Source organism: Phyllobates terribilis, unplaced genomic scaffold (assembly GCF_046119375.1).
Source record: "Phyllobates terribilis strain yellow unplaced genomic scaffold, ASM4611937v1 Scaffold_3__8_contigs__length_932513732, whole genome shotgun sequence".
Classification (NCBI taxonomy): Eukaryota; Metazoa; Chordata; class Amphibia; order Anura; family Dendrobatidae; genus Phyllobates; species Phyllobates terribilis.
In genome coordinates, this window is record NW_027362763.1 from 59,727,592 (window position 1) to 59,871,770 (window position 144,179).

Consider the following 144,179-nt stretch of genomic DNA (forward strand, 5'->3'; position numbering starts at 1 on the left):
ATAGAAACAGGTGGGTTTTATACTAATTTGTTTGGGAAAAAAATATTTTTTTGTGTTTTTAGATGGTCGGAACAAGTATGGGGCAACATGGTCATCATTTTGTTTTTCGGATGTTAGTAAGTTACCGCACAGGGGCAAAGACACAGGCAATTTTTTTATTTTTAGCTTTAAATAAACTTAAAAAGAAATTATACTAAAATAATCAGAAACACCAGGAGTGTAAAAGGTATTTATTGTATTTGGTCACCACATACAAGTTATACCGAGTGCAAACATTGGGCACAGAACTCAGGTTTCTCATTAGGATCAAGAAATTATTTGATAAAAAATATAAATTATTTAAAAGTATTATCCAACTTCAAATCGGAATACATTCTAGTAGGAGCAGTTACAATTTCCAATGTTGGTTTGGCCTCTTTACGCCTGAAAGATTTTACGGACACCTTTGGGGGCTTTTTATTTTTTTTACTTAATTCCATGTATTTTGGGTCCAAAAATAATTTATTAATTGTGTTTCATTAAAAATTTAGCACATTTGGTTTTTACAGGCTCATTGCTGACTGTAGAATGAGTTAACTAAGAAACTGCCAACGAGCTGGTTCTGACAGGGAGTTTGTAACTCATTTATCTGTCTTTTTCTGAGCTTCTCTGTGGTGATCTATGACCACATCAAGGCTCAGCTCAACTTTGATGTTGTCTGTGGTGGTAAATCAACACTGAGAAGCTCAAAAAAATGACCCATAAAATAATTACAGGCTCGCTGATGGATTCTCAGTTAACTCATTCTTCAAACTGCACAATTAGCTTCTAAAAGTCAAATGGTGCAACATTTTTAATGAAACTCATTTACAAATATTACTTTTAGTTACAAATACATGTCCCCAAAGCTGTTCCTAAATGTATTCATATCCTTAAAAGAGATTCTTCTCTTTGGAGAACCTATTTCCATATGCCACATTAGGCATCACTAATTGCCAGGAGACCTGCTCACAGGGCAGTGGTTCTCGAAAGTGGACAATCCCTTTAAGTTGGAATTTTTAATGATCTAATCATCAATAAGAATATATAACAATCATAGTTACGGCTTATAACAGTAAAACCATTAGCTCAGTCTATGCTTATTCGTTTAGCTATGGGCAATTTTTTTTTAATTTTCAGGTCATTTCGATAAATGAGACCCAATGTGTTTATACTTAAAAATATATATATAAGTACAGTACCAGGTATTAAAATATGTTTACATCATACATAGTAAAATCCATCGTGGATGTAATAGACTCTAACACGTCAGCAGCCTGATCATTGATTAAATCTAAGTAGATAAGAAAACAAAAAAAAATGAAAAATGCTCAAAAAAACAAAAAAAAACCATTTCCAATGGTGTTGGACCATAACGCCCCCATTCTTGTACAGTTGTAAGCAAATCCGAATTTTATCTTTCCTAAAAGCTTTTCATTCCCTTGTTACGAATCAATACATTTATAATTTTATCTATCTATAACACTGATATATTCTTCTTCTTTTATTCAGATTAGACTCCGCCCCCGAGGAGCCGATAATGCAATTTCCCCTTCATAAGCTACATAAACTTGGGGTAGAATGCAATATCTATTTGCTATGAACCCTGAATATGTTTCTTTAATTCATTTTGGGTATTAGGGGTTTCCACACCTTTTTTAGGGGATCGTTTAAAAGGCTAGAAATGAGTGACATTGATTTAAGTCTGTACCAGGAAGAACTGCTCTTTTCATGTATGCTATAAGTCACCCCCTTCATGTGTGCCTTTTTATTTTATGTTTGTATTTGGACCACCAAAAGCTACAGGGTCCCGGCATCTACCTATATGTGGATATTTATATATATACACAGATTAGAATCCGCCCCCGAGGAGCTGATAATGCAATTTCCCCTTTATATAGTGATATAAACTTGGGCCAGAAATGTGATATCTATCTGGGTATGTTTCTTTAATTCAGTTTGGATTTAAGGGGTTTCCACACCTTTTTAGGGGATCGGTTGAAAGGCTAGAAATGAGTGACATTGATTTTAGTCTGTGCCAGGAGGAACAACTGCTCTTTTCATTTAAGCCACGTCATTGATATGTGTCTCAAGGTGTATGCAGATTTCTTCTTTATACCTATTATACTCCGCCCCCGAGGAGCTGATAATATAATTTTCCCCTTTATAAGTGGCATAAACTTGGGCCAGAAATGTGATATCTATCTGCTATGTTTCTTTAATTCATTTAGGGTTTTAGGGGATCGGTTGAAAGGCTAGAATTGAGTGACGTTGATTTTAGTGGGACACTACTGGAGCTAATTAACCCATATAGATATAATTGTATCCATATCTTTCGCTGGTTGGATTTGGACCCCGAACAACCATGCCATTAATCAACAGGGCCAACCACTGGATCAATATGACCTCTAGTCTTACAACCACAAAGCTGTGGACAGTTCCTTTAATTCCATGTCACAGTGGTCAGCTTATGTATTATCGCTTATTATATACTGGCTAATATGGAATAAAGTCTGACGTGCAGTATGTGGCCACGTGCACATCAAGCAAAGGCCGGCCTCATTGCATCTAGTGAATATTATCCAGTGCAGACTAGACGCCTCCGCCGGCCTCTACTACAATTATTTATAAAGGTTTTATATTATTTAAATATCATAATATTAATAATTAGACACAAACATATTTATAAAAGGCTCCGATCGCCAGCACCAGTTCATTACTTGTTAAGACTGTCCATAATGAGTATAATAAGTTACAAAAAGAATTAAAAGTTAGAACGCAAGTAGATTTCGATACTAGGAGGCCCTAATTACCAAAGTGGTGGAGATTGTATCCTTTAATATGGCCTCATTCTTTAACCTGATACAAGAAATGGTTGATCCTTGTAAATATCTCTGGTGTGGAGGGAAGATTAGCTCTTATTAGGGAGATCCAGCTAAAGGCAATGTATGATGGAAAAAAATATGCAAATTAGCTCTCCTCCAAAAGGAAGAAGGCTAACAAAGCTAGTGCCACCTAGTGGAATAAGTCAATGTTGGATGCTTTAACTGAATGTCTTTCTTTGGTGGGAAAAAGCCATCTCAGACTGTATTGGCCATCTTTCGAAATTTTTTTCGGCTGACGATATAGCCGGTTCTTATCAGCTGAAAAAATCCTAAAAGCCTGATTGGTCTTGTCAACGATGATGATCGTTCGGTTCACTGATCCAGCCAATGATCATTCAGTGTGGTCCAAATAGGCCATTTCGTCTGCCTTTTATCCAATGTTTATCTGGGCCATAAGTCTTTTAGCAAGGTTTGTTAAAGGGTCAGACATTGATGTGTTGAGTGGCTACCTCCTTCTGGTTGGGAGCTAGTTTGGATAAGGGATATATGAATTTTTTTCGAATAACTGAACCCTAAGATTTTCATGGTGGGCGCTTTTGTGCTTTTAGCTTTTAGAGAGACTCAGCCCAGTCTTGGTTGGTCCCATTCCCTTTTCACCCCTTCCATAATTAGCAAAGTGTAGAGATTCATCCAAAGGGTCATGAAAAACTGGAAACCAAGCCATAACCTCTGCCCTGGGGGACAAAACCTGTCACCCTAGAAAGGGGGTGCACAATTTGGCGTTTGCTATGGGCTCTGCATTTTACAACCTGAGAGAAATTCTTCAAAGTTCCAAAAACTTTTCGAGAGGCATCCAACTTCTAAAACTAATCTTCAAACATCTAATTAAAGGGAGATGTCTATCAGTGATTATATTACTCCAGCACTGCTCAAAAAATCATCTCTAGTAAAAAAAAAAATTCCACCAAAGTTTATGAAAAAAGAAGAAAAATAAGTACAATATTCCTTTTTTTTTTTCCTTTTGAAGGCCATGTCCTAATGGCCACCTTAGATGGTCGCCATTTTTTAGAAGTAATCTATACTAGGCTACAATGTGCCTCATATTCAGAGTTACATTCAAGCCTCAGTTTTAGTGGAGAACAAATTAGTACGCCCTATGTTATTACATGACTGGGTAAGATGTGACGTCTACCACGTTCCTTACAAGTCTTTCTTCTCTAGTTTTAGCTTAATTTTCTGCCGTAGATAGAAGGCCGTACTGGCCGTGAAGATAATGAGCAGGAAGAACGAAAGGCAAGAAGCTTGGGTCAAGGCTGGGCCGTATCGTGCGGTAAAATGTTCATGTCTGGCCCGGTAGTCTAGTAGAATGGCTTCTAATTGAGACAGCGTACACAAACCTAAAAACAAGTGGAAAATTTGGTGGCCATGACCAATAATATCACATCCACCCGGGAAGAATTTTTCCGGAACGGGACAAGAGAAAAAGTAGGAACTAATAACAAAGAAGAAGATCTGTAGACAATGGAACCAAACAGCCCTATCGGAACAGTCTTCCACATAGCAAACGATAATCCGATGGACAACTGGGCTGATGTCCAAGATGTAGGCCAACCCCGCAGGGACCACCTGGCAGATCTTCCTCATTACTGGATACGGCCGCCTGTATCTGTATTTGGCGTAGCAGCAACCCACACAGGACATCCACCCCAATACAGCAGCCCCTGGCAAGAAGAAATACCAGGCTTTGTCATACCAAGCTTGGTGGGAACTGTAGTAGTAATGAGCCAAGGCACTTCCATACTGGTAAGTGCTGACTCCGACGTAGTCCATGAAGTAGAAAGTGTAATGGGCCAGCTCCGATTTGGACTGGAGCAAGTGTGCTAGGATACTGCATGTGAGATAGGTCAATGAGGCCAGTACATATAGGACCAGAGGTATGGATAAGGTGTCCCAGGAGAAGCCTTCAGTCTCCACGAAGGCTCGAAACCTCAAGAGAACGGCCAAGGCCACCAGGAGGTGAGTCCAGACATTCACCGATTCATTGTGTTTCTGGAAAAGGCTAAGAAAGTAATACTTCCAGTGTTGGTCTGTCGGTCGATATCCGGCCTGAATGTAGGGTTCTCTGAAGAGGTTGGGAACATCTGAGTCCTTGACCGTAGAAGGCATCTCCTTCAGAAGACCGCTCTCCAGAAGCTTGGGGAAGCGACGGAGCTGCTGAGCGCTGATGGACAACGTGCTTATACATTCCAGAATGACTGTAGTCATTGCAAGATGGAAGGAGTGATAAAGCTCGATGTAATCAGATTTCCACCTAAATTAAAGGAGAAAAAAGATGTATGTCAACTCAAAAGAAAACCATTCGCGAGAAGAACTAACGAAGACAAATGTCCGGCCACTGACTTATTTGATCAGACCTTACATTACAGTCAGAGCCGGAGGAGTCTTTCCGCTTCTTTACATGACTAATTCATTCAGATTATCCAAGGCTTTTAGCTTGATGTGAGGCTGGAAAATCACGGTACTTATAAAGGACAATAACAATAAGTATTCATGTATTATTGAGGTCTGAAGAACAACAAGCATTACAACAGGGCGAGGCTCCGACTTAGAACAATGCAGGGCCGGCGTCAGCACCCGATGTACCCGGGCAAGTGCCGGGGCCCTGGACCATCAGGGTGGCCCACTCGTTATCGGGGCCCGGGCCGCTTCCCCGGCATCTGTGCAGGGCCGCCGGTGCTGTTCAAGCCCTGCTCTGCTTCATGGAGCAGCAGTGTGCGGACAGTGTGCTGCTGCTCCACCAATCAGACCCAGTGCTGTCACTTTCAAGACGTGGCCGCGCGCTGTGCGCAGTGCAGCTGTGTCTAGTAGTAATGACACGCAGGGGCGACACTGCGCCTTTAGTTGTGCTTGTGTGTCGCACCTGCCGTATCATTACTACCAAGACACAGCGGCCATGTCTGGAAAGTAACAGCACTGGGCCTGATTGGTGGAGCAGCAGCACACTGACCGCACACTGCTGCTGCTGCATGTAGCAGAGCAGGGCTTGAACAGCACAGGTGGTCCTGCACAGATGCCGGGGAAGCGGCCTGGGCCCTGACGGCAAGTGGGCCCCCCTGATGGTCCAGGGCCATGTGACACGCCTGAGGCCCTGCACTGCCACATGACTGTGGAGCTGGACGGGACACAGGCCAGGGGGCAGGTGAGCGAGCTTCCCCAATCCTCATATAAAAAATATTTCTTATGTGTGTGTGTATGCATGATGTGAATGTCTGTGTATGTCAGTGTGTATGACTGTGTGTATATATATATATATGTTTTAAGAATGTGTTCAAATATGTATGTGTATGTATCTGTGCGTGTCTGCGTATTGTGTGTGTATACACTACCGTGAAAAAGTTTGGGGTCATTTAGAAATTTCATTATTTTTGAAAGAAAAGCACATTATTTTTCAATGAAGCTAACATTAAATGAATCAGAAATACACTCTATACATTGTTAATGTGGTAAATGACTATTCTAGCTGCAAACGTCTTGTTTTTATTGCAATATCTACATAGGTGTATAGAGGCCCATTTCCAACAACCATCACTCCAGTGTTTTAATGGTACATTGTGTTTGCTAACTGTGTAAAAAGGCTAATGGATGCTTAGAAAACCCTAGAAAACCCTTGCACAAGTATGTTAGCCCAGCTGAAAACATTTTGGCCGATTCGAGAAGCTATAAAATTGACCTTCCTTTGAGCCAGTTTAGAATCTGGAGCATTACATTTGTTTGTTCTATGAAACTCTCAAAATGTTCAGAAAAAGAGAACTTTCATGTGAAACTCGACAGTCTATTCTTGTTCTTAGAAATGAAGGCTATTCCATGCGAGAAGTTGCCAAGAAACTGAAGATTTCCTACAACGGTGTGTACTACTCCCTTCAGAGGAGAGCACAAACAGGCTCTAACCAGAGTAGAAAGAGAAGTGGGAGCCCCGCTGCACAACTGAGCAACAAGACAAGGACATTAGAGTCTCTAGTGTGAGAAATCAACGCCTCACAGCTCCTCGACTGGCAGCTTCATTAAATAGTACACGTAAAACGCCAGTGTCAAAGTCTACAGTGAAGAGGCGACTCCGGGATGCTGGGCTTCAGGGCAAAGTGGCAAAGAAAAAGCCATATCTGAGACTGGCTAATAAAAGGAAAAGATTAATATGGGCAAAAGAACACAGACACTGGACAGAGGAAGATTGGAAAAAAGTTTTATGGACAGACGAATCAAAGTTTGAGGTGTTTGGATAACACAGAAGAACATTTGTGAGATGTAGAACAACTGAAAAGATGCTGGAAGAGTACCTGACGGTAATGTGATGGTCTGGGGTTGCTTTGGTGCTGGTAAAGTGGGAGATTTGTGCAAGGTAAATGGGATTTTGAATAAGGAAGGCTTTCACTCCATTTTGCAACGCCATGACATACCCTGTGGACTGCGCTTGATTGGAGACAATTTCATCCTACAACAGGACAATGACCCAAAGCAATTATGCATGAACTATTTAGGGAAGAAGCAGGCAGCTGGTATTCTATCAGTAATGGAGTGGCCATTGAGCTGTTGTGGGAGCAGCTTGACCGTATGGTACGCAAAAAGTGCCCATCAAGCCAATCCAACTTGTGGGGGGGGCTTCAGGAATCATGGGGGGAAACTTCTCAAGATGACCTCAGCAAATTAACAGCTAGAATGCCAAAGGTCTGCAATGCTGGAATTGCTGCAAAGGGAGCATTCTGTGACGAAAGCAAAGTTTGAAGGAGAAAATTATTCTTTCAAATAAAAATCATTATTTCTAACCTTTTCAATGTCTGGACTATATTTTCTATTCATTTTGCAACTCATTTGATAAATAAAAGTATGAGTTTTCATGGAAAACACAAAATAGGCTGGGTGACCCCAAACTTTTGAACGGTAGTGTATCTGTGTACCATGTTCATGTGTGTATGTGTGTGCATGCCTGCGTCATGTTCATGTGTGTATGTGTGTGCATGCCTGCGTACCGTGTGCATGCGCATGTCTGTGCACTGTGTGTGCGTGTCTGCGTATTGTGTGCGTGTCTGCGTATTGTGTGCATGTCTGCGTATATTGTGTGCGTGTCTGCGTATTGTGTGCGTGTCTGTGTATTGTGTGCATGTGCGTGTCTGCGTATTGTGTGTGCGTGTCTGCGTATATTGTATGTGTGCGTGTCTGCGTATTGTGTGTGTGTCTGCGTATTGTGTGTGTGCGTGTCTGCGTATTGTGTGCGTGTCTGCGTACTGTGTGTGTGCGTGTCTGCGTATTGTGTGTATGTGCGTACTGTGTGTGTGTATGCGTGTCTGCGTATTGTGTATGTGTGTGTGTGCGTATTGTGTGTGTCTGCGTATTGTGTGTGCGTGTCTGCATATATTGTGTGTGTCTGCGAATTGTGTGTGTGTGTCTGCGTATTGTGTGTGTGCGTGTCTGCGTATTGTGTGTGCTTGTCTGCGTATTGTGTGTGCATGTCTGCGTATATTGTATGTGTGCGTGTTTGCGTATTGTGTGTGCGTGTCTGCGTATTGTGTGTCCGTGTCTGCGTATTGTGTGCGTGTCTGCGTATTGTGTGCGTGTGTGTATGTGTCTGCGTATTGTGTGCGTGTCTGCGTATTGTGTGCGTGTCTGCGTATTGTGAGTGCGTGTCTGCGTATTGTGTGTGCGTGTCTGCGTATATTGTGTGTGTGCGTATTGTGTGTGTGTCTGCGTATTGTGTGTGTCTGCGTATTGTGTGTGTGTGCGTGTCTGCGTATTGTGTGCGTGTCTGCGTATTGTGTGTGTGTGCGTGTCTGCATATTGTGTGTGTGCGTACTGTGTGTGTGTGTATGTGTGTCTGCGTATTGTGTGTGTGTGTGTCTGCGTACTGTGTGTGTGTATGCGTGTTGGCGTATTGTGTGTGTCTGTGTATTGTGTGTGTGCGTGTCTGCGTATTGTGTGCGTGTCTGCGTATTGTGTGTGTGCTGTCTGCGTATTGTGTGTGTGTCTGCGTATTGTGTGTGTGCGTGTCTGCGTACTGTGTGTGTGTGTGCATGTCTGTGTATTGGGTGTGTGTACGCGTGTCTGCGTATTGTGTGTGTGCGTGTCTGCATATTGTGTGTGTGCGTGTCTGCGTACTGTGTGTGTGTGTGCATGTCTGTGTATTGGGTGTGTGTATGCGTGTCTGCGTATTGTGTGTGTGTGCGTGTCTGCGTATTGTGTGTGTGTGCGTGTCTGCGTATTGTGTGTGTACGCGTGTCTGCGTATTGTGTGTGTGCGTGTCTGCGTATTGTGTGTGTGCGTGTCTGCGTATTGTGTGTGTGCGTGTCTGCGTACTGTGTGTGTGTGTGCATGTCTGTGTATTGTGTGTGTGTACGCGTGTCTGCGTACTGTGTGTGTGTGCATGTCTGTGTATTGTGTGTGTACGCGTGTCTGCGTATTGTGTGTGTGTGTGTGTCTGCGTACTGTGTGTGTACGCGTGTCTGTGTATTGTGTGTGTGCGTGTCTGTATATTGTGTGTGTGTGCGTGCGTACTGTGTGTGCGTGCATGTCTGCATATGTGAAGGATGACGTGGCAGGCTGGGCCCTGTGTTGTATACCTATATTTCTGTGCGGTATCTGTGCATCATGAATTGTGGTATGTGCTAAAGGGGCCACTGAGACTCTTTTCCCCGGGGCCCAGAAAAACCTGGAGCCGGCCCTGGAACAATGGACGGTCCATTTACATTCAACAAGGTCTGTATACATATATACCGCAAGTGGCCATAAAAACAGTATCAGGCACTGTCATATAATACCGCCTTACAGTGCGCTAATAATAGTGCCATAAAGTGCCCATGCAATAAGTCAAACTGTATAGCACCTAAATAATACTGCAATGCAATCCCTATATAAGAAATCAAACTGTATAGTGCCTAAATAATACCAGCATACTATGGGTATACAATACGTCAAACTGTGCAGTACCTAAATAATACCGCCATACAATGCCTATACCAGAAATCAAACTGTATAGTTCCTAAATAACACCTTCATATATGCCTAAATAAAACCAAACAATACCTATGAGACTCTTATGAGACTGAAGCACTACCTACTGCGCTACCAAATAAAACTACCATACAATGCCTATACAAGAAATCTAACTGTATAGTGCCTAAATGATACCTTCATATGATGACAATACAATACAGTGGGGAAAAAAAAAGTATTTAGTCAGCCGCCAATTGTGCAAGTTCTCCCACTTAAAAAGATGAGGTCGGCCTGTAATTGACATCATAGGTCGACCTCAACTATGAGAGACAAAATGAGAAAACAAATCCTGAAAATCACATTGTCTGATTTGGAAAGAATTTTTTTTTCAGATTTTGGTGGAAAATAAGTATTTGGTCAATTACAAACAAGCAAGATTTCTGGCTCTCACAGACCTGTAACTTCTTCTTTAAGAGGCTCCTCTGTCCTGCACTCATTACCTGTAGTACTGGCTCCTCTGTCCTCCACTCATTACCTGTAGTACTGGCTCCTCTGTCCTCCACTCATTACCTGTAGTACTGGCTCCTCTGTCCTCCGCTCATTACCTGTAGTACTGGCTCCTCTGTCCTCCACTCATTACCTGTAGTACTGGCTCCTCTGTCCTCCACTCATTACCTGTAGTACTGGCTCCTCTGTCCTCCACTCATTACCTGTAGTACTGGCAGCTGTTTGAACTTGTTATCAGTATAAAAGACACCTGTCCGCAACCTCAGTCACACTCCAAACTCCACTATGGTGAAGACCAAAGAGCTGTCGAAGGACACCAGAAACAACATTGCAGCCCTGCACCAGGCTGGGAAGACTGAATCTGCAATAGGCAAGTAGCTTGGTGTGAAGAAATCAACTGTGAGAGCAATAATTAGAAAATGGAAGACATACAAGACCACTGATAATCTCCCTCGATCTGGGGATCCACACAAGACCTCACCCCGTGGGGTCAAAATGATCTCAAGAACGGTGAGCAAAAATCTCAGAACCACACGGGGGGACCTAGTGAATGACCTGCAGAGAGCTGGGACCAACGTTACACAGACTACCATCAGTAACACACTACGCCGCCAGGGACTCAGATCCTGCAGTGCCAGACGTGTCCCCCTGCTTAAGCCATTACATGTCTGGGCCCGTCTGAAGTTTGCTAGAGAGATGATCCAGAAGAGTATTGGGAGAATGTCCTATGGTCAGATGAAACCAAAGTAGAACTGTTTGGTAGAAACACAACTCGTCGTGTTTGGAGGAGAAAGAATGCTGAGTTGCATCCAAAGAACACCATACCTACTGTGAAGCATGGGGGTGGCAACATCATGCTTTGGGGCTGTTTCTCTGCCAAGGGACCCGGATGACTGATCCGTGTACATGAAAGAATAAATGGGGCCATGTATCGTGAGATTTTGAGAGCAAACCTCCTTCCATCAGCAAGGAAGGGCATTGAAGATGAAACGTGGCTGGGTCTTTCAGCATGACAATGATCCCAAGCACACCGCCAGGGCAACGAAGGAGTTGCTTTTTTAGAAGCATTTCAAGGTCCGGGAGTGGCCTAGCCAGTCTCCAGATCTAAACCCTATAGAAAACCTTTGGAGGGAGTTGAAAGTCCGTGTTGCCCAGTGACAGCCCCAAAACATCACTGCTCTAGAGGAGATCTGCATGGAGGAATGGGCCAACATACCAGCAACAGTGTGCGCCAACCTTGTGAAGACTCACAGAAAACGTTTGACCTCTGTCATTGCCAACAAAGGATATATAGCAAAGTATTGAGATGAACTTTTGTAATTGACCAAATACTTATTTTCCACCAAAAGTTGAAAAAAATTTCTTTCCAAATCAGACAATGTGATTTTCAGGATTTGTTTTCTCATTTTGTCTCTCATAGTTGAGGTCGACCCATGATGTCAATTACAGGCCGACCTCATCTTTATAAGTGGGAGAACTTGCACAATTGGAGGCTGAATAAATACTTTTTTTCCCCACTGTAAGTGAAACTGTATAGTGCCTAAACAATACCGCCATACAATCACTATACAAGAAATCAAACCATATAGTGCCTAAATAATATTAATTTTATTTTACAAATGATTGGGGACATGTACAGACAAAAAAAATCAGATAATGAGATTGACACACTACCTACTGCGCTAACAAATAAAACCACCATACAATCCCTATACAAGAAATAAAACTGTATAGTGCCTAAATAAAACCACAATACAATGACTATACAAGAAATAAAACTGTATAGTGCCTAAATATTACTGAAATACTATGACTATAGAATAAGTCAAACTGTATGGTACCTAAATAATACCCCAATACAATGCTTTTACAAAAAATGACACCGCCATATAATCCTTATGCAATAAGTAAAACTGTATAGTTCCTAAATAATACCGCCATGTCATGCATACACAATGAAGCAAACTGAATCCGCTCTATACCGGATACTGGAGCGGGACTTCTAGGATTGCTTCCTGCAATCGGTGGCACTGGAGACCCCGATCTCGTCCTCTATAAGGAGCCTTCTCACATAGTTTATTTCCCAGGGAGCATTGCACGGTCTATACAGTGCAAGCGATCAAACAATCACAGGTTCAAGTCCCCTAGTAGGATTAAAAAATTAAGTGAAATGTAAAAAATATATATATTTTAAAATGTATTAAATAAAAATCACAGATTGCAGCCGCATGACTGAGGATAGAAAATCAAACCAGAATCTTCTTCAAAAGGAAGGTGCCTCCATTTGCCGGCAGCTGTTTTGGGACTTTTGCTCCTCATCAGTGCAGAGCAGGACACTGTTTGGTGAGGTCAGGGGTCTATAGGGTTTAGGTATTTCCTTTTGTTGGAAAACCTGTTTAGATTTTACACAATGCAGCAGTTTTACCTGCAGTCCTATCTATGGAGTTCAATAACAAACTGAGCTCTGCGACATCCATCTATATTGTCTGTACGGAGCAAGCTGTCGTCGTACATTGCCCTTGTCTTACCTAGACTTTACAGACATCGTGCTCATATCACAATTTATGTGTCACTTTACATGGGACTGCGAGTTAAATGACTGCATAATCTAAACTTGTTAGTGATCATGATTAATCACAAACTCAGCTCTGCTATATCTGTCTATATATCTGTATACATTATGTTCATTTTACGCTTTTTTCCTTCATATTAATATACACATATAGCAGAGCTGGGTTGGTCATGATGATGCCACATGTGGTACATATAGTTTTACACAGGACTGCAGGTATAGAGAAAGCACTGAGCTCTGCTACATCTGTCTATAGGACTGCAGAGATTTCCTTCCTCCATTCCTATCTATTAATACTGAGGTGCAGCAGAGGTGAGTTTGTCATGGAGTATTAGAATGTACTGTCTATGATTTTACATAGGACTGCAAGTAAACCTACTGTTTACTGTCGCTCTAAAGAGTTCAATGACAAACTCAGCTCTGCTACATCTGCATCTATATATTTCTATTCATTATCCTCTTACCCTTTCTGGAAAGGTCTCTCCCCTCGTCTGTCCTCATTGAGCTCTGCTACATACTAGATGTCACAACCTACATATCAGGAAGCCACCCGCAATAGGGTGTGTGTTGTGTGGCAGCTTCACCCTCCCAGCTGTAACCAGGCAGGTGTGGGTGTGGGTGTCAAACACAATCAGTGACACATTATGGAAATCTGTCACTTGACTGGAAGCTTTCAGGACATCCTTGTCCCATCCTTGTGTACTCTGTGCTCCCATTTCTCAAAATTCGGTAAAATCTCTGCTTGCTGTCAATGAATAGAAACATCGTGTTTGCTACAGAGCCCCAAACCCAGTCCTAAAAGTGTCCAACTGATACACTGTAACAAGCCCTGCAGCTGTGTCAGTTCGGTATTAGTAGGACAGATTATAAAAAGTAACTCCTCCCACATTTCTCATTGCGCCACCCCTGCTTACATTCATCAGTCTGAAAATGATTCAACTCCACCTACATTTTCAAAAGTAAAAAATGATGTAACTCCACCTACTTTGTTCATTGTCCCACCCCTGCTTATATGTATCCATTAAAAATGATGTAACTCCACCTACTTTGTTCATTGTCCCCCCCTGCTTATATGTATCCATTAAAAATGATGTAACTCCATCTACTTTGTTTATTGTCCCACCCCTGCTTATATGTATCCATAAAAAATGATGTAACTCCACCTACTTTGTTTATTGTCCCACCCCTGCTTATATGTATCCATAAAAAATGATGTACCTCCACCTACTTTGTTTATTGTCCCACCTCTGCTTATATGTATCCATTAAAAATTATGTAACTCCACTTACTTTGTTCATTGTCCCACCCCTGCTTATATGTATCCATTAAAAATGATGTAACTCCATCTACTTTGTTTATTGTCCCACCCCTGCTTATATGTATCCATTAAAAATGATGTAACTCCACCTACTTTGTTTATTGTCCCACCCCTGCTTATATGTATCCATAAAAAATTATGTACCTCCACCTACTTTGTTTATTGTCCCACCTCTGCTTATATGTATCCATTAAAAATTATGTAACTCCACCTACTTTGTTCATTGTCCCACCCCTGCTTATATGTATCCATTAAAAATGATGTAACTCCACCTACTTTCTTTATTGCCCCACCCCTGCTTATATGTATCCATTAAAAATGATGTAACTCCACCTACTTTGTTTATTGTCCCACCCCTGCTTATATGTATCCATTAAAAATTATGTAACTCCACCTACTTTGTTTATTGTCCCACCCCTGCTTTTATGTATCCATTAAAAATGATGTACCTCCACCTACTTTGTTCATTGTCCCACCCCTGCTTATATGTATCCATTAAAAATTATGTAACTCCACCTACTTTGTTTATTGTCCCACCCCTACTTATATGTATCCATTAAAAATTATGTAACTCCACCTGCTTAGTTTATTGTCCCACCCCTGCTTATATGTATCCATTAAAAATTATGTAACTCCACCTACTTTGTTTATTGTCCCACCCCTGCTTATATGTATCCATTAAAAATGATGTAACTCCACCTACTTAGTTTATTGTCCCACCCCTGCTTATATGTATCCATTAAAAATTATGTAACTCCACCTACTTTGTCCATTGTCCCACCCCTGCTTACATTTATCTATACAAAATTAGTAATTCTACACACTCATTTTAACTGGAACTCTATCTGCTTATATTTATCATTCCAAGAATTATGTAACTCCACACACTTTTCCCCTTCAACACCCCTGCTTATATTTCTGTGTCCAAAATGGTAAGTTCATAAACTTTTTTCACTGCCCACCTCTGCTTACAATTATCAGTTAAAAATGATGTAACGCCACCTACTTTTTTCACTGCCCCACCCCTGCTTACATGTATCTGTCCAAAACTATGTAACACTGCACACTCTTTCTAACTGCTTCTCCTCCCCTTACATTGATCAGTCTGAAAATAATGTAACTCCACCTACTTTCTCTTTTTTTAACTATTAATATAGGTGTATCTTGGCATCTTTCTTTTTCACTCTCCTAATATGTATCTGTTGAAACTAATGCAACTGTCCCCATGTTTTCACAGTTCCTCCCCTGCTTACATTTATCTGTCCACTATCATGTTACTCCACCCAATCTTTTTTTTCTTTACTTCTTCACTTTCCCATACATTTATCAATCTATAATCATGTAACGTCACCCCCTTTTTGTTTACTACCCCATCCCTGCTTACATTTCTCTGTCCAAAATTTGTAACTCCTCCCACTCCTTCTAGCTGCTTTTATCTGTCTAATATCATGTCACTCCACCTATTCTTTTTTTTTTTTTTACTTCTTTACCTTCACCTACATTTATCAATCTAAAATCATGGAATTCAACCCACCTCTTTTGTTACTGCCCCGCCCCTGCTTACATTTCTCTATCCAAAATGGCAGAAGTTCCTAAACTTTTTTCGCTGCCCACCTCTGCTTACATTTATCTGTCCAAAATGATGAACTAATATAATTCAAAACGCTCTATTTGTCAGTTCAAAAAATAATGTAACTCCACCTTCTTTTTTTACTGCCCTGCCCCTGCTTACATTTATCTGTCCAAAATTTGTAGCTCCTCCCACTCTAACTCCTATCATGTTACTCTACCCAATCTTTTTTTTTTACTTTGCTTCCATTTACCAATCTAAAATCATGGAACTCCACCCACTTTTTTTACGGCCCCGCCCCTGCTTATCTTTTTCTGTCTAAAATTAAAGCAATGCAGCCCACTTTTGGAAGCGATCCATTCCAGCTGGCCTATAAGAGGAACAAATTGTGGTTGAAAAATTGTACCGAAGCCTCTACCCAGCTTAAAATGGCTGATAACAGGGAGTAATAGGTCACTTTCACTTGCACAATGAATAGAAAGCAGAAATGTTTTACTGTCCCTTTAATAAGTAACTTCCTCCTGTTTATGCAGGTTCATGAAGGTCCTACAGGAGATACAGGAGTGGTAGCTATAAAAGCAGCAGAAACTGGGTGGAGTGAACATCCTCAGGATTTCCAGAAATAGAAACAATCAGAGTCAATGTGCGAAAAAAAAAAAAAAAAAACATTAAGCAATTGCCAGTAAGCGATTGCCCAGTAGTGATGTTGCTCTAGTTCTGTGGAGCAATAGATTTGCATCATGCAATACTGGCCCTTTAAGGAGCGATGGGATATAATTCAGATAAACAGGAAAACCTGGATGAGATCTCTTGTGGGATTTGTACTGGTGTCCAGTGGCCACCAAACTTTCCCAGGTTCCTGACAGGCAAAGATAAAAAGTGGTGGGGGGGTTGTATCACTACGTAACTAGGAATATTACGTAAACCGGGCGTGACCGCTACATTCCTGGAAGTGATCGTTACAGCGAGCCAAACATTGCAGACATTGGGGGGAAATACTAAACTGTTACAAAGTAACAATGTATTTAAAGGGGAAGCGTCATCTGTTAAAATCCTAATAGGGAATATGGATCTTGCAGATTAAGATCTCCTTGCTTCCGTCTGCAAACCAGAAGGATTTCAGCTCTGGAGAACTCAGCGTGACCATATATTATATTGTTGCTTCATTGGCGTGATGATGACCACAAGCAGAATCCCAAATAAAAAAAACGCTAGTCAATATTGTTTTAGCAACAGGGAAAAAAAAAACTATGTAAAGTGAATGAACTCCTGCACTGATTTATTGCTGATCTTGTGTCTGTATGCAGCAAACAGAAAAAGCAAAGCTGCAGTGTAAAGCATAAGGGACTGAAAACCCCCCCCCCGAGACACAGCCTTGTTCTAGGTTCATAATAGTTTTGCTCAAATAGGAAGAAACCTGTCAATTATATTATGTCAGGTGGGGAAAAATGAAGGGGGCGCAGCAGACACCTTTCTCCGAATGCATAACATAACTGTAGACACAAGCCGGTGTTGATTCTACATTTTAGATTTACACATACCCCCTGTTAGGGCAGCACGAAACTACTTAAAAGTTAACTATAAGTGTGAAATTTCTAACTACCAGCAACCGCCACTAGGGGGAGCACACTGCATACAGATTTATAATGCTCCCATTGAAATCAATGGATGCAAAAAAAAAGATTTTGCAGAGAGCTCCCTCTACTGGTGAGGCAAGGCGACTTGTCTCATCTTCCAGGAGTTCAGGTGATTTCTTCAAGTTATAAAACATAGGTGGTAGACAAAATAAATGGTCTTTCGAGCCTTTTTGCTGGTCTTGTGCGATTTTTCTCGGACCCGGAGTTGCATTGAGATAAACCATTAGTGATTCCCCCGCATCCTTCTTCCGTTCTTGGCCACCTTATACGTGCGGAGGATACAGGACACCATCTGATAATAGGATACTGTGGGCTTCTGGGTCTCGTCACCCGTATGCAGCGCCGTCCCAACCCTCAGGTCTCATATAACCCCCCACTGCCGAATCTCCGATATCCCCTGACCTCCAGCTGACTGCAGCAGTAACGACGAGACAAGTCATGGGCACGAGATGATAGGGAGAGGAATGGAGGAGTGCAACCTGCTAATTATAACGCTATAGCATCACACATCTGACTAGCGGTAATTTCAGGGGATTGTGCACATTGATGTGCTTATTATAGGGGCATCCCGGCTTAGACCCCTAGAGGACTCATGGGTCACCCTGAACACAAGCTCCTTTTCTTCCAAGCCTCCCAAGACATGATTCCCCATTAACGGCCCCCAGATGCCAAGAAATGCCCATAAAATCTCCCAAAAGTGAACATTTATGAGGCCGGCGTTAGGGGCAGGCAAACTGGGCAAATGCCCAGGGCCTCCACCCACAAAAGGAACCTCCTGCTTCTGCAGCCCCTTTATGAATTGTACAGAGGGTGCACAGCATTCCTTCCAGACCCTGCCCATTTGTGATCAGTTAATCCTAAACTGTGATCAAACTTTTGTCCTTAGGGGACAATTTTTTTTTCTTACTTATATGCATGCATAAAAAAAAAATCATTTTTTGCAATCAGGTTTCACTACAAAAAAATTGCATCGTTTGCCTTCTATAGCCACTGTCTATTGCTGGCTGCAGAATGAGTTAACTGAGAAACCGTCCGTGAGCTCAATCTAGAATCGTTTCTAACTCTTTTATCTGTCTTTTTCTGAGCTCCTCTCAGCTGATTTTATGACTACAGACCACATCAAAGTTGAATATTCAGTGAACAAAGACAAACCGTGCAAAATTTTTAATGAAAACCAATTGCAAAATTTTATTTTATTTTTTTTTAAACCACAAATACATGCATTTAAATTAAATAAAAAGGAAATTAATTATCATTCTGGATATCAGCTACGGTCCATATAATTCCCCGTCAGTGATATTCTCATCATTCTCCCAATCTGCTGAACATTCCACTCTTGTTTACGTCTAGAATAACTGAACAAACCTAAGGGCGTGTTCACACTCTCACAGCTGAAAATTTGCTACAATTGTATCCAATTTAGACAAAACCCACCAGAAGCTTATATCTCTGATAGTTTGTTACAATGTGTCAGAACCCTACAAAACACATCAGTCCAGTTAGGATTCATTAATTCACAGAGGGAGGTCTGGACCGATCTACAGCTGTAACGAACCTTCAGCTGTGAGAAGTACTAGTGGTCTGTACAGGTTTTCAGCTTCTGTATATAATCATGAATGTTCTCATTCGCTGCCAGCAAGCAGAGATCTTGAAAATGAAAATAAATAGGAAAAAAACATCTTTTTACCCCAGAGTATTATAGTGTTTAATGAACATAATATGGTCACCATGTGCCCCGGAATAGTGGTGACTGCGGGTAGGTGCGAGGTGTGCTGTGTTTGTATTACACCGTGATAACAGCGCAGGAATGCCGCGCCGCAGGGCGGTGAGGGGAGATCTCTGCTGTAAGATATTTTTACACTGTGTGTTGCAATATGGGGGAGCTGTGGAAGCTGCACCTTGTGCCAGTTCAGTCTTACCTTCCATGGAGCCCTGTGTGCGGTACTTTGCATAAATGATGTACTGCCCTGCAGTGTACAAATATGCAAACCATACAGCGCCTAATTATATGTACAGAAGGTTATGGTGTCCAAAAAGCAAGTAAATATATTGATTAAGTTAGGTTTGAGGAAAGGGTTAGTGTTAGGGTTACGGTTAGGGCTAGTGCTAGAGTTAGCGTTAGGGTTTGGTTTAGGGCTATGGTTAGGGCTAGGATTATGTTTGGGGTTATTAGTAGGATTTGAGTTAGGACTAGAGGTAGTGCTAGGGTTAGATTTAGGGCTAGCGTTAGGGTCAGGACAAGGGTTAGATTTAGGAGTAAGAAGTAGATTAGAAAAACTCCAGCACCTTCTCCGTATCCATCAAAAGAGATGTAAAGTTAAAACGTCCATTTTATTAGTTCCATTAAAAAAGCGCCATATGTAAGGCAGGGCTAAAGGTCCTAAAGCTCTGCCTTACATATGGCGCTCTTTTAATGGAACTAATAAAATGGACGTTTTAACTTTACATCTCTTTTGATGGATACGGAGAAGGTGCTGGAGTTTTTCTAATCTACCTCTTACTGCTTCTCATCCCTGGATTTGTTACCAAGGATTTCCGTGCACCAGTGGACCCTTATGGCATATGCATGGTAGGCTGAAATTTTTCCTTTTTTTCCTTATATACCTGGTTAGATTTAGGGCTAGTGTTAGGGTTAGGACAAGGGTTAGTACTAGGGTTAGATTTAGGGCTAGCGTTAGGGTTAGGACAAAGGTTAGTGTTAGGTTTAGGGCTAGGGTTAGGTTTGGGGTTATTGTTAGGATTTGGGCTAGGTCTAGAGGTAGTGCTAGGATTTGGTTTAGGACTTGGGTTAGGGTTATGGTTAGAGATAGTGTTAGGGTTAGGACAAGGGTTAGTACTAGGGTTAGATTTAGGGCTAGCGTTAGGGTTAGGACAAGGGTTAGTACAAAGGTTAGATTTAGGGCTAGCGTTAGAGTTACGACAAGGGTGAGTATTAGGTTTAGGGTTAGGGCTAGGGTAAGGTTTGGGGTTATTGTTAGGATTTGGGTTAGGTCTGGAGGTAGTGCTAGGATTAGGTTTAGGACTAGGGTTAGTGTTACTGTTGGGGCTAGTGTTAGGGTAAGGGTTATCGCTAAGGTTAGGACCAGAGTTAGTGGTAGGGTTAGGTTTAGAGCTAGCGTTAGGGTTAGGACAAGGGTTAGTTTTAGGGTTAGGTTTGGGGTTATTGTTAGGATTTGGGTTAGGTCTAGAAGTAGTGGTAGGATTAGGTTTCGGACTAGGGTTAGTGTTACAGTTAGGACTAGTGTTAGGGTTAGGGTAAGGGTTATCGCTAAGGTTAGGACCAGAGTTAGTGATAGGGTTAGGTTTAGAGCTAGCGTTAGGATTAGGACAAGGGTTAGTTTTAGGGTTAGGTTTGGGGTTATTGTTAGGATTTGGGTTAGGTCTAGAAGTAGTGGTAGGATTAGGTTTCGGACTAGGGTTAGTGTTACAGTTAGGACTAGTGTTAGGGTTAGGGTAAGGGTTATCGCTAAGGTTAAGACCAGAGTTAGTGATAGGGTTAGGTTTGAGGTTATATTAAAACAAACATAATACAAATATAATAACAAAGATAAAAATATATATATCATACAATATGTAACTCTTTATTTTTAAAATTTTAGCCCAGATTTCAGCAAGAAGCATAAAAAAATAGAAGCAAAGGGCGAACTATACAGCCACGTTTTCTCACAATACATCTGCTCGGTGCACCATGGGATCAGTACTGGACCAGTGGAAGAGGCACAGGGAGCTAACTATGCACCGGTCAGAGAGTGCAAAATACTTTCCTTCCCCAGGTACTGGCAACCCTACCGGCATCACTGGGCACATGGCAGGCTGGGGACCTATTACAGATTTTGCTTTGGGCCCAGGCGGTCTCCACCCTTGGGCATGTGCCAGGGTAAACTAAGGGCAGATACTTTTAGAGACTTCCCTCCCGGCTCCGCACACAGGTCACCTCCCCAGAAACTGACAGTACAGCAATGTGATCTCAGGGCCGGGCCGGGAACAAAGGGAATTTCTCGAAAGAAGTTTGGTGTGAACGGCTGCCAGGCGACCATTGTCTCTGCCCTCGCCAGACATGATCCAGCAGGTTCTCCTGTTATGTCACCGACAATGGATTCCAATCCACCATCACAAGTGGTATTTAACCCTTCTCATTCCAAAGACGTCAATATCTCAGATATACGTGAAAGATCTTTCTCTACGAGCCATTCAGTAATCCGGGAAAGCTGAGTGACAACCTCTGCGAGAGCTGTTCTGGGGGTTATAAATCAGGTGTCACCCAGCTTTCCCAGAAACAGATACAGACAAGAATTTTGGCTTTATTAACAGATCCCCAATCATTTATTATCCAGCTTTTCCAATCTCCTGAATGTCAAATTTCCTTCATTATACATTGATATACATCCCATTGCAGCGTGGTTACATAACTTGCTGGGTGGGAAAGTTAGGTGCCAGTCTTTGCAGGATCAGTGATAGTGATGATATTGGTTGTCACCCAGCTTTCCCAGAGTCCTGAATGGTTATAGATAGCTGGTCATTAGAGGAGTATTATAAAGCTGGATGACAGCCTCTTTGAAAGCTCTGATATTTATTATATCACTTGTCTAGATTTATAGTGACAAGTATCATTTAATAAATAGCCAGGGAAGCCATTCCGGAGTCTAGGAAAGCTGACAACCCCGGTACCAGACATTCTGATTGTTGTCACCCAGCTTTCCTAGAAATGTGATTACAGCTCATATCACCCAGCTTTTCCTAGCTCCTGGGTGTCATATCTGGGTAGACACACGATGATACGAGAGAAGAAGAAATATCACAATGTGAGGAAAGTGACAATTTGCTCAGGAGTCTGGGAAAGCTGGGTGACAACCTCTGTAGGAACCATTTTGGTGATAATTTTCATTGTCATCCATCTTTTTTAGAGTCCAGAATGCCCCATTATGCAGACAAGGGGATGGATTATGGACTGATAAGTTTCTTAGAAATGCAGGAAAGCTGGGTAATAATATCCTATTACTTGCCACACAGCTTTCCCAGGAGCAGATAAACCACATTTATGTAAAAAGAAGTGATATATAAAGTTTAATCTCCAGTGCCCCAACAGGGCATTGCATACCCCCACAACTACACACCAGGGGGAAGCTCTGCCACATCGGAGGAGTAAACACCATGTGACGCTTGAGGGGCCCCTGCTGCAGATTTCGCATTAGGGCCCAAAAGCTTCAAGTTACGTCTGCGGGAAAGACTGGAGGGCAGCAATGGGTTAAGCTTAGTCTGTAGTGTCCCCAGGGGGCGTCCTTGAGCAGCCTGTGTGATTACAGCATGGAGCCCCTGAGGATGCCGGTCCCATCGCTGCTCGCACATAAACACCACGGCTGTAACTCTGCCCCCGCTACACGATAAAACACCAACCGCCACAACAAAGGAGCCGTCATATGGAGGAGCGCTGGTGGGCGACTTCTACCTGCCATCATCGCCCTAATACCTGGTAATCGGCCATCGTCGCCCTACCACCTGGTAATCGGCCATCGTTGCCCCTATACCTGGTAATCGTCTGTCATCGCCCTAATACCTGGTAACAGGCCGTCATCGCCCTAATACCTGGTAATCGGCCATCGTCGCCCTAACACCTGGTAATCGGCCATTGTTGCCCCTATACCTGATAATCGGCCGTCATCACCCCAATACCTGGTAATGGGCCGTCATCGCCCCAATACCTGGTAATGGGCCGTCATCACCCTAATACCTGGTAATAGGCCGTCATTGCCCTAATACCTGGTAATTGGCCATCATCACCCCAATACCTGGTAATGGGCCATCATCGCCACAATACCTGGTAATGGGCAGTCATCGCCCCAATACCTGGTAATAGGCCGTCATCGCCTTAATACCTGGTAATAGGCCGTCATCGCCCTAATACCAGGTAATAGGCCGTCATCGCCCCAATACCTGGTAATGGGCCATCATCGTCACAATACCTGGTAATAGGTCGACATCGCCACAATACCTGGTAATGGGCCGTCATCACCTTAATACCTGGTAATAGGTCGTCATCGCCACAATACCTGGTAATGGGCCGTCATCGCCACAATACCTGGTAATGGGCCGTCATCACCTTAATACCTGGTAATAGGCCGTCATCACCTTAATACCTGGTAATAGGTCGTCATCGCCCTAAAACCTGGTAATAGGCCGTCATCACCTTAATACCTGGTAATGGGCCGTCATCGCCCCAATAACTGGTAATGGGCCGTCATCGCCCCAATAACTGGTAATGGGCCGTCATCGCCCTAATACCTGGTAATCGGCCATCGTCGCCCTAACACCTGGTAATCGGCCATCGTTGCCTCTATACCTGGTAATCAGCCGTCATCGCCCCAATACCTGGTAATGGGCCGTCATTGCCCTAATACCTGGTAATAGGCCGTCATCGTCCTAATACCTGGTAATCGGCCATCATCACCCCAATGCCGGGTAATCGGGTCTACGGTGCCCTTTCTTGTTTCCTATGACCACAAACAAGCAAATATAGGGAATAGGGCGGCCAAAATGATCATTAGGCATTGTTGGTTGCCCAAAAAATACCAGAAGTGACCCTGATAGCAGAACGAGGGCATTTTACAGGGTTGTCCTATATTTGTCACATATTTGCCCAGACACTCATTTACAAACACTGGGACACACTTAAAGGGAATGAACCATAAGAAAGTGACTTATTCTTTAAATCGTTTTTTTCCTGTTAATTGTATTTTTAAACAATTTTTGGCAATTTTTTTTCATATCACAAACTTTATTAAAAAAAAAAAATTAGGAATACTGTCATTTTCACACTGGCCATTGGGGTTTTTATTTTTATTTTTTAGACTCACACTTCCTGTTCTTTCAAGAAGAGTTTTCAGCAGTTTCTTTATCAGCAGAGGCATTGCACCTCTATACACAGCTGATAATACTGGAACCACCAATCACAATAGGAGATGTCACAGCTCACCTTCTCCCTCTTCCTGCACAATGACATTTGCACACAGTAAATTGACACTTTAATACCAAAGATAGTGTCGGGATCTGACCATTGTGGTTAATATTTAAAGTATAAAAAGAAATGTGAAAATTGCAATATTTATTTTTAATAAAGATTGCAATATGTAGAAAAATAATTATCAATTTAAAAAAAAATACATGTAACACAAAAACCTGACTTAAACAATACATCATTTTCTGATGACACATTCCCTTTAAGGGAAAGATGGGAAGTCAGCCTCATCAACCTGCAACGCCGGTTATGTATAATTTATTTTTTTTGAGCCGGGTCTTGGGTGTGAAATATGGGGTCTGTTCTTGGGCCTAAATTATGGGGTTTGACATGGGATCTGAAATGTATGGTCTGGTCTTGGGTTTAAAGTATGGGGTTTACACTATGTTTCTGGTCTTGGATCTGAAGTATGGGGCCTGGTCTTGGATCTGAAGTATGGGGCCTGGTCTTGGATCTGAAGTATGGGGTCTGGTCTTGCATCTGAAGTATGGGGTCTGATCTGGGATCTGAAGTATGGGGTCTGGTCTTGGATCTGAAGTATGGGGTCTGGTCTTGGATCTGAAGTATGGGGTCTGATCTGGGATCTGAAGTATGGGGTCTGGTCTTGGATCTGAAGTATGGGGTCTGATCTGGGATCTGAAGTATGGGGTCTGATCTGGGATCTGAAGTATGGGGTCTGGTCTTGGATCTAAAGTATGGGGCCTGGTCTTGGATCTAAAGTATGGGGCCTGGTCTTGGATCTGAAGTATGGGGTCTGGTCTTGGATCTGAAGTATGGGGTCTGATCTGGGATCTGAAGTATGGGGTCTGGTCTTGGATCTGAAGTATGGGGTCTGATCTGGGATCTGAAGTATGGGGTCTGGTCTTGGATCTGAAGTATGGGGTCTGGTCTTGGATCTGAAGTATGGGGTCTGGTCTTGGATCTGAAGTATGGGGTCTGGTCTTGGATCTGAAGTATGGGGTCTGATCTGGGATCTGAAGTATGGGGTCTGGTCTTGGATCTGAAGTATGGGGTCTGATCTGGGATCTGAAGTATGGGGTCTGGTCTTGGATCTGAAGTATGGGGTCTGGTCTTGGATCTGAAGTATGGGGTCTGGTCTTGGATGTGAAGTATGGGGTCTGGTCTTGGATGTGAAGTATGGGGTCTGATCTTGGATGTGAAGTATGGGGTCTGATCTTGGATCTGAAGTATGGGGCCTGGTCTTGAGTCTGAAGTATGGGGCCTGGTCTTGAGTCTGAAGTATGGGGCCTGGTCTTGAGTCTGAAGTATGGGGTCTGGTCTTGAGTCTGAAGTATGGGTTCTGGTCTTGGATCTGAAGTATGGGGCCTGGTCTTGAGTCTGAAGTATGGGGTCTGGTCTTGAGTCTGAAGTATGGGGTCTGGTCTTGAGTCTGAAGTATGGGGTCTGGTCTTGGATGTGAAGTATGGGGTCTGGTCTTGAATGTGAAGTACGGGGCCTGGTCTGGAGTCTAAAGTATGTTGTCTGATTTGGGATCTGAAGTACGGAGCCTGGATTTTTTTTGCTAGCAAAGCCCACCCCAAAGCAACAAACTCCACCCTCATGAGAAGCCAAACTCAGCCAAAGTGGAGGTGTCCATAGAAAAAAAATGTCTGTCCTATACAGGCCATCAAGGGAGTAACACTAGTAAGTGCAGAACATAACAGGTCCCTCTGTCCCTTGGGAAAAGTACAATAAATGATGCGTAATTTTGGGGGGTCCTCTTGCTAATTTTGCACTGGGGTCTAGGAGTTCTTTACATGAATTTGTAATACTGACCCCTGCAGGATGGTAAAAGCTATGACACCTCTAAGGAATAAAAGATGATAAAATCTTGTTATTTTCTTATTGAATATTTCTATTATATTTAATAAAATGTCATTTTATTCACAGGAGATGACGTGACTGGCGGGGGCGACTCGTCCCAGCGTGTTCTGCTGTCTGCTACACAGAGAAGATGACAAACTGGACTGACATTTCGGCACCGCGGTGATGTCATGGGACATTTACAATCAAACAATGGGGTATTGTATCGAGCCTCTCGCTGAAACAGTAATGCAAAAGAGTCTCTGGAAAACACGACAAAGGCAAAGCAGAGAGGTGAAAAGTCTTCAATTGGGAATTAAACCAAGAAATCTTCACAATGTAATGGTTGATACATTTGGAAGCTGCTGAGCATAAAATATAATCAATTTGTTGCTCCCTTTTCAAAAAGTTGGGGAGTCTGACCGAGACAGGAGGAAAAACGCCAACTACGAGCTGCGCAAAAAGTTTTACAAACTTTCAATCGGTTCTACTCAAGGAAAACGGCTGTAAACTGCTTGATGAATTGGCCCGTATGGCTGCAAAAGAAAAAGAAAATATGAAAGAAAAAAAAAAAGGATCGAGAACTGAAAACCTCTTGGAAAAATTCATGGATTTTTTTACATGAATTTTTCAAAATTAGATTTTTCCACACCTTTAGTGTCTATGGAACACAATCTTTTAGACTTGAATGAGCCGTATGACTGGGTTCATACGTCGCATATTTGGGGTCGGTTTTTATTTTTTTCTTTGAGCTGATTTTCTGCGCTTAAAATCCGCAGTATTTTATTGTATCGGTTAAGTGGACGAGTTTTCACTGTAATCTCATCAATCCGCTGCGGTATTTTTTTGTGCAGAATTCACATGGGAATCGTTTTTTGTTCCCTTTTTTTTTTTTTTAAATACACAACTTGTCAATTCTTTGCACAGAATCATTGCGGATTTTATTTTTTGCAATGGAAAGGGTAAAATCTACATCAAATCTCCCGGTAACATGCAGATTCTGCTGAGTAAAAGCTGCAGAAAAATCCACATCAAATAGGCAGCATATGAACAGAGCCTAGCTTTGAAAAAATATTCTAGCCATGCTGATCAAAGAAGAAAGAATTATACCCACCATGGAAATCTTTTCCTCGCTCCATCAGACAGCAAGTGATGTCGTCCCAACCACCAGTCTCTGGTCATCGATTCCAATCTTACCGAGGAGGGAGCATATTTTTCGGTTGGGTATAGCTTCTTATCTTCTTTTTTTTAGCATGGTTCCCAATTGCAAAATTTTTAAAAAATGACTACACTATGTCCTCCCCAATTGTCCCTCTTACTGCACATACGAGATATATTCTTGTTCTAAACCAAGGATGTCAAACTCAAATACACAGAGAACCATAATGAAAAACTTGGACAAAGTATCAGGCCAACCAGTATACAGTATAATGGGACCCTCAAAGTCTTCCATACAGTATAATGGGACCCTCAAAGTCCTCCATTCAGAATAAATGGGCCCCACATAGTCCTTCATACAGAATAATGGGCCCATATAGGGGTGGTGGTTCTGGTGTCGGGGGCCAAATAAAACCACCCTGTGGGCCAGATTTGACCCACAGAACAGAGTTTGATATGTATGTTCTAAACTCTTTGTATTTTTTTCCCCAAAACAACATGCTTCTGCATGCAGTGCTTTGCTACTTCCTGCTGATTTTGTGAAAGGGGATCCAAAGCAAGCCTGTGCAGCAGAGAGGCAGTCTACTGTAAAACAAATAACACTTGTTATAGCTATGCATAATGAAATGGTGCTAGACAACCTGAACTCCTTCAGCTCGCTGAATACTTTACGTGACAAATGATTTTTCCTGATTATTGCTGACAACATTGTATCCACAACAGTAACAGTACTCGTCTACTGAACGCTGAGCTCCTAGGGTCTATGTAAAAGCGTGGACTGACTGACACAATGCACTGATGGATACCATGCACTGTCTCAGTTGATACTTTGTGTGTATGGTGACCGCAGAGTCAATATTCAGAAAACACGTCCTTGTCATTGTCATGAGGGACTTATTAGCGGGATAATTACACTTTATCTCCTGTCAAAGTTGAGCCACCCGAGAGATGAAGGTGTCTCGACCATTGTCCGTGGCATCAGAGGTAACTCCACCCAAATTACAGAATTCCAATATTGTCACAATATATCTCGTTTTTGATCTGGTTCTGCTGGTTTCTAATTTGATAAATGAACTTTCCTCCCACTTGTCATCTAACTCGCTCTACGACAACTGACAATCCGGCTTCCGTCCTCACCATTCTACTGAAACTGCCCTGAACAAAATTACTAACGACTTACTTACAGCCAAAGCTAACAGACAATTCTCTATACTCCGACTTCTTGACCTCTACCTTTGACAGATGACAACTGCCTCCTACTACAGATCCTTTCTTCTTTCCTCGGTATAACAGACCTAGCCCTCTCTTCGATCTCCTCATACCTGCACATTTAGCATCTCCTACTCCCACACTACCTCCTCATCCCGTCCTCTCTCTGTTGGAGTCCCTCAAGGCTCTATCTTAGGACCCCTACTCTTCTCCATCTATACCCTTGACACGAGACAACCCATAAAGTCCCATGACTTCCAGTACCATCTGTACGCTGATGACACCCAGATCTACCTCTGTGGCCCAGACATAACCTCTCTGCTGTCCAGAATCCCAGCATGTCTATCAGCCATATCCTCCTTCTTCTCCTCCTGCTACCTCAAGCTCAATGTGGACAAATCTGAACTCATTATCTTTCCTCCATCTCACGTATCTTCCCTACCTGATCTATCTATCACAATAAATGACAACACAATTTCCCCTGTACCGACATTCCGCTGCCTCGGAGTAACCCTTGACTCTGCCCTGTCCTTCATGCCGCACATCCAAACTCTGGCCACCTCCTGTCGCCTCCAGCTCAAACATATCTCCAGAATCCGCCCTTTCCTCAACCTACTAAAATGCTTGTGCACGCCCTCATCATCTCCCACCTTGACTGCTGCAACATCCTCCTTTGTGGCCTCCCTGCTAACACTCTCACACCTCTCCAGTTTGTTCTTAACTATGACTAGTTCATCACTCTCCTCGCTACTCCTCCTCTTGTCAACCCGCATGCGGAAATGCATGTGAAGAACGCTTCACATCCGCATGTCCCTGGCAGGAAAACGCATGTACAATCCGCATGTACAATCCGCATGTACAATCCGCATGTACAATCCGCATGTACAATCCGCATGTACAATCTGCATGTACAATCCGCATGCGTTTTTTCTGCCAGGGAGATGCAGAAATGCTCAGGAAAAATCCGGAGCATTTCTGCATCGTGGGCACATAGCCTAACTCATTTTTTTTACAATGTAATAATAATTGTTTGATTTGCATCCTCGGTCAAAGTAAATAACCTTACAATTGTCTCTGGCCTTGTCCTCATCCATATGGGTGTGTCTATCTTGGATCTATGGGGTGTGTCTATCTCTAAATGAGTCTAGAGGATGTCTGTCTCTAAATTAGGCGTGTCTATCTCTGAGTCTAGAGGATGTGTCTGTCTATGAGTCTATTGGGTGTGGCAGTCTCTAAATGAGTCTACAGAGTGTTTCTATCTCTAAATGGGTCCAGGGGGTGTGTCTATCGCTGACTCTAGAGGGTGTGTGTCTATCTCTAAATGAGTCTAGGGGTGTGTGTCTTTCTCTGAGTCTAGGGGGTGTGTCTATCTCTGAGTCTAGAGGGTGTGTCTATCTCTAAATGAGTCTAGGGGGTGTGTCTATATCTAAATGAGTCTAAGGGGTGTGTCTACCTGAGTCTAGAGGGTGTGTCTATATCTAAATGAGTCTAGGGTGTGTGTCTATCTCTGACTCTAGAGGCTGCGTCTATCTCTGACTCTAGAGGGTGTGTCTATCTCTGACTCTATAGGGTGTGTCTATCTCTGACTCTAGAGGGTGTGTCTATTTCTAACTCTAGAGGGTGTGTGTCTATCTCTGACTCTAGAGGGTGTGTCCATCTCTGACTCTAGAGGGTGTGTCTATCTCTGACTCTAGAGGGTGTGTCTATCTCTGACTCTAGAGGGTGTGTCCATCTCTGACTCTAGAGGGTGTGTCCATCTCTGACTCTAGAGGGTGTGTCCATCTCTGACTCTAGAGGGTGTGTCTATCTCTGACTCTAGGGGGTGTGTGTCTATCTCTGACTCTAGAGGGCGTGTCTATCTCTAATTGAGTCTAGGGGGTGTGTATCTCTAAATGAGTCTAGAGGGTGTGTCTATCTGTGACTCAAGAGGGTGTGTCTATCTCTGATTCTAGAGGGTGTGTGTCTATCTCTGAGTCTAGTGGGTGTGTCTATCTCTAAATGAGTCTAGGGGGTGTGTATCTCTAAATAAGTTTAGGGGGTGTGTATCTCTAAATGAGTCTAGAGGGTGTGTCTATCTCTAAATGATTCTATCTGTGAGTCCAAAGCCGGTCATACACATTTGATGACCATCGGCCAAACGATGCTTCAGACGATCTTTTGGCTGACAGAGATCTCACCCGGCTCTCCCCTAAACAGGAACGCTCGTGCTTCTGTGATCTATATGAGAAAATCACCCACATCACTGCCAGCAGCTTATCTCCAAGAGAACAATGTGACTGTCAGTCAGTAATTAGACATTCCCAATCGACATCCTCCCCGATGATCAGTCAGCCGACACCCCCATACATAGAATGTCAGCTGAAGTTCTCGATATCAGTAGGTTTGGCCAACATTAATTAGTCTAATTTGTATGGTGGTCTTAAGGCGTGACTCTTTCTAAATGAGTCAATGGGGTGTGTCCATCTCTAAATGAGTCAATGGGGTGTGCCTATGTCTTAATGAGTCCATGGGGTGGATCTTTGATACCTTTTTATTAATGACATTCATGGCTGCTCAGAGTTTACACAATAGACTAATCAGCTGTTGGTATATAGAGGGAGACACTAAATTATACATATTGGGGCAGAGGACTAGATAGCAGTGGCGCAAAGTCACATAGAGCGGAATGCTGTATATGTATATATATATATACAGTACAGACCAAAAGTTTGGACACACCTCATTTAAAGATTTTTCTGTATTTTCATGACTTTGAAAATTGTACATTCACACTGAAGGCATCAAAACTATGAATTAACAGATGTGGAATTATAAACTTAACAAAAAAGTGTGAAACAGCTGAAAATATGTCTTACATCCTAGGTTCTTCAAAGTAGCCACCTTTTGCTTTGATGACTGCTTTGCACACTCTTGGCATTCTCTTGATGAGCTTCAAGAGGTAGTCACCGGAAATGGTCTTCCAACAATCTTGAAGGAGTTCCCAGAGATGCTTAGCACTTGTTGGCCCTTTTGCCTTCACTCTGCGGTCCAGCTCACCCCAAACCATCTCGATTGGGTTCAGGTCTGGTGACTGTGGAGGCCAGGTCATCTGGCGTAGCACCCCATCACTCTCCTTCTTGGTCAAATAGCCCTTACACAGCCTGGAGGTGTGTTTGGGGTCATTGTCCTGTTGAAAAATAAATGATGGTCCAACTAAACGCAAACCGGATGGAATAGCATGCCGCTGCAAGATGCTGTGGTAGCCATGCTGGTTCAGTATGCCTTCAATTTTGAATAAATCCCCAACAGTGTCACCAGCAAAGCACACCCACACCATCACACCTACTCCTCCATGCTTCACGGTGGAAACCAGTCATGTAGAGTCCATCCGTTCACCTTTTCTGCGTCGCACAAAGACACGGTGGTTGGAAGCAAAGATCTCAAATTTGGACTCATCAGACCAAAGCACAGATTTCCACTGGTCTAATGTCCATTCCTTGTGTTCTTTAGCCCAAACAAGTCTCTTCTGCTTGTTGCCTGTGACGCGCCCCCTGGGCCGTGTGTGTGTGGGGATACCCGGAACCGGATCTTTTGTGGATGCTGGGGGTTGTAGTCCTTGCGTGGCGGGGACCCGGTCCATGCCCAGGGCGGTCAAATCAAATGGCAGTCTATATGCTGAATGTCCGACTACGCCACCCGTGGATTGCGGTCAGAGTGAACCGCCGCTGCAGGGCAGACCGCTGAGGCTGGTGCTGTGGGTGCAGCAGAGGATAGTATAACTCCCCACGGGAGGAGTATAGCCTCAGGGCAGTAAATAGGGATATTGGTGGTGATGGTGCGCGGGAGCAGCAGTAACCACACGGAGACGGTCATGCAATTCAGGGTCTTTACTGTTGGTGGTATTAAGGGACCTGTCCAGAATACAGGTTAACCATGGAGGCCTGGTCAGTCTGAGAGCAACTGGGAAATCCCGCTGGTCAGGGGGAGTTTGTAGGCCTACCGTGCCGACTTCACTCTTTCTTGGCTATCCTGCTGTAGTGTAGTGGTAGCCCACGTCTCTGAATGTACCGTGTTGTTCTCGCCCGTATGACTGGCGACTCGGGCCTTCCGTACCTCTCACCCCTCCGGGGCAGTAGTGGTCCCTCTCGTGTGGCTGAGCCTCCGGGCTTCCTTGGGCCAAAGGACTTGAAGTCCCCTGCATGGTGGTTTTCTGCTGCTGGGCTTATAACGCTCACAGCCTCGGACTCCAGTGTCCGGCTTTGTAAGTCTCTAGCCAGGACGAGCTCTGCTAGCTCCCCTCCTGGCCTCGTGTTCCTCCTCTGCCTACAGGGACTCCTCAGCCTGCGGCTGACCTGTCCCTATCTGCAACTTCACTGGAACCCTGTCTGGAACTTGTCTCTCTAACCCCGCCCCAGATCCAGTTTATAAAGGGCAGATTTCTCCGCTTCCTGGACTGAGGCAGGAGGTGCTGCATGCTAATTGTCCCCAACCAGGGAACCTCCCACCTGCTCTCAGACATGACATTGCTGCCACTGTGGCGACCAGACCTGGGGTGCCACACCTGTCCTGAGCAGTGGTTTCCTAGCTGCTATTTTACCATGAAGGCCTGCTGCACAAAGTTTCCTCTTAACAGTTGTTGAAGAGATGTGTCTGCTGCTAGAACTCTGTGTGGCACTGACCTGGTCTCTAATCTGAGCTGCTGTTAACCTGCGATTTCTGAGGTTGGTGACTCGGATAAACTTATCCTCAGAAGCAGAGGTGACTCTTGGTCTTCCTTTCCTGGGGCGGTCCTCATGTGAGCCAGTTTCTTTGTAGCGCTTGATGGTTTTTGCAACTGCACTTGGGGACACTTTCAAAGTTTACCCAATTTTTCGGACTGACTGACCTTCATTTCTTAAAGTAATGATGGCCACTCGTTTTTCTTTACTTAGCTGCTTTTTTCTTGCTATAATACAAATTCTAACAGTCTATTCAGTAGGACTATCCGCTGTGTATCCACCAGACTTCTGCACAGCACAACTGATGGTCCCAACCTCATTTATAAGGCAAGAAATCCCACTTATTAAACCTGACAGGGCACACCTGTGAAGTGAAAACCATTTCCGGTGACTACCTCTTGAAGCTCATCAAGAGAATGCCAAGAGTGTGCAAAGCAGTCATCAAAGCAAAAGGTGGCTACTTTGAAGAACCTAGAATATAAGACATATTTTCAGTTGTTTCACACTTTTTTGTTAAGTATATAATTCCACATGTGTTAATTCATAGTTTTGATGCCTTCAGTGTGAATGTACAATTTTCATAGTCAGGAAAATACAGAAAAATCTTTAAATGTGAAGGTGTGTCCAAACTTTTGGTCTGTACTGTATACATTATCCTGACATTCTGTATGAATGTGGTTCCTGCAGATGTGGTTCTTGGTGGTGTCCCCCCCGATCACAACATACCGCCATGTACTGCACTTGTGGCGCCCGGTATAAAAGACTTCCTTTGATTCCTTTTAAAAACAATGGCGCCCGGCCGGGGTTGTCACAGCAACTTCACAACTGTCACTTCAAAGGTGGATGTTACAGAGGAGCCAGAAAGGGACGTGAGTTAATTAGGAGCGGGGGACGTGTATTCGGTGATGTGACTGCGGCTGCTGACAGGGGAAGCCTTGTTTGATGTGAGACTCAGGGAAGACTATGTTATATCACAGCATGGGTCCCGGGCCTGATGGGTGCTGACGGCTGGCGGTGCATAATACAGCACAGTTCAGGAGGATCCCTTTAAATTCTAGCATCTATTTTAGAGCCTCAAACACAAGACTTGAAGCGTGCATTAACCAAACCTATTAAAGGGACACTCCGGACATAACTGATATTATGCATGAACTGACGGGAAGGATTCAAGAAAGACAATCAGACACAATTCTGGCAAATTTGGGGCATCGTAGACCGAAAGAGAGTAGGGTTTATGCAAACTCAGTGGCGTACCGCCAATGGCGGCAGGCCACGCGACTTCTATGGGGCCCGTGAGCCGGGGGGCTCGAAGTCAGCGCCCGCATTGGGCCCCCACTGCATCAGGCTCTCTCCTCATCGGGCTTCCCCCCCGCACAGCCAGCAGCTCCGCCATAACCTGCATTCTACTGTATTTTGCCCTATGGGGATCTCACTATACTGTATGGAGGACCATGAGGGCCACATTATATTGAATGGAGGACCTTGAGGGTGCAATATATTGCGTGGAGGACCATGGGGGTGCATTATATTGTGTGGAGGACTATGGGGGCTGCATTATATTGCGTGGAGGACCATATGGGGTGCATTATATTGCGTGGAGGACCATGGGGGGTGCATTATATTGCATGGAGGACCTTGGGGGCTGCATTATATTGCGTGGAGGACCATATGGGGTGCATTATATAGCGTGGAGGACCATGGGGGTTGCATTATATTGCGTGGAGGACCATGGGGGTGCATTATACTATATGGAAGGCTATGTGGGGCCAATATAATATTTGGAGGGTTATGTGGGGCCATTATAATATTTGGAGGGTTACGTGGGGACATTATAATATTTGGAGGGTTATGTGGGGTCATTACACTGTGCAAGCAATTATACGGTGTGAAGGTTTGTGTGGGGTCCTTCATACTGTTTGGAGGGCTGTGTGGGGGCCATCTTGCTGTTTGGAGGGCTAGTGCGGACCCTTATACTGTATGTAGGCCCATTATACTGCATGGAAGGCTATGTTGGGGTCATAGTTGGGGGATCATACTGTGTTGGGGTCACTACACTTTGCGTCGAGAGTTGAGGTGGGGAAAAGTAGGGTCATTATATTGTGCATGTGGATAAATTCACAATGGGGGTATCATACTGTATTTGGTGGGCACTTTTGTTTGTAGGGCAGCTCAGTGGTTAGCACTGCAGCCTTGCAGCTCTGGGGTCCTGGGTTGAAATCCCACCAAGGACAACATCTGCAAGGAGTTCCTATGTTCTCCCTGTGTGTGGATTTCTTCCAGGTTCTCCAGTTTCCTTCCACATACTGATAGGGAATGTACACTGTGTGCAGAATTATTAGGCAAGTTGTATTTTAGAGGATTATTTTTATTATTGATCAACAACTATGTTCTCAATCAACCCAAAATACTCATAAATATCCAAGCTTAATATTTTTGGAAGTTGGAGTGTTTTTTTAGATTTGGCTATCTTAGGAGGATATCTGTTTGTGCAGGTAACTATTACTGTGCAGAATTATTAGGCAACTTAATAAAAACCAAATATAATCCCATCTCACTTGTTTATTTTCACCAGGTAAACCAATATCAGTGCACAAAATTTAGAAATAAACATTTCTGACATGCAAAAACCAAAACCAAAAAAATTAGTGATGAATATAGCCACCTTTCTTTATGATGACACTCAACAGCCTTCCATCCATAGATCCTGTCAGTTGCTTGATCTGTTTTCGATCAACATTGCATGCAGCAGCCACCATAGCTCCCAGACACTGTTCCCAGAGGTGTACTGTTTTCCCTCCCTGTAGATCTCACATTTTATGATGGACCACAGGTTCTCTATGGGTTTAAGATCAGGTGAATAAGGGCGCCATGTCATTATTTTTTCTTCTTTTAGACCTTTACTGGCCAGCCACGCTGTGGAGTAATTGGATGCATGTGATGGAGCATTGTCCTGCATGAAAATCATGTTTTTATTGAACGATACTGACTTCTTCCTGTACCACTGCTTGAAGAAGTTGTCTTCCAGAAACTGGCAGTAGATCTGGGAGTTGAGCTTCACTCCATCCTCAACCCGAAAAGGTCCCACAAGTTCATCTTTGATGATACCAGCCCATACCAGTACCCCACCTCCACCTTGCTGGCGTCTGAGTCGGAGTGGAGCTCTCTGCCCTTTACTGATCCAGCCTCTGGCCCATCCATCTGGCCCATCAAGAGTCACTCTCATTTCACGAGTCCATAAAACCTTTGAAAAATCAGTCTTAAGATATTTCTTGGTCCATTCTTGACATTTTATCTTATGTTTCTTGTTCAAAGGTGGTCGTTTTTCAGCCTTCCTTACCTTGGCCATGTCCCTGAGTATCGCACACCTTGTGCTTTTTGATACTCCAGTAACGTTGCAGCTCTGAAATATGGCAAAACTGGTGGCGAATGGCATCTTGGCAGCTTCAAGCTTGATTTTCCTCAATACATGGGCAGTTATTTTGCGCCTTTTTTGGCCAACACGCTTCTTGCGACCCTGTTCGCTATTTGCCATGAAACGCTTGATTGTTCGGTGATCACGCTTCAGAAGTTTGGAAATTTCAAGACTGCTGCCTCCCTCTGCAAGACATCTCTCAATTTTGGACTTTTCAGAGCCCGTCAAATCTCTCTTCTGACCCATTTTGCCAAAGGAAAGGAAGTTGCCTAATAATTAAGCACACCTTATATAGGGTGTTGATGTCATTAGACAACGCCCCTCCTCATTACAGAGATGCACATCACCAGATTTACTTAATTGGTAGTTGGCTCTCAAGCCTATGCAGCTTGGAGTAGGACACCATGTATAAAAAGTATCATGTGAGCAAAATAAGCATTTGCCTAATAATTGTGCACACAGTGTAGATTGTGAGCCCCAATGGGGACAGTGTTGATAATGTCTGTAAAACGCTGTGGAATATGTTGGTGCTATATAAAAATAAAGAATATTATTATTATCATACTTTATGGGGGCAATGAAAGAGGGATCTAGGACTTCAGGAGGAAAATTACTATGCTAAGCCTGGAAAATTGTGAGATCTGCTCTTCTGTGACCCTGACAATTATTTAATTTTTGCTTTTCTTTTTGGGGGTAAGGGGAGAATTAGAGCTTCTGCTATGGGGCCCCATGATTTCTATGTACGCCCCTGTGTAAACCCCCATCCAGAAGTGGTATTATCAGAAGGGTCAGTTCCCTGGACTGTTTCTTATCACTTTGGGCATCAAACTATAACTGGAAATGAATAAAGGGGTTCTCGTTTAACCCCTTAGATACCACTGCCAATAGCAATCGCAGCATGTAAGGTGTTAGACATAAGAAGGTAGCTCCCCCTGTCACCCACTGTCAGCCCTCAATGTAATAGTGGGCCTGATGCTTTCCTATGGCAGCTGGGGCCTCTGCTCCCCCAGGACTTTCCATTAGGGTTCTCCACTGTGAAACTAACAGGGTATAATGCTTAGGATCGCTGAGTATTACAAGACTTTATAGGGGAAAAGCAAGTACAATTAAGGTATTAAACTTTTATAAAAATGAAGCCTCCACCCTTTCTAAAAAATATAAAAAGCTGATCGCTTACCATTAGTGTTGAGCGAGCACTAAGGGTGCTCGAAGCTCGGGCCGAGCTCACCGTGATACTCGGGTGCTCGACCCGAGCAACGAGCCCAATGTTAGTCTATGGGAGACCCGAGCATTTTTGCGGCGGCACCCCCGGCAGTCTGTAGAAAGCCTAAAGAGTGCCCAAAACGATAGTGACAGTGCTCAAATGACATGGGGACAGCATGGGGATCGCCCCAGGAAGCATTTCTGACCCCCAGGTCACTGCTGTCAACAACGTGGTCAGAGGTATTAAGCCACTTTTACAGGCTCACAATAAAACTTTCAAAAACTAAACTGACACGGTTTTCCTGTGAAATATGTTAAGGAACTTCCTTTCCTGGGTAACGACTTGTGTATAAGGTAAAATAAATAACCAAAAACAAAAATACTCCTCCACACCTTGGGCTATGTTCACAAGTAGCATTTTTTATGCATTTTTGCACTTTTGTATTGCTTTCAACCGTGACAAATGCATTCACCGGGAAATGTCATTTTAACATTTTATAATCTTATCTGGCCATGTGCTGTGTGACACAAGCATACAGTGCTGAAAAGACATGGGAACAGCATGGGGAAGACCCCTGGATGCATCTCTGACACCCAGGTCACTGCCTAAAAGTGTGCCCATCAGAAGTGATCCTTGCCGCATCAGAAGATGCAGACTTGCAACTATCCCCGTGCAAGTCCTTGTCCCAGGGCAGTGTACCTCCCCCATTCCTTGCAATGCAAGCGCAAGTATGCAGCCTGCCACCCACCCACCCCCAGGCTGCAATACCATACTGCTTGCTTGCACTTAAAATTGGGCCTTTTAGGCATGTGGAGGCGGAATCTGGCCACCACGTCATGGCTGCGTCGGCGGCCTGGTATCCATACTCGGTCCCCATCCGCCCCGCGGCCGGGTGCCCACACACGGTCCCCAGCCACCTGGGGGCGGCCGGGTGACCATAAACGGTCCCCAGCCGCCCCTATTTGAAGGACAGCCTAACCACAAACACGTGGACAAGTGAATGTGGCAAGGGAAGGTCCATTTCTCTGACGCCTTCACACTTAGTTAATATTGTGGAAGCCGGGACAGAATAGGACACTGGGATGCAACACGTCCTCCAGACATAGAGGATTGCGGGTCCTGGGTCAATCAGACTTCAACACAAAGTTCAGTAGGTAGACAGCAGCAGTGGTCGTCCTCGTACACAACGAGTAAATTATTCATGATCATGAGGCTATCCATCTCATTAGCTTTCTGTTCCTTGGAATGCAAGCGCATGTATGTAGTAGCGGCTAGGCCTGAGGTGGTCAGCGTTTTGGCGCATATCCTACCTCCTCCGAGGATTGCTGGATGTTTTCCTGCTACTATCCCAGTTCTATGACTCCCGTTAAAACAAAGCTTCAGGTGATGAATGATGGATGAGGTGGTGGCAAAGGAGAAAGAGCAGGAGGAACAGGGACCATTCCATCAATATTAGGCCAGTCAACCACACATGTCTTGTAGGATATCTTTCTGTACCAAAAGGAGCGGTTGGGCTACACAGTTATAGGGCATACAGTGAGTGCAATGCCTACCAAAAATTTCGAGGCACTCCAATGCCCCTTGGAAGTGACATGGAGGTCAGAGGGCCTTAACTAAACCGTTTTTTTCCATTTATAGCAACTGGGTCTCCTGTACACTGTTGGCCTAAGCAGTGAATGGAAGGCTTTCCAAAAATTATGAGGAACTGCAATGCCCCTTGAAACAGACGTGGATTACAGCGTACTAAAAACCTTCTACCCATTATTAGGTAGTGGGTCTCCCTTAGTGTTCGCCTATGCATTGAAAAGCAAAAGCTGACTAAAATTGGGAGGAAATGCAATGCCCGTTGGAAGAGTCGTGGAGGTTAGAGGTAATTAAAAACAACATTTCTATGTCCCTTGGAAGAGCTGTGGAGTTCAGAGTGGTTTAACAAGACGGTTTTAATGCCCATTGGAAGAGACGTGGAGGTCACAGTAGCTTAACAAGACGATTTTAATGCCCCTTGGAAAAGATGTGGAGGTCACAGTAGCTTAACAAGACGGTTTTAATGGCCCTTGGAAGAGTGGTGGAGGTTACAGTGGAATAAAAAGACAATATCAATGCCCCTTGGAAGAGACGTGCAGGTCACAGTAGCTTAACAAGAAGGTTTTAATGCCCCTTGGAAGAGTGGTGGAGGTCGCAGTGGAATAAAAAGACAATATTAATGCCCCGTGGAAGAGACGTGGAGGTCACAGTAGCTTAACAGGACGGTTTTAATGCCCCTTGGCAGAGTGGTGGAGGTCGCAGTAGCTTAACAAGACGGTTTTAATGCCCCTTGGAAGAGACATGGAGGTCACAGTAGCTTAACAAGAAGGTTTTAATGCCCCTTGGAAGAGACGTGGAGGTCACAGTAGCTTAACAAGACGGTTTTAATGTCCCTTGGAAGAGACGTGGAGGTCACAGTAGCTTAACAAGATGGTTTTAATGACCCTTGGAAGAGACGTGGAGGTCACAGTGGAATAAAAAGACAATATCAATGCCCCTTGGAAGAGTAGTGGAGGTCGCAGTAGCTTAACAAGATGATTTTAATGCTCCTTGGAAGAGTGGTGGAGGTCGCAGTGGAATAAAAAGACAATATCAATGCCCCTTGGAAGAGTGATGGAGGTCGCAGTAGCTTAAGAAGACGGTTTTAATGCCCCTTGGAAGAGACGTGGAGCTCACAGTAGCTTAACAAGACGGTTTTAATGCCTTTTGGAAGAGACGTGGAGGTCACAGTAGCTTAACAAGACGGTTTTAATGCCCCTTGGAAGAGACGTGCAGGTCACAGTAGCTTAACAAGATGGTTTTAATGCCCCTTGGAAAAGACGTAGAGTTCACAGTAGCTTAACAAGACGGTTTTAATGCCCCTTGGAAGAGACGTGGAGGTCACAGTGGAATAAAAAGACAATATCAATGCCCCTTGGAAGAGTGGTGGACGTCGCAGTAGCTTAACAAGACGGTTTTAATGCCCCTTGGAAGAGTGGTGGAGGTCACAGTAGCTTAACAAGACGGTTTTAATGACCCTTGGAAGAGTGGTGGAGGTCGCAGTGGAATAAAAAGACAGTATCAATGCCAATTGGAAGAGTGGTGGAGGTCGCAGTAGCTTAACAAGACGGTTTTAATGACCTTTGGAAGAGTGGTGGAGGTCGCAGTGGAATAAAAAGACAGTATCAATGCCACTTGGAAGAGTGGTGGAGGTCGCAGTAGCTTAACAAGATGGTTTTAATGCCCCTTGAAAGAGTGGTGGAGGTTGCAGTGGAATAAAAAGACAATATCAATGCCCCTTGGAAGAGTGGTGGAGGTCGCAGTAGCTTAACAAGACGGTTTTAATGCCCCTTGGAAGGGATGTGGAGGTCACAGTAGCTTAACAAGACGGTTTTAATGCCCCTTGGAAGAGACGTGGAGGTCACAGTAGCTTAACAAGACGGTTTTAATGCCCCTTGGAAGAGTGGTGGAGGTCGCAGTGGAATAAAAAGACAGTATCAATGCCACTTGGAAGAGTGGTGGAGGTCACAGTAGCTTAACAAGACGGTTTTAATGCCCCTTGGAAGAGACGTGGAGGTCGCAGTGGAATAAAAAGACAATATCAATGCCCCTTGGAAGAGTGGTGGAGGTCGCAGTAGCTTAACAAGATGGTTTTAATGCACCTTGGAAGAGTGGTGGAGGTCGCAGTAGCTTAACAAGATGGTTTTAATGCCCCTTGAAAGAGTGGTGGAGGTTGCAGTGGAATAAAAAGACAATATCAATGCCCCTTGGAAGAGTGGTGGAGGTCGCAGTAGCTTAACAAGACGGTTTTAATGCCCCTTGGAAGGGATGTGGAGGTCACAGTAGCTTAACAAGACGGTTTTAATGCCCCTTGGAAGAGTGGTGGAGGTCGCAGTGGAATAAAAAGACAATATCAATGCCCCGTGGAAGAGACGTGGAGGTCACAGTAGCTTAACAGGACGGTTTTAATGCCCCTTGGCAGAGTGGTGGAGGTCGCAGTAGCTTAACAAGACGGTTTTAATGCCCCTTGGAAGAGACATGGAGGTCACAGTAGCTTAACAAGAAGGTTTTAATGCCCCTTGGAAGAGACGTGGAGGTCACAGTAGCTTAACAAGACGGTTTTAATGTCCCTTGGAAGAGACGTGGAGGTCACAGTAGCTTAACAAGATGGTTTTAATGACCCTTGGAAGAGACGTGGAGGTCACAGTGGAATAAAAAGACAATATCAATGCCCCTTGGAAGAGTAGTGGAGGTCGCAGTAGCTTAACAAGATGATTTTAATGCTCCTTGGAAGAGTGGTGGAGGTCGCAGTGGAATAAAAAGACAATATCAATGCCCCTTGGAAGAGTGATGGAGGTCGCAGTAGCTTAAGAAGACGGTTTTAATGCCCCTTGGAAGAGACGTGGAGCTCACAGTAGCTTAACAAGACGGTTTTAATGCCTTTTGGAAGAGACGTGGAGGTCACAGTAGCTTAACAAGACGGTTTTAATGCCCCTTGGAAGAGACGTGCAGGTCACAGTAGCTTAACAAGATGGTTTTAATGCTCCTTGGAAAAGACGTAGAGTTCACAGTAGCTTAACAAGACGGTTTTAATGCCCCTTGGAAGAGACGTGGAGGTCACAGTGGAATAAAAAGACAATATCAATGCCCCTTGGAAGAGTGGTGGACGTCGCAGTAGCTTAACAAGACGGTTTTAATGCCCCTTGGAAGAGTGGTGGAGGTCACAGTAGCTTAACAAGACGGTTTTAATGACCCTTGGAAGAGTGGTGGAGGTCGCAGTGGAATAAAAAGACAGTATCAATGCCAATTGGAAGAGTGGTGGAGGTCGCAGTAGCTTAACAAGACGGTTTTAATGACCTTTGGAAGAGTGGTGGAGGTCGCAGTGGAATAAAAAGACAGTATCAATGCCACTTGGAAGAGTGGTGGAGGTCGCAGTGGAATAAAAAGACAGTATCAATGCCACTTGGAAGAGTGGTGGAGGTCGCAGTAGCTTAACAAGATGGTTTTAATGCCCCTTGAAAGAGTGGTGGAGGTTGCAGTGGAATAAAAAGACAATATCAATGCCCCTTGGAAGAGTGGTGGAGGTCGCAGTAGCTTAACAAGACGGTTTTAATGCCCCTTGGAAGGGATGTGGAGGTCACAGTAGCTTAACAAGACGGTTTTAATGCCCCTTGGAAGAGACGTGGAGGTCACAGTAGCTTAACAAGACGGTTTTAATGCCCCTTGGAAGAGTGGTGGAGGTCGCAGTGGAATAAAAAGACAGTATCAATGCCACTTGGAAGAGTGGTGGAGGTCACAGTAGCTTAACAAGACGGTTTTAATGCCCCTTGGAAGAGACGTGGAGGTCGCAGTGGAATAAAAAGACAATATCAATGCCCCTTGGAAGAGTGGTGGAGGTCGCAGTAGCTTAACAAGATGGTTTTAATGCACCTTGGAAGAGTGGTGGAGGTCGCAGTAGCTTAACAAGATGGTTTTAATGCCCCTTGAAAGAGTGGTGGAGGTTGCAGTGGAATAAAAAGACAATATCAATGCCCCTTGGAAGAGTGGTGGAGGTCGCAGTAGCTTAACAAGACGGTTTTAATGCCCCTTGGAAGGGATGTGGAGGTCACAGTAGCTTAACAAGACGGTTTTAATGCCCCTTGGAAGAGACGTGGAGGTCACAGTAGCTTAACAAGACGGTTTTAATGCCCCTTGGAAGAGTGGTGGAGGTCGCAGTGGAATAAAAAGACAATAACAATGCCCCGTGGAAGAGACGTGGAGGTCACAGTAGCTTAACAAGACGATTTTAATGCCCCTTACAAGAGCCATGCAGTACAGCATATTAAAAACATTATTTCCATTATTGGGGAGTGGGTCCCCCATAATCCTTGCCTATGCCTTCCAAGCAAAAGCTGCCAAAAATTAGTACGGAGGAACTTGCAATGCTGGCAACACGGACCACGGTCACCATGGTGGTATAGTGATGGTGGAGGCTGAGGATAAGGAGAAGAGCAAAAAACAGCCGAAATGAGGAAGCGTATACCCATGTGTGGGTGTGAAGCAGTGCATGGTAATACACCTCCCGAAACAACACAGTGGATTTGACTTTGTTACTCTGCTGTCATTTGGTGGTGATGAGAAGTCTGGCCCAATCCAGCCCTTGTTCATTTTGATAAGGGTCAGCTTGTGAGCATTGTCAGTTGACAGGCGAGTGCGCTTATCAGTTATAATTCCCCCAGCGGCACTAAAAACATGCTCCGATAACACGCTAGCGGCAGGGCAGGCCAGGACCTCCAAGGCGTACAGAGCGAGTTCATTCCAAGTGTCCAGCTTGGATACCCAATAATTAAAAGGCACAGCAGAATAACGGAGGACGCTGGTACGGTCGGCAAGGTACTCCCTCACCATCTTTTGAAACTTTCCACTCCTTGTGAGAGTACCCCGCACCTCAGGGCCTGTAAGCTGGGCGGGTCTCAGAAAACTGTCCCAGAACGTTGACAGTGTTCCCCTGCCTCTGCTGGATTGGAGTTGCATCTCTCTCGCCTGTACGCCTTGGTTGGGCAGCGAACTGTGACCTCCGCCGCTAGCGTGTTCAGATGGGAATTTTTTTAACAGTTCTGCAGCAAGGGCCTTCTGGTACTGCCCCATTTTTGTAGACCTCTCCACCTCAGGAATAAGAGAGTGAAAGTTCTCCTTGTAGCGTGGGTCTAAAAGTGTCACCAACTAGTAATGATTGTCACCCATCATTTTGACAACGTGAGGGTCACGGTTAAGGCAGCGTAACATAAAGTCAGCCATGCGTGCCAGACTGGTAACGGGCAAGACTTCCGTGTCCTCACCTAGGTGACGACTGACTATTCTCTCCTCCTCCTCCCCCCTGTCCTCAGGGCACCCACGCTGAACCGACGGTATGACAGTTGTACAGGTACTATAGTCTACAGCGCATGATACCAGCTCCTGTTCTTCCTCCTCCTCCTCCTCCTCTCCCTCATTGTCCCCCAATGCATGTTGGGATGAGATGAGGCTGGGCTGTGTGTAATCGCCTGCTAAGGCTTCTTGATCCATCTCATCATACTCTGGCTGCACTGCCTCCTCTTTAATTCTCTGCAGAGAGCGTTGCAAAAGACAGACAAGTGGGATGCTGAAGCTAATGATGGCGTCATCGCCACTCACCATCTTGGTGGACTCCTCAGAGTTTGTCAGGATGGTACATATGTCAGACATCCAGGTCCACTCCTGAGATCTTATGTGTGGAGTCTGACCTGAATATCGACGGCCTTGTTGCAGCTGGTACTCCACATCTGCTCTCTTCTGCTCACAAATCCTTTGCAACATGTGGAGGGTAGAGTTCCAACGTGTGGGGACATCACACACCAGTCGGTGAGCCGGAAGCTGCAAATGCTGCTGCAACACAGCAAGGGTGGCGGAAGCTGTAGCCGACTTCCAAAAATGAGCTGACAGGTGGCGTACTTTGACGAGCAGATCTGGCAACTCGGGGTATGATTTAAGAAACCGCTGAACCACGAGGTTAAGCACATGAGCCAGGCATGGTACGTGTGTGATCTCGCCTCGCCTCAGAGCCGCCACCAGGTTACGGCCATTATCACACACGACCATGCCTGGATGTAGGTTCAGTGGTCTAAGCAACAGATCTGCCTGCTCTTTAACAGCTGTCCACAACTCCCAAGCAGTGTGAGGTTTCTCACCTAAGCTTATGAGTTTCAGCACAGCCTGTTGCCGCTTGGCTGAGGCCGTACTGCAGTGCTTCCAGCTTGTAACTGATGTGGTGATATCTGAGATGGAGCCTGAACATGGGGAGGATGATGCGCAGGAGCTGTACACTGTGGGGGCAAGTCTGACTGACATAGGGCCCGCAATCCTCGGTGTGGGGAGGATGTGTTCCGTCCCAAGGTCCGACTGGGTCCTGGCTGCTTCCACTATGTTTACCCAATGTGCCGTCAGGGAGATGTACCGTCCCTGGCCACAAGCACTTGTCCACGTGTCCGTTGTCAGGTGGACTCTCCCAGTAACTGCGTTGTTGAGGGCACGGCAGATGTTTTGGGACACGTGCTTGTGTAGTGCGGGGATGGCACACCGGGCAAAATTGTGTCGGCTGGGGACTGAGTACCGAGGGACGGCCACCGCCATAAGGTTGCGGAAGGATTCCGTCTCCACCAGCCTAAAAGGCAACATTTTCAAAGCAAGCAGTCGTGAAATGTGCGAATTTAGGACTGTGGCCTGTGGGGCGTTGGATGCGAATTTGCGCTTTCGTTCAAAGCTCTGGGATATGGACAATTGAACTTTGCGGTGGGACATGAACGTGGACGTTGATGCTGTTTCTTGAGAAACTGCCATAACAAGTGAAGACTGAGAGGAGGGGGCATCTTTGCATGCAGTATGGACAGGGGATTGCCTTGCACGCACAACAAGGGGTTCTCTTACACGCACAACAGTGGAAGAAGCAGTGGTGACACCCGCTGACACTGGTCCTGGACCCTGGGGTTCGCCCCACAAAGTCGGGTGCTTTGCTGCCATGTGCCTGATCATGCTGGTGGTGGTCAGGCTTGTAGTTTTGTCACCCCTGCTGATGCTGGCCTGGCAGGTGGTACAAATGGCCTTTTTGGGGTTATCAGTAGAGTCTTTAAAAAAATTCCAGACTCTGGAAGACCTACCGGTTGTACTGGGAACGTCCCTCGTTTTGGTGTTACGGGGAATGGTTGCCCGCCTTCTGTGTGCGGCCACCACACTGCTTCTTCCTGCCTGTTGGGGTACTCTGCCTCCCTCCCCCTGTGTGCTGCTGGCCTCGCACTGCGTGTCCTCCTGCCACGTTGGGTCAGTTACTAGATCATCCACCACCTCCTCCTCTTCCACTTCCGCACCACGGTCCTCCTCCTCACTTCGTGGCAATTGTGTCTCGTCATCGTCCACCTCTTGTGACAAATTGCAAGCGTCGCCTTCCTGTGGCCGTGGCTGTTCAAATATTTGGGCATAGCTACATGGGATCTCCTCTTCCACCACTTCAAGCGGAGCAGGCGAGGGGCACAAATATGGAAATGGACCAGTGAACAGCTCTTCAGAGTGTCCAACTGTGGGATCACTTGCTGTCTGACGACACTCGGCATGGTAGGAGGAAGGAGCATCAGGGTGAGGAGGAGTATGCGGTCGAGACTCATGGCTACTAAGACTTTACCGTGTGGAAGACAGACCGGAGGTGGTGGTGCCCAGGTGACTGGAAGTATTATCTGCTATCCAATTAATAACCTGTTCACACTGATCAGTTCGCAATAGTGGTGTTGTTGTGTGCTTCCCTAGTAATTCGGTCAAGAACTGGGTGCGAGAAGATGTGGCTGTTGGTTGTGGCACATTTTCACCTTGGCCACGGCCCCGTCCTCTGCACGCACCATCACCAGAACGTCCAGTTCCACGTCCCTTGCCCATTGTAAATAAAGTAAAATAGTTTACACTCGCACTATCAATGGAAAAAGGGTAATAAAAAGGAGATTTGAACCGTGGAAGAGGAGAACCACAGTTCTATTTCTCTGGCCTACACCCGACTCTTTTAAATAGATATATTTGTGTCTGAACAGTCAGCGAGACACTGAAAATGTTTTTTTTTATGCAAAAAACACAAAAAAGTGGATAATACAGCGATTTGAACCATGGAACTGCAAAACCACAGTTATAATTTCCTGGTGTATACCAGACTTGTTAAAATAGATATATTTGTGTCTGAACAGTCACAGACACACTCAATATATTTTTTTTGGGGGGGGGGGGGATACCAAAAGGTTAATAAGACGGGTATTTGTACAGTCTGACTGAGGAAAACAAAACAAAACAGGATTTAGATGAAAAAAAAAAAGGATTTTTCCTGGCCCCTGAGACCGAGGGGATAAGTCTAGAAATTTGACCAGCAGGAGCACACAGGACTGTAATGCAGCATTTGTTGGTATAACCACTGCGTCTCCTATACAGCCTGCCTGCCTGATATACCTGGGATGGATATTAGTCCGGAGAAGGACTGTTTGTTTGATTTGGCAGGCTTTAGAGACCCTACACTAACTATTCCGCAGTATAAATCTCTCCCTAGCTCTGCGGCACTCTCCCTACACTGTCTGATCCGGAGCGACTGTGTCCAAGATGGCGGCGCCCGGTTTTAAATACTCGAGGTGACGCTGTGCGGCCAGGCCAATCACTGTAATGCCCACAACCAACATGGCTGCGGCATTACAGTGACTGGCTGGCAATCCCTGCATGTTCATTGGCTCTGTAAAGAGCGCCAAACGTGCAGAGTGGAGACCCGAGCTCCCGCCCGAGTAACCCGGAAATGCTCGGTGCTCGCCGAACATCCCGAGTAGTGAGATGCTAGGCGAGTACCGAGCAGTGTCGAGCATGCTCGCTCAACACTACTTACCATCAAAAAAATGTATTCATCAATATTTTAGTCCCAGACAAACCATCTAGGAAATAGGAAACTGAGCAAAAAGCCATCGGCACTGCAGAAACAGAGGACGCACGATGGTCTCACTATATGCTGGTACGGGGGTATTTGTGCACTGCATAGCAGAATGATGTGGGTGATCAATAATAGTAATATTTGTGCATTATATGGTAGTATTTTAGGGCACTGTATGGGGGTATTATTTTGTGGGCACTGTGTGGGAGTATAATTTTTTGGCCACCGCATGGGAATATTATTTTGTGGGCACTGTATGGGAGTATTATTTTGTGTGCACTCTATGGGAGTATAATTTTGTGGGTACTGTATGGGAGTATTATTTTGTGTGCACTCTATGGGAGTATAATTTTGTGGGTACTGTATGGGAGTATAATTTTGTGGGCACTGTATAGGAGTATAATTTTGTGAGCACTGTATGGGAGTATAATTTTGTGGGTACTGTATGGGAATATTATTTTGTGAGCACTGTATTAGAGTATAATTTTGTGGGCACTGTATGGGAGTATTTTGTGGGCATTGTATTGGAGTATTATTTTGTGGGCACTGTATGGGAGTGTAATTTTGTAGGTACTGTAAGGGAATATTATTTTGTGGGCACTGTATGGGAGTATTATTTTGTGGGCACTGTATGGGAATATTATTTTGTGGGGACTGCATTGGAGTATAATTTTGTGGGCACTGTATGGGAGTATAATTTTGTGGGTACTGTATGGGAGTATAATTTTGTGAGCACTGTATGGGAGTATAATTTTGTGGGCACTGTATAGGAGTATAATTTTGTGGGTCCTGTATGGGAGTATAATTTTGTGAGCAGAATATGGGAGTATACTTTTGTGGGTACTGTATGGGAACATTATTTTGTGGGCACTGTATTAAAGTATAATTTTGTGGGCACTGTATGGGAGTATTTTGTGGCCATTGTATTGGAGTATTATTTTGTTGGCACTGTGTGGAAGTATAATTTTGTAGGTACTGTATGGGAATATTATTTTGTGGGCACTGTATGGGAGTATTCTTTTGTGTGCACTCTATGGGAGTATAATTTTGTGGGTACTGTATGGGAGTATAATTTTGTGGGCACTGTATGGGAGTATAGTTTTGTGGGCACTGTATGGGAGTATAATTTTGTGGGCACTGTATAGGAGTATAATTTTGTGAGCATTGTATGGGAGTATTTTTTTGTGAGCACTGTATGGAAGTATAATTTTGTGGGCACTGTATGGGAGTATAATTTTGTGGGCACTGTATAGGAGTATAATTTTGTGGGCCCTGTATGGGAGTATAATTTTGTGAGCACTGTATTAGAGTATAATTTTGTGGGCACTGTATGGGAATATTTTGTGGGCATTGTATTGGAGTATTATTTTGTGGGCACTGTGGGAGTATAATTTTGTAGGTACTGTATGGGAATATTATTTTGTGGGCACTGTATGGGAGTATTATTTTGTGGGCACTTACATAGTTACATAGTTTATAAGGCCGAAAAAAGACAAGCATCCATCCAGTTCAGCCTATTTTTTGTGCACTGCAGCTATTCCGCATCGTTGATCCAGGGGAAGGCAAAAAAAAACATGCTGTATAGGCCAATTTACATCATTGAGGAAAAATTCACTTCTCGACTCCAATCTGGCAGTCAGATTAAATCCCTGGATTAATTAACTATCACTAAGCATAAAATGTAATTTTATTGTTCTCAAGAAAGGCGTCCAGGCCTCTCTTGAACTCATTAAGTGAGTTGGACATCACCACTTCCTCTCCCAGAGAGTTCCAGAGTCTCACGGCTCTGACCGTAAAGAATCCCCTTCTATGCTGGTGCAGGAACCTCCTTTCCTCCAGACGCATAGTGTACCCCCTCGTCTTTGTCCCCATCCTTGGTATAAACAGGTCATGGGAGAGATCTCTGTACTGCCCCCTGATGTATTTATACATGTTTATGAGGTCTCCCCTAAGCCTTCTCTTTTCCAACGTAAATAGGCCAAATTTTGACAACCTCTCTGGGTATTCTAGTCCCTCTATTCCCTTTATTACCTTAGTCGCCCTCCTTTGTACCCTCTCTAGCTCCAATATGTCTTTCCTGAGCACCGGAGCCCAGAACTGTGCACAATATTCTAAGTGAGGCCTTACCAGCGCTTTATACAGAGGAAGAACAATGTTCTCATCATATGCCCCTATTCCTCTTCTGATGCATGCCATGACTCTATTTGCCTTCGCAGCTGCTGCCTGACACTGGGCACTACAATTTAATTTGCTGTTAACCAGCAAATTAAATTAACCATGTATGGGAATATTATTTTGTGGGGACTGTATTGGAGTATAATTTTGTGGGCACTGTATGGGAGTATTATTTTGTGGGCACTGTATGGGAGTATAATTTTGTGGGCACTGTATGGGAATATTATTTTGTGGGCACTATATGGGAGTATTTTGTGGGCATTGTATGGGAGTATTATTTTGTGGGCACTGTATGGGAGTATAATTTTGTGGGCACTCTATGGGAATATTATGTTATGGGCACTGTATGGGAATATTATTTTGTGGGTACTGTATGGGAGTATAATTTTGTGAGCACTGTATGGGAGTATAATTTTGTGGGTACAGTATGGGAATATTATTTTGTGGGCACTGTATGGGAGTATAGTTTTGCGTGCACTGTATGGGAGTATAGTTTTGTGGGCACTGTATGGGGATATTATTTTGTGAGCACTGTATGGAAGTATAATTTTGTGGGCTCTGTATGGGAATATTATTTTGTGGGCATTGTATTGGAGTATTATTTTGTGGGCACTGTATTAGAGTATAGTTTTGTGGGCACTGTATGGGAATATTATTTTGTGGGCACTGTATGGGAGTATAATTTTGTAGGTACTGTATGGGAGTATTATTTATATATTTTATTACAGTATCATGTGGGTACTGTAAGAAAATTATTTGTGCATAATATTTATGACATTACTGGAGGGGAATACTATTTGCGCATTGTATTGCAGTATCATGAGGATAATGTATAGGAATATTATTTGAGACTCTGAGGCAGTATTATGTGGGTACTTTAAAGAAGCATTATTTGTTTATTGTATGGTACTGTTATATGGGTACAGTGTAGCATTAGTATTTCATTATTGTATGCTACTATTATGTGAATATTGTATAGGAGTATTATTTCTTTATATTGTACTATTATGTAGGAGCATGATTTGTGCACTATATGACAGTATTATGTGGGACTGTAACAGAGTATTAATAGTTTATTATATGGTAGTATTCTGTGGGCACTGTATAAGAGTATTATTTCTTTACATTGTACTAATATGAGTGTATTGTATAGGAACATTAATTATGCACTTTATGACAGTATTATATCAGTACTATATAGGACTATTATTTAGTGTACGGTACTATTATATCGGCACTGTGTATGAGCATTACTTGGGCACTTTATGACAGTATTCTGTGGTACTGTGAGAGAGTATTAATAGTTTATTGTATGATACTATATAAGTATATTTGGTTATTTTATGGTACTACTACGTGTGTACCATATAGGTATTAGTATTATTTGTTTATTCTATAGTCCAATTATGTGGGTGCTGTATAGGTGTATTACTTGTGCATAGTTTTATATATTATATTAGTACTATAATTGGGTGTTATCTTTGTGTTGCATTGTTTGTTAGTAGTGTATGGTAGTATTGTTTCTGCATGATATTAGATATTATTTGTAGTATTATTTGTGCATTGTATCGCAGTATCATGTGGGTACTGTATGAGAGTATTAGTTTTGCCTAGAATTGCATATACTGTGGGAAATATAGATGAGTATGAGTATCATGTATTATATGGGCATTGTATGGAAGCATTATTTTACATTATGTGTTATTCACTGTAGGAAAGTATTGTTTAACGCATTGCAGTATATGGCAACATCTTAGTACTATGGGGGGATTATTTGTGCAAAATGTACAAGTGGGGGCTCTACAGAGCGGACAACTTCTGACTGTCCCATAAACACCAATGGAGCCCCAAGAATACATTCACCAAAGGGGCCGAGAAGGTGGTCTCCATTCTGGCTGCAGGTCATCCTCTCATGTCTCCCTTTCCTAAACCTCAGGTCCAGTGGTCTCTGTGTAAAGCCTGTATTAATAAGGGATTATATAAGACAAGCGCTCCCCGTCCTCAGCTCCATCAACAAGACAATATTATCAGAGTATTAGGATCTGATTTCCAAGACTTGAAGGATGATGGAATTCCTGTCATTTTCTGGGGAGTAGGAGTCTGTGCACACCACAAAGTGCAGCACAGTCACTGCATGAACTGCCCTCAGCTCCCAGCACCTCTTCAACATGGTCACTCACCACTGAGCGGTTTACAAATAAAATTAATTCTTAGTGAATATATTACTTAGCTGAGTTACTGAGCCTGTTTAATACTCAAGAGCTGCACTCATAATTCTGCAGGCTTCAGAGCAGAACTCTCAGCATCACTTGCTTGTTTAGTGTCTGAGCAGAACTTATTTTGGGAAATCTCATTCTTCAGCTGGGTCCAAAATTCATCAAACATTTCTGTAAAGTAATTAAAATGTAGAAAGATATATATGATCGGCACTTCTCTCTGGTGTCAGCCATTATATATAAATCACAGGGAATAAACCAGGAGCAGCAGAGCACTAGAATGTGGCCATATTGCAACCTCAGAAGCTGTAAAGAAAAGGACATGGTGCATTACCAGAATAGTGAGTGCAGCTCTGGAGTATAATACAGGATGTAACTCAGGATCAGTAATGTAATGTATGTACACAGTGACTGCACCAGCAGAATAGTGACTGCAGCTCTGGAGTATAATACAGGATGTAACTCAGGATCAGTAATGTAATGTATGTACACAGTGACTGCACCAGCAGAATAGTGAGTGCAGCTCTGGAGTATAATACAGGATGTAACTCAGGATCAGTACAGGATCAGTAATGTAATGTATGTACACAGTGACTGCACCAGCAGAATAGTGAGTGCAGCTCTGGAGTATAATACAGGATGTAACTCAGGATCAGTGATGTAATGTATGTACACAGTGACTGCACCAGCAGAATAGTGAGTGCAGCTCTGGAATATAATACAGGATGGAACTCAGGATCAGTACAGGATCAGTAATGTAATGTATGTACACAGTGACTGCACCAGCAGAATAGTGAGTGCAGCTCTGGAGTATAATACAGGATGTAAATCAGGATCAGTAATGTAATGTATGTACAAAGTGACTCCACCAGCAGAATAGTGAGTGCAGCTCTGGAGTATAATACAGGATGGAACTCAGGATCAGTACAGGATCAGTAATGTAATGTATGTACACAGTGACTGCACCAGCAGAATAGTGAGTGCAGCTCTGGAGTATAATACAGGATGTAACTCAGGATCAGTAATGTAATGAATGTACACAGTGACTGCACCAGCAGAATAGTGAGTGCAGCTCTGGAGTATAATACAGGATGTAACTCAGGATCAGTAATGTAATGAATGTACACAGTGACTGCACCAGCAGAATAGTGAGTGCAGCTCTGGAGTATTATACAGGAGGTAACTCAGGATCAGTACAGGATCAGTAATGTAATGTATGTACACAGTGACTGCACCAGCAGAATAGTGAGTGCAGCTCTGGAGTATAATACAGGATGTATCTGAGGATCAGTAGAGGGTCAGTAATGTAATGTATGTGCACAGTGACTGCACTAGCAGAATAGTGAGTGCAGCTCTGGAGTATAATACAGGATGTAACTCAGGATCAGTACAGGATCAGTAATGTAATGTATGTGCACAGTGACTGCACCAGCAGAATAGTGAGTGCAGCTGTGGAGTATAATACAGGATGTAAGTCAGGATCAGTACAGGATCAGTAATGTAATGCATGTACACAGTGACTGCACTAGCAGAATAGTGAATGCAGCTTTGGAGTATAATACAGGATGTAACTCAGGATCAGTAATGTAATGTATGTACACAGTGACTGAACCAGCAGAATAGTGAGTGCAGCTCTGGAGTATAATACAGGATGTAACTCAGGATCAGTACAGGATGGATCAGTAATGTAATGTATGTACACAGTGACTGCACCAGAAGAATAGTGAGTGCAGCTCTGCAGTATAATACAAGATGTAACTCAGGATCAGTATAGGAATAGTAATGTAATGTATGTACACAGTGACTGCACCAGCAGAATAGTGAGTGCAGCTCTGGAGTATAATACAGGATGTAACTCAGGATCAGTAATGTAATGTATGTACACAGTGACTGCACCAGCAGAATAGTGAGTGCAGCTCTGGAGTATAATACAGGATGTAACTCAGGATCAGTACAGGATCAGTAATGCAATGTACACAGTGACTGCGTCAGCAGAACAGTGAGTGCAGCTCTGGATTATAATACAGGATGTAACTCAGGATCAGTAATGTAATGTATGTACACAGTGACTGCACCAGCAGAACAGTGAGTGCAGCTCTGGAGTATAATACAGGATGTAACTCAGGATCAGTACAGGATCAATAATGTAATGTATGTACACAGTGACTGCACCAGCAGAATAGTGAGTGTAGCTCTGGGGTATAATACAGGATGTAACTCAGGATCAGTACAGGATCAGTAATGTAATGTATGTACACAGTGACTCCACCAGCAGAATAGTGAGTGCAGCTCTGGAGTATAATGCAGGATGTAACTCAGGATCAGTAATGTAATGTATGTGCACAGTGACTGCACCAGCAGAACAGTGAGTGCAGCTCTGGAGTATAATACAGGATGTAACTCAGGATCAGTACAGGATCAGTAATGCAATGTATGTACACAGTGACTGCACCAGCAGAACAGTGAGTGCAGCTCTGGAGTATAATACAGGATGTAACTCAGGATCAGTACAGGATCAGTAATGTAATGTATGTACACAGTGACTGCACCAGCAGAACAGTGAGTGCAGCTCTGGAGTATAATACAGGATGTAACTCAGGATCAGTACAGGATCAATAATGTAATGTATGTACACAGTGACTGCACCAGCAGAATAGTGAGTGTAGCTCTGGGGTATAATACAGGATGTAAGTCAGGATCAGTACAGGATCAGTAATGTAATGTATGTACACAGTGACTGCACCAGCAGAATAGTGAGTGAAGCTCTGGGGTATAATACAGGATGTAACTCAGGATCAGTAATGTAATGTATGTACATAGTGACTACAGCAGCAGAATAGTGAGTGCAGCTCTGGAGTATAATACAGGATGTAACTCAGGATCAGTACAGGGTCAGTATTGTAATGTATGTACACAGTGACTGCACCAGCAGAATAGTGAGTGCAGCTCTGGAGTATAATACAGGATGTAACTCAGGATCAGTAATGTAATGTATGTACACAGTGACTGCACCAGCAGAATAGTGAGTGCAGCTCAGGATTATAATACAGGAGGTAACTCAGGATCAGTAATGTAATGTATGTACACAGTGACTGCACCAGCAGAATAGTGAGTGCAGCTCTGGAGTATAATACAGGATGTAACTCAGGATCAGTAATGTAATGTATGTACACAGTGACTGCAGCAGCAGAATAGTGAGTGCAGCTCTGGAGTATAATACAGGATGTAACTCAGGATCAGTACAGGATCAGTAATGTAATGTATGTACACAGTGACTGCACCAGCAGAATAGTGAGTGCAGCTCTGGAGTATAATACAGGATGTAACTCAGGATCAGTACAGGATCAGTAATGTAATGTACACAGTGACTGCACCAGCAGAATAGTGAGTGCAGCTCTGGAGTATAGGGATATGCTCACGCTAGGCGTTTTTTCAGCTTTTTTTATGCGTTTTTTCTTGCAAATTTTCAGCTGCGTTTTACAGTACCAGCAAAGTCTATGAGATTCCAGAAATCTCGTGCACACACATTGTTTTTTTTTGTGCTTTGCATGTTTTTTTGCATAATAGAGCATGTCACTTCTTTCAGCGTTTTTTATGCATTTTTTCAGCGTTTTTCTTATATTGAAAGTAATGGGTGGTGAAAAAATGCTGAAAAAAAAACGCTACGTAAAACGCAGGTATCAGGTTTTGCAGCGGTTTTTTTTTGTGCCAAAACCTCATGAAGTTGAATAGGTCATTTTTTTTTTGCGACTAAACTTTATCAGTATGCATGAAGAGACAAATGGACAAGAAAACAAGCAAAATCTGCCAAAGTTTACTGTCAAGAGACCAGGTTTTGCTGCAGAAAAAAAAAAAAAACGCTGAATAAAACGCCTAGTGTGAACATAGCCTAATACAGGATAAATAATGTAATGTATGTATACAGTAACTCAACTTTATATGTTGGTTACATCTGAGGATGTTTTTCAATGGCACAAGTCCCTGCCCCCATGATCATTACTTTATCTCACATCTTTCCAGAACTGAGACCCTCCAGAGACATTCATATACAGAGGGCTGGGAGTCAGTATCAGATCATCTTATAATACAAGGTTTACATGGTGTCAGCCAGAAGATAAAAAGTCTTAAGAATTAACGTAGGTCTGTCTTGTATCTGGGCTTCCACTCGTTACATTGTATTCCTATAGTCCTATGGGGAGTCAATTATGCTCTGTCAAGTCCTTAAAGGGGTAATCACGAAATATCCAACACAGCTATATAATCATACCTTCCAACATTATAATCTCATCATGGGATAGGTTAAGCTCGCAGACCCCTGAATCTCTAAAAAAAGGAAGGGAGGGTGCAGGATATTTTTGGACAGTTTGGGGAAATATCTGGGCAGAATTCTGAAATACTTAAAACTATCCTAGAATTTAGGCTTCAAATGACAGGAGGAGTTGTCACTCTTCTAACTGACCTCTACACCTGCCTTTTGACTGAATAATGGACGTCCCACTACATATGCCGTTCAGGAGCACGGGAAAGCTGGGGCCTGCAATGGTGACTTTATTTGTTAACACCTAACCTTCCTAGGAACAAATCTAAAGAATATATTTTAGGCAGGTGATAGGATTTCCTAGTAGAGGTTGGTTCAAGACATTTGGAAAATCATTTTAGCAATTTGATAGCAGAGGTTGAGATGCTTCACACAGATATAATCACATTTGTATTTCCCTTAATAGATTATGTTATACAGTACTTTATATGTATAATACGGTATTATACAGATTACAGTACAGACCAAAAGTTTGGACACACCTTCTCATTTAAAGATTTTTCTGTATTTTCATGACTATGAAAATTGTACATTCACACTGAAGGCATCAAAACTATGAATTAACACATGTGGAATTATATACTTAACAAAAAAGTGTGAAACAACTGAAAATATGTCTTATATTCTAGGTTCTTCAAAGTAGCCACCTTTTGCTTTGATGACTGCTTTGCACACTCTTGGCATTCTCTCGATGAGCTTCAAGAGGTAGTCACCGGAAATGGTCTTCCAACAATCTTGAAGGAGTTCCCAGAGATGCTTAGCACTTGTTGGCCCTTTTGCCTTCACTCTGCAGTCCAGCTCACCCCAAACCATCTCGATTGGGTTCAGGTCTGGTGACTGTGGAGGCCAGGTCATCTGGCGTAGCACCCCATCACTCTCCTTCTTGGTCAAATAGCCCTTACACAGCCTGGAGGTGTTTTTGGGGTCATTGTCCTGTTGAAAAATAAATGATGGTCCAACTAAACGCAAACCGGATGGAATAGCATGCCGCTGCAAGATGCTGTGGTAGCCATGCTGGTTCAGTATGCCTTCAATTTTGAATAAATCCCCAACAGTGTCACCAGCAAAGCACCCCCACACCATCACACCTCCTCCTCCATGCTTCACGGTGGGAACCAGGCATGTAGAGTCCATCCGTTCACCTTTTCTGCACCGCACAAAGACACGGTGGTTGGAACCAAAGATCTCAAATTTGGACTCATCAGACCAAAGCACAGATTTCCACTGGTCTAATGTCCATTCCTTGTGTTCTTTAGCCCAAACAAGTCTCTTCTGCTTGTTGCCTGTCCTTAGCAGTGGTTTCCTAGCAGCTATTTTACCATGAAGGCCTGCTGCACAAAGTCTCCTCTAATCTGAGCTGCTGTTAACCTGCGATTTCTGAGGCTGGTGACTCGGATAAACTTATCCTCAGAAGCAGAGGTGACTCTTGGTCTTCCTTTCCTGGGCCGGTCATCATGTGAGCCAGTTTCTTTGTAGCGCTTGATGGTTTTTGCAACTGCAACTTGGGGACACTTTCAAAGTTTTCCCAATTTTTCGGACTGACTGACCTTCATTTCTTAAAGTAATGTTGGCCACTCGTTTTTCTTTACTTAGCTGCTTTTTTCTTTCCATAATACAAATTCTAACAGTCTATTCAGTAGGACTATCAGCTGTGTATCCACCAGACTTCTACACAACACAACTGATGGTCCCAACCCCATTTATAAGGCAAGAAATCCCACTTATTAAACCTGACAGGGCACACCTGTGAAGTGAAAACCATTTCCGGTGACTACCTCTTGAAGCTCATCAAGAGAATGCCAAGAGTGTGCAAAGCAGTCATCAAAGCAAAAGGTGGCTACTTTGAAGAACCTAGAATATAAGACATATTTTCAGTTGTTTCACACTTTTTTGTTAAGTATATAATTCCACATGTGTTAATTCATAGTTTTGATGCCTTCAGTGTGAATGTACAATTTTTATAGTCATGAAAATACAGAAAAATCTTTAAATGAGAAGGTGTGTCCAAACTTTTGGTCTGTACTGTAATCTGTATAATACCGTATTATACATATAAAGTACTGTATAACATAATCTATTAAGGGAAATACAAATGTGATTATATCTGTGTGAAGCATCTCAACCTCTGCTATCAAATTGCTAAAATGATTTTCCAAATGTCTTGAACCAACCTCTACTAGGAAATCCTATCACCTGCCTAAAATATATTCTTTAGATTTGTTGCTAGGAAGGTTAGGTGTTAACAAATAAAGTCACCATTGCGGGCCCCAGCTTTCCCGTGTTCCTGAACGGCATATGTAGTGGGACGTCCATTATTCAGTCACAAGGCAGGTGTAGAGGTAAGTTAGAAGAGTGACAACTCCTCCTGTCATTTGAAGCCTAAATTTTAGGATAGTTTAAGTATTTCAGAATTCTGCCCAGATATTTCCCCAAACTGTCAAAAAATATCCTGCACCCCCCCCCCCTTTTTTAGAGATTCAGGGGTCTGCGAGCTTAACATATCTCATGATGAGATTATAATGTTGGAAGGTATGATTATATAGCTGTGTTGGATATTTCGTGATTACCCCTTTAAGGAATTGACAGAGCATAATTGACTCCCCATAGGACTATAGGAATACAATGTAACGAGTGGAAGCCCAGATACAAGACAGACCTACGTTAATTCTTAAGACTTTCTATCTTCTGGCTGACACCATGTAAACCTTGTATTATCAGATGATCTGATACTGACTCCCAGCCCTCTGTATATGAATGTCTCTGGAGGGTCTCAGTTCTGGAAAGATGTGAGATAAAGTAATGATCATGGGGGCAGGGACTCGTGCCATTGAAAAACACTACAAATAGCCTCTACCTCAGACTAAAATGGATGATAAAAGGGAACAATAGCTTGCAAGATATCAAAGACTATACAGACTTTAGATTTAATGTTCCTCAAAGAAAGGAATTTAGTTGTGACTGATAGAATATAAGCCATCCATCTCATCTCAGAAGGGGTGCCGACATGGGGTCCGCAGCCTTCCCCCATTTCGTCCATATACCCAATTACCAGTTCAGCAATGTCTTAAGGACTGTGCAGGAAATAAGAAGGACATTGACAAGTTTACCCACTCTCTGGCAGCAGGTAAAGTGGACAGTTGGATCGAAAACCCCGAAAGACCTCCTAAAATCACAGCCACCGAGGACCCCCATATCTAGATATAGACTAGCTATACAGTTTTGTGTAAAAAAATACACCTTCAGTTTTGATTGAAATTCCCTCAAAACAACATAGCAATGGAGAAAATGTCATTAAAAACATTGTTTAAAGTCACATTGGAATGTCTGGACCACAGCTGCCCCAGAACATCTTAAAATGATATATGTGCTGCTCTAAACCGATTATTAAAGCAATGACTAAAGATGTTCTGCAGCAGCAGTGTGCATACTCTGCAACAAACATACAATACTGAAGCGGGTGACATGAAGACAACAAGTGTCTTGGAGCAGATGCTGCCCTGTTTAGATGGAACTGAAATGTGAGGGAAATGGAGGAGAATAACAATAAGATGTCAGGGTTAACAATGGCATCGACAGAGTGAGAGATGGGTACAGTACCTTCCTGTAGTACCACCAGAGTCCGGGCTGAGCCTCCTGGGGCTGTCAGATTGGGCTAAGCAGCGAGGCTGGATGTTCAGCCAGAAACAGATCACAAACAGGGTGTGTTTATAAGGAGTGAGACACAGAGGAGGCGGGAGGAGGATCACATCACAGCCAGACAGAGAGTAACACCATCCACAACTCCCCGACTGTAACACATCACAGCCAGACAGAGAGTAACACCATCCACAACTCCCCGACTGTAACACATCACAGCCTGACAGAGAGTAACACCATCCACAACTCCCCGACTGTAACATATCACAGCCAGACAGAGAGTAACACCATCCACAACTCCCCGACTGTAACACATCACAGCCAGACAGAGAGTAACACCATCCACAACTCCCCGACTGTAACACATCACAGCCTGACAGAGAGTAACACCATCCACAACTCCCCGACTGTAACACATCACAGCCTGACAGAGAGTAACACCATCCACAACTCCCCGACTGTAACATATCACAGCCAGACAGAGAGTAACACCATCCACAACTCCCCGACTGTAACACATCACAGCCAGACAGAGAGTAACACCATCCACAACTCCCCGACTGTAACACATCACAGCCTGACAGAGAGTAACACCATCCACAACTCCCCGACTGTAACATATCACAGCCAGACAGAGAGTAACACCATCCACAACTCCCAGACTGTAAAACATCACAGCCAGACAGAGAGTAACACCATCCACAACTCCTCGACTGTAACACATCACAGCCTGACAGAGAGTAACACCATCCACAACTCCCCGACTGTAACACATCACAGCCTGACAGAGAGTAACACCATCCACAACTCCCCGACTGTAACACATCACAGCCTGACAGAGAGTAACACCATCCACAACTCCCCGACTGTAACATATCACAGCCAGACAGAGAGTAACACCATCCACAACTCCCCGACTGTAACACATCACAGCCAGACAGAGAGTAACACCATCCACAACTCCCCGACTGTAACACATCACAGCCAGACAGAGAGTAACACCATCCACAACTCCCCGACTGTAACACATCACAGCCTGACAGAGAGTAACACCATCCACAACTCCCCGACTGTAACACATCACAGCCTGACAGAGAGTAACACCATCCACAACTCCCCGACTGTAACACATCACAGCCAGACAGAGAGTAACACCATCCACAACTCCCCGACTGTAACAGATCACAGCCTGACAGAGAGTAACACCATCCACAACTCCCCGACTGTAACACATCACAGCCTGACAGAGAGTAACACCATCCACAACTCCCCGACTATAACACATCACAGCCAGACAGAGAGTAACACCATCCACAACTCCCCGACTGTAACACATCACAGCCTGACAGAGAGTAACACCATACACAACTCCCCGACTGTAACACATCACAGCCTGACAGAGAGTAACACCATCCACAACTCCCCGACTGTAACACATCACAGCCTGACAGAGAGTAACACCATCCACAACTCCCCGACTGTAACACATCACAGCCTGACAGAGAGTAACACCATCCACAACTCCCCGACTGTAACACATCACAGCCTGACAGAGAGTAACACCATCCACAACTCACCAACTGTAACACATCACAGCCAGACAGAGAGTAACACCATCCACAACTCCCCGACTGTAACACATCACAGCCAGACAGAGAGTAACACCATCCACAACTCCCCGACTGTAACACATCACAGCCTGACAGAGAGTAACACCATCCACAACTCCCCGACTGTAACACATCACAGCCTGACAGAGAGTAACACCATCCACAACTCCCCGACTATAACACATCACAGCCAGACAGAGAGTAACACCATCCACAACTCCCCGACTGTAACACATCACAGCCTGACAGAGAGTAACACCATACACAATTCCCCGACTGTAACACATCACAGCCTGACAGAGAGTAACACCATACACAACTCCCCGACTGTAACACATCACAGCCAGACAGAGAGTAACACCATACACAACTCCCCGACTGTAACACATCACAGCCTGACAGAGAGTAACACCATCCACAACTCCCCGACTGTAAAACATCACAGCCTGACAGAGAGTAACAGCATCCACAACTCCCCGACTGTAACACATCACAACCTGACAGAGAGTAACACCATATACAACTCCCCGACTGTAACACATCACAGCCTGACAGAGAGTAACACCATACACAACTCCCCGACTGTAACACATCACAGCCTGACAGAGAGTAACACCATCCACAACTCCCCGACTGTAACACATCACAGCCTGACAGAGAGTAACACCATACACAACTCCCTGACTGTAACACATCACAGCCAGACACATAGTAAAATCATATACAACTCCTGGATTGTAACATATAACAGCCAGACACAGAGTAACACCATATACAACTCCCCAACTGTAACACATCACAGCCAGACACAGAGTAACACCATACACAACTCCTCGACTGTAACACATCACAGCCAGACACAGTGTAACACAATATACAACTCCCTGACTGTAACACATCAGAGCTAGAACTAGTGTAACACCATACACAACTCCACGATTGTAAAACATCACAGCCAGACAGGGTAACACCATATACAACTCCCCAACTGTAACACATCACAGCCAGACACAGAGTAACACCATACACAACTCCTCGACTGTAACACATCACAGCCAGACAGAGAGTAACACCATACACAACTCCCCGACTGTAACACATCACAGCCAGACACAGTGTAACACAATATACAACTCCCTGACTGTAACACATCAGAGCTAGAACTAGTGTAACACCATAAACAACTCCTGAACTGTACATATCAAGGCCAGACACAGTTTGACATAATATACAACTCCCCGATGGTAACACATCACAGACAGATACAGTATAACACCATATATAACTCCCTGACTATAACACATCACAGCAAAACACAGTGTAACACAGTATACAACTCCCCAACTGTAATGCATCTCAGCTAGACATAAAGTAACACAATATACAACTTTCCTGACTGGGGCACATCACCGCCAGACACAGTGTAACACCTTATTCAACTCCCCGAGTATAACACATCACAGCTTGATACAGTGTAAAACAATAGCACAATATATAGCATCTCAACTGTAACAATTTACAGCAAGACACATTGTAACAGTATATACAACTTCTCGACTGTTACACATCACAGCCAGAAACAGTGTAACAACATACACAACTCACTGACTGCAACAAATAACAGCCAGCAGTATAACACCATATGCAACTCACGCGCCCCCTGGGCCGTGGGGTACTCGGTAGCCGGGCCGGTCGATGCTGGGGGATGTCACAGTGGCAGTGACCCGGTCCGTGACCCAGGGCGGTCAATAAAAGGGGATTAGTGAAAGGGGAATATAGTTTTTATATATAATGTTTGTGACGCCACCTGTGGTATGCGGCTATATGGGGCCGCCGCTGCGGTGCAGATCTTCTGGAGCTGATGGTGACGCAGCAGAGTTGGTTCAGCTCTCCACAGGCAGAGCTTAGCTCCAGAGCGGTGCAGTGATGGTTAATGAGGTAGATGTTGCTGTGCAGTGTAGTGCAGGTGATGGCGCAGATAATAATTCTAGGACACAGTGGGGTGTAGTCTTCAAGGTTTACTCACAGTTGTCAGACTCCAGGTCACCAGTACCAGGGTGACCTCCCACGCTGTCCTGTGTTTACCAAGGAAGGGGTTCAGCAATCTCCCAGGTATTTCAGGAATACATAACGGGACCCCATTCTGTGTGCCTTCCTCGGTCGTCTTCCTGCGCTGGCTCTCACCCTCCTGCCCTGCGCCTCGCAACCAGTGTCCCAAGCCGGTAACCTCGGATTTTGGCGGGCAACCTGCAGTCCCCTGAATCCTATGCGGCCACCTTTTTAGTTGCGGTTGTGAGCAGCTGCACCCTGAAAGTGCAGTAGCCTCCGGTTTCTAGCTGAGCCTTGTAGTTCTCCACTAGTTAGGGGCCAGTCCCCTTTGCGGCCTGATCTCTCCATGCTCAGGTAGATTGGGGCGCACGGGTGGCTTCCGCACTCGCTATGCCCCTGGGATCCTCTCACTCCTGAAGCCTTCCCTCTGCTCCCGTCCTCTTCCATCCTGTCCTCCTGGGCCTCTCAATCTAGGCCCTCTCCTCTAAGCAGCGCTCCTACAGAGCTCCTGCTCCCACTCCTTCTCCTCTCAGACTGGACTCCTCCTCAGACTGAACTGAACTGACCCTTCCAAGATGGTTCCCTTTTTGTACTCCTACTCAAAGTGCTTCCCTGTCCTGCTTCCTCTACCCACACCCACTACTTGGTTCTCCCTCTCTCGCTTCCCCCCACTTCCAACCAAGGACAGGGCTCAGCATAAGCCAGTGCATCTTGCCCCTCCTGCTGGTCTGGAATGGTGTAGTGTTGGATGCAGGTGGGTGGGTCCCGGGCAGTACTCCTTCCTTACCTGAGAGTGGGATACCACACCTCTGTGTGAGATGCAGTACCTCTGTTGCGACTGAACCCGCAGGGGTGCCACATACCCCCCTGGTAAAACACAACACGTCCACAGGCTGGAACAGAGTAAAAACAAGGTATTTTAGACATACAAAAATTTTAGAATGCATTCACTTAGAAGAACAGTCACACAACTTTTTCTTCCCTTTATGGGAGGCTCTTTTCTTAAACGTTACAGGTTTCTTTATCAAAACATTATAAAAGCACTTTTACAAAAATTGTCTTCACATATAAAACATTTTTATCACTTTTCAAGTAAGTTCAGCAAACTGTAGTGAGATCTGTAACCGGGAGTCCATCTCACTGGAGAAGGTGCATCATGAGCAACATGAGGGACCCGTCCGAAAACCCTCAACGTAGGCCCTGGGCGTGGCTGCAGGGCATAGGTGATCCAGCTGTTGGACCACGTCTTCGGCCACGCCAAGCGAATTTTTGTTCTGCGGTCTGTATAAAACCAATAAGAAGCACCTTAAGAAGTGCAAACTATTTACAGTTAAAAGGTTTTGGCTGCTCACTGTCTTCAGCCTAATAGTTTTTATACCCTTACCGAGTAACTATGTAATCACACAAACTTTTCAAACCTACTTAACAATGATGTACCCTTCCGGGTAACTATATACACAATTTTAAACAGGGAGTTCAATAGTGGTGCTCCCTCCTGGGAGACACCTGTCCTGCATAGGCTGGCCCAGCCGGGTCGTCAGCCTCGGACTGCAGGGGCATGTCCTCTTCCTCCTCCACTACCCTGTGCACATGGAGGGCATACCATCCGCGCTCTCCCTTATGCCGGGTATAGGTGACACAGTCACCAGGGTACAGGTCTCTGCTGGGATGTCCTTGCTGGAGGTGGGACTCCACGTCCCTCCTGTTGACAAAGAGATCCTTTTCTACTTGTGCTTCTCTGATGAAGCACCACCTGGCTTCCAGGTCGAACTTCACGACAGCCCCTTCTGCACGGGGACTGGGTGTGGCCGGCTTGATCTTGCGGGCCCGGGTTTTGGCTGCCATGTTGCGGGCCTCCATCCATTCCCATCTTTCTTGCCGCTCCCGGCGCTCTGCGGTCAGCTTCCGGAGCTCCCGTTCACACTGCTCTTCCCTCCTGAGGGCCTCTGTCTCCGTCTCCCTCGGGAACCCCATGAGGTTACCCTCTGGGTTGTCCCACCGGTACGCTTCTCCTCCCTGGCAGGCAACCGGGGGCGCTGGCGTGGGTACTAGAGGGGCTCTCTGCTGGTCCTCGTACTTGGCTGACCAGTCCCACGCAGGGCGCCCGTACACCCATGCGGGTGCAGGGAAAGGAGGTTCCTGTAGAGGGCCCAGGAGCAGATTAACGTGGCACGCGCCCGGGCAGGGGCTTCCTGTGAAGGGCCCAGGAGTAGATTGGCGTGGCAAGCGCCCGGGGAAGGAGGTTCCGGCAAAGGGCCAAGGAGCAGGTCGGCGCTCTCAGCACCCGGGGCAGGGGCGCCGTCATTACCTTCTCCTGTGGCTGCTCCAGCACTGTTTGGTACCTCCTGGTCTAGGAGAGGCTCCGCCGGGGCTGGGGCGCCACAGGTGGCATGCAGCGCGGACTTCTGCCGGGTCTGCAACTTCTCCAACAGTTCGGCTCTCCAGATGGTAACGGCAGCCTGCTGGGCCTCCTCCATCCGCCGGCCCAGCTCCTGTACCTCATCACGGAGGAAGCTTGTATCCTCCAGGGACAGTTTATATACAACTCCCCGACTGTTACACATCACAGCCAAATACAGTGTAACACCATATACAACTCCCCGACTGTTACACATCACAGCCTGATATAGTGTAACACTGTATACAATTCTCCTAATGTAACACATCACAGCCAGATACCGTGTAACACCATATACAACTCCCCGACTGTTACACATCACAGCCAGATACCGTGTAACACCATGCACAACTCCCCGACTGTTACACATCACAGCCAGATACCGTGTAACACCATATACAACTCCCCGACTGTAACACATCACAGCCTGATACAGTGTAACACCATATACAACTCCCCGACTGTAACACATCACAGCCTGATACAGTGTAACACCATATACAACTCCCCGACTGTTACACATCACAGCCAGATACCGTGTAACACCATATACAACCTTTTGTATCCTGACTGTGTTGTGTCACAAAAAAGTATTTTTTTCATATCTGTTCTGAGATGTCCTTTTTCTTCCCCCTTCCCATGTAAGAGTATACTAGTGGACACTTAACATACGTAGAGCAAAGTATTACTTACAGTCTGACCATTTTCCTAACAGACTTGTAATTTTCTGGACAGTGTTATCTTGTTATATAATTACAATTTGTGATGCATTGATGTATATGCTTGCTTCCAAATATATGCAGCTATTGCTAACAGGAGGGAATTTCTGTTGTTGAATTTTATCCACCATGTTTATTATCTGTAAAAGTATTATATGATGTTGTTTCATATTTGTCATTTCTGACAAATGTATTGTTTCTTTTTTGCATTGCTTTGTAAGGATCATAGTATCATGATGAAGGGTTGACTGTATAAGACAAAAACATCATGTCGATCATTTGGATTTGCTAATTGAATAAATATACTCCGTACATTTCTAAAGGAGTGCCAAGGGCTTCGTATTTTCTTATAAGGGGTGGATCCCTATTAAAGCACTTAACAATAACTAGGAGTGGCATGCATCTTCTCTTTCATATCTAACACATCACAGCCAGATACAGTGTAACACCATACACAACTCACCGTATGTAACACATCACAGCCAGACACAGTGTAACACCATACACAACTCACCGTATGTAACACATCACAGCCTGATACAGTGTAACACCATGCACAACTCACCGTATGTAAAACATCACAGCCTGATACAGTGTAACACCATACACAACTCATAGTTACATAGTTACATAGTTAGTAAAGCCGAATAAAGACTTGCGTCCATCAAGTTCGACCTGTTAGTTCTGTAATTGCTAAAGTTGATCCAGAGGAGGGCAAAAACCCCAAATGATTTAGCCAATCTTCACCTGAGGAAAAATTCCCTCCCGACTCTGAAACCAACAGTCAGAATAAATCCCTGTGTCAACCTACTATTTTATTCTATTTTTAAGTATATGCAGAAATCTGCCTGGTATCTAGAAAAGCATCCAGTCCCCGCTTGAACTGGTTTAGTGAATCCGACATTACCGTCTCCTCACTCAGTGAATTCCATATTCTCACTGCTCTTACCGTAAAGAACCCCTTCCTATGCTGGTGCTGGAACCTTTTCTCTTCCAGTCTTAGTGAGTGCCCTCTTGTTACCGTAATATCCCTCCTTTTGAACAAATCCCGGGCAAGGTCTCTATACTGTCCCCTAACATATTTGTACACATTTATTATGTCCCCCCTCAACCTTCTCTTTTCCAGGCTGAATAGTCCTAGTTTTGCCAACCTCTCTGGGTATTGCAGTCCCTCCATTCCCCTTATTAATTTTGTTGCCCTCCTTTGTACCTTTTCAAGCTCATTTATATCCTTTCTATATATTGGGGCCCATAACTGAGCACAGTATTCCAAGTGTGGTCTGACCAGTGCTTTGTACAGTGGAAGAACAATGTTCTCATCCTTTGCAGCTATACCTCTTCTGATACATCCCATTACCCTGTTTGCCCTTACAGCAGCCGCCTGACTTTGGGCACTCCAATTTAGTTTGCTATCAATCAAGATGCCCAAGTCCTTCTCCATCTCTGAATTCCCCAATGATTTCCCATTCAGTGAGTACTGGTGACTTCCATTTTTCCTTCCCATATGTATGACCTTACATTTCTCCTCGTTAAACCTCATTTGCCATTTAATGCTCCACCTACCCAGCTTATCCAAATCCCTCTGTAGGTCTGCACTGTCCTCTTTTGTATTAATTGTTTTACATAACTTTGTGTCATCTGCAAATATTGATATTTTACTATTTATCCCGTTGACTATGTCGTTAATAAAGATATTAAATAACATTGGGCCTAGTACAGACCCCTGTGGTACCCCACTAGTGACGCTTACCCAATCTGAGTATATTCCATTTATAACCACCCTCTGCCTTCTATCCTTTAGCCAGTTAGCTACCCACTTGCAGACATTTTCCCCCAGCCCCATCATTCTCATTTTGTATACCAACCTATTATGTGGCACGCTATCGAACGCTTTTGAGAAGTCGAGATACACGACATCCACTGGTTCCCCCTGATCTACTCGAGAGCTCACCTCCTCGTAGAAGTCAATCAGGTTTGTTTGGCAGGAGCGATTCCTCATGAATCCATGTTGGTTCGGGGTTAATAGATTATTAGCATCAAGATGCTCCGTAATTGCCTCATTAATAAAGCCTTCAAAAATTTTGCCCACAACGGACGTCAGACTCACCGGCCGATAGTTTCCGGCGTCACTTTTCGCTCCCTTTTTGAATATTGGCACTACATTCGCCTGTCGCCAATCAAGTGGCACAGACCCAGTCTCAACAGAGTCCTTAAATATAAGATATAACGGTCTGTCTATCACATTACTTAGTTCCCTTAGTACCTGTGGGTGTATGCCATCAGGTCCTGGTGATTTGTTTATTTTAATGTTACTGAGGCGTTTCTGTACCCCAGCTTGGGTTAGATTTGTCATACTTAGTGGAGGATTAAGTTTGTCACTTCTCATTTCTCCTGTTAGTTCTATTTCCTTTGTGAAAGTTGACGAAAAAAAATGATTTAATAGATTAGCTTTATCCTCATCTTTCTCTATGATTTTGCCTTCATCACTTTTTATCGGTCCAATATTATCCGATTTAATCCTTTTACTATTTATATACGTAAAGAACAGTTTGGGATTTGATCTACTTTCCCTAGCAATACGTCTCTCTGTTTCCTCCTTCGCTATTTTTATTTGTTTTTTACAGGTTCTCGTTTTTTCCTTGTAACACATTAGTGCTTCCTTACTGTTTTCCTGTGTTAATCTCTTGAATGCCTCTTTTTTGCTATTTAACGCCCCTTTTACGTTCTTGTTCAACCATATTGGTTTCCTCTTATTTCTGGCCCTTTTATTCCCATACGGTATATACCTCTCGCACTGAGTATTCAGAATTGTTTTGAAGGTTTCCCATTTACTATTCGTATTTCCTTGATTAAGAACTTTGTCCCAGTCTATAAGTTGAAGGTTTTCTTTCAGCTGATCAAACTTCGCCCTCCTAAAGTTTAATGTTTTAGTTGTTCCCTTATTGATAACCCTACTGAAGGGCATTTTGAAGTCGATAATATTATGGTCGCTATTACCTAGGTGCCCCCCTATCTGTACCTCAGTTATTCTATCAGGCCTATTAGTCAATATTAAGTCCAACACGGCCTTCCCTCTCGTTGGTTCCTGCACTAGTTGGGAGAGATAATTATCCTTGATATTTGTCAAGAACCTTTTTCCTTTCTGCGATCTACAGGTTTCTGTTTCCCAGTCAATATCCGGGTAGTTGAAGTCCCCCATTACAATCACCTCATTATGTTTTGCTACTTTGTCTATTTGTCCTAATAGCAGTTTCTCATTCTCCTCTGTTATATTAGGTGGCTTATAGCAGACCCCCAGTAATATTTAATTATTATTTTTTGCCCCCACTATCTCTACCCACATGGACTCGACCCCCTCTTCTCCCTCTCCTATATCTTCCCTTAGTCTGGGCTTTAGACGTGACCTTACATATAAGCAGACTCCTCCGCCCTTCCCCTGTTTCCGGTCCCTTCTAAATAAACTATAATCTGTTAAATTTACCGCCCAGTCGTAGCTATCGTCTAGCCAAGTCTCTGTTATACCTACGATGTCATACCTCTCCTCCGATATAAGCGCCCGCAGCTCATCCGCCTTATTGGTCAGGCTTCTTGCGTTGGTCAGCATGTAAGATAAAACTTTGGGGTTATTTAGCATCCTATTCTTCTCTAACGATCTAACTGTACTATCCCCACCCCCCTCTCCACCCTCATTATATTCACTTCTCCCCTTCCCCCTTGCTTGCCTCACATCCCACCTATTTCCTTGGTTTCCCCCCCCCGTCTCTAGTTTAAAAACTCCTCCAACCTATTAGCCATCTTCTTCCCCAGCACCGCTGCACCCTCCCCATTGAGGTGCAGCCCGTCCCTACGGTAGAGCCTGTAGCCGACAGCGAAGTCGGCCCAGTTCTCCATGAACCCAAACCCTTCTACCTTGCACCAACTCTTTAGCCACTTATTCACCTCCCTAACCTCCCGTTGGCGCTCCTGTGTGGCTCGCGGGATTGGTAGTATTTCTGAGAAAACTACCTTGGAGGTCCTTGCCCTAAGCTTCCTACCTAGATCCCTGAAATCATTTTTAAGGACCCTCCATCTACCACTCACTTTGTCATTGGTGCCAATGTGGACCATGACCGCTGGGTCTTCGCCAGCCCCACCCAGTAACCTGTCAACCCGATCCGCGATGTGCCGGACTCGAGCGCCAGGGAGGCAGCACACCGTTCGGCGATCCCGGTCTTTGTGACAGATTGCCCTGTCTGTCCCCCTAATAATAGAGTCACCCACTACCAGGACCTGTCTAGCCTGCCCTACATTTCCCCCCTCCCCCTCATTACTGGAGCATACACTCCCCCGGCGGTCAGAGGATCTGTCGTGCTCCAATAATGCCGGTTCTGAACCAGCCTTCCTATACTTCTTCCCTCTATCCCTTCTAACTGTTACCCAGCTCCCTGCCTGTTCAGCCTGCGCTTCCCCACTAAGCTCCACCCCCAGTGTTGACCCATTGAGTGTCTGCTCGGTGAGCAGCAAACTCCGTTCCATGTTGTCGATGCTCCTCAGTACTGCTATCTGAGCACTTAGATCCAGGATTTGGGCTTCCAAGTGCACGATATGCTCACATCTCTCGCAGCAGTATGGATCCCTGAGCGGTAGCTCAGGGAATGCTTACATTGCGCAAGATGTACACTGCACGGCTCCGGCCAACATGGACGTCATTCTAAATATGGGGATACAGTCAGTATATATGTACAAGTACAAAACACAATTATTTATATATAGGTGTATGGACGGGGATCAATTAGGGATGTGCAAGTGTATCGATTAGATATCGGCGCGGGATCAGTTAAGTATGGACGGGGGATCAATTAAGTATCAATTAAGTATGGACGGGGGATCAGCTGAGTGGGTCAGGTGGATTAATTAAGTATGGACGGTGTGTCAATTAACTATGGACTGGGATCAATAAGTATGGACTGGGGAAATAATTAATTGTGGACTAGGGAATCAATCAATTAATTATGGACAGGGGGTTTAATTAAATAGGATGGGGGGTAAAGCAAATAAATAGGTATGGACGGTGGGTCAATTAACTAAGGACTGGGGATCAATAAGTATCAATAATATCAATAAATATGGACTGGGGAAATAATTAATTGTGGTCTGGGGAATCAATCAATTAATTATGGACAGGGGTTAATTAAATATGGTGGGGGATAAGGCAAATAGATAGGGACTGGGGATGAGTAAAAGTGGACAAGGGGAATCTATTAAATAGGACAAGGGGGATCAATCAATTATGGGCTGGGGGGGTCAATCATTTAAATGTGGTCAGGGGGATCACTTTAATATGGACGGGGGGTGGTCGGGGATCAATTAAATGAGGACGGGGGGGTCAATTTAATGTGGTCAGAGGGATCAGTTAAATATGGACGGGGGTGTTCAGGGGAATCAATTTAAATATGGACGGGGGTGATCAATTAAATATGGACGGGGGGGTAATCAATTAAATATGGACTAGGGAATACAATACATTTACAATACAGATACAAATACAATACAGTACAGTACACACTTGGGTTCAGTAGGGCCGCTTATCGCGACCTCCTGCCCCTCACTCACCTCCTCTAGGGACGCTGCACGCTATCACAGCGCGCTTGTCCCTCCGGTCGCCTCTTACCGGTCCTCCAGATCACCTCCTGGTCACCACCACCTGGCACCCTCCGCTGGCCGGCACTGCACGCTGCCACAGCGCTCTCTTGCGCTCGTCCCTCCGGTCGCCTCCTACTGGTCCTCCCGGTCCGCTCGGTCACCTCCGCCTGGCTCTCCTCCCTTCCCAGGAGCTCTCTCCACACACAGCACAACTCTTGCAGCACACGGCAGGCTCCGCCTCCACCACTTCCTGTCAGGCCTCCTCCCACTTCCTGTTGCATGGGCCTGGAAGGGGCTAACCACAAAAGCTTGCATACACAAGGACTTCTGTATATAAGTGAGTACCAACTCAACGTATGTAACACATCATAGCCTGATACAGTGTAACACCATACACAACTCCCCGACTACAAAACATCACAGCCAGATACAGTGTAACACCATATAGAACTCCCCGACTGTAACACATCACAGCCTGATACAGTGTAACACCATACACAACTCGCCGACTGTAACACATCACAGCCTGATACAGTGCAACACCATATACAACTCCTCGACTGTAACACATCAGTGTAACACCATACACAAATCCTCGACTGTAACACATCACAGCCTGATACAGTGTAACACCATACACAACTCCCCGACTGTAACACATCACAGCCAGATACAGTGTAACACCATATAGAACTCCCCGACTGTAACACATCACAGCCTGATACAGTGTAACACCATACACAACTCGCCGACTGTAACACATCACAGCCTGATACAGTGTAACACCATACACAACTCCTCGACTGTAATACATCAGTGTAACACCATACACAAATCCTCGACTGTAACACATCACAGCCTGATACAGTGTAACACCATACACGACTCCCCGACTGTAACACATCACAGCCTGATATAGTGTAACATAGTATACAACTCCCCGACTAACACATCACAGCCAGACATAGTGTAACACCATACACAAATCCTCGACTGTAACACATCACAGCAAGATACAGTGTAACACCATACACAACTCCTTACTGTAACACATCACAGCCTGATACAGTGTAACACCATACACAACTCCCCGACTGTAACACATCACAGCCTGATACAGTGTAACACCATACACAACTCCCCGACTACAACACATCACAGCCAGATACAGTGTAACACCATATAGAACTCCCCGACTGTAACACATCACAGCCTGATACAGTGTAACACCATACACAACTCGCCGACTGTAACACATCACAGCCTGATACAGTGTAACACCATATACAACTCCTCGACTGTAACACATCAGTGTAACACCATACACAAATCCTCGACTGTAACACATCACAGCCAGATACAGTGTAACACCATACACAACTCCCCGACTGTAACACATCACAGCCTGATACAGTGTAACACCATACACAACTCCCCGACTGTAACACATCACAGCCTGATACAGTGTAACACCATACACAACTCCCCGACTGTAACACATCACAGCCAGATACAGTGTAACACCATATAGAACTCCCTGACTGTAACACATCACAGCCAGATACAGTGTAACACCATATAGAACTCCCTGACTGTAACACATCACAGCCTGATACAGTGTAACACCATACACAACTCGCCGACTGTAACACATCACAGCCTGATACAGTGTAACACCATACACAACTCCTCGACTGTAACACATCAGTGTAACACCATACACAAATCCTCGACTGTAACACATCACAGCCTGATACAGTGTAACACCATACAGGACTCCCTGACTGTAACACATCACAGCCATATACAGTGTAACACCATACACAACTCCCCGACTGTAACACATCACATGTTGATACAGTGTAACACCATACACAACTCCCCGACTGTAACACATCACAGCCTGATACAGTGTAACACCATACACAACTCCCCGATTGTAATACATCACAGCCTGATATAGTGTAACATAGTATACAACTCCCCGACTAACACATCACAGCCAGACATAGTGTAACACCATACACAACTCCCCGACTGTAACACATCACAGCCTGATACAGTGTAACACCATACACAACTCCCCGACTGTAACACATCACATGTTGATACAGTGTAACACCATACACAACTCCCCGACTGTAACACATCACAGCCTGATACAGTGTAACACCATACACAACTCCCCGATTGTAATACATCACAGCCTGATATAGTGTAACATAGTATACAACTCCCCGACTAACACATCACAGCCAGACATAGTGTAACACCATACACAACTCCCCGACTGTAACACATCACAGCCTGATACAGTGCAACACCATACACAACTCCCCGACTGTAACACATCACAGCCTGATACAGTGTAACACCATACACAACTCCCCGACTGTAACACATCACAGCCAGATACAGTGTAACACCATATAGAACTCCCTGACTGTAACACATCACAGCCTGATACAGTGTAACACCATACACAACTCGCCGACTGTAACACATCACAGCCTGATACAGTGTAACACCATACACAACTCCCTGACTGTAACACATCACAGCCAGATACAGTGTAACACCATACACAACTCCCCGACTGTAACACATCACAGCCTGATACAGTGTAACACCATACACAACTCCCCGACTGTAACACATCACATGTTGATACAGTGTAACATCATACACAACTCCCGACTGTAACATATCACAGCCTGATACAGTGTAACACCATACACAACTCCCCGATTGTAATACATCACAGCCTGATATAGTGTAACATAGTATACAACTCCCCGACTAACACATCACAGCCAGACATAGTGTAACACCATACACAACTCCCCGACTGTAACACATCACAGCCTGATACAGTGTAACACCATACACACCTCCCCGACTGTAACACATCACAGCCTGATACAGTGTAACACCATACACAACTCCCCGATTGTAATACATCACAGCCTGATATAGTGTAACATAGTATACAACTCTCCGACTAACACATCACAGCCAGACATAGTGTAACACCATACACAACTCCCCGACTGTAACACATCACAGCCTGATACAGTGTAACACCATACACAACTCCCCGACTGTAACACATCACATCCTGATACAGTGTAACACCATACACAACTCCCCGACTGTAACACATCACAGCCAGATACAGTGTAACACCATATAGAACTCCCTGACTGTAACACATCACAGCCTGATACAGTGTAACACCATACACAACTCGCCGACTGTAACACATCACAGCCTGATATAGTGTAACACCATACACAACTCCTCGACTGTAACACATCAGTGTAACACCATATACAAATCCTCGACTGTAACACATCACAGCCTGATACAGTGTAACACCATACACGACTCCCTGACTGTAACACATCACAGCCAGATACAGTGTAACACCATACACAACTCCCCGACTGTAACACATCACAGCCTGATACAGTGTAACACCATACACAACTCCCCGACTGTAACACATCACATGTTGATACAGTGTAACACCATACACAACTCCCCGACTGTAACACATCACAGCCTGATACAGTGTAACACCATACACAACTCCCCGATTGTAATACATCACAGCCTGATATAGTGTAACATAGTATACAACTCCCCGACTAACACATCACAGCCAGACATAGTGTAACACCATACACAACTCCTAGACTGTAATACATCACACCCTGATACAGTGTGACATCATATACAACTCCCCGACTGTAACACATCACAGCCAGACACAGTGTAACACCATACACAACTCCTGGACTAAAACAGATAGCAGCCAAACACCCTGTAACACCATATACAAGTCACCGACTGTAACACATCACACACTGATACAGTGTAACACCATATACAGCTCCCTGACTGTAGCACATCACAGCCTGATACAGTGTAGAACAACTTCCTAAATAGATTTTCCAGAAATAACTTTTTCGTTCCCATCAATTTCCTCTTGTTTAAAACAAATTAAATTCTTCACCTTTTTTTGTTAGTGTCCGCCCCTGAGGAGCCAATCCCCGCTAAATAAATAGGTATATATTAAATATTTATTTCTTAAAGGTTATATTGCAGAACTATTTTTACTATTATATCTGATTAGAAATTTATTGTTGTTTTTCAAGGACGGAATCAGCATGGTAACCAATCCTATTACAACATTTAATGTTAACCACAAACCTGTCCTGTGCAAATACCGGCCAATCTTGCTAAACAATCCTTTCCTGAATGATAAGATTCCACAAAAGTCTCAAACCTTAAAATATCTTTTATCTCCACGTGCAGAATTAAATAAGAATAAAGTTCAAATTTTTTTTTCCCCTGATGTTAAAGGGAACTTAAAATATGAAAAAAGTATAAACAATAAACATTTAATTATCAGTAATAAGGGACAATTGTTCACCAGCAATTACACTGGAATGCGGCTGCTAATTACGGTACGTCGGAGGAGACTTCGCAAAATTTTGGGCTCTGGAATTTTCTGAGTGCGACTGTGCTACAATGTTTCCGTAATGCATAGAAATTAATGGGATTTACAAAAAAACAGTATAAAGCTATGTTCACACGTTGCGTTTTTGATACTTTTTTATGCAAATTGAAAGCTGCATTTTACAGTGCAATTAAAAGCTATGAGATTTCAGAGATCTCATGCACACACATTGTTTTTTTTTTCCTGACTGAATTGTAAAAACTGCTGCGTTTTTTACAACTGCAGCATGTCACTGCTTTCAGCATTTTTGCAGCATTTTTTCGCCTATAGAAAGCAATGAGCAAGTGCAAAAACGCAGGTATCAAGTTTTACTGAGTTTTTAGTGAAAAAAAGCATGTACAGCAGTATGTGAAACACATTTATTTTTGTGATTTTCCCAAGATTAAACCATAATATCTTAGTCTCCTCACCTGAGATGGCAGTTAGGATTAGTACAGATTAATTAAATTAGTGATGCCTACAAAGTAAACATTGGCTGACCAAGGTGTGAAATTGAACCAATACCTGATCAACTCAAGGGCTGATAAATGTGTTAAAGTAAACAGTGTCCTACAAACTCAATGCTCTGCATTTTCTTCAGTGCAAAAATGCAGCAAAACAAGCTTTTTTTTTAAAGTAGTATTTTTTTACTGCCAAGAGAGCAGATTTTTTCTGAAGGAAAAAAACGCAGCAAAAACGCATCATGTGAACATAGCCTTATAGAGTTTTACAATCTCCTCATAAGGATATAACTCTCTATTATATTTGTCCTCATTATAGCCTCCTGTTAGCAACTCAGACATATCCTTCCATGATGAATGAAGAGCTGCATTGCTCTAATAAACATATTAGTAGAAACATGTCTTAAAAAAAAAGTAAAATCCTTTTGAAAAACTCATCTGATTTTACCAGTTGCTCGATTCCAAAAAAACTGCGGATGAACGTATCCTAAATGTTAGTAGCCAATCTGGAAAAGAAAATTGTATCACTGTGTTTAGATTAAACCCCAGGACACATAGATATAGTTTACTAATGATAGTTTTAGAGGTCCCGGCCCTTTAAGGCCTCCTTATTTATTACTTTTGAAGTCATGGATTCTATGGATTTAGTATGAAAATGTCTCTTTGAACTTTCCTTCTACTGGGGACAGGCCCGGCGTCAGCAAGTGCCGGGGCCCTGAGCAGGCGGGGGGGGCCCACTCGCCTTCGTCGGCACAATGGCGCGCTATGGGACCCATGAGCGCCCGTTCCCCCCGCTTGCTCCAGGCCCCGGCACAATACTTGCCTCCGCAGCAGGTCCTGTATCTTCCGCGGCTGCTGCACTGTGACGTCTCCGGTCAGAAAGCGCAGTGACGTCTTTCCACCGCGCTCTCTCCTGAGCCGTCACAGGCAGCGCAGAGCGGGAAGATGGCAGCGCGGCTGAGGAGTCCGGAGCAGCGGCAGCGATGAGAGCAGCAGGTGAGATGAGGTGAGTATTTTTTTTTTTTTTTTTTAATGTATGGAGGCATGGGGCATTATATGGGGGCCCAGCCTGCACGGGGCATTATATGGGGCATTATATGGGGGCCCAGGAGGCATGGGGCTTTATATGGGGGCCCAGCCTGCATGGGGCATTATATTGGGGGCCCAGGAGGCATGGGGCAATTTATGGGGGCCCAGGAGGCATGGGGCAATTTATGGGGGCCCAGGAGGCATGGGGCAATTTATGGGGGCCCAGGAGGCATGGTGCATTATATGGGGGCACAGCCTGCATGTGGCATTATATGGGGGGGCAGCCTGCATGTGGCATTATATGGGGGGGCAGCCTGCATGGGGCATTATATGGGGCATTATATGGGGGCCCAGGAGGCATGGGGCATTATATGAGGGCCTAGCCTGCATAGGCCATTATATGGGGGGTGACATCCTGCATGGAGCATTATATAGGGCCCAGCCTGCATGGGGCGTTATATGGGGGGTGACATCCTGCATGGGGCATTATATAGGGCCCAGCCTGCATGGGGCGTTATATGGGGGGTGACATCCTGCATGGGGCATTATATGGGGGCCCAGCCTGCATGGGGAATTATATGGGGGGTGACATCCTGCATGGGGCATTATATGGGGGCCCAGCCTGCATGGGGCATTATATGGGGGCACAGCCTGCATGGGGCATTATATGGGGGGCCAGCCTGCATGGGGCATTATATGGGGCATTATATGGGGGCCCAGGAGGCATGGGGAATTATATGAGGGCCTAGCCTGCATAGGCCATTATATGGGGGGTGACATCCTGCATGGAGCATTATATGGGGCCCAGCCTGCATGGGGTGTTATATGGGGGGTGACATCCTGCATGGGGCATTATATGGGGGCCCAGCCTACATGGAGCATTATATGGGGGCCAGTATTCTGTATGGAGCATTATAAGGGGGCCAATATTCTGTATGGAGCGTTATATGGGGGCCAATATTCTGTATTGAGCATTATATGTTATATGGGGTCCATTATACTGTATGGAGGACTATGTGGGCCCATTATACTGTATGGAGGACTATGTGGTGCCATTATACTGTATGGAGGACTATGTGGAGCTCATTATACTGTATGGAGGACTATGTGGGGCCATTATACTGTATGGTGGACTATGTGGGGCCATTATACTGTATGGAGGACTATGTGGGGCCATTATTCTGTATGGAGGACTATGTGGGGCCCATTATCCTGTATGGAGGACTATGGGGGTTCATTATACTGTATGGAGGACTATGGGGGTTCATTATACTGTATGGAGGACTATGGGGGTTCATTATACTGTATGGAGGACTATGTGGGGCCCATTATTCTGTATGGAGGACTATGTGGGGCCATTATACTGTATGGAGGACTATGTGGGGCCATTATACTGTATGGAGGACTATGTGGGTCCATTATACTGTATGGAGGACTATGTGGTGCCCATAATACTGTATGGAGGACTATACTGTCCGGTCTGCACTGTGCGCTGTGAGGATTCGCCGGTTTCTGAGCTATTGTGGAATTTACAGTAGATATCGCTCATGTAATGTAAGAAGTGAAATCTTTGCATTGTACTATATATATATATATTTCTCTGCGGTATCTGTGCATCATGAATCATGTTTTTTGCGGGATGAGTTAACGTTGTTATTGGTGCCATTTTCGGGCACATGATATTTTTTGATCGCTTTCTATTCCGATTTTTGGGAGGCAGAATGAACAAAAACCAACAATTCAGGAATAGTTTTTTTTTTATTCTGTTCTGCGTGTGGTAAAATTGATGAGGCAGCGTTATTCTTCGGGTCAGTACGTTTACAGCGGTACCACATTTATATATTTTTTTATGTTTTGGCGCTTTTACACAATAAAAACTATTTTGTAGAAAAAATAATTATTTTTGCATCGCTTTATTCTGAGAGCTATAACTTTTTTATTTTTCGGCTGATGAAGCTGTACGGCGGTTTGTTTTTTGCGGGACGAGATGACGTTTTCAGCGGTACCATTTCTATTTACAATTGTCTTTTTGATCGCGTTTTATTCCACTTTTTGTTCGGCGGTATGATAAAGCATCGTTTTTTGCCTTGTTTTTTATTTTTAGTTTTTACTGTATTCCCTAAAGGGGTTAAGTAGTGGGACAGTTTTATAGGACGGGTCGTTCTGGATGTGGCGATACCAAATATGTGTACTTTTATTGTTTTTTCATACCGACCCGGACGTATGGATATGTCTAAGGTTGGTAAGGTGTTAAAGGGTTATTTTCATTTCATTTTCGGAAATGGATATTGTTGGATAGAGATTGTAAAAACAAGCAATTTTGCAATTTACTGCTTATTAAAATTTGCAGTCGTTCTTGAGATATTAACACTTTTCTTTTGTTTACAGCTAGTTGCCTAGGAGACCGACCACCGCTGCTGTCTAGCTTTTAACCACTATGTTGAAGCTGGCAGGAATTAGGAGGTAACAGCACGCTCCAGTGATCCTGGCCAGATTCAAGGCAGTACTTATAAACTCAACAGAAAAGAGCTTGCATGTTCTCCTCTCTAGCAGAGGTGGTCGGTCTCCAAAGCAACGAGATGTAAACAAAAGAAAAGTGTTAATATCTCAAGAATGGTTGAAAATTTTAACACGCCGTAAATTGAAAAATTGCTTGTATTGACAAGCTCTGTGTGGAAAAAAAAAACAATTATGAAGATGATAATGACCCTTTAAAGTACTTGAATGTATGTGCCATGAACGTGTAGGCAACAGAAGGGTTATTAAAGTTCATAATCTATTAGCTAGGTGGCTGTCAGTTTCCAGAAAATTTTGAAACTTTATTACATTTGCTGGATTTGAAGGCTCCTGACTTCCTGCTGAGCAGCCACTCTGAAAAAGTAGTGCTGCAATGTAAAGCATGGGGGTGAACAGAGACACGCTTTTACCTTGTGATGAGATAAGAGACGTAAAGAAACATCCAAACAACCAACACTGAAGAAAATTTATGTAGTACAACATACCTGTAAGCACTCACAAAGTCAAGGCTGCAGTGTAAAGAATGGAGGTTTTTATTCTGGTTGCCGCGGATACGTCCTGTTATGAAAAAATATATAACTACCTCATGTTACATATCAAACTAAAGGGCTAAAGATGCCGAATGTTAAACTGTACTCTATTTTAATGGTTTATCTCATGGGTAATAACAAAATATGTAAAAAGGGAATTTTTCCTGGTTTCTTTTACTATTTTTAGGCGCTAAAAGCTTTAAAAGAAAGCAAAAAATATTTGAAGAGATGCTCTAGTGTAAATTGTGATTGAAAAATACGTCACATTTATCGAACTGGTGAACGTGGCATATAAATTTTGCCCAAATTTTTAGGGGATTTCCTAGAAAATTAGCTGTAAAGGAGGTTAGGTTTCTTCCTATCTACTCAGACTATAAGAGTAACAATGGCCCTGACTGCCACATGATAACCCCGGGGCGGTTACCCACACGAACTGCTTTGGAATCGCTCTTTGAAGTATGTGGAATATGACAATACAATAAAAAGAGAAGTAATGTTACCGGTCTGACACCATGTGCCTTGTCTTGTGAAAAATATTGCAAAACGAAACTTAAGAAGAGGAACAATGTGGGAAGGTTACAATTAAAGGGGTTTTCTGGTATATTTTGTGTTTATTACCACAAACAAATATAAAGTATTAATCAAAAATGTTCCCAATTCAACACCTTATTGGCCAACTTTTTCAGTGAATTGGTAAACTGTAAAGAGATGATCAATCCGGGGACAGCGGGAGTCTAAGTGCAGACGCCGGGCAGGTTCAGAATACTATTAACTTGCAGATTAATCCCATATCTGTGCGTTTATAGCGTTTTTTCACGTGACAAGTTCTATTTAATAGAATTTTTATTATTCTTCACACTGCAATGAAGGAGGGAAGTTTAATGCTCCTCTGTCTTAATTTTGTTACTAAATAAAAATCCTGAATTCAAGGCTTGCGTGTCACAGGAAGTATGTACTTCCTGCCTTGTGGGATGGAAAAGCCATAACTAAAAATAAAAATCTCCACATTTCAGAAATGTAATCATAATTGTCTTTCTTGTCCTGTGCTTTTTGGTAAAGACCCGAGGTGTTATTTATTTATTTTTCTCTTTAAAAAAAAAAAGAGACATAATTTGGAATACCTCGTTGCCACAACTTCCATTCCATGCTTGTAAGTGACTCGCCCCCTGGGCCGGGGGGCACTCGGAGCCGGGCAACAGGAGACGATGGGGGTAGTGGTGGCAACCCGGTTCCGTGGCTCAGGGTGGTCAGACCAATGGTAGTCTGCTATGTGCTGTTCATGTTGTCCGACTACGCCACCCGTGGATTGCGGTTATTATGAACCGCCGCTGCAAGGTAATCCCCTGAGGCTGATGGTGTACGCAGCTGAGGTTGTTTAACTCCCCACGGGAAGAGTGTAGCCCCAGGGTTGTGCAATGGAGGATGGGGGTGATGGTGCAGGGAGTCCCAGTACCGGTAGTGCTGGAGAAGCGAGAAAGTACTCAGACAACGTACTGCAATCCAATGTCTTTTACTCACAGTTCATGTACTCCGGGTCACTTCTGTACAGGTAGTGACCGCCCGAGCCGTGCTGCGTCCACCAGGTGAGGGGCTCGGTCAACTCCCAGGCAATTCAGAAGTCTGGCTCAGGACCCCCTTTTGTCCTTTCTCTGGCCTGCCTCACCAGTGACCCACTTTTGTCCAGCTGCCGCGGATCTGCGCGGGTAAACGTGGGCCCCGTCTCCCGCTGTCCTATATGGTGCCTTCCTAGCAGGTTTGATGAGGTGTCGCACCAATAAATGGTCACGACCTCCGGTCTTTGGCTGAGGGTTGTTTCTCCTCCACCAACTTGGGATCCGGTACCCTTAATCTGCCTGACCCTTCACCCGGTATTCTCATGGATTCTTAGGGTCCCTTCCACCTTCTTGTTCCTGAGCCCTTCTGTTTCTCTATCTCTCCTCCTCCTTTTCTGTTCCTTCTTCTCCTGTTCCTTCTCTTCTCTGGCCCCGGCCTTTTCTCTAGGCCTGCCTCTGAGCAGAGCTCCTACAGAGCGTCTGCTCCCTGTCTTCTCTGACTGAACAGACCTTGATCTAAGATGGTGCCCACCTTTTATACCTCCCTCCTAAAACATGAGCCCAGGTGACCAGCAACTAATGGGCTCCTATCTACGCTCAGGAACCGTCCCCTTCTGCTCCTACATCACTGGGTTTTCCTCCCCCCTCCCCACTCCAGCCAGGGACATGGTCTGTCGTACCTGCATTGGTGTCTAATGGGAGTACCGTTGAACTGTCCCTCGGAAATGGGGTGTGTGTGCTGCATGCAGCTACCTGAGCCCTGGTCCATACTCCATCCTTACCCGGGAGTGAAATATCACACCTCTGGCAGAGGTGCAATACCCCTGTAGCGGCCGAACCCGCGGGGCATCACATAAGTACCAACCAAGGTAGCATTGTGGTTAAGGTTTTTTGTCAGGGGGAGAAAATAGTGTTTTAAAAAATATAATTTTAAAACTTTATACACACATTTTACTTTTTGCATACCAGTTTTAACTTTCCAGTTTGGCCACCAGTCATCACAAAACTACACTGTTGACTTTTGTCTCATTTTTCTAGGTTGTGTTCCTTCCTTCAGGAATTCCTTTTTATACCGTTCTTTTTGGGCAAGGAGAAGTAATCTGTTGTAACCAAAAATTTAAATCGAGTTGAGACATTTAATCATGTACCTGTTTAAGTTGTCAAATCGGAGATACATACGCGCCACTCTGATACACTGGGGGCGCGGAGCTGGATGTTATACACTGGGGACGCGGGGCCGGACGTTATACACTGGGGGTGAGGTGCCGAATGTTATACACTGGGGAGAGAGGGGCCGGATGTTATACTCTGGGGACGCGGGGCCGGACGTTATACACTGGGGGTGAGGGGCCGAATGTTATACACTGGGGAGAGAGGGGCCGGATGTTATACTCTGGGGACGCGGGGCCGGACGTTATATGACGCGCCCCCTGGGCCTGTGCTGTGGTGCAGCGTTGCGCACGCGGGGAATACCCGGAGCCGGATCTGTTGGCGGTAGTAGTCCTCGTGGCGGTGACCCGGTCCGTGCCCAGGGAGTCAAACTAAGTGGCGGTGCTTGGCAGTAGATGTATTAGTGTTCGACTACGCCACCCGTTGAATGCGGCTATGAAGCCGCCGCTGCAGGGCAGACCGCTGAGGCCGGTGGTACAGTTGTGCAGCGTGGGTAGTATAACCCCCAACGGGAGGGGTATGGCCTCAGGGCAGCCGACGTGGATGATGGGGGTAGTAGAATAGCATACAGGCAGCAGGAACCACTCAGAGACGGTGCGGTGTAGTTCAGGGTCTTTACTGGTGGCAAAGGTAGACCCTCCCGGAGTACTGGCTAGCGATCGGGGCCTGGTCAGTCTGTGAGCAGATGGGATCTCCCCTGGCCAGGCGGAGTTGTAGGCCTCCCCAACTAATTGTACTCTTCTGGCTACCTTGCTAGAGGCGGGTAAAAGTAGCCCACGTCCCTGAGTGTACCGTGTGGTGCTCACCCGTATGGCCGGTGACTCGGGGCCTTCTGGTAGCTTCCGCTCCACGACGGCGGTGCTGGTCCCTTGCGTGTGACCGTGCCTTCGGGTTTCTGGGCCAGAGGACCTGAAATCCCCTGCCGGGCGGTTTCTGCTGCTGGGTAAGGATTAGTCCCCACAGCCTCGGACTCCGGGTCCGGTAAGAACTCTTCAATCAGGGCGAGCTCTACAGCTTCCAGCCCCTGACTCCTGTTAGCACTGCTCCCACTGAGCTCCTGATCTTTCTTTCCTATAGCTGCTCCTCTCCAGACCAGACTGTGTCTCTGTCTGGGACTCCTCTTCTTCTCCCTAACCCTGCCTCAGCCCCAGCTTTATATAGGGGAAGTTCTTCCCCTCCCAGGACTGGGCAGGAGGTGTGGCATGCATAGGATTCCTGACCAGGAGACCTCCCACCTGCTCTCAGACGTAATATTGCTATTACTGTGGAAACCAGACCCCTGGGGTGCCACATTCCCCCCTAGTAAAATTTAGTACTCCGGGACTAAACATATTTTTGTAAACATAACAAGTATAAACAGAAACAGCATAACAAAGAAAAACACATTAGGATGGTCACGGCGTGTCCGCAACCGGGTGCAGTTTTTGAAGAAAACAAGGGTGTCCATTTCACCAAGGAACAGGGAGCCGTAACCAGGTAGGGGTCTGTCCTGCCCCGAGTCCTTAACAGTCTTTAGTCCATTCCTGGGTTACGCTCCAAACATATATACAAAGGATTCCGGATAATCCATTAAAGACACCTATGAAATAACTAGAAATACACAATTATTCACAAGCAACAATAAACAGGTAAATACAAATAAAACAGTTTGAGCACTTTAAATCCTCCAACGTACGGGCAACTGGCCTCTAGTGACCCTAGTGGACCTACGGAGCTGACTGACTGGTCCTGAGCTACAGGGTGTAGGGGCTGTCAAAGGTAAACTGGGCAGCTGTCTACGGGCTCTTTGGCTCACTAGGGGTACGGCAGGCTCACTATAAGCAGAGGGTTGATTCTCCTGGTCTGCTTGTGTGGGGTCTTCTGCCTCCTGGACCGGCTGCTCTTCCAGCTCTACCTGTTTCTCCGTAGGCACTTGGGATGCTGGTTGGAGGAAGGTGAGGACGGGTACCACAACAGCGCCATTGACTTGAGTCCAAGACCGAGGGAAGTCTCCGAGCACAGTACTGACCATACCTTCCCTTTCCTCTGCGGGTCGAGGGTCTTCTTGTTCTTCTTCAGGGTTCCGTAGCTGTTCGGGACACTTCTTCAGGTGATCTCGGGATACAATGGCTGTGGTTTCTCCTCCATCCTTACTGATTGTGCAGACTTTCGGGTTCTCATGGCTTGAGGGCAGTACGGTGTACGGGTCCTTCTCCCACTGGTCGTGCAACTTGTGGAGCCGTCTCTTCCTCTTCAAGACCTGCTCTCCAGGTACCAGGGGAACAGCGGGAGCATACTGGTTGTAAGTCTTCTCCTGTCTTTCTCTAGCTTGACAGAGACTTCGCTCCACGCTCTCCTGTACTTTCCGGTACTGCTGCTGCCTCTCTGTGTCCCAGTCTGCTTCTGGTGAAGTGTCCTCGGGTGTCAGGACTCCCATATCCAGATCAACAGGCAGCTTACCAGGTCTTGCTCTCATCAGGTAAGCCGGGGTACAGTTGGTAGAACCTACCGGGATGTGGTTGTATAGGTCCACCAGATCAGGCAGTTTCTCAGGCCACAGACTGCGTTCTTCCAGGGGCAATGTTTTCAGAAGATCTATCACCACCTGGTTCATTTTCTCGCAGAGTCCATTGGTTTGTGGATGATAGGGTGTTGTTCTTATCTTCTGGCAGCCATACAGAGTGCAGAACTCCTGGAAGACCTCCGCTTCAAAGGCAGGTCCTTGGTCCGTCAGCACCTGCTCTGGGTATCCGTGTGGACGGCAGAAGTGCTGCTGGAAGGCTCTAGCTGCCGTTTGAGCCGTTAAGTCCTTGACCGGGACCACCACCAGGAACCGGGAGTAATGATCTACGATTGTGAGGGCGTAGACATACCCAGATCTGCTTGGAGCCAGTTTCACATGGTCCAGGGCTACCAGTTCCAGTGGCTGTCGGGTGATGATGGGCTGCAAGGGAGTCTTCTGGCTGGCACGGTCCTTCCTTCTTAGGTTGCATGGGCCACAGTCTCTGCACCACCTCTCGATGGTTCCTCTCATGCCTACCCAATGGAACCGTCCGCGCAGCAGGAACTCCAGCTTCTTCCATCCAAAGTGCCGAGCTCCGTTGTGGTATGCCTCCAGTACCATAGCCGCGTCTCTTCTTGGCACCACTACTTGCCAGATCAGTTCATGCGTCCGGGAGTTAACCATTCTGCGGCACAACTTCCCCTTGTAAAGGAACAGTCGACTCTTCTCAACCCACAGTTGCTTGGCCTCCTCCGGAGCGTCTGGGTCAAGGCGGGCATCTGGCTGAGTCAGCATCTCCTTCACCAGTCGGACGGCGGGGTCACTGTCTTGCGTTTCCGCCCAGTTGTAATGAGGTAAGGGGTTGAACGTAGCAGATTGCTTACCCCTTACACGGTGGGAATACTGGATAGTCCCATGACGGTGGAACGCGGGGAGTTCAACTTCTTCCAGTTCCTCTGGATCTTCCCCTACGTCCGGTAGGTTTGGCATTCTGGACAAGGCATCCGCGTTGGTATTGGAGCGTCCTGCCCGGTATTTGATCGTGAACTCATAGTTGGACAGGCGGGCCATCCATCTCTGCTCCAGGGCACCGAGTCTTGCCGTATCCAGGTGTGTCAACGGGTTGTTATCCGTGTACACGGTGAACCGGGAAGAGGCGAGGTAGTGCCTAAAGCGTTCGGTGACTGCCCACACCACTGCCAGGAACTCTAGCTTGAATGAGCTGTAATTCTCAGGGTTTCTTTCGGTGGGTCGCAGTTTGCGGCTGGCGTAAGCAATTACCCGTTCTTTCCCCTGCTGGATCTGGGACAGTACGGCTCCTAGCCCGATGTTACTTGCGTCGGTGTAGAGGATAAAGGGCTGGCTGTAATCAGGGTACGCCAGGATTTCATCCCCCGTGAGGGCCATCTTCAGCTGGCGGAAGGACTCTTCTTCCAGCTTCTTCCATCTGAAGGGTGGCTTCTGGTTCTTGGCCTTCCTGGACTGGCCTATCAGGAGGTCCTGCATAGGAGCTGCCTTTTTGGTGAAACCGGGAATGAATCTTCGGTAGTAGCCTACCAACCCTAGGAACTGCCGCACTTCCTTTACGCTGGAGGGGCTTGGCCATTCCTTAATCGCGGTGATCTTATCAGGGTCGGGAGCCACTCCGTCAGCACTCACCACGTGTCCCAGGTACTGCACCTTTGGTTTCAGGAGGTGACACTTGGAGGGTTTCACCTTTAGGCCGTAGTTTGCCAGGGCTTCGAACACTTCTGCCAGGTGTTTCAGGTGGTCATCGTAGGTCTTGGAGTAGACGATGACATCGTCCAGGTATAACAGGACCGTCTCAAAGTTTCGGTGTCCCAGACAGCATTCCATCAATCGTTGGAAGGTTCCTGGTGCGTTGCAGAGTCCGAACGGCATGCAGGTAAACTCGCTAAGTCCCATCGGGGTGGTGAATGCGGTCTTCTCCCGGTCCGCCTCTGCTACAGGAACCTGCCAGTACCCGCTAGTGAGATCCAAAGTGGAGAAGTTAGCAGATTTTAAAGCAGCCAAAGACTCCTCTATCCTTGGTAAGGGGTACGCATCTTTATGTGTGATACGGTTGATTTTCCGGTAATTTACACACATTCTCATGGTGTTGTCTTTCTTTTTAACCAAGACTAGTGGAGCTGCCCAGGGGCTACAGCTATCCCTGATTACCCCAGCCTCCTTCATGTCTCTAAGCATTCCCTTGGCGTGTTGGTAGTGTGCAGGGGGTACGGGTCGGTATCTCTCCTTTATGGGAGGATGGTCTCCCGTGGGGATATGATGTTCTACCCCCTTTACTCGCCCGAAGTCTAACGGGTGTTTACTAAGCACTCTCTCGTACTCTTGAACCACCCGATAGACTCCCTGTTTCTGGTGTGAGGGAGTGGAGTCAGTACCCAAATGTAGTTGCTGACACCAGTCCTCTATTGTTTTCTTAGAGCCGTTACCTTCCTCTGGATGAGATGGAGGCAAGGGTTCCACGGACTGTACAGAATTTTGATTGATGGTATACAATTTGGCTAGCGTAGCATACCGGGGCAGGTACACTTCCCTTTTCCCGATGTTTATTATGCGAACGGGCACCCTCCCATGGCGTACATCAACCACCCCCCGTGCTGTCAAAATGGTGGGCCTACTGTCTGAGTAGACGGGTTCTACCATTGCTTGGTAGTCTCTACCTCTTAGACCAATAGCTGCCCGGCACCAAATCATCATTTCACTTTTTGGGGGCATGGCAATAGGGAAAGGGTCACACATTCTCACGCTTCCAATCTCACCACCGGAGAGTTCCACCTGTTGCCGCCGCATCAGTGCCCGGATCTCTTTTTGGAGCACTCGCTGTTGGCCGGAGCTGGCGTTCTTGGCAACCTGCTGTAAAATGAAAATCACCTCTGCAAGACAATTTTCAATCACATTAGTTCCTAGAGTTATCTTTGGGTGACTCTCGCGCTTGTCAATGTCTACAATGATCAGTCCCTGTGCTGCCAGTTCGACTCTACCGACTTTAATGGTCATCTCTTTGAATCCGATCTGTGGCACGGGTTGACCATTGCTGGCGATGATACTCAAGTCGTCGTCAGGGTAGCGGGTTATATCCGAGTCATTCCAGTACTGCTTAAAGAGCACGTACGGGATGGTGGTGACCTGTGACCCGGTGTCAAGTAGGGCACTCATAGGAATGCCATCCAGTACTACAGGCAAGACTGGACGTCCTCCCACGTATTTGTCACGCCAGTTTGATGGGCCTGGTGATCTTATTCCTGGGGGTTGGCCCTCTACCCCAGGTTGTGCCAGTTTAAAGGACAGTACCTCGCCATATGTCCGGGTTGATTGCAGCGGCGGCAGATGGGTTGTCCGTCCTCGTTGTATCGGTCGCTGGGTCTTCCTCTGGCCGGTGGGGTCCTCCTTGGTCGACGCCACGGGATGTCCTCCGGTCCGGATGCCAGCTGGATCTTCCCTGGAGTAGAAACCTGTAAAGACTGCACAGTTCGGGTTAGCGCAGCTACGCTTTTAGCTAGCTCTTGGACCTGATGGTGCAGGTCTGGAGCCGGGTCATTGTTCAAAGCCTGCGCATCAGCTCCCACAGGCCCTGCCGACAAGGGCGCCGCCTCCTGGTGGTAAGCGGTAGTAGGGCGCCTGTGGGCCACAACGCCACCCGGTGCCGGTTCTCGGAGCACCCGGATGGCTCTGTCCTTGAACTGTGCAAAGTCCAGATGAGGATCCTGTAAGGCCATTGCCCGCAACTGGGTTCGGTGGGCATTGCAATATAGTCCCTCTATAAATTGTTCGGTCAACAGCCTGTCCTCGTTTCCCACGCTGTCAGGGTCGGCCTGCTTAATGGCTCTCAGGGCCTCTTGTAGGTTTAGTGCATAGTCCCTTATATTCTCATGTGCTCGCTGTTTGCACCCGTAGAATCTAAGCTTAATCTCAGCTGAGGTGCGGGTATCAAAGGTGTCCTTCAGCCGGGTTAATATCCCTGCGACAGTCCTCCTCCCAGGTGGCCAGGACTTTACCTCCCTTTGGGCTGCCCCGGTTAGTTGGGCCACCAGGATGCTCACTTTTTGCTCTTCTGTGAGGGGGTACACCTGGAAGAGGCTATCCAGCCTTTCTCTAAAGTCATTCAGGGTATGTGACTCCCCTGAGTACTGGGGTAGCCAGGCTGCCCCCGGGATATAGGGCATCGTGAAAGGCATGACCGCAGCAGCGGTGGCGCTGGCGGTGGCTGTGGCAGTGAAGCTCTCCTCCGTATCCGACATCTTCCTCCCCCCTAGTGGACCATGGCCTACCTTGCGATGATCCTCTTCCGTAGGCCGCGGCTCCGCAGTGGATCGTCAGGGTCGAGGACCTTCCGTCGCGCTCCTGTGACGTCGGCGTCTGCTGGGCTCCTTCCAGGACCTTACGCAACGTCCGGACGTGAGGCGGAGCTCCAGTTCTCGCGCGCTTTTCGGAGTCCACGCCCCTCTTCTTCCCGCGCGGCGTCTTCAAGATGGCGTCCAACGGCGGGAAAACTCCACGGATGGCGGGAAGAAGGCAGAAGATGGCGTCCAACGGCGGGAAAACTCCACGGATGGCGGGAAGAAGGTAGAAGATGGCGTCCAACGGCGGGAAAACTCCACGGATGGCGGGAAGAAGGTAGAACATGGCGTCGGATGGCGGGAATCTTCACCACAGGTAAGTTTAAAAGTCTCTTTTTCAGGCACGCAGTACCAGGTGGTTGCGAGCACGTAATCCTGCCGACTACGCCAAAAGTTGACGCGCCCCCTGGGCCTGTGCTGTGGTGCAGCGTTGCGCACGCGGGGAATACCCGGAGCCGGATCTGTTGGGGGTAGTAGTCCTCGTGGCGGTGACCCGATCCGTGCCCAGGGAGTCAAACTAAGTGGCGGTGCTTGGCAGTAGATGTATTAGTGTTCGACTACACCACCCGTTGAATGCGGCTATGAAGCCGCCGCTGCAGGGCAGACCGCTGAGGCCGGTGGTACAGTTGTGCAGCGTGGGTAGTATAACCCCCAACGGGAGGGGTATGGCCTCAGGGCAGCCGACGTGGATGATGGGGGTAGTAGAATAGCATACAGGCAGCAGGAACCACTCAGAGACGGTGCGGTGTAGTTCAGGGTCTTTACTGGTGGCAAAGGTAGACCCTCCCGGAGTACTGGCTAGCGATCGGGGCCTGGTCAGTCTGTGAGCAGATGGGATCTCCCCTGGCCAGGCGGAGTTGTAGGCCTCCCCAACTAATTGTACTCTTCTGGCTACCTTGCTAGAGGCGGGTAAAAGTAGCCCACGTCCCTGAGTGTACCGTGTGGTGCTCACCCGTATGGCCGGTGACTCGGGGCCTTCTGGTAGCTTCCGCTCCACGACGGCGGTGCTGGTCCCTTGCGTGTGACCGTGCCTTCGGGTTTCTGGGCCAGAGGACCTGAAATCCCCTGCCGGGCGGTTTCTGCTGCTGGGTAAGGATTAGTCCCCACAGCCTCGGACTCCGGGTCCGGAAAGAACTCTTCAATCAGGGCGAGCTCTACAGCTTCCAGCCCCTGACTCCTGTTAGCACTGCTCCCACTGAGCTCCTGATCTTTCTTTCCTATAGCTGCTCCTCTCCAGACCAGACTGTGTCTCTGTCTGGGGCTCCTCTTCTTCTCCCTAACCCTGCCTCAGCCCCAGCTTTATATAGGGGAAGTTCTTCCCCTCCCAGGACTGGGCAGGAGGTGTGGCATGCATAGGATTCCTGACCAGGAGACCTCCCACCTGCTCTCAGATGTAATATTGCTATTACTGTGGAAACCAGACCCCTGGGGTGCCACATATACACTGGGGGTGAGGGGCCGAATGTTATACACTGGGGAGAGAGGGGCCGGATGTTATACTCTGGGGACGCGGGGCCGGACGTTATACACTGGGGGTGAGGTGCCGAATGTTATACACTGGGGAGAGAGGGGCCGGATCTTATACTCTGGGGAAGCGGGGCCGGACGTTATACACTGGGGGTGAGGGGCCGAATGTTATACACTGGGGAGAGAGGGGCCGGATGTTATACTCTGGGGACGCGGGGCCGGACGTTATACACTGGGGGTGAGGGGCCGAATGTTATACACTGGGGAGAGAGGGGCCGGATGTTATACTCTGGGGACGCGGGGCCGGACGTTATACACTGGGGGTGAGGGGCCGAATGTTATACACTGGGGAGAGAGGGGCCGGATGTTATACACTGGGGAGAGAGGGGCCGGATGTTATACACTGGGGAGAGAGGGGCCGGATGTTATACTCTGGGGACACGGGGACGGACGTTATACACTGGGGGTGAGGGGCCGGATGTTATACATTGGGGGTGAGGGGCTGGATGTTATACACTGGGGGGTGAAGTGAGGGGCTGGATGTTATACACTGGGAGGTGAGGGGCCGGATGTTATACACTGGGGGAATGAGGGGTCAGATGTTATACACTGGGGGCAAGGGGTCGGATGTTATACACTGGGGGTGAGGGGCCGGATATTATACATTGGGGGCGTAGGGCCGGATGTTACACACTGGGAGGCTGGATGTTATACACCGGGGGGCTGGATGCTAGTCACTGGGGATAATAGGGCCGGATGTTATACACCTGGAGTGAGGGGCCGGATGTTATACACTGGGGGCACAGGGCTGGATGTTATACACCCATGGCGAGGGGCCGGATGTTATACACTGGGGGGTGAGGGGCCGGATGTTATACACTGGGGGGTGAGGGGCCGGATGTTATATATTGGGGGTGTCGTGGCCAGATGTTATACACTGGGGAGTGAGGGGCTGGATGTAATACACCGGTGGCGAGGGGCTGGATATTATCCACTGGGGGAGAGGGGCTGGATGTTATACACCGGGGACTAGGGGCTGGATGTTATACACCGAGGGCGAGGGGCTGGATGTTATACACTGGGGGAGAGGGGCTGGATGTTATACACTGGGGGAGAGGGGCTGGATGTTATACACTGGGGGAGAGGGGCTGGATGTTATACACTGGGGGAGAGGGGCTGGATGTTATACACCGGGGGTGAGGGGCTGGATGTTATACACTGGAGGGTGAGGGGCCGGATGTTATACACTGGGGGAGAGGGGCTGGATGTTATACACTGGGGGAGAGGGGCTGGATGTTATACACTGGGGGAGAGGGGCTGGATGTTATACACCGGGGGTGAGGGGCCGGATGTTATACACTGGGGGCGAGGGGCCGGATGTTATACACTGGGGGAGAGGGGCTGGATGTTATACACCGGTGGTGAAGAGCTGGATGTTATACACCGGGGTCCGGATGTTATACACTAGGGGCGAGGGGCCGGATGTTATACACTAGGGGCGAGGGGCCGGATGTTATACACCGGAGGCGTTGGGACAGATGTTATACACCGGGGTCGGTAGTTATACACAGGGGGCGAGGGGCTGGATGTTATACATCGGGGATGAGGGTCCGGATGTTATACACCGGGGGTGAGGGGCTGGATGTTATACACCGGGGGTGAGGGGCTGGATGTTATACACCGGGGGTGAGGGGCTGGATGTTATACACCGGGGGTGAGGGGCCGGATGTTATACATCGAGGGGTGAGGGGCCGGATGTTATACACCGGGGGTGAGGGGCCGGATGTTATACATCGAGGGGTGAGGGGCTGGATGTTATACACCGGGGGTGAGGGGCTGGATGTTATACATCGGGGATGAGGGTCCGGATGTTATACACCGGGGGTGAGGGGCTGGATGTTATACACCGGGGGTGAGGAGCTGGATGTTATACACCGGGGGTGAGGGGCTGGATGAAAACCTGTTGTCAATGATTTAGACGTCTGTCCAATCCTTTCTCCATATAGTCTACGTCGTTATTCTGCATTGTTTGCAGACTTCCCATGGAATATACTTATACTTGTATCAGATGAGATTTCACAGTCAGGTCATTGACTACGATTAACTCTCTCAAGGAGCAAAACAAGGGTTTTGGGGTCTTAAACTGGTGACAAAAGCTCCATTCACGCATTACTAAGGTGCTTATTTCCATGCTCTTTTGTGGGGACCACGAGGGTGAGTACGAGGTATTGTGTGCTGCGGGGGCCGACCTTCCTCCTTACACTTCATTCATTATAATCAACTTTGGACACCCTCCAAGGCCAAAGCTGGTGCGCGGTGTCATTGCTGAGACGTGATCGGCCTCTTATTCCCGAGGGTACTAGAGTTCAGGCTGAGACGTTCCTTCACTTCATGTCCCTTTTTCAGCATTTTTTGCTTATTTTTCGCTTCTCTGAGGGTTAAGGAATGTCCTCCGTATTACGGTTTCCTGAGTCCCATACAGTAACCTCATTGTCACTGTGTAGTTACAAGCCGTTCTATAATAGTGTAGATAATTGGTGGGGTATTGTCGTCCCATAGTCGGCCATGTATAGGGGCATACTACAAAACATCAGATGGGCGGCACTTACTCAATTTATAGGCTCCTTCTTGGAGACTTCCACTGGCCACTAATAAGGGTCCCTGTCCTGTGGATGTACCTTATAGTCACACTAGTTATTGAACCCGCTCTACGCCCGGATGGCAAACATTTTTATTGGTATATGCTCCCCCATTCTGTTATGTGCTGTCCCCATCCTGCGCCCCCATCCTGTTATGTGCTGTCCCCATCCTGCGCCCCCATCCTGTTATGTGCTGCCCCCATCCTGGTATTTGTGCTGCCCCCATCCTGGTATTTGTGGCCCCCCATCCTGGTATTTGTGCTACCCAATCCTGTTCCCACATCCTGGTATGTATGGTACCCCTCATCTCTATCCTGGTATGTATAGCACCCCTCTTCCCCAATCCTGGTATGTATGGCACCCCTCATCCCCAATGTTGGTATGCATGGCACCCCTTATCCCAATCCTGGTATGCATGGCACCCCATCCCATATCTTGGTATGCATGGCCCCCTCATCCCCAATCCTGGTATATATGGCACCCCTCATCCCAATCCTGGTATGCATGGCCCCCTCATCCCCAATCCTGGTATGTATGCCCCCCTCATCCCTATCCTGGTATGCATGATACCCCCTCATCCCCAATCTAGGTATGCATGGTACCCCATCCCTCATCCTAGTATGCATGGCCCCCTCATTCCTATCCTGGTATGCATGATACCCCCCCTCATTCTGGTATGCATGGCACCCCTCATCCCTATCTTGGTATGCATGCCACCCCCTCATCCCTAGCCTGGTATGTATGGTACCCCATCCCTCATCCTGGTATGTGTGGCCCCCTCATCCCTAGTCTGGTATGCATGGTACCCCTCATCTCTATCACGCTGCACACACACAAAAAATAAACACTTCTCACTTTTCTTCCCTGTGCTCCAGCGCTGCGTCCCGTTCTGTCGGAGGCCGGGGGAGGAGTGTGGCACCGGAGTACGTGCGTGCCCATACTGTGATGTCCGGCGCAATTTTGCTGAAGACCCACTGCAAATGTGTCTTCAGTAAAATGGCGCCGGATAGCATGCTATGCGCATACACCGATTCCGACGCCTCACTCCTGAACCGGTCTCTGGCCAGAACAGAGGCGCCCCGGCAACACTCCTTCCGGTCAAGTAAGTATTTTAGTACGCATACCACGATCTCTGGTGCCATACACTCCTCTTACCTGTAATGGCTCCATGCGGTCTTCTGTCTGGTGCCAGACTGCGCAGGTGCGTTGCGTTTTCGCAGTCTATAGAGGCTTTCGACAGAGGGACGCATCTACGATATTATAGATTTCCTTTCTTGTGAAGCCTTAATACATTGCGACTGTAGTGGGGGATGGGGGCTCACCGACACGAGCGCCTATTTCAGTTGGATGTACGTCGCCCATAACACACACGCCGATGTCAGCTGCCGACCTCAAACGCCGGCTACAAAAGAAGACGCCACCCATCATGTGAGCGAGGGAAGGTAAGAAGAACATTTTTTTATGCGTTAGTGAACAACAGCAGAATGGGGAACATATACAGTGGGTACGGAAAGTATTCAGACCCCTTTAAATTTTTCACTCTTTGTTTAATTGCAGCCGTTTTGTAAATTCTAAAAAGTTCATTTTTTTCTCATTAAAGTACACTCTACACCCCATCTTGACTGAAAAAAAAACTGAAATGTAGAAATTTTTGCAAATTTATTAAAAAAGATAAACTGAAATATCACATGGTCATAAGTATTCAGACCCTTTGCTCAGTATTGAGTAGAAGCCCCCTTTTGAGCTAGTACAGCCATGAGTCTTCTTGGGAATGATGCAACAAGTTTTTCACACCTGGATTTGGGGATCCTCTGCCATTCTTCCTGGCAGATCCTCTCCAGTTCCGTCAAGTTGGATGGTGAACGTTGGTGGACAGCCATTTTCAGGTCTCTCCAGAGATGCTCAATTAGGTTTAGGTCAGGGCTCTGGCTGGGCCAGTCAAGAATGGTCACAGAGTTGTTCTGAAGCCACTCCTTTGTTATTTTAGCTGTGTGCTTAGGGTCATTGTCTTGTTGGAAGGCGAACCTTCAGCCAAGTCTGAGGTCACGAACACTCTTGAAGAGGTTTTCATCCAGGATATCTCTGCACTTGGCTGCATTCATGTTTCCTTCAATTGCAACCAGTCATCCTGTCCCTGCAGCTGAAAAACACCCCCATAGCATGATGCTGCCACCACCATGTTTCACTGTTGGGATTGTATTGGGCAGGTGATGAGCAGTGCCTGGTTTTCTCCACACATGGCGCTTAGAATTATCACCAAAAAGTTCTACTTTCGTCTCATCAGACCAGAGAATATTATTTTCCATAGTGTGAGAGTCCTTCATGTGTTTTTGAGCAAACTCTATGTGGGCTTTCATATGTCTTGCACTGAGGAGAGGCTTTCGTTGGGCCACTCTGCCATAAAGGCCCAACTGGTGGAGGGCTGCAGTGATAGTTGACTTTGTGGAACTTTCTCCCATCTCCCTGCTACATCTCTGGAGCTCAGCCACAGTAATCTTGGGGTTCTTCTTTACCTCTCTCACAAAGGATCTTCTCTCATGATTGCTCAGTTTGGCTGGACGGCCAGGTCTAGGAAGACTTCTGGTGGTCCCAAACTTCTTCCATTTAAGGATTATGGAGGCCACTGTGCTCTTAGGAACCTTGAGTAATTCAGAAATTATTTTGTAACCCTGGCTAAATCTTTGCCTTGCTACAATTCTGTCTCTGAGCTCCTTGGGCAGTTCCTTTGAGCTCATGATTCTCATTTGGTATGACATGCACTGTGTGCTGTGAGGTCTTATATAGACAGGTACGTGCCTTTCCAAATCAAGTCCTATCAGTTTAATTAAACACAGCTGGACTCCAATTAAGGAGTAGAACCATCTCAAGGAGGATCACAATAAAATGGACAGCATGTGACTTAAATATGAGTGTCTGAGCAAAGGGTCTGAATACTTATGACCATGTGATATTTCAGTTTTTCTTTTTTAATAAATTTGTAAAAATTTCTACATTTCTGTTTATCAGTCAAGATGGGGTGCAGAGTGTACTTTAATGAGAAAAAAATGAACTCTTTAGAATTTACCAAATGGCTGCAATGAAACAAAGAGTGAAAAAAATTAAAGGGGTCTGAATACTTTTTGTACCCACTGTATACAAGGAAGGAACCCAGGATGGTGGATATATATGACAGGATGGGGGACATATATACAAGAAAGTAACTAAGGATGGGGGACATATATAACAGTAAGGGTCCTAGGATGGGGGCCATATATATCTTGAAGGTGCCCAGGGTTGGTGGCCATATATGACAGGATGGGGGACATATGTACAATGAAGGAACTCAGGATGTGGCATATATATATAAAAGTAAGGGGTCCAGGATGGGGGGCATATATACCAGGAAAGAAGGACATACAATTGAAACCAGAAGTTTACATACACTGTATAAAAAGACACATATGCAGGTTTTTCTCAAAATCTGACATGAAATTAGAATAAACCTTTCCCGTTTTAGGTCAATTAGGATTGCCATCATTTTTAATATTTGCCAAATGCCAGAATAATGAGAAAGAGAGAATGTTTTAAGGCATTTTTATTACTTACTGCAAAGTCAGACGTTTCCATACATTTCATTAGTATTTGGTACCATTGCCCTTAAACTGAATGACTTGGGTCAGATGTTTGGAATATCCTTCCACAAGCTTCTCACAATAGTTGGTTGGAATTTGGGTCCCTTCCTCCTGACAAAACTGGTGTAACTGATCCAGGTGTGTAGGTCGTCTTGCTCGCACCGGCCTTTTCAGCTTTGCCCATTAATTTTCAATAGGATTGAGATCAGGGCTTTGTGATGGCCACTCCAGAACATTGACTTTGTTATCCTTAAGCCACTTTGTTACCATTTTGGCAGTATGCTTCGGGTCATTGTCCATTTGGAAAACCCATTTCCACTCAAGTTTTAACTTCCTGGCTGATGTCTTGAGATGTTGCTTCAATATTGCCACATAATCTTCTTTTCTCATGATGCCATCTATTTTGTGAAGTGCACCAGTCCCTCCTGCAGCAAAACAACCCCACAACATGATGCTGCCACCCAGGGCCGGCGCCACCACCCGGCGCACCCGGGCAAATGCCGGGGCCCTGGACAAACAGGGGGGCCCACTGGCTATCTGGGACAATGCTGCCTCCTGGTATTAGCTCCGCATAGAGTCTATACTGGAGTTGCTCCTGGGAGGTGATGATGTGATTGGAAGGGGCGGGGTCTCCCCCAGTTCAGGGTGGACCCGATACCGGGAAGCAGGGTGGTGCTGCTGGAGATGAGGTGAATGCTGATACAGATCCTGAGAGGACTGAGGAGCTGCAGAATGGGTCAGTGTGGAGACAGCAATTATGTATTTTAGTTTTGTATACAGTATATTGGTCTAAGTTTAAAGGGTCTAATACTGTGTTTTGGGAGCATAAAAAGTGGATCAAGTTACTACATATGGGGTTGCATGTCCTTTATCTTGCACAGGAAATGTGTATAAGTTGCATGGACGGTCCTGCAGGTTGTGGGGGCTTGCATAAGTAACGGCGTGATGCTGGGGGTTTTGCACAGGGCACGGGTGAAGCATGCATGTGCAGTATGTTGTGGGGGCTTGCACAGGGAATGAGTTAATGTTGCATGTTGGGGCTATGTAAGTGAGTGATGCATGTTCTAGGGCCTTTCACAGGAAAGGGGTTGTCCACTACTAGTACAACCCCTTCTCATACCCTTATTTTGGCCCCAATAAAATAATAAAGCTTATACTCACCTCCCGTGCTGGTGCCGTTCCCGCAGTATCGGCACTCGCAGTCCCGGGGTTCTCGTGCGGTTGTTCTGACACGTGATTCCGGTGCCCAATCACCGTCACTGTCCCCACCTTCAGACAAATCTAACATGAAGGGGAAGTCAGAGATCAGCTGCAGCCCGGACTTCCAAAGGTGGGGACAGTGACGGTGATTGGGCACCGGAATCACGTGTCAGAACAACCGCACAAGAACCCCGGGACTGCGACTGCCGATACTTCGGGAACGGCACCAGCACGGGAGGTGAGTATAAGCTTTATTATTTTATTGGGGCCAAAATAAGGGTATGAGAAGGGGTTGTACTGGTAGTGGACAACCCCTTTAATGTAGCATTGTGTGGGTCTTGCACAGGGAAGGGGGGTTATGTTGTATGTCATTGGTCTTGCACATGGATGCATGTTGCTTCATGCACAGTGATGCATGTTGGGGGGACTTGCACGGTGAAGGGGGCGATGCAAGCATGGCAATGCATGTTGTGGGAGATTGCATAGGGAAGTGATGTTGCATGTTGGGGGCTTGCATATGCATGTAAGTGATGTTGAGGGTCTATCACAGGGAAGGGGAGGATGCATGCATGTGCTGCATGTTGTGGGGGCTTGCACAGGGAATGTGTTAATGTTGCATGTGGGGCCTTGCATATGTAAGGGGGTGATGTTGCATTTCTATCCTCTTGCACAAGGAATTTGACTGAAGCTGCGTGCACAATGCTGCATGTTGGGGGGGCGTACACAGTGAAGGGGTGCATCTTGAATTGTGGTATGTGTTAAAGGGGCCCACTGAGACTCTTTCGCCCGGGGCCCACAAAAAACTGGAGCCGGCCCTGCTGTCACCCCCGGTGTTTCACAGTTGGGATGGTGTTCTTAGGCTTCCAAGCTTCTCCCTTTTTCCTCCAAACGTAATGATGGTCATTATGCCCAAAAAGTAAAATTTTAGCTTTATCAGACCACGGGACATGTCTCTAAAAATTAAGGTCTTTGTTCCTGTGTGCATTTGCAAACATTAATCTGGCTTTTTTATGTTTCTTTTGGAGTAATGGCTTCTTCCTGGCAGAGCGGCCTTTCAGCCCATGTTGATACAGTACTCGTATCACTGTGGATATTGACACAATCTTACCAGCTTCCGCCATCATCTTCACAAGGTCTTTTGCTTTTGTCCTTGGGTTGATATGCACATGTCGGACCAAAGCACGTTCATCTCTGGGACACAGAACCCGTCTCCTTCCTGAGCGGTATGATGGATGGACATTCCCATCTTGTTTCTACTTGTGTGTAATTGTTTGTACAGATGAACGAGGCACCTTCAGGTATCTTGAAATTGTACCCAAGGATGAGCCAGACTTGTGCAAGTCCACAATTCTCTTCCTGATATCTTGGCTGATTTCTTTAGACTTTCCCATAATGCTACACAAAGAAGCAGTGTGTTTCAGGTGTGCATTAAAATACATCCACAGGTGTGTCTCTAATTAACTCAGATGTTGCCAAGCAGAAGCTTCCAAACACATGACATCATGGCAGGATGGGAGACGTATATACCAGGAAGGGGCCCAGGATGGGGGACACATATACCAGAATGGGGGTCATATATAAAGGGAAGGAACTCAGAATGGGGGGGCATTTATACCAGGAAGGGGGGACATTAGTACAGGTTGGGGAACATTACTACATAATGGGGGAAAAGGGGCAACATGTATGTCCTTATAGGATTTAGAAAGCTACAAGGGCCCATATATCTGACCAACATGCAGGGGGGGCAGGTTAAAATCTTGCATTGAGGCCCATTGGACTCTAGCTACGCCACAGGACACTACTGTGTAGATTTCTTCTTTTGTCCTTCCTTGTCCAGTACCATTTCCTGTATCCTTTGCTAAAAAATGACCCTGCACAGGTGTGTGTGTGTGCTGCACAGGTGATAAAACTGAAAAACACTTCTGAGCTGTGGTGGCATTATCTGGTAATCATTCAGACATGTATAAATGCTCGGTAAGGCGTTATGCACTGTACTGAACAGAAATACAATGGAGTTTTAAGGGAGCCATGCATAAACTTGCATATGTAATTGGTGTATAGTCCTATATTCTTCCTAATGGTACATCTGGGGGGGCACATTAGACAAATGATTGTCTGACTATATATGTATAGATGTGGTCGGATATTCCCCGCCTCTGCTGATATCTAATACATCAGATCCTTTTCTCTCCCCAGGAGATAAGCGCTGCCGGTGGTGTACGTCAGCTGTCAGCCGGACAGCCATGTCTGGTGTCTGACCAGCTACTCCTGAGACACAACAGCTAAGAAGTCAACCTTTAAGTGTCTATCTAGAGGATAATCCAATACGGTTACAAGAAAAAATACGGACAACTCCACGGCCCGTCCAAAGCTCAAAATCAAGATGTTCTGCTGTACATATATTTACATTTTTTACATTTTTTTCCATGTAATTATTAATATTAATAATAATCCTGAAATATTGCAGTTTTCACCACTGAGCCCCATGATAGACTGAAACATCCTGTTCTCCAGAGATCATTTCTTAGTAGTCATTTCATTATCATCACAGACAGGATTACAATGAAAAGCATACATAAATAATTAGATTCCACCATTCACAATATGTCACAGCTCACCTCCTCTTCCTCCTGTACAATTTCTGATAACACAGGATTCACCATTCACAATAGGTGATGTCACAGCTCACCTCCTCTTCCTCCTGTACAATGACTGATAATACTCTATATACAGTAGATAACACAGGATCCACCATTCACAATAGGTGATGTCACAGCTCACCTCCTCCTCCTCCTGTACAATGACTGATAATACTCTATATACAGTAGATAACACAGGATCCACCATTCACAATAGGTGATATCACAGCTCACCTCCTCCTCCGCCTGTACAATGACTGATAACTCCTCTATATACAGTAGATAACACAGGATCAACCATTCACAATAGGTGATGTCACAGCTCACCTCCTCCTCCTCCTCCTTTACAATGACAGATAAGTCCTCTATATACAGTAGATAACACAGGGTTTTTAACATTGAAAGTATATGATTTCATTTTTGTATAAAGGAGGAAACTTAGCCACTGCCTCATTGAATGAAAGGATGGAATACCTATTAGTCAACATATCAGAAACATCTATCCAACCGCTCTCTGCCATAAAACGTTCTACGTCACCTCCTGATGAAGCCGTGTTTAACAGCGAAACGCACGTCGAGGTTCAACTTTTTGGCCGTGGATGGTACAACATTATTCACAATATTGTGTCATTATGTAACTGACCCTTATATTGACGAACATTGTTACCATTTGCTTCTTGTAATTCCTCTGGCTCTATAGCTATGTTTATTTATGACTTTATATTACGATCAGATATTTATTTATATCGCTATATTACTATATCATATATATCTATGGACTTACAAATTTATTATATTTATTTATTTCCAAGTACTGTAATTATATCCGTTTATAAGATTCCAAGGTTTATTGTGTCCTAACGTCTTTATTACTAATATTTATTAATCTATTTATTTTTATATATTTCCTCTTCTGTCTCTGGATATCTATGGGATTAATGTTACATTTCTATAATGGTTGATACCTGGTTAGCTACTACATGTAATAACCTCTGGCACTCATGTACGGTATATCATAGCGCAGAAGTTTTATCTAAGGAAGTTTGGTTGAAGACGGCCCTAAGTATTTGAAGATTAGGTCCATCGTCTTCCTTGTCCGGTGGGGTAAGCAAAGTGACCCCAATTCTCAGCACCATTCTGCAGCCGTCTCTCCCTCCTCCCTCCCCAGGTACGTTTCCCTCTAGCAGTATATTACTTATGTTGTGAAAATATGAGGCAGAATTGATGGGAATGATAAGATCTACAGACCTGTTATATCTGGATAATGTATGAGAATACTGCAATAAACCCCGGCATCGAGACTAATTTATCATCTCAATTAATTCTCAGTTGGTACAATACAGACAACTGAGGATAAAACAACTAATGGAAACTAGAAGCCTGTGGGAGGGAAGTGTTTATTCATGAGCTTCCTACCACACAGATCACAGACGTAATCATCCGGTTACACTATGGGGAGTGAGAGGTTTGGCAAATACCGAGATATTTATATGCTCAATGACAGAAGGTAATAATATTTAAAGGGGAAATCCAGACACCAATAAAATTATTGGTCAAATTAATATATAATGCAATATATTATAATACAAGAATATAACTACTATAATACTGCACCCTATGTACAAGAATATAACTACTATAATACTGCTCCTATGTACCAGAATATAACTACTATAATACTGCTCCTATGTACAGGAATATAACTACTATAATACTGCCCCTATGTACAAGAATATAACTACTATAATACTGCCGCTACGTACAAGAATATAACTACTATAATACTGCCCCCTATGTACAAGAATATAACTACTATAATACTGCCCCTATGTACAAGAATATAACCACTATAATACTGCTCCTATGTACAAGAATATAACTACTATAATACTGCCGCTATGTACAAGAATATAACTACTATAATACTGCACCCTTTGTACAAGAATATAACTACTATAATACTGCCCCTATGTACAAGAATATAACTACTATAATACTGCCGCTATGTACAAGAATATAACTACTATAATACTGCCCCCTATGTACAAGAATATAACTACTATAATACTGCCCCCTATGTACAAGAATATAGCTACTATAATACTGCCCCCTATGTACCAGAATATAACTACTATAATACTGCCCCTATGTACAAGAATATAACTACTATAATACTGCTCCTATCTACCAGAATATAACTACTATAATAATGCCCCTATATACAAGAATATAACTACTATAATACTGCTCCTATGTACAAGAATATAACTACTATAATACTGCCCCCTATGTACAAGAATATAACTGCTATAATACTGCTCCTATGTACAAGAATATAACTACTATAATACTGCCCCCTATGTACAAGAATATAACTACTATAATACTGCTCCTATGTACCAGAATATAACTACTATAATACTGCCCCTATGTACAAGAATATAACTACTATAATACTGCTCCTATCTACCAGAATATAACTACTATAATAATGCCCCTATATACAAGAATATAACTACTATAATACTGCTCCTATGTACAAGAATATAACTACTATAATACTGCCCCCTATGTACAAGAATATAACTGCTATAATACTGCTCCTATGTACAAGAATATAACTACTATAATACTGCCCCCTATGTACAAGAATATAACTACTATAATACTGCCCCCTATGTACAAGAATATAACTACTATAATACTGCCCCCTATGTACAAGAATATAACTACTATAATAATGCCCCCTATGTACAAGAATATAACTACTATAATACTGCTCCTATATACAAGAATATAGCTACTATAATACTGCCCCTATGTACAAGAATAAAACTGCTATAATACTGCCCCTATGTACAAGAATATAACTACTATAATACTGCTCCTATATACAAGAATATAGCTACTATAATACTGCCCCTATGTACAAGAATATAACTGCTATTATACTGCCCCTATGTACAAGAATATAACTACTATAGTACTGCTCCTATGTACAAGAATATAACTACTATAATACTGCTCCTATGTACAAGAATATAACTACTATAATACTTCCTCCTATGTACAAGAATATAACTACTATAATACTGCCCCTATATACAAGAATATAACTGCTATAATACTGCCCCTATGTACAAGAATATAACTACTACAATACTGTCCCCTATGTACAAGAATATAACTACTATATTACTGCCCCTATGTACAAGAATATAACTACTATAATATTGCTCCTATATACAAGAATATAGCTACTATAATACTGCCCCTATGTACAAGAATATAACTGCTATAATACTGCCCCTATGTACAAGAATATAACTACTATAATACTGCTCCTATGTACAAGAATATAACTACTATAATACTGCTCCTATGTGCAAGAATATAGCTACTATAATACTGCCTCCTATGTACAAGCATATAACTACTATAATACTGCCCCTATGTACAAGAATATAACTACTATAGTACTGCTCCTATGTACAAGAATATAACTACTATAATACTGCTCCTATGTACAAGAATATAACTACTATAATACTTCCTCCTATGTACAAGAATATAACTACTATAATACTGCCCCTATATACAAGAATATAACTGCTATAATACTGCCCCTATGTACAAGAATATAACTACTATAATACTGCCCCCTATGTACAAGAATATAACTACTATAATACTGCCCCCTATGTACAAGAATATAACTACTATAATACTGCTCCCTATGTACAAGAATATAACTACTATAATACTGCCCTCTATGTACAAGAATATAACTACTAGAATACTGCCCCCTATGTACAAGAATATAACTACTCTAATACTGCCCTCTATGTGCAAGAATATGACTACAATAATAGTGCCCCCTATGTACAAGAATATAGCTACAATAATACTGCCCCTATGTACAAGAATATAACTACTATAATACTGCCCCCTATGTATAAGAATATAACTATTATAATACTGCCCTCTATGTACAAGAATATAACTACTATAATACTGCTACTATGTACAAGAATATAACTATAAAAATTGCCCATATCGATGGGAACAGTGCTCAAATGACATGGGAACAGCATGGGGAAGACCCCTGGAAGCATTTCTGATTCCCAGGTCACTGCTGTCAACAACGTTGTCAGAGGTATTACGCCACTTTTACGGACTCATAATAAAACATACAAAAACGAAACCAAAATAGATTTTCCTGTGAAATATGTTAAGGAACATCCTTTCCAGGGTAATGACTTGTATATAAAGCAAAATAAATAACCAAAACCAAAAATACTCCTCCACACCTTGGGCTATGTTCACACTTAGCGTTTTTGATGCGTTTTTGCATTGCTTTCAAACGTGACAAATGCATTCGCCGGGAAATGTCATTTTAACATTTTACAACCTTATCTGGCCATGTGGTGTCTGAGACCTCATCAGACACATCGTGTTTCATTTATGAAGGAGGGACTCTGAAAGTCACAAAGCCATCAGGCGGCCTTTACTATTCTTAAAGGGCCAGCAGTCGGCCCTCACTATTCTTAGAGAGCCATCAGTCGGCTAAGCTTTATTGTTCCCATCACTAAAGAGTGGGTCTCCTATACTGTTATTGCGTATGCTGTGAGTGGCAGGGCTGCCCAAAATTTGGACGTACCCTAATACCCCTTTGAACAGACTTAGAGGAGAACCTCCTGAAAACAATTTTCCCTTTATTAGGAAGTGGGTCTCCCATTGTGTTTGCCTATGCAGTGAATGCAAGGGTTGCCAAAAATTTGGAGGCACTCCAATGCCCCTTGGAAGAGACATGGAGGTCAGAGGACCTCCTGAAAACAATGTTCCCTTTATTGGGAAGTGGGTCTCCCATTGTGTTTGCCTATGCAGTGAATGCAAGGGCTGCCAAAAATTTGGAGGCACTCCAATGCCCCTTGGAAGAGGCGTGGAGGGCCTCATAAAAAAATGTTCCCATTATTAGGAAGTTGGTCTCCCATAGTGTTGGTCTATGCAGTGAGTGAAAGGGCCTCCAAAAATTTGGAGGCACTCCAATGCCCTTTGGAAGAGACGTGGAGCCTCATAAAAAATGTTCCCATTAGAAAGGAGCGGGTCTCCTATACTTGTAATGACCATGCACTAAGTGTATGGGCTGACAAACATTTACCCCTGGGGGGGGGATACATGAACATGCTGTACAAATTTTTTTTTTTTACGGGCATCATAAACACCCTTTAAAAAAATGATGCGGGTGTTGCATCACAGACCACGGTCACCCTGGTGATATGGAGGTGGAGGATGAGGAGAAGGAGGACGACAAGAACAAATAGCCAAAATCAGGAAGCGTATACCCATGTGTGGGTGTGAAAAGGTGCATGGGAATACACCTCCCAAGAAAAGACACTGGATTTGAGTTTATGTTACGCTGCTATCATTCGGTGGTGTTGAGAAGTCTGGACCAATCCAGCCCTTGTTCATTTTGATAAGAGTCAGTGATGCGCCCCCTGGGCCGTGGGGTACTCGGTGCCGGGCCGGTCCTTGCTAGGGGAGATGTCACAGTGGCGGTGACCCGGTCTGTGACCCAGGGCGGTCAATCAAAAGGGGGATATTTACAGGGGATTTATAGTTTTTATATACAGTTTGTGACGCCACATGTGGTATGCGGCTATATGGAGCCGCCGCTGCGGTGCAGAACCTCTGGAGCGGGTGTAAATGCAGCAGAGTTGGTTCGGCTCTCCACAGGTAGAGCTTAGCTCCAAGGCAGTGTAGATGTTGCTGTTATGGTGTAGTGCAGAGGATGGCGCAGATAATGATCACAGAGACGGTGGGGTGCAGTCTTCAGGGTTTTACTCACAGTTGTCGAGTTCCTCAGGTTGCACTGTCCAGCTTACAGCCTCCCATGTCGTGCTGCGTTCACCACGCAGGGGTTCAGCCATCCCTCAGGTACCTCCATAGTACATAGAAGGACCCCCTTCTGTGTGTTCCCTCTGGCCATCTCCCTGCACCTCACACCTACTGTCCCAATCCAGTGACCGCGGACCTTGTCGGGCGACGTCTTGTCTGTCCCCTGGGTCCTCTATGGCTACCTTCTTGGTGAGACTGATGTGGATTGTGGCTGCAGTACCTGAAATACTGCAGCCTCCGGTTTCCTAGTTGAGACTTGAAGAACTCTGCTAGTTTAGGGACCGGTCCCCTTTGTGCGACCTAACCCCTCCACCGCCTGGCAGATTTGGGCGCTGCCCGTACCCCTGGGGTCCCTTCCTCATTCCTGGAGCCTTTCCTGCTCCTCTCTCTCTTCAGTCCTGGGCCTCTCCTCAGGCCCTCCTCCTGAGCAGAGCTCCTACAGAGCTCCTGCTCCCAACTCCTCTCACTGAAGAACTGTCTGCTTCTAGATTGTTCCACCCTCTTTTTATATCACTCCTTTCAATGCTCCCCTGATATACGTCCTCCACCCACACCCACTACATGGTTCCCCCTTCTTTGGTTCCCCCCCACTCCAGCCAGGGAGAGGACTCAGCAGGAAGCGTGACACATCTTGCCCTTCCAGCTGGTCTGGAGTAGTGTAGTGTTGGATGCAGGTGTTAGGGTCCCGGGCTGTACTCCTTTCTTACCTGAGAATGAGGTACCACACCTCTGGGTGAGATGCAGTACCTCTGTGGCGACTGAACCCGCTGGGGCGCCACATATCCCCCTGGTAAAACACAGCACGTCCGTGGGCTGGAACAGAGTAAAAACAAGGTATTTCAGACTTACAAAATTTTTTGAATGCATTCACATATAAGATTAATCATAGCTTTTCTTCCCTTTATGGGAGGCACATTTTCTTAAACGTTACTGGTTACTATATAAAACTTTTTAAAGGACACATTTTCTTTACACTCATAAAACATTTCTCTCATAAAACAGTTTCAAACAAATACAGTGAAATTTACTGCCGAATGTCCTTTTCACTGGTAAGGTGCACTTTAAGCAACATGAGGGACCCGTCTGAAAACCCTCAACGTAGGCCCTGGGCGTGGCTGCAGGGCATAGGTGATCCAGGTGTTGGACCACGTCTTCGGCCACGCCAAACAGGTTTTTGTTCTGACGTCAGTCTTGTTATATAAAACCAATAAGGGGCACTTTAAGAAGTGCAACTATGTACAGCGTAAAGTTTTTTGGTTATTCACTGTTCATAAATCTACAGTCCTTTTACTCTTACCGGGTACACTCATAAAACTTTAAAGGCACACAAATTAGCTTTTCAAACTTGCAGTGTTGTACCCTTCCAGGTAACTATTTATAGTCTTTTCCAACAAACAGTTTAACAGGGGTGCTCCCTCCGGGGGGAACTCTTGATTTTGACAGGCTGACCCAGCCGGGTCTTCAGCCTCATACTGCGGCGGCATGTCTCTCCTCTCCTTCGCCACTCGGTATACCTGGAGGGCATACCACCCGCGCTCTCCCTTGTGGCGGGTAAAGGTGACATGGTCACCGGAGTAGAGATCTTGGCCAGGATGTCCCTGCTGGAGATGGGGCTCGACGTCCCGCCGATTGACAAAGACGTCCCGCCGATTGACAAAGACGTCCCGGGCCGTCTGCGGCTCTCTCACAAAGCCCCACCCGGCGTCCAGATCAAATTTTACGACGATTCCCTCCAGACGGGGACTCAATGTAGTGGACCTTGCTATGCGGGCCCGGGTTTTCGCCGCCATGTTCGGGGCCTCCATTTGTTCCCACCACACCTGCCGGTCATGACGCTCCTTCTCCAACTGCAGGAGCTCCCATCTACAGTACTCCTCCCTCCAGAGGGCCTGGGTCTGCGTCTCCCACGGGAACCCCATGAGGTCCCCCTTCCGGTTGTCCCACCAGAACTCCTCTCCTCCTTGGCAGGTAACCGGGGGTGCAGGTGCAGGTGTCAGAGGGGGTCCCTGTGACGCGTCCCCAGAGCCGTGGGGTACTCGGCACCCGGGCCTATGGATGCTGGTGGGGGATATCACGGTGGCTGGCCCGGTCCGTGGCCCAGGGCGGTCAACAAAAAGAAAGGGGATTTTGGGTTTTGGAATAGTCCGTGACGCCACCTGTGGAATGCGGCCAAAGGGAGCCGCCGTTGCGGAGCAGTCCTCTGAAGCTGATGTTACTGCAGCAGGGATGGTGTGGCTCTCCACAGGAAGAGCTAGCTCCAGGGCAGTGTAGGGTGTGTTGTTGGTTGCGCTGGGCGTTGTAGTGCAGGGGGAAGATGGCGCAGGTGAAATAATGGACGGAGGCAGTACGGTGCAGTCATCCAAGTCTTTACTCACAGTTGTTAAGTTCCTTAGGTTGTACTGTCCAGCTTACAGCCTCCCACGTCGCGCTGGGTTCACCAGAACGGGGTTCAGCTCTTCCTCAGGCAATTTAGGAGCACCTGACGGAACCCCACTTTCTTGTGTTCCTCTCCCTAGACCGTCTTCACGCTGGGTCTTCTCCCTCCTGCCCTGCTCTTCCCCACTCTCAGTCCCGCTCGGGTGCTCTGAAGTCCCTCCTGTCTCACTGCTTGACCCTCACGGAGATTAGAATGAGGCTTTGGCAACTGGACTATGTAAGCCAGAAGCCTCCGTTTTTTCCAGCGGAGACATGGAGTAACACGGCTGGTCCAGGGGCTGGTCCCCTTCTTGCGGCCTACGATCCCTCTGTCTTCTGACAGATTCGGGGCATACGGGTGCCGTCCTGCACTCGCCGTACCCCCTGGGATCCCTTTAACAGAACGGAGCTTTCCTCCTCTGCTCCCCTCCTGGGCCTCTACACTAGGCCCTACTTGTGGAGCAGAGCTCCTAGAGAGACTCTGCTCCCTGACTGTCTTCACTCACTCCTCTGAACTAACCTTCTCCCCTAAGATGGCTTCCCATTATATACCTACTACTATGGTGCTCCCCTAAACTGCTTCCTCCACCCACACCCACTACTGGTTCCCCCTACCTTTGGGTTCCCCCCACTCCAGCCAGGGTCAGGGCTCAGCTCTGCGCACGCATGTTGCCCTTCCAGCCGGCCTGGAGCAGTGTAGTGTTGAATGTGGGTGTTGGGGTTCCGGGCAGCACTCCCTCCTTACCTGAGAGAAGGAGATACCACACCTCTGGGTGAGGTGCAGTACCTCTGTGGCGACTGAACCCTCAGGGGCTCCACACCTGCTGGTCTTCATATTTTGCAGACCAGTCGTAGTAGGGCTTCCGTATACACACACAGGTGCGGGGGCAGGTGGCTCCGGTAGGGGGCCCAGGAGCAGGTCGGCGGAGCAGGTGCCCAGGATCGGAGCTTCCACCAGGGGGCCCAGGAGCAGGTTGGCGTAGCAGGCACCCGGGATCAGAGATTCCGCCTGGGGGCCTAGGAGCATGTCAGCGGAGCAGGCGCCCGGGATCGGAGGTTCCACCAGGGGGCCCAGGAGCAGGTCAGCGGAGCAGGCGCCCGGGGTAGGAACCTCTGCCAGGGAGCCCAGGAGCAGGTCAGCACTCTCAGCGCCAGGGACAGGTAGTCTCTTCTTACCTGCTCCCGTGGCCGCGCGTGAGCCGTCTTCTGCCTCCTGGCTCTGTTCAGGCTCCTCTGGGGCTTGGACGCTGCTGGTAGAGTGCAGCGCTGGCTGCTGCCGGATCACAAGCTTCTCCAGCAGCTCCTTCTTCCAGCCGGCAATGGCAACCTGCTGGGCCCTCTCCATCCTCCGGCCTAGCTCCTGGATTTCAGCCTGGAGGAACTCAGTATCCTCCAGGGATTACTCTACCATTGCCTCCTCCAGGGTGAGAAGCGTTGCTGATCGCTGCAGGCCATGGATGGGAGCTTGCTCCTGACTCTCCTCCATGTCGCCTGCCGGGTGCGGTCTGTCTTGACTGCTGGAGACTCCGCCCTGTCTCCCAGGTTTCTTCTTTCCTCTCCCCTTTCGGGGGTGATTCCATGGCAACTTGCTGTCGGACACACCTTGGAGCGGCCCCCCCAGCTTGATGGACACATCCACATACATGGTCACTGTTGCTCGGGGCGGGCCTCGCTTTTGGCGCCATTCTGGAACCCGACCCACGATGGGAGGCGGTTTCTTGTTGTCTTTTGACTCGCACATAATGGCGCCCGTTCTTCTGAGGCGGGCACCACATATAGTATAGAACACAGTCTATAGGCGCCCAATACCCGGTGATAACGGGTGGGTTCATATCCTGTTCGTGACACCAAAGATGATGCGCCCCCTGGGCCGTGGGGTACTCGGTGCCGGGCTGGTCTTTGCTAGGGGAGATGTCACAGTGACGGTGACCCGGTCCGTGACCCAGGGCGGTCAATCAAAAGGGGGATATTTACAGGGGATTTATAGTTTTTATATACAGTTTGTGACGCCACCTGTGGTATACGGCTAAAGGGAGCCGCCGCTGCGGTGCAGAACCTCTGGAGCGGGTGTAAATGCAGCAGAGTTGGTTCGGCTCTCCACAGGTAGAGCTTAGCTCCAGGGCAGTGTAGATGTTGCTGTTATGGTGTAGTGCAGAGGATGGCGCAGATAATGATCACAGAGACGGTGGGGTGCAGTCTTCAGGGTTTTACTCACAGTTGTCGAGTTCCTCAGGTTGCACTGTCCAGCTTACAGCCTCCCACGTCGTGCTGCGTTCACCAGGCAGGGGTTCAGCCAATCCTCAGGTACCTCCATAGTACATAGCAGGACCCCCTTCTGTGTGTTCCCTCTGGCCATCTCCCTGCACCTCACACCTAGTGTCCCAATCCAGTGACAGCGGACCTTGTCAGGTGACGTCTTCTCTGTCCCCTGGATCCTCTATGGCTACCTTCTTGGTGAGACTGATGTGGATTGTGGCTGCAGTACCTGAAATACTACAGCCTCCGGTTTCCTAGTTGAGACTTGAAGAACTCTGCTAGTTTACGGAAAGTCCCCTTTGTGAGACCTGACCCCTCCACCACCTGGCAGATTCGGACCTACGAGTGGCCTCCAGCACTGCCCGTACCCCTGGGGTCCCTTCCTCATTCCTGGAGCCTTTCCTGCTCCTCTCTCTCTCTTCAGTCCTGGGCCTCTCCTCCGGCCCTCCTCCTGAGCAGAGCTCCTACAGAGCTCCTGCTCCCAACTCCTCTCACTGAAGAACTGTCTGCTTCTAGATTGTTCCACCCTCTTTTTATATCACTCCTTTCAATGCTCCCCTGATATACGTCATCCACCCACACCCACTACATGGTTCCCCCTTCTTTGGTCCCCCCCCCACTCCAGCCAGGGACAGGGCTCAGCAGGAAGCGCAACACATCTTGCCCTTCCAGCTGGTCTGGAGTAGTGTAGTGTTGGATGCAGGTGTTAGGGTCCCGGGCTGTACTCCTTTCTTACCTGAGAGTGAGGTACCACACCTCTGGGTGAGATGCAGTACCTCTGTGGCGACTGAACCCGCAGGGGCGCCACATCAGCCTTTCAGCATTTTCAGTTGACAGGCGGATGCGCTTATCAGTTATAATTCTACCAGTGGCACTAAAAACCCGCTCTGATAAAACGCTAGGGGCAGGGCAGGCCAGGACCTCCAAGGCGTAGAGAGCCAGTTCATTCCACGTATCTTGGATACCCAATAATTATAAGGCACAGTGGAATCACAGAGGACGTTGGTACAGTTGGCAAGGTACTCCCTCAGCATCTTCCCAAACTTTGCACTCCTTGTGACAGTACCCCGTGCCTCAGGGCTTGTGCGATGGGAGGGGCTGAGAAAATTCTCCCAGAACTTTGACAGTGTTCCCCTGCCTCTGCTGGATTGGAGTTGTCTCTCTCTCCTGTACTCCTTGGTTGTCCAACGAATTGTGACCTCTGCCGCCAGTGTTTTCAGATGGGAATTTTTTTAATAGTTCCGCAACAAGGGCCTTCTGGTACTGCCCCTTTTTTGTAGACCTGTCCGCCTCAGGAATAAGAGATAGAAAGTTCTCCTTGTAGCGTGGGTCTAGAAGTGTCACCAACCAGTAATGACTGTCAGCCAAAATTTTGAGAACGTGAGGGTCATGGGAAAGGCAGCGTAACATAAACTCAGCCATGCGTGCCAGATTGCTAACAGGCAAGACTTCCTTGTCCTCACCAAGAGGATGACTGACCATGCTCTCCTCCTCTCTGTCCTCAGGCCATCCATGCTGAACAGACGGTATGACAGTTGTGCAGGTAGTAGTGTCTATAGCGCATGAAACTAGCTCCTGTTCTTCCTCCTCCTCCTCTTCCTCATTGTCACCCAATCCATGTTGGGATGAGATGAGGCTGGGCTGTGTGTAATCACCCTGTATGATTCCTTGCTCCATCTCATCGTGCTCCGCCTGCAATGCATCCTCTTTGATTGTGAGCAGAGAGCGTTTCAGAAGACAGAGAATCAGGATGGTGACGCTAATTATGGCGTCATCGCCGCTCGCCATCTTGGTGGAGCTTTCAAAGTTTTGGAGGATGGTACATATGTCTGACATCCATGTCCACTCCTGAGGTCTTATGTGTGGAGTCTGAACTTAATACCAACGGCCTTGTTGATGCTTGCACTCAACAACTGCCCTCTTCTGCTCACAAATCCTTCCCAACATCTGCAGTGTAGAGTTCCAATGCGTGGGGACATCATACACCAGTCGGTGAGCCGGAAGCTGCAAACACTGCTGAAACACGGCAAGGGCGGCGGAAGCTGTAGGTGACTTTCTAAAATGGGCACACAGGCGGCGTACTTTAACAAGAAGATCCGGCAGCTCTGGGTAGGATTTGAGAAATCGCTGATCCACGAGGTTAAACACATGGGCCAGGCATGGTAGGTGTGTGAGCTTGCCTCGCCTCAGAGCCGCCACCAGATTCCGGCCATTGTCACACACGACCATGCCTGGATGTAGGTTCAGCGGTGTGAGCTACAGATCTGCCTGCTCTTTCAGAGCTGTCCAGCATTGTGCGGTTTGTCACCTAAGCATATTAGCTTCAGCACAGGCAGTGCTGCAGTGCTTCCAGCTTGTGACTGATGTGGTCATTTCGGAGATGGAGGCTGAAGAGGAGGAGGAGACTGAGGAGGATGAGGTGCAGGAGCTATAGCCTGTGGGGGCAACCCTGATTGACCTAGGGCCTGCGATCCTTGGCGTCGGGAGGACGTGTTCCGTCCCAAGGTCCGACCGGGTCCCGGCTTCCACTATGTTAACCCAGTGTGCCGTCAGCGAGATGTACCATTACTGCCCACAAGCACTTGTTCACGTGTCCGTGGTTAGGTGGACTTTCCCAGTAATTGTGTTGTTGAGGGCACCGCTAATGTTTTGGGACACGTGCTTGTGTAATGTGGGGACGGCACACCAGGAGAAATAGTGGTGGCTGGGGACCGAGTACCGAGGGATGGCTGCCGCCATCAGGTTGCGGAATGCTTCCGTCTCCACGAGCCTAAAAGGCAACATTTTAAGCGCAAGCAGTTGTGAAATGTGGGAATTTAGTAGTGTGGCCCGTGGGGTGTTGGCTGCGTATTTGCGCTTGCGTTCCATGAATTGAGACACGTGGACGTGGACGTGCTTCCAGATGCTGCTACTTGCGAGTGGGCAATGACAGGTGCAGGGCAGGAGGCATCTTCGCATGCACCATGGACAGGGGATTGGCTTGCATCCATAACAGTGGAAGAAGCAATGGTGCCACCCGCAGACACTGTTCCTGGACCATGGGGTTCGGCCCACAAAGTCAAGTGCTTTGCTGCCATGTGCCTGATCATGCTGCTGGTGGTCAGGCTGCTAGTTTTGCCACCCCTGCTGATGCTGGCCTGGCAGGTGGTGCAAATGGCCTTTTTGGGGTTATCGACAGAGTCTTTACAAAACAACCAGACTCGGGAAGACCTAACAGTTGTACTGGCAACTTCCTTTGTGTTGGTGTTACGGGGAACGGTTGCCAGCCTTCTGTCTGCGGCCACCACACTGCTTCTTCCTGCCTGTTGGAGTGCTCTGCCTCCCTCCCCCTGTGTGCTGCTGTCCTTGCTCTGCATGTCCTCCTGCCAGGTTGGGTCAGTTACTGTATCATCCACCACCTCATCTTCCATTTCCGCACCCTGGTCCTCCTCCTGACTCTCTGGCAATTGTGTCTCATCATTGTCCACCTCTTGTGACACTCTCCCACTGACGCCTTCGTGTGATCGTGGCTGCTCAAATATTTGGGCATCGCTACACGCGATCTCCTCTTGCCCCGCTTCAAGTGGACCGGGCGAGGGGCCCGAATCTGTAAATGGAAAAGTGAACACCTCTTCACAGTGTCCAAGTGTGGGATCAGTTGTCTCCGGGCACTCGGCATGGTGGGAGGAAGGAGGTTCAGGGTGAGGAATATGTGGTCCAGACTCACGGCTACTGAGACTTGACTGTGTGGAAGACAGGGTGGTGGTGGTGGTGGCTAAGTGACTGGAAGCATTATCCGCTATCCAACCATCAACCTTTTGACACTGCTCTGCGTTCAATAGTGGTGTGCTGCGGTCCCATAGTAATTGGGACAGGAAGGTCGGGCGAGAAGATGTGGGTGTTTTTTGTGGCACACTTTCAGCTTGCCCACGGCCTCAGCCTCTGCATGCACCATCATCACCATCACATCCTGTTCCCTGTCCCTTGCCACGCGCCTTGCCCATTTTAAATGGAGGACAATATCTTCCACGCTCACAACACATGGCTGAATTTGGAGCAAACTTATATGTGATCCATGTGACGGAGGAACCACAGTTTTAAATATCTGGCCTGTAGGTAACTATTTTGAACAGGAAACTAGTGTGAATTGCTTCACTGACACACTGAAACAAATTTTTAATGCAGGTCAGCAATGGCAGTATTTTCTGAAAACGTATACTGTATGTGATCCGTGTGACAGAGAAAACATAGTTTTACATAGCTGGATTTCTAGCGCTGTAATATGGAAAGGACCTGGCTGTATTCTGCAGTGCCAACAAGCAAATGGTGCAGAAAAACGGTGTTCTCTGGATTGCTTTTTAAGCAAGTAATGAGGATTAAGATCCCAAAAAATTATTCCTGGCCCCTGAGACCTGGGCCTTTGTATAGAAATGTCTAACAGCAGCAGAAGGCAAAACTGGAATGGAGCCTCTTGTGCTATGTGCACTGCAGTCTGCTATATACCCTGCCTGCCTGCCTATATACACTGCCTGCCTGCCTATATACACTGCCTGCCTGATATCTCTGCAGATGGATTAGTCCTCAGACGGACTGTTTGTTAAGATGGATATGTGTAATGTACGGTTTTTCTCCCTACACTACCTAATACACAAGCAAATCTCTCCCTGACGCAGCAGCAGCTCTCCCTACACTGTCTGATCCGGAGTGACTGTGACGAGCATGGCGGAGCCAGGTCTGATATAGACCTGATGACGCTGTGCGGCTAGCCAATCACTGTAATGCCACAACCAACATGGCTACGGGATTACAGTGCATGGCAGGCAATCCCTGCATGTTCATTGGCTCTGTAAAGAGCGCCAAACATGCAGGGAGGAGACACGAGCTCCCGCCGAGCGACCCCGGAAATACTCGGCGAGCGCTGAGCATCTGGAGTACAGAGATGCTCGGGCGAGTGCCGAGTACTTGTGAGTATGCTCGCTCATGCTCGCTCATCACTACTGTAGAACAATCGTTAACAACAACAATTTTTTTGTTAATGACATATTTGCTTTTCGCTTGCTCATCGGTTGACCGCCATCATCTTTGCGCAGACTGATAATTGGGAGTGAGTATTCGCGGATTCTTGTCTTATCTAAATGAACATTCACTGAGTTCTGCCCTAATCTGTACTTACATCTCTCTAATAACGCCCGGCTGTGTGAAGAACCTCTGGTATCTCTGGTGCTGAGGGACAATCTCTGCATCTGTCAGTGACCATGAAATATGGATTCCCGGGTTAGGGAACGGTTATTATTATTAGCTGCATAACTTTTTATAGTTCATTTAACAGTAAATTCAATCATGACATTTAATTAGTTTTCAAACACTTAGACGGGAACATTCGCAGAATCCTGCCACCTCTATGGGATGGATATGATGCCCTACTGTACACATAACAAATACTACTACAACGTGCACTATCAACATAACTAATACCATTATGCATGAACATATATAAGGCTATCTTATGTTTCACATACATATAAATAACACTGGCATAGTGTTAACATACATTACACCATCATACAGTACACGTAAATAAATCTGTCATACTGTGCACTAAATAATGGCTCCATACCATATTGATATAAAATGCAATCATACAGTAGAGATAAATACCACTGTTTTACTGCAGGTATAAATAATGCCACAATATGATTGAATTAATGCTGCCATTCTGTACATATAAGTATTGCCATATAGCACACATAAATAATGCACGGTACACATAAATTACACTTACATACTGAACAAGTAAATGATACCACCATACAGTACACATAAATAAAACTAGGCTCAGCGGGGCCATATCATCACCCCGTGGACTCTTCGTTATTGACATTGGCTGGATGTTGGGGGCCGTTGTCCGGTTGCAGAACGTAGGAGACGGATGCTCCTTCCCCTTCATACCGCAATCCTGTTTACAGGAGACGGTTTACACTGACATGTAGGTTATTTCTCAAAATTAATTTTTAACCCATGAGCTCCCAAACCAATTTATTCAAATGAGTCTCATGTATAACCCCCGGATGTTATACTAGGAGTGAGAAGACTTCCATTACAGTATTTATTTATTTTTTTAAATTTGGAAGAAAAAAATCCCTTACCTAAGGCGGCAGAACCACAGAATTTTTTCTTTTACATGTATTATTATTTTTTTTATTATTATTTACTCTATGTATTATTTTTGCACTAACGCAAGATCATTTTATACAGCAAATAACAACTTTAACCCCTTTACGACCAAGGGCGTATTAGTACGTATCTGTGCCCTGGGACTTATGGACCAGATACGTATAAGTACGCCCTGGCGATTTCGCCCGCACACAGGCTGTGCGGGCGCGATCGCCGCCGTGTGTCAGTTGATTGTCACAGCTGACACCCAGGGCTATGTGCAGGGAGTGGTCATGCACCACTCCCAGCACATTAACTCCCGCAATGCTGCGATCGAAGTCGATCGCAGTCGATCGCAGCATTGCGGTGGCAAGGGGAGGTGATCGCCGATACTCACCTCCTCTTCCGGCCTCCAGCGATGTCTGCCCCGGCTTCCAGGATGTTGCCATGACGACCAGATGTCGTCATGACAACATCCGGGTTACCAGACAGCAGGAAGATTTTTTGGACATGCGCAGTACATCTCCAAACAAGCTTCTCCCTTTCCAGCGCTGACAGCCTGCATGGCACAGGGATGGTGCTGCATTCCTGTGCCATGCAGGCGACCAGAGAAAAAAAAGTGAAAGTCCCATAGTGGGACAAAGTAAAAAAGTAAAAAAACTATCAGAAAGTGAAAAAAAAGTAAAAAAAAATTGCAAAAATATTTAAAAAAAAATAAAAAATATAATCCACCAAAAATAAAAATATAATGTACCCATCAATAAATATTATTATTATTAAAAAAAACAAAAAAAACAATAAAAGTACACATATTTGGTATCGCCGCGTCCGGAACAACCTGACCTATAAAACTGTCCCACTAGTTAACCCCTTCAGTGAACACGGTAAAAAAATAAAATAAAAAACAAAGCAAAAAACAATGCTTTATCACCATACCGGAAAACAAAAATTGGAATAACACGCGATCATAAAGACAAAAATAAATAAAAATGGTACCGCTGAAAACATCATCTCGTCCCGCAAGAAACAAGCCGCCATACAGCTCCATCAGCTGAAAAATAAAAAAGTTATAGTTCTCAGAATAAAGCGATGCTAAAAAATATTTTTTTCTATAAAATTGCTTTTATTATGTAAAAGTGCAAAACATAGAAATACGATATAAATGTGGTACCGCTGTAAACGTACTGACCTGAAGAATAAAGCTACCTTATCAATTTTACCACACGCGGAACAGAATAAAAAAAAAACAAAAAAAACAATTCCTGAATTGTTGTTTTTTGTTTATTCTGCCTCCCAAAAATCGGAATAGAAAGCGATCAAAAAATGTCACGTGCCTGAAAATGGCACCAATAACAACGTCAAGTCATCCCGCAAAAAACAAGCCGTCACGTGACTGTCTGCCAAAATCTGGAAAAATTATAGCTCTCAAAATATGGCGATGCAAAAACTAGATTTTACAAAAAATGCGTCTTTTAGTGTGTGACAGCTGTCAGTCATAAAAACCCCATATGATTCTGGTATCGCTGTAGTCTCACCGACCCGAAGAATAAGGTCGTCTAATCACTTATACCGCATGAGGAACGGCGTTAAAAATAAACTCTCGGGTTAGGGTTGGGCTAGGGTTAGGGCTGGGTTTGGGGTTAGGGTTGTGATGGGGTTGGGATTTTTTTCAAAGGTAAGAAAAAAAGATGACGATATGGCGACTAGTGTTGAGTGCAAGTGCTCGCTACTTGAGTTTGCATCGGGTGCTCGGGTATGCATTGGGTATTGTGGGTATTTGAGTGACATGCTCGAGTCTCCGCCCCATATGCTTCGCGGCCAAAAAAACTTTGCGGGGATTGCCTGCCATGCACGAGCGATCCCCGCATGTTTTTTTTGGGTGTCTAATAACCGTGAAACATGCGGAGCAGGGACTCGAGCATGTCACTCGAGCACACGCTGTACATGGTGCATACCTGAGTACCCGATGCAAACTCAAGTAGCGAGCACTTGCACTCAAGACTAATGACAACTTATTCAATATGATGACCTAATGTTATCAAATTCTGTGTCGTACCTCTGGGTTCAAAATGTTCACTATACACCTTAATAAAATCCTTGAGGAGTATAGTTTCCAAAATGGGGTCACTTGTGGGGGAGCTCCAATGTTTAGGCACATCAGGGGCTCTCCAAACACAACATGGTGTCCGCTAACAAATTGAATGGAAAATCGGCCCAAATTGTTAGCGGACGCCATGTTGCGTTTGGAGAGCCCCTGCGTGCCCAAACATTGGAGCTCCCCCACAAGTGACCCCATTTTGGAAACTAGACCCCCCAAGGCACCTATCTAGATGCATAGTGAGCACTTGGAACCCCTAGGTGCTTCACAAATTGATTCGTAAAAATGAAAAAGTGAAAAAAACAAACGCTTTTTCATTTTTACGAATCAATTTGTGAAGCACCTGGGGGTTCCAAGTGCTCACTATGCATCTAGATAGGTGCCTTGGGGGGGTCTAGTTTCCAAAATGGGGTCACTTGTGGGGGAGCTCCAATGTTTGGGCACACAGGGGCTCTCCAAACGCAACATGGCATCCGCTAATTATTCAAGCTAATTTTACAATCAAAAAGTCAAATGGCGCTCCTTCCCTTCCGAGCCCTGCCGTGCGCCCAAACAGTGTTTTTTCCCCACATATTGGGTATCTGCGTGCCCAGGGGAAATTGCACAACAAATTTTGGGGTCCATTTTTTCTTGTTACCCCTGTGAAAATAAAAAAAATTGAGTCTAAAGTAATATTTTTATGAAAAAAGTTAAATGTTCATTTTTTTCTTCCACATTCCAAAAATTCCTGTGAAGCACCTGAAGGGTTAATAAAGTTCTTGAATGTGGTTTTGAGCACCTTGAGGGGTGCAGTTTTTAGAATGGTGTCACTTTTGGGTATTTTCTGTCATAAAGACCTCTCAAAGTGACTTCAAATGTGATGTGGTCCCTAAAAAAATGGTTTTGTAAATTTTGTTGGAAAAATGAGAAATCGCTGGTCAACTTTTAACCCTTATAGCTCCCTAACAAAAAAAAATTTTGGTTCCAAAATTGTGCTGATGTAAAGTAGACATGTGGGAAATGTTATTTATTAACTATTTTGTGTGACTTATCTCTCTGATTTAAGGGCATAAAAATTAAAATTTTGAAAATTGCAAAATTTTCTAAATTTTTGCCAAATTTCCGTTTTTTTCACAAATAAACGCAAGTGATATCGAAGAAATTTTACCACAATCATGAAGTACAATATGGCACAAAAAAGCAATCTCAGAATCAGGGGAATCCGTTGAAGCGTTCCAGCGTAATTACCTCATAAAGTGACAGTGGTCAGAATTGTAAAAATTGACCTGGTCATTAACGTGCAAAACACCCTCGGGGGTAAAGGGGTTAATCACAATGTAATTTGTTTTTTGGTTGAGAGGCAATTAAAAAAAAAATTAAGAATACAGATATGTTTTAAAATGTTGTTCACTGACTGATTAATCCAAAGGGATAGGTGATAACTTCTAAATCAGTGAGGGTCCGACTGCTAGGACCTCCACTGATTGTCAGAACGGGGAACTTTTATCCCATTCGAATGGGGCAGCAGTGCGCATGCTCGAGAAAAGCCGAGGGCAACGCTAGGCATAGAGAATGAATGGAGCGGTGGATGAGCATACGCACTGCAGCGCGATTCGAATGGGATACTAGTTTCCTGTTCTGGAGATCTGTGAGGGTCCCAGTGGTCAGACCCCCACCATTCTAAAAATTCGCATTTATCCTGTCGATGAAAATTGATAAAAATTGTGAACGTTGAGGCCATGTTCACACGGAGCTTTTTGAGGCATTCACAAACAATGAATTTTTCACGTGGAAACTGCTCCTTTTTTGGTTTTTGGAGGAGTTTTTCTTTGAACAGTTTTGGATTTTTTTCCTGTAGCGTTCTCTCCAGTCTTTTGATTGGCCGGCGTCTAGTTCGGAGAGGTTTCCATCACAATCCACCTCAAAGAAGTGACCTGCACGTTTTTTTTTCTCCCACCAGGTGTTTTTTTAAAACTTCTTCAGGAAAAAAAAAAAGCTTAAAAAAAACTCCTCATATGAACAGAAAAGAGGATTTCTTAGAAAAATGAATAGGAGAATTTTTACAAGAGTTTTTGAAGAAGATCTTTTAAAAAAACCTCTGGACATAGCCAAAGGCTGTGTTCACACTGAGATTTTTTTTTCTTTTTTGGCTGAGTTTTCAAAGCTGAAACTCTCCATCAAAACTCGTCACTTTTGTAGAATTTCAGCTCCAAAAAGACTCAGTGTGAACACAACTTACAATGATCTACCACTGGCATCATGGCGGCACGAGTCGATGCTCGAGCACATGAGGGACGTCCTTCCCCTTGTTCATCGCTGTGATCGTTTTTTATTGGGTTTATTTATAAGATCAGAGACTTGTCAGACAGTTTCCACCTTAGAACGAGGCTCAGACAGAATCAGTCTTTAATTTGCTCATACAAAATGTGAAAAACCCTACATTAATATTTTTGTGTTTGTATAGACTGCCACCTAGTGTCCATTATATGTATAACACGCCACTATATGTAATGGTGAAAGATACTGTAGGAGGTTGATATTTTCATGTTTTTGTCAGATAATTATATTGTTATATTCCATCCAGACAGGTGCGATAAAGTTCAGCAAATGTTAAGTAAAATATTTAAATTATTACAAAACATGGAGATGCCGGGGATTGAACCCGGGGCCTCATACATGCAAAGCATGCGCTCTACCACTGAGCTACATCCCCTGAGGTATACAATGCTGACTCATGTGACAATACATGACGGGTGTGCCGCCATCGTGCTTGTCCTATGATGTTCTACATTAATAAATGTTCCTGCTGTTTGGCGGTATTCTGACAATTCAACAATAAGAAGAAGAAAATCTATCACCGTATACATCCCAAACAATGATGCCATATAAAGCACAATACAATGCCTATATACCGAGAGAAACCAAAAACAAGAAAAATACCCAAATATCGAGAAGTAAATGGGTAAATCGCACAGTGCAAAAATAATAATAAATAATAAAGGGTATTTAGTTAACATAATTTTGATCAAAATAATGTAAAAGTCATCCTACCACTTCACGGTAACCCTTATGGGACAGTCCTAACTCTAATATTAAAAACCTTACCATTTGTCAAGTGACATACATATGGACAAGGGCAGAGAGACTGGATCCCTAGTGTAAGCATAAGCCTGAGGCAGAATGAGCATCTCAGCTCAGACAAAGGGCGGCCACACCCTTATATATGCACTAAAGCATACTGAACTGCAAAGAAAAAACCTGGAGGTCTGAACTGAAACGTAAATTGATGTGCATGCAAAATGTAAATGCATGTTCACACAAGGCCATTAAACAGAGAGAAACCAAAAACAAGAAAAATACCCAAATATCTGGAAGTAAATGGATAGATCGTACAGTGCAAAAATAATAATAAATAATAAAGGGTATTTAGTTAACATAATTTTGATCAAAATAATGTAAAAGCCATTCTACCACTTCATGTGGGTGTGGCTGCCCTTTGTCCATATGTATGTCACCTGACAAATGGTAAGGTTTTTAATATTAGAGTTAGGACTGTCCCATAAGGGTTACCGTGACGTGGCGGGATGGCTTTCACATTATTTTGATCAAAATTATGTTAACTAAATACCCTTTATTATTTATTATTATTTTTGCACTGTGCGATCTATCCATTTACTTCCAGATATTTGGGTATTTTTCTTGTTTTTGGTTTCTCTCTGTTTAATGGCCTTGTGGAACATGCATTTACATTTTGCATGCACATCAATTTACGTTTCAATGCCTATATACCACAGCACTAAAATTACTACCATACAGAACTCACATAATGCCGCCATACAGTGCACACATAACACTGACATACAGTGTTCTAATAATACCGCCATATGGTGAAGTAATTACATAATGTCGTACAGTGTGCAAATAATGCCACCAAACTATTTCCAGATAATCCCTCATCATGTTACAGGTGGATATTTTCATACCGTCATATCATTTCTAAAGAGGACCTGTCACTTGCTATACATATGTCATTTTTCTACCCGGTGTAAACGCCGCTGTTCTCCTGAATCCGGCGATGTTTTTCTTTTTTTCCTGAACCTCTCCGTTCCTGAGATATGGCCTCTTCATTCCTGCATAAAAATCTAGTCTTTTGTAGCCAAGTGGGTGGCGTCTTTTTGAGTGTGACGCCCCCTTGAATATAAGAGTAGATTTGGTACACAGGGAAGTTTAGGCCATATCTCGGGAACGGAGAGGCGCAGGAAGAAAAGAAAAACATCACCGGATTCCGGAGAACAGCGGCGTTTACACCAGGTACAGTAATAAAATTATATATTTATGGTAAGTGATAAGTCCTATTTAAAAATTTCAGCAACTCTTCTTGTATTAATAGTGTCCTGTAGTTGAGCTGAAATCAGAGTGGTATAAATGTCACAGAGCAGGTAATATGCTGGTTATAGCGCCCCCTGGTGTCCATCCCTCACTCGAACATAAGAACACATTTGCACGTTACTGAGTCAAGTCTTTGCCTTGTGTCCAAGAAGACGACTTGTGAATATTTGCCCATTTATCAGTTTTACGAATCTTGTCTTGTGTATTTAGTTTTTTGCCCCAAATTCTTAAAAATTGGGCACCAAGTTCATTAATTTGTTGCACAATCAAAAATGATTTTTTTTCCGTCTTTTAGGCTATGTGCCCACGATGCAGAAATGCTCAGGATTTTTTCCTGAGCGTTTCTGCATCTCCCTGGCAGAAAAAACGCATGCGGATTGTACATGCGGATTGTACATGCAGATTGTACATGCGGATTGTACATGCGGATTGTACATGCAGATTGTACATGCGGATTGTACATGCGGATTGTACATGCGGATTGTACATGCAGATTGTACATGCGGATTGTACATGCGGATTGTACATACGGATTGTACATGCAGATTGTACATGCGGATTGTACATGCGGATTGTACATGCGGATTGTACATGCGGATTGTACATGCGGATTGTACATGCGTTTTCCTGCCAGGGACATGTGGATTGACAAGCGCTTCGATTTTAGCATCACTTGGAAAGTGCTTGTGACAACTTGGTCACACTATATAAATCCATGCAAACAGCATATATAGTGTGACCCGAAAGAGTGGTAAAAATAAAAAAATAAAAGTATACTTACCCTCTGATTGCCCCCGGTGTTCTGCTCACTCCGTTCTCCCTTGCCGGCAGCGGTGGATTGAAAGACTTGGCGACGTCAGCGCAGGTCCTTCAATCCACTGCAAAGTGCCGGGAAGCAAGTAGGAGCGCAGCACGGGCCGCCAGAAGGTAAATATACATTTATTTTTTATTTTATTCTTTTTTTTACATGGTACCTGGGTGTGGATGAGACTCTCCTCTCCTCTCCACTCGGGTACCATCCGCACATTAGAACGCGCCAATTACGCAAGTACAGATACAGTCACGTGGAAATGGCGGGTTCTAATGCAAGTCAATGGCGGCGAAGACGCTGCGCTTCCGCAAAATAATTGGTAGTGCTGCGTTTTTTTCCGCAATGATAATCCGCAGTGGAAATTTCCGAAGCATGTGCACAGCACATGCGGATTATCATTGGGGAACATTGCAGACCTTCTACCAAGCGTTTTTAATGCGTTTCCGCAGCTGCAAAAACGCTGCAGAAACGCATTAAAAACACATCGTGGGCACACAGCCTTAACCTAGTTTTGTGACATTTAAAGCACCAAAAGTCGCAAATCCTTTAAACAGTTGCAAAAGCTCAGCAGAAACCTTACTCCAGGCGGAGACTGGAGTGTGCTGTACCAAAAAAATAAAAAAAGTGACATTTGGTAAAAGTTGCATTTCATGAATCTGTCTAGAACAGCTGGATAAGAAAAAGTTGTCCAGGAAAAGTAATAAAAAGACTTAAAAAATAAAGATGACTTAAAATGTGCCACAAAACTCATAGAGAATAAGGATGAAGGACTAAAGCCAATAAAGAAGAGCAAATTACTCCAGAAAAGAGGAGAAACAGCAGAATTTTGTCTTGTGAATAATAGTCTGAACTATTAGAATATCATGTTATTTGTGTTGGATGATTACAAAAAGGAAAAAATACCTAATAGCGAGAAGATCTATTTCATAGAGTTTATTACACAAGCCTTCTGCTGCTCCTCTCTGCCACTGTCTACATTCCCTGCCGGTCAGCTCTCGCTCTCTCTTCCGGCTCTTACTGTTCTGCAGCACCCGGCAGTGGCCACTACACATTGAGTAGAGCTGCGCTTTGGTGCTATGTCACATGGGTTTCCATCTGGTGACCACAGAAACAAATAGCATCTGATGGGTGGAGGTTCCAGGTGTTGGACTCCCACCGATCTGATATTGACGTCCTCTCCTGATGACCTAAGTTTAATTTGACCGGCAGCCACTTTAACAAAAACCTACCAATAAGACACAATATTACTCATATACAACGTTTATGAAAGTTTCAGAATTTTCAATATTTCTGTATAAATTTGACCTGAAACTCCATCAGATTTTCTATTTTCCCAAAATATTAGTCCTTTTTTTTATGGAAAATGATCTAATATCAATTTTCTGTGAGTGACCAAAGTAATTGGACCTTTAGGATTAGCGGATAATGTGAAGGTGAAATTAAAGTCTGGTGCTTTCAATTAATGGGACGACAATCGGGTGTGAGTGGTTGACCTTATTTATTTAAAGGGACCTATGAAAAGTCTGATCTTCACAGCACACGTATGTGGAAGTGTATCATGGGACGAACAAAGGAAATTCCTGAAAACCTCCGATGAAGAGTTGTTAATGATCATCAGGATGAAAAAGGTTTGAAAACCATCTCTAAAGAGACTCCACTAATCCCCAGACAGACTGATTTTGTACAAATGGAGGAAATTCTGAACTAATATTAGTCTCTCCAGATGTGGGTCGATCAACAAAGATCACTCCAAGAGCAAGACGTATAACAGTCCAAAGGAACCAAAGGTCACCTCTAAGTAACTAAAGGCCTTTCTCACATTAGCTAATGTTAATTTTCATGAGTTAACTATTAAGAGAACACTGAACATCAACGGTGTACATGGCAGGACTGCAAGGAGAAAGCCACTACTCTCCTAAAAGAACATTGCTCCCCGTCTGCAGTTTGCTAAAGTTCAGAAGGCGACTGGAACAATAATTTGTGGACGAATGAGACCAAATAGAGCTTTTTGGTTAAATTGAGAAACTTTCTGTTTGGGGTAAGAAAAACATGGCATTGCAGCATAAAATATAACCTGGGATGAAAACAAAGGAAAAAACAAAATTAGCAAATACCCTGCAGTAAGTGAATAGTGTAACATACCTGGCGGCGTCCTTGCATGGTGGTCCATCTCCCACTGTGCAAGAGCGCGCACTTGATCTCCAATCCAGAATGTCTCTCTGGCTTCCCTCCATGCTGTCTGTTTGTGTCTGTTTCTGCTGCTTAAGGGCGGCGCCCGATCACTTCCTGCTTTTTGTACCTGCTGTGGGTCACACCCCTTGTGTGTCCTCAGCCTATTGCTGTCGGTCATCTGGTATATAGCTCAGCTGCTCCAATCAATCCCTGCCTGAGCATAGTGTTTCATTCAGTGTGTGCTTGCACTCTGAAGGTGCCAGGTCCCGTTCTGTGTTCTCTTGTCTGCCTATCCTGGAGGCTGTATTTCCAGGCCTGTCTGAACACGCTCCTAGCCTGTTCCTCCTGCCTTCTAGGGGCCGATTACCTAGACCCGCTCCTGTATCTTGTCTGTCCTGTCTGAACACGCTCCTTGCCTGTTCGTCCTGCCTCTCTGGGGGCCGTATTCCCAGACCCGCTCCTGTATTCCGCTGCAGTGTCGGTCTCCTCCGTACACTCAGTTCCAGTCTGAACTCTCTCCTATCCTTTACCTGTTTTGCCTCTATGTCCGTTCCCTTCCTTTTTCTGCAGAGTCTGAACTCGTACCTAACTCCTGCTTGTTGTCTCTGTACTCCCGTTTGTGAGTTTGTGGTCCACTCGCTACTTCTCTGCTAGTACCCTGTGGGTGTCTGGCTCTGCCTTTCCCTTCCTGTCTGTTCCGTGTGAACAGAGCCCTGTCCCCCCTACTCAGCCTAGCCTGCTCTGACTCCTTTGCTCACCGCTCCGGTGGTTCTAGCCTGCTCTGACTCCTTTGCTCACCGCTCCGGCGGTTCTAGCCTGCTCTGACTCCTTTGCTCACCGCTCCGGCGGTTCTAGTCTGCTCTGACTCCTTTGCTTACCGCTCCGGCGGTTCTAGCCTGCTCTGACTCCTTGCTCACTGCTCCGCAGCCTTGCTCCGCTCTGACCCTTTTGCTCACTGCTCCGGCAGCCTTGCTCCGCTCTGACCCTTTTGCTCACTGCTCCGGCAGTCCTGTCCTGCCCTGCTTCTGCCCGCTGCTCCGGCAGTCCTGTTCTGCCCTGCTTCTGCCCGCTGCTCCGGCAGTCCTGTCCTGCCCTGCTTCTGCCCGCTGCTCCGGCAGTCCTGTCCTGCCCTGCTTCTGCCCGCTGCTCCGGCAGTCCTGTCCTGCCCTGCTTCTGCCCGCTGCTCCGGCAGTCCTGTCCTGCCCTGCTTCTGCCCGCTGCTCCGGCAGTCCTGTCCTGCCCTGCTTCTGCCCGCTGCTCCGGCAGTCCTGTCCTGCCCTGCTTCTGCCCGCTGCTCCGGCAGTCCTGTCCTGCCCTGCTTCTGCCCGCTGCTCCGGCAGTCCTGTCCTGCCCTGCTTCTGCCCGCTGCTCCGGCAGTCCTGTCCTGCCCTGCTTCTGCCCGCTGCTCCTGCAGCCCCGTCCTGCTCTGTTCTTGCCCACCGCTTCGGGCGTTCCCTCTCTGCTGTGGTTGTCTACCGCATCTGCGGTTCTGTGACCCAGTCTGTACTGGGTCTTAACCTTTCTGTGCTCCAGCCCGTCCTTTCGGCCAGTACCTCCCTGCCTGCATACTCGCCTGTATCCACCCATCTGCATACCTGCCGTGTTTGCTTACATCCACCAGTCTGTGCCAGCCTAACCTGCCTGTTCCTGAGTCCCAGTGTGTACTGGGTCCTATCCCGCCTGTGTTCCTACCTGCTAGTGCCTCCCTGTCTGCACTCTAGCTGTGCTTGCCTGTACCCCTCTGCCTGTATTGTTCCTGAGTCCCAGTGTGTACTGGGTCCTATCCCGCCTGTGTTCCTACCTGCTAGTGCCTCCCTGTCTGCACTCTAGCTGCGCTTGCCTTTACCCGCCTGCCTGCATACCAGTCGTGCCTGCCTATACCCTCCAGTCTGTGCGCCAGCCTAACCAGCCTGTTCCAGTAATCCCTGTGTGGGTCAACCCCCGTGTCCGGAGTTTGACCTGGAGTAGCACCTGGTCCCTCTGCCCGGTTTCTCCCTGGTGCACTGGCGTCGTATGCCGTCGTGCCATCTTGGTCGGATCGGCCAGATACTTAGTCACGCCCCTCCAGGCACTCTCCGGTTCATGGTCCAGTGGAACCACAACACCCGCACACGCCAGTCAGTCCGGGCGTGTGCATAACAAATAGTAATAGTAATAGTACATGTAAATGACACAGGAAGCTTAGCGTTGATCAAAAAGTCATCACACCACGCTGGAAAGGTGAATTCTGAATTTTATCATCAAATTCAAAGAATCCATCATTGAGTTCTGTTGCTCAGTTTGGTGGTATTATATGTTCTTCATATGGCGGTATTATATGAGAGGCATGATGTAGCAGTATCATGTGAGCGGTATTACATAGTATGATCATAATTATTTTCTTTTTTATTGAGTATTCATTACATAATCGTGCCAAGTAGTAACATTATTTAGTGGTATAAACATTCCAACGTCTATAATGATATCAGCACAGCAGTGCCAGTGTAAACCGGTCACTGGATGCAACACGCAGACACGGACAAGGCAGAAGTAACCAATTTACCTATTTAATCTCCGGGTGCAAATATAGGAAGGCGATGATTTTTACAGAAAGTAAATGGTGGGGGACAGGATAATTACAGAGTACAATATTTAATATACAATAATATCAAGGTTGTTATCAACGCACTATGACTCTTCCAGCACGACTTTGCAGCAGAAGACAGTAAATCATCAGGATGTGCCATTAGTGAGGAAAGACTGCCATCTGCTGGCCAGGCGAAATCAAGCAGAACCAAGTTGTGCTAGAAGATTTGAAGGGGAAGTAAATTCAGAGGCCGGACCTGATTAGGTGACACACAGGAAGGATTTCCTGGATATAAAAGCCCTGCATGCCAAACTGCGCCGATTTGGCGCTATGCTGCAGAGCAGAGCAGACGTGCTCTGGAGGTGCCGCAGAGCCCAGCGTGACAGGCCTCAGCCGGAGGCTTGCGTCACCTAAGTGCTGGATGCTACTTGATAGGGTCCGGACCCCTCACTGAAGTGCCCCGAGTTCTGCATATGCTGGTCAGGGCCAGGACCCGTGTCCTGCACTGATTAAGTTCCAGGAATCCGACGTCGTCTGTCAAGAGCCGAGGTCCGGACCCCCTTTCCGCAAGCCTGAGAGACTACCGTCGACAGTCAAGCCGAGAAGAGCTGAGAGAAGACTGCGACAGGAGAGATGGTCCAGCAACAGCGGAGAAATCGCGCGAGTGAGCAGGGCCGTCACTTCCAACTTTACCTTATGGTACCGGGGACAGTTGGGATTAGAACTTAAGGTTGGGAGGGGGCCGGTTGGTGCGTGGGAGGCTCAACAGGACCCGATTGACTTTATCCGGAAGAGACTTGCGGCCTAGCGGGAAGAACCAGTGACCCCCGCTAGGGCCATATAGATAGAAAGAGAACTTACGTGGTGACTCCCATGACTGCATACACCGCATTACAGAAAAGAACTTTACTGTTACTTACTGAAAGATTCATTTTGTTAATTCAAGTTACTGTTGATTTCGATTGTTACTAACCCCTTTTAAAATAATTGTTATACATATAAAGTGGCTATATCAACCCTTGACTGTTCCCGCCTCGTGGTCTCTGTTTATTGCATTCCGGCACCTGTGTTACATTTGGCGTAGTCGCAGGATGCAACATTCAGACACCGAGATGGCGAACCAGCCCATGACTGAGCCCGGCAAGGGACATATACCCTTGGGGGCTATGCTCAGCAATCTTCCCAAGTTCACAGGGCGCAGCATGTCACTGTGGGACTGGGCTGGGTAGAGGGACTGAGAAGTATGCTATGCATGTACCCCCTGACCCCTTCCACTCAGGCCGAGCTAGCCCTCCTAACCCTTGATGGGGAGGCCCAGGAGACCGTGATGTTACGCCCACCTGGGGACCGTGACACCGTGGACAAAGTGACAAAAATCTTGGAGGACATGCACGGTGATACCACGGATCTAGAGCTCCGATGCCTGCGGTTGTTTCAGCAGGTTCAAGGGGAAAATGAGACCATAAATCATTATGTTAATGCATTGCAGGAAGTGATGGCCCATGTTGTCAAGAAGACTCGAGATGAGAACCGAGAACTAGGACTATTAGAAGAAATGCTGCGTGACCAATTAATTGCTGGCCTGAAGGATCCCTCCCTGAAATGGATCTTAAAGGAGCAACTGCGCTTGAGACCCGATCTGGGCATCCTGGAGGTTGGGACCGAAAATAGAGTCTTGGAGAGAGAGATCCCTGTTCTCAGTGCCACAGTCCGGAGCCATGAAGTGATCACTTCTGAATCAACCCGAAATGAGCCCGGCTGGGTGCGGGAGATATGCCAAGAGATCCGGGATATTTGAGGTGAGCTGTCCAATATTATGGGGACCCCTGCTGCCATCCCTCTGGCTGACCGCACAGCCTCACGTGGATGGAGGTCAGAGCGAGAAAAGCGCTCCTTCCATCACCATAACGCGAGCCAGAGTTTTGGACCTGCAGTGGTGGAGGACATATCTCCAAAGACTGCCTGAGTCGAGAAAGGAAAATACGGGTGCAGCTGTTAAACTAATGCGACCCACGGTCATGGAGCATACCATGGGATTCCGAGCCTCAGACGGAGGAAGGGAGAATTCTGAGGATATTGTCTCCGAGAGGCCCATTATCTGGGCTGAATTTAATGGACAACGCATTCGCTGTTTAATGGACACAGGGTCTCAGGTGACCACTATGCCTGAGGCGTATTTCCAGAGTCACTTTCCTTAAGTTGCTCGCTCCCGAAAAGAACACACTATCCAGCTGGTGGCGGATCACCAACTACCTATTCCAGTAGCGGTAGTAGTGTGCATGTCTGTCTGGATGTGCGGAAAAGACCTGGGCCGAAAAGGAATAGTGAAGAACCCAGGATCTGGAGGAGGAAGACCCATTGTAACCCTGGGCATGAATGTGCTAAAAGAAGTCGGACAGTTCTTGGCCGAGGGCTCCGACAAAAACAACTGGACCTGTGCTACTCATGACCCGGCCAGCAAGAGAATATTTCAGCATCTTGTGCGAGTCAGCCAAATCCAAAAGTTACCCACTGCCTCCCAGTATCTCGGCAAGGTATCGATACCGCCCAAAGCCACGGTGACACTTTCAGTGGGACAGACTGTGCTCACTGTACCTGTACTGGCTCATGTATCCTTAGAGGGTGTGGATGTCCAGATTGAGCTAATGGAGGGAGAAGGGGCGCTCTCCGGACCATTGGTTGCTCGCACCCTGGCCACTGTGCGGCAGGGGCGAGTACCTGTGCACTGTATCAATCTAAGTGGGGCAAGTCTACAGTTGTTGCCCTGACTAGAGGTGGCTTGAGTTGGTATAATGCCGAAATCTGATGCTATAGAATTGACACCTGTGAAAGGCAAAGCATGGACCTTAGAGGTGTCGTTCAACAGCCGAGAGAATGGAAGCGAACCACTGGCTGGACGTCACCTCTTCACCTCTTAGAACAGATGGAGGCCAACCTCACCAAGTTCTCCGCGAGACAAGTTAAAAAGGTTGAATAATTACTGCAGCGATATCAGGGGGTGTTTGAACAACATGAAGACGACTTTGGGTGCCCCCAGGCCATACAGCACAAAATACTTACAGGAACTACTGCTCCCATTCGAGAGGTATCGGCAGATTCCACCTCACATGTATCAGGAGGTGAAAGAACTGCTGGCCCACATGTTGCGGAATGGCGTGATCCGCAAGAGTCAGAGTCCCTGGGAAGCCATATCATGTTGGTTCAGAAGAAGGACGGTACCCTGAGGTTCTGCGTGGACTACTGGAGGCTTAATGCGTGTACTGTGCAGGACTCCTATCCCTTACCCATAATCGAGGAGTCCCTGTCTGCATTGGCAAACGCTAAATTCTTCTCTTCCCTCGACCTAGGTAGTGGCAAGTCCCGGTAACCGACAAGGACCGTCGGAAGACAGCCTTTGTCCTCCCTATGGGCTTGTTTGAGTTCAACCGGATGACATTTGGACCGACAAATGCGGCAGGGAGCTTTCAGCAATTGATGGAAAGATGCTTGGGAAATCTCAACTTCAAAGCCACTTCGATATACTTGGATGACATAATCGTTTATTCCGCTATGTTTGAAGATCACCTCCACCGACTGGAGCAAGTGCTGGAGCGGCTTCAAAGACACAGGTTAAAAATTAAGCCCCATAAGTGTCATCTATTTAACAGGAGACTGAATACCTGGGAAATACAGTTTCCAATGTAGGAGTGCACCCCACCACAGAAAAAGTAGCTGCAGTCCAGAAGTGGTCCACACCTACCGACCTGAGAGAACTGAGGGCATTCCTGGGGCTCGCCGGATACTACCGCAGATTCAAAAAATACTTTGCTAAGATTGCGGTACCACTTAATGAGTTGTTGAGAGGAACCAAGCGTCAACCCATTTAGTGGGGCCCATGAAAAGAGGAAGCGTTCTTCTGAGCATTGAAGATGGCATTGACGGATGCCCCAATCCTGGCCTACGCTGACTTTTAACAGCACTTCGTGTTGTACACTGATGGAAGCTTGTACGGGCTGGGAGCAGTATTGGCTCAGGTACAAGAAGGAAGAGAGCGGGTGATCGCGTATGCCAGTCAGTCGCTGCGGGACACTGAGAAGAATCCTGACAACTACAGTTTGTTCAAACTGGAGTTACTGGCTCTGGTATGGGCCACGACTGAGAAGTTCGCAGAGTACTTGTCAGGGTCAGAAGTAAAGGTGCGAACAGACAACAACCCCTTGGCCTATTTAGGAAAACGTGAAGCTAGGCATGCTAGAACAGTGGTGGGTCGCAAATATCAGTATAAGAACTCCTATCGGTCTATGCACCAGAACACCCATGCAGATACCCTGTCCCGAGTCACGCAAGCTGGGCCGAAGAGAGACATAGACGAATAGCTTGAAAGTGACGAGATCCTAGATTTCAGATAGTTGGCACTGCTGTAATAGCCGCACAGGAGTGTGGAGAAGAGCACAGACCCACCCAGATTCTGGGCCGCTCAAGAGACGAGTAGGGACATCTGCAACAGTCCGACCCAGAACTAGCGATGCGGAGAAAATGGGTTGCCCTGGGACAAAGGCCTGACCAGGAAGCCAGGGCTGCTTCATTCCCAACAACCTTGCAAATCTTGGGCCAGTGGGAAAGGCTTTTCCTGAAAGATGGCCTGCTTTGCCGAATGATTCAACTTCCTCAAGAGTTCGATGTTACCTGGCAAGTGGTGGCTTCAGAAGCGCTAGTAGTTCAACTAGCTAAAGAAACTATGAAGGGTGCCTACTTTGGTGTGGCGAAGACCTTTCGGTGGTTACAACGGCTGGTGTATTGGCCCCAACTGCGGCAAGAATTTGAAGGAGTTTGTTGAAAATGTTAATATTGTGAGCTAAATAAACCCACGGAACAGAGAGCTCCTGTTCAGACCATTCAAACTTCTGCGCCTTTGGAGGTAGTGATGATCATCATTGACTACCTGATGACTGGAACTTCGTACAATGACTACGGGTATTGCTTAGTGATGACTGATCACATCACCAAGTTCGCAGTGGTGACCCCCACCTGGGACCAGACAGCAGAAGCTGCAGCCAGGGCCATCTGTCAGGACTTCATCCGAATATATGGGTGCCCAAAGCGAATTCACTCCGACCAGGGGGGCCTGCTTCCAGGGACGGGTGATGGACGAGCTGTATCATATCTACGGAATCGATAAATCCCGAACGACGCCATATCACCTCCAGGGGAATGGGGCCTGCGAGCGCTTTAACCGAACCCTGTTACAAATGTTGCGAACCCTTGAAGAGGACAAAAAGATGAAGTGGCCCAAATTCGTGTCTGAGTTGGTGAGGGTTTATACGACTACCGGTTATACTCCCTACATGCTGCTGGAGCTGGACTCAGAAGACCTCTGTCCAGGCGGTAGCCCAAATACCTGGATTCGGGAGCACTGATGCCGACTTCAGACAGTGTGAAGATTAGCTAAACAGAACTTTCGGGAAGTGGAACATTCAAGTCGGACCTCAGGTGGACAACTCCAGCTAGGGGACCATGTGCTTGTGCGGTCCAAGCGGCCCTGGAGCAAGCTGGATTACCGTTGGGAGGCAGTACCCTACCGAGTAGTGAAGAAGGTCCACCCTGATAACCCGATCTACGAGGTCAGACCCGAGGGAGATGATGACGCGGCACTTAGAATGTTGCAGCGGAATATGCTGCGGCCCTGCTCTTCCGAAGTGGAGATCTGTAACGGGGCTGGGTCCCCAACAGAAGTGGCTGAAGCTCCACAAAGAGAGGACTTAGAGGATGAGGAAGGATGGATTGCAGTACCGTTGGGTCCACCGGAACTGCCGATGCCGCTCTTGAGTGGGACAGAGAATGAACGGGGAGGCGATTTACAATCCCCGTTGATCGACTCTTTGGGGACTCCAGAGGTGCCTCTGCAAGAGGAGCATGGAAACAGGGAGGGAAAGAAAGGGAGAGTCAGCTCACCGGAATGCAGTCTGCAAATCCTCTGTCCAGAGATCCTCGCAGTGAGTCGCCCTGGCTCGGGTCGGTGCAATGAAGAGAAAAGAGGAAAATCTCCAGCGTAGGATAAAGTTAAAACATAGTAATTTATTGAGTCCAAGATAAAAAAAATCAAATCTTTGAGCTGATCTCATGAATAAGACTCGTCTGAGTTGAAACACTTTGATTTGACTGATGTAATTCCTCACTGGAGCAGATTGATGTGATGCTTGTATTTCTTGGATGAACTCAAAAATTTTTTTTTATCTTGGACTCAATAAATTACAATGTTTTAACTTTATCCTACGCTGGAGATTTTCCTCTTTTCTCTTCTCTACAAGAGGAGCCTCGCAGGACTGAACGGGCCAATACCGGAATTCCTCCTAACCGGTATGCCCAGGATGAGTTTGTCTGGTCTCAGATCCAGCAGAAAACAGAGGAGTGCACTCAACTCTTGGCTGAACCTGGGCTACCTGTGAAGAAACATCAATCCCGCAAGGATTCCACTCACCCGGGGACTGGAGAGCAAAAAGGGGGGGAGGAATGTAGCAGAAGACAGTAAAACATCAGAAGAACTCTTGCAACATGTGCCATTAGTGAGGAAGGACTGCCATCTGCTGGCCAGGTGAAATGAAGCAGAATCAAGTTGTGCTAGAAGATTTAAAGTGGGAGTTAATTCAGAGGCCGGACCTGATCAGGTGACCCACAGGAAGGATTTCCTGGATATAAAAGCCCTGCATGCCAAACCGCAGGCAGATTTGGTGCCAAGCTGCAAGGCAGAGCAGACGTGCTCAAGAGGTGCCGCAGAAGCTAGCATGACAGGCCTCAGCCAGAGGCTCGCGTCATCTGAGTGCTGGACACCGCCTGATAAGGTCCGGACCCGTCACAGAAGTGCCCCGAGTTCTGCGCATGTTGGCCAGAACCTGTACCCGCGCTCTGCACTGATTAAGTTCCCGGGATCCAACGTCACCTGTCAAGAGCCGAGAACTGGACCACTTTGCCCCAATCCTGAGAGACTACCATCGACAGTCAAGCCGAGAAGAGCTGAGAAAGGACTGCGACAGGAGAGACGCACCAGCAGTAGCGGAGGAACAGCGCGAGTGAACAGGGCCATCACTTCCAACTTTCACTTATGGTACCGGGGACAGTTGGGATTAGGACTTAAGGTTGGGAGGGGGCTGGTTGGTGCATAGGAGGCTCAATGGGAACTGATTGACTTTATCCGGTAGAGACTTGCGGCCTAGAACTAGAAGAATCGGTGACCCCCGCTAGGGCCATACAGATAGAAAGAGAACTTATGTGGTGACTCCCATGACTGCGTGCACCGCATTACAGAAAATAACTTTACTGTTACTTACTGAAAGATTAATTTTGTTAATTCAAGTTACTGTTGATTTCCATTAACCCCTTTTAAAATAATTGTTATACATATAAAGTGGTTATGTCAACCCCTGACTGTTCCCGCCTCGTTGTCTCGTGCGTTGCATTCCGGTACCTGTGTTACAACTTCACTACTTTATACATCTTGTATCTGATGAGAACAACGTTCACAGTAATAAGGGTGACGCTACAACAAGCCCCTTTATGTTCAAGGCCCTAGTGGGGGACTCCAGTTCTTTCCGCCACGCCGCAAGTCTATCTGACAAAGTCAATCAATGCTCTTTTGGCCTCTCGCACTCTGGCCAGTTCCCATCCTGTCTTGTTGCACCACCCCAGACTGACCCCTGTACTGTACATCAATGTCGGAAGTAACGGCCGGTTCACTCTCGCCTCCTGGTCACTTCCGGATTAGGGTCCTCACCAAATCTTTGGTACTTGACCTACGACGACTGTCTGCTTGGTCTGGAAGGGCGAGGGCTGGGCCTCAGGTCTTGTCTGGCGTGGTCTGGTCCCCAGATCTTGACTGGCACAGGGCTGGGCCTTGGGTCTTGTCCGCCTCTGGTCCTTGGATCTTGACTGGCGCAGGGCTGGGCCTCGGGTCTTCCCCTGCTTGGTCTGGTCCCCGAATCTTGACTGGCGCAGGGCTGGGCCTGAGGTTTTCGGTGTGGTTTGGTCCTTTGATCTTGACTGGCACAGGGCTTGGCCTTGGGTCTTGCCTGGTGTGGTCTGGTCCCCAGATTTTGACTGGCACAGGGCTGGGCCTGAGGTTTTGGCCAGCGTGCTCTGGTCCTTGGATCTTGACTGGCGCAGGGCTGGGCCTTGGGTCTTGTCCGCCTCTGGTCCTTGGATCTTGACTGGCGCAGGGCTGGGCCTCGGGTCTTCCCCTGCTTGGTCTGGTCCCCGAATCTTGACTGGCGCAGGGCTGGGCCTGAGGTTTTCGGTGTGGTTTGGTCCTTTGATCTTGACTGGCACAGGGCTTGGCCTTGGGTCTTGCCTGGTGTGGTCTGGTCCCCAGATTTTGACTGGCACAGGGCTGGGCCTGAGGTTTTGGCCAGCGTGCTCTGGTCCTTGGATCTTGACTGGCGCAGGGCTGGGCCTTGGGTCTTGTCCGCCTCTGGTCCTTGGATCTTGACTGGCGCAGAGCTGGGCCTGGGCTCTTCCCCTGCTTGGTCTGGTCCCCGAATCTTGACTGGCGCAGGGCTGGGCCTGAGGTTTTCGGCGTGGTTTGGTCCTTTGACCTTGACTGGTGCAGGGCTGGGCCTTGGATCTTGCCCGGCGTGGTCTGATCCCCAGATCTTGACTGCCGTAGGGCTGTACCTTGGGACTTGTCGGGCTCAGGTCCCCGGATCTTGAGTGGCGCAGGGCTGGGCGTGAGGTTTTGCCCGGAGTGGTCTAGTCCCCGGATCTTGACTGGCGCAGGGCTGGGCCTGAGGTTTTGGCCAGTGTAGTCTGGTCCTTGGATCTTGACTGGCGCATGGCTGGGTCTTGGATCTTGCCCGGCGTGGTCTGGTCCCCAGATCTTGACTGGCGGAGGGCAGTGCCTTGGGTCTTGTCTGGCTCTGGTCCCCGGATCTTGATTGGTGCAGGGCTGGGCCTGAGGTTTTGACTGGAGTGGTCTGGTCCCCAGATCTTCACTGGCGCAGGGCTGGGCCTTGGGTCTTGCCTGGCACAGTCTGGATCTCACTCGCGGGCGCACAGCAGCCCGCTGGTCTGGTTGCCCGAGTGTGTCCCAGAATCTTGGCAGCGACGTCCCTCTGAGCACATGACCTCTATCGTTAGCTCCAAATCTCTTCCCAGCTTGTCCCTCTGGCCTTTTATATTGAGGAACTGCATTACGAATTTCACCTGACCTGGTGCTCCATCTAGACTCGTCCTTCTCTAAACACTCCCCCGCTCTTATTGGTTCTGTTTGGACAGTAGGTCGCAGTCTCTGGTCACAAATGCTGCACAGCTCTGAAGAATCTCATCTTCCACGGCACACCTTCTTACACCACACACAGAGTATTGTCTTTGAGAAGAAGGAACTCTTTCACCAGGGGATGTAGCTCAGTGGTAGAGCGCATGCTTTGCATGTATGAGGCCCCGGGTTCAATCCCCGGCATCTCCATATTTTGTTGTATTGTTCATATTTCTTTAAGAAAAATTAATTTGCTGAACTTTAATGCACATGTGACTGGATGCGATCCACACGGCTTAATTATCAGAAAAAACATCATCTTTCACCCTAATATACTGTGGAATGTTAAGGTTATACATGTAATGGACACTAGGTGGCACGCTATCCAAATATCAAAACATTAATGGATGGTTTTTAAGTTTTGTATCAGCAAATTAAACACCGATTCTGTTATATCAGCCTCGTTCTAAGGCCTAAAATGTCTGACAAATCTCCAATCTTAAAAATAAATCATTCAGATATGATCACAGCAATGGACAAGGGGAAGGACGTCCTTTGTATGTGTAATTATCTACTCGTGGCAGCGTGATGCCGGTGGTAGACCCTTAGGTTATGTGCACACTACGTAATTTTTCAGGCAGATTACGCCTGGAATTAGCCTGAAAAAGGATTACAAAATGGAAAAAAAAATGAAAATAATGTACTGCAATGTAAAAACGACCTGCTGTGCACATGTTCCATCTTTTGTCACTTCTTCGAAAGCTTAAGCGGTTAGAAAACGCACATAGCCTTTGTTCACACTGAGTCTTTTAGCTGAGCTTTCAGAGCAGAAACTCTCCAAAAACCAGAGGAGCTCAAAAATTATGAGTTTTGATTGGGGAGTTTCTGCTTTGAAAACTCAGCAAAAAGTAACAACAGAAAGAACACACCCTTTGGCTAAGAACAGAGTTTATGAAGGATCCTTTCCAAAAAAACTTTTGGAGAACTTTTCCTATTTCTTTCTGTAGAAAATTCTCTTTTCTGTTCATACAAGGTTTTTTTTTTTAGCTGAAGATGGTGGAAAAACAGCATGCATATCACTTCTTTGAGGTGGATCCATTCCTGAAAGACACGTCTCCAAAATAGGCACTGTCTAATAAAAGGCAGGAAATAACCCTTCAGGAAAATAAAAAATAACTCTTCTTAAACTCTGTTCAGGAAAAGAAAAACTCCTTAAAAAATCCCCAAAAAAGGAGATTTTCCTGAAGCAGTTTTCACTTGTAGTTTTTGAACTCCTTAAAAAAAACTCTGTGTGATCGCGGCTGACAACGTTCACAATTTTTGTTTTGATCAACAAGTTAAGTGAAAACTTTTACATTGTTGAGGGTCCGACCACTGGGACTCCCACAGATCATCAGTACTGGGAACTTTTATCCCCTTAGGATGGCGCTGCAGAAATCGAAAAAAAAAGAAGTAAATTTAACATAAAAAAAAAAAGCAGAAATTAAATAATGAACGAGGTGTAAATAAAAAAAAAAGTTACAATTGGAATCATTAACTCCAGAAATTAGTAAATTGGGACCATTTTTAAACACTAGTGGACAATCCCTTTAATTTTGAGGTTTTTTTTTCTGTAGAGTATCTGTCAGACACTAGGGGGCAGTCTTGTCCACACATTACACGTACAGGCATACATCGCTGGGGATGTGTGGGACATTCTGGGGTCCAACTGCAGTATAGGACCCCAGAAATACATGGAAAGTTATAAAACTAGATAAAATGGCAATATGGACACTTTAGTGATAAATGTCATACAACTGTGTTCTTGAAGGGGGTTTCCAAATTAATCCAATGGTGGTCTTGAAATAAGATAATAATAAAAATATATACTCTCCTACCGGATTCCTCTTTAACCCCTTAAAGACTCTGGAACTTTTCATTTTTGCACAAGAAAAAAAGTGTCATGCTGCTTCTCATAAGCGTTAAAATGTCTCATGTTTTTCTTTAACTGCACAAAAAAATAGAAAGATCCTTTCCCCACTCGGACACTGAGAACAATTGTGTCGACATTTTCTGCAATTTTTTAAAAAGCCCAAAAGGAGAATTAGGTTAAAACATCTGGAGAAGGAAAACCGCAGCCATAATACCGGACAGAAAAAACAGCAGCAGACGAAACAAAGGAAAAGTGAAGAAAAAAGGTGCAAATTAAATAATGAATAAGGTGCAAACTAAAAAAAAGTCCCATAATACAGCTGGTCTTGACTGTTTCCGCTGATTGGTTGCAGCTGTCAGATGGAAGAGAAAGCAAGGAGACCGGCGGGGGACACGGGAGACGGTGCGGGGGGTCTTGTAGGTAAATAAATCTTTCTTTTTACTGCACCATGGACACATTTTTAAAATACTAAAAAGCCCTTTAAAGCTTATGGAGACCTATTTTTATATTTACATTCATTTAATTTGGGCTAAAAGTCATTTTTGCAACAGGGTTTTAGTAAAATATTGTGCCATTTCACTTCTATAGACTCTATTGCCTGATGCAGAAGGAGTTAAGTAAGAATCTGTCAGGGAGCTCGTTTTGATTGTGAATTTTCTTACTCTTTTTTTTTTTTTTTTTTTTTTTTTTTCTGTCTTACTGAGATTCTCTCATGAAAGTTCAGCTCATTTTTGATGGGGTCTGTGATCATAAATCAGCTTGGAGATGCTAAGAAAAAGAGAGCTAAAAGAGTTATACATTTCCTGACAGAACGAGCTTACTGATGGCTGAGACCTGACTGCTGCAATCAGTGACACCTTCCCTAAACAGTCTGATGCCTTCATTATCATTAGAATTATGAGGCCCAGGAGGTCACTATTATTATTATCAGTATTATAAGGAGACCCAGGGGCCATTATTATCATTGTAAGGAGACTGAGAAGCCATTATTAGTATAAGGAGGCCTAGGTGCACCCCTTAATAGTGCTGCTATAGGTAGTAGTACATTTTGATTTTCT

At 45.8% G+C, this 144,179-nt stretch overlaps 1 protein-coding gene and 2 non-coding genes across 4 annotated transcripts; 1 reads left to right on the forward strand and 2 right to left on the reverse strand.

The window, feature by feature from the left end:
- Window positions 1–215: 215 nt before the first annotated feature.
- Window positions 216–60,814, reverse strand: PAQR8 (progestin and adipoQ receptor family member 8). Of its 2 annotated transcripts, none has more exons than XM_073673911.1 (2): window positions 60,668–60,814; window positions 216–5,154 (listed from the first exon to the last, which is right to left on the reverse strand). In XM_073673911.1, exon 2 carries the CDS (start codon window positions 5,106–5,108, stop codon window positions 4,044–4,046), a length of 1,065 nt encoding a protein of 354 aa, XP_073530012.1. In that variant the 5' UTR covers window positions 5,109–5,154; window positions 60,668–60,814; the 3' UTR covers window positions 216–4,043. The 2 variants fall into 2 exon arrangements, with proteins under 2 accessions (XP_073530012.1, XP_073530011.1); XM_073673910.1 differs by lacking the exon at window positions 60,668–60,814 and adding an exon at window positions 13,368–13,540.
- A 63,875-nt stretch (window positions 60,815–124,689) lies between these two features.
- Window positions 124,690–124,761, reverse strand: TRNAA-UGC (transfer RNA alanine (anticodon UGC)). The gene has a single exon. It is a non-coding gene; the product is annotated as a tRNA-Ala (tRNA).
- A 16,586-nt stretch (window positions 124,762–141,347) lies between these two features.
- On the forward strand, window positions 141,348–141,419 carry TRNAA-UGC (transfer RNA alanine (anticodon UGC)). The gene has a single exon. It is a non-coding gene; the product is annotated as a tRNA-Ala (tRNA).
- Window positions 141,420–144,179: the final 2,760 nt, after the last annotated feature.

Coding starts and splice junctions, on each gene's coding strand:
- PAQR8 (XM_073673911.1), bottom strand. CDS start 5,108: ATGACTACAGTCATTCTGGAATGTATAAGCACGTTGTCCATCAGCGCT.